Source organism: Falco punctatus (genome assembly GCF_963210335.1).
Source record: "Falco punctatus genome assembly, chromosome: 7".
Lineage (NCBI taxonomy): Eukaryota > Metazoa > Chordata > Aves > Falconiformes > Falconidae > Falco > Falco punctatus.
Window position 1 is genome coordinate 5,474,001 of NC_137587.1, and position 144,179 is coordinate 5,618,179.

The following is a 144,179-nucleotide window of genomic DNA, read 5'->3' on the forward strand; positions in this document are numbered from 1 at the left end:
GAAGATTGGAAATTTATAATGTAGCACATTCTGCTTAGCTTGAAATATGGAATGAACTGTGCCATGGTGCATATACTTACGTATTCTGTTTTATCAATGTGCCATTAGAAGAAAAAAATAAACCCATTAAACCCAGACCTTTAACAGGTTTCTAATATTGCAGAAAGAGAGGAACACAGCAAAAATATTTGTCTATTACTGTTGAAATTTTTATTGGAGGTAGATTGAGTAGGGGATCTAGATCCAGCTCATGAAAAAGATAGAGAAAGTTACCACTGATTTTTATCATATTTAGGTTAGGTTATAAACAGGTTTGCATTTTGGGAAAGACATAAAAGCAAAAGTAGAGTTAGTGTTTAAGCTGTGCTTGATATTACCAGACCTATTCTTTAGAGATTTCAACATCAAATCAGTTTAGGACCATATCATCATCTCCTCTCAATCCTGGACATTTTGTTCATTTTTTTAGGTCAAAATAGAAAAGCACTGCTCACAGAGCTTGTGCATTCCTGAGCATCTCTGGTTCCCAGGCTGTTCCTCAGTGAACCAGACCCAAATGAGCCTAGTGACAAGCGAATCCAGAAAAAGCCACGGAACTGCAAAGCACTCGGTCATGTCACCGGTTTTAAGCTGACTGCTCTTAGATTAAATTGCCTTTGTTGTGTGGAGGAGATGTTCCACCCATACAAAGGAAAAATTACAACTTTAAGTTACGATGAAAGCATTTACATACACAGAACAGGTTATTCTACCTTTACCCAGTGTTTTGTCATCCAGAGGCATACAAAAATAGGACTAAGTGGCTAACCTGCTTCTTGATCCAGACTGGCAGAGATGGCTAAGGCTGTGTGTGTGGGCTGGAGCGCACTGTGACCCCTGGTACCAAGGCTTTTGTCACCAGTGCATCGCTGTGCTCTGCAGCCCCGTGTTCAGCCCACTGTCCCGCCTGCCCCTGTGCTCTCCTTACCCCTGTCTCTCCAGCTCAGCGCAGGGCCGGGTGCTTCTCCGTCACAGGCTGAGGACGAAGGGCAGCAGCGGGAAGGGGCCACCTCAGAACTTCCTCCTGGTTTCTGAGCTGCGCAGGCTATTCCTTCCCTTCTTCCACCACCTCCCCCTCCCTGCTCAGGCTTCACCCCAGGAGTCCCCAGGTGGAGAGACTGCTATAATACTCATATCATGGGGCTATGAGAGGAACTAACAACTGTTTCATGATTCCTGGTCCCAAACCCATTGTTACACGAGCAGCATAACCCCATCCGTAGGGTACACCAGCAGGCAACAACACTAATGTAAATTCTTACAAATTTATCCACTGTGTGGTCTCTCTGAAGAAGCACAATCAGAATATTTACAGCCAGTCTTGGCATTTGTATCAAGAACTAAAAAAGCAGAAACAGCTTGTGACTTGATTCTCCAAAACATCTATTTATTTATTTATTGTTTGTTTGTTTGCTTTGTTTTATTTTTAGCCATGGAAAAAAAACAAGTTCATGGAATGCAATGTGAGAGGCTACCTCATCTAAACTCAGTCATGACTTCTAAGAATAGAAACACTGCCAGTACTGCCTTATATATGCCATGCACATATATATATACACATATATGCATACATGTATGTGCCATACAAGCTAAATTATAAGTGTTCCTGGTTAGATTGTGGCAGTGTGAAGGATTTATACTCTTCTCCTCTCATTCATTACATATTTAGAATCAGAAAATAACATGAATTTTTCAAATTGTTCTGAAAATTCTTACGTAAAACCATGTTTTATAAATATATATATAAAATAAATTAATATTAATTAACTGTATCCAAATTTCAAATAACAATGGAGAATAATACGATGATCTGAAATATTTGTAATACAAACAGAGAGTTTCCATCCGTGAAAAATTACTGCTTCGTTCATATTCATCTTGTCCATTCATCTAATTTTGACAGTGAGATCTCTCAGTGGCATTGAGCATAGCACCCCTCACTTTGCTGTGAAATTAAGTATCCACTCAACACCAAATTGCTTGGCTTTTATTCGACCGTGTTCACTCTTAATGCTTTTAAAATCCATTAGCTTTCATGCATCTTATCTCACATTGACAATGTTGTTGTACAGAATGAACAGTTACCATTAAGTCAACTGGAAAATAAAACAAAACATAAAAGTTAGCTGTGAAAACAGGAGACTTTATATGTATTGTTCCGAAAATGCCTGCTACAAATGCTTAGTGCAAAACCATGTAAAAATGTAGGAACATCAACACATTTCCTGGGCTCAAATAATAAACATTCGTATCAGGGTGCTGTGGGTTCCTCAGAATTACTTTTTCTTTTTTTTTTTTTTTTTCAGAGAATTTAAGGAAGAGAATGATGTCTTGTATAATTGATTAGGTATTAACATTAGCTGAAGATGACATGAGGGGATATTGATAATGCATATGATTTATTATAGCCATATACGCTGCATAATGCTACACCAACTAAGCAATTATTACGGGCTGTACTAACTCTCCATTGAAACTAATCTCATCCTCATTATATGGGAGTTTATTCATCTCACAAAATATCAACCAGACTCATCTATTCCATACAATATAAACAAGATGTGCATATTTTATTAGAAATTACATCATAGCAGAGAAGAAATTTGTGAATTACCCCTACAATATTAGTCTCTGGTTTGGGAGATGGACAGAGACTTTTGTCACATCTTAAAGAAGGTAAAAATGTGTTTTGACTTCAAAAAAATTAGTAACTATTCCTTCTCAGAAGCCTTTATAGTCAATAGAATTTTGAAGATGCTACAACAACGAACACAAAAACAACCAACACAAAAACAACCAACACCAAAACACCCAAACCAAACCAACCAAACAAAACCAAATAAAACCCAAAACACCCAAACCAAACCAACCAACCAAACAAAAACAATTAAAATCCAAAACACCCAAACCAAACCAACCAACCAAACAAAGAAACAACAACAACAAACCAAAACAACAAAAAACACCCAAACAAACCAAACCAAAACTCCAAATCTTTAAGTATAACTTTAAGGTATGCTTCTAAGTTCCTTGGATTTTGAATAGACCTGTCGCCAAAATAAAGCTTCGGTGCGGTACAGGCTGACTTCATGGACACTCAAACACAGACCAGACTCCTTGGTTTACCAGAAACTGTAACAATTTCAACCAAAGGCGTAATCTGAACCCTTCAGCATTTTGAAACCTTTGAGGAACTTCATATCTGAATCATAATTCTCTTATCTTGGACTGATCTTTAACTTTTAAGGTTTATCCTAAGAAATATTTTCAGAATCATAAATTCTAAGAAAGAAATCATTTAAGATATTATCTCCATGAGATGATATAAGAAAAGCTGTTACATTTACTGTGTTGAAGGACCTAAGCTCATGGTCTACTGTTGCTATGACACACCTAACGGCTGCTATATTGCAATCTTGTTTCTTACCAATAATTGTTAGGATTTCAGAATCTCCATCAGCATAAATTAGCTGAATTTGGTTTATGGCTCTTGACTCCAAATCCCATGTCTTCCAGCAATAAAGGTATAGATTTATATATACATATATATATATATATATACACACACACATATATATGTACACATACATATACATACACACACACACACACACACATATATATATATTTACATATCATTCTTTGTGAAAGAACAGAGTCTCCCTAAAAAAAAGATGCATGGTGTAGCAAGAAAGTGATAGAGATCCGGGCAACAAGATTGAAGCCCTTGTTGTGGGATGGTTGTGCTGATTGAAAAGATGCAGGAGGAACAGCTCGATGTCCTGGTATAGGTTTACATTATAGAAGAGTAAGGCAGGAAAGAATATGTGTATAAAACTTTGAAAATAGGAAAGCAGTGCAGATCATCAGCACCAAGTCTGGGTCGTAGACTGGATTGGGGCAACACACATACATAAACCCCAGACAGTGTCACTTCTTTTGCTGCTAGTGGGAGACCAGTCTGTCCCCACCGCTCCTGACAGTGCCTTGCTGCTGCCACTGCTGTGGACCAAATCTCTAGAAAGAGTGCAGACATAGTACTAACCTTGTACTCGTCGGTTAAATTTAGAAGCATTTACATATGTCTGTTCTCTCCAAGAGTAGGAAAAAGGAACTTTGCCTAGTGGGCACAGCTAATGCTACACATGTTATTGCGACACGCTGGAGCAGCAAGATGTCAATACTTAATGAGGGAAAAAAATGAAACTGGATTAAAAGTATTATGGAAGAACAAGCAAGAAATAAGCAAAAAGGGCAAAGGGTCTGGTATTTTGGGGGTTTGGTGTTTTTTTCTTCTCCTTCGTTTAATTTATTACAAAAAAAAAAATAATAAAATAGAACCCCTGTGTATACAACAGACCTAGTCTTTTAAATGGGCAGCGTTATGTTTATTTCAAGACCTGGTGTCAACTAACAAATGCATAGCTTACTGCCAAGAGAAAGCAACAGCCTTCACAACATCACTATATTCTATACTGTTTATCAACAATATCCTTGCTAAAGAAATTTTGTGTTAGATATTTTTCAAGGTTTGTTGCTTTCTTTACACACACACACATACTTTGTAAAATAACACGCATAGGGGAAAAAAAAACACACAAGTATAACCTCACACAGTGCATGCAAATCCGCTACAAGTCCAGAAAAACCCTAACTGAAATTATTTCAAAGTTTCTACTGTTGAAATAATAGTAATGTTAGTGGCAACAAAAATAATAAAAGGAATAATAATTTTACACAGCTCAGCCATAAAATCAATCAGGTTTTTCACTCTCATCCATCACCTCTGCTCCTTACAATCCCTGTTGTAGCTTTCCATGTGGAAGTGAGGAATTATTGATTGAGCAGTTTGTTTGCATAACAAGGCTGAGTGGCAGTCGCACAACAGGTTGATAATAATAGAAAAAGACTGTTAAGTTCCCAGAAATCAAGTTCAAACTGAGCCAAGGGCTGGTTAACAGAAAGTGGTACTTTTGATAATTTGCTTTTTAGCATAGATCCTATTCATTTATTTTTAAAATATAAATATCAAGACTTAATATGTTTTTTTCTAAATAAAAATAAGTTCCTCCTGTGAGGGAAAAGATTCCCCTGACGTCAACTCTGGGTCTGCTGAATCATTAAGATAGTGCTCTCACACCCCAACAGTCATACTAGGTAACGTGAGTTTGGGGCGCAAAGTTACAGAGTGTTTCCGTAGAGCTGAAGGCAGGTAACTTTGTGCCTCTGGGCAGTTTAAGAGACTTTGCTTATAGAAGAAAACAAAGACAGACAGATAAACCATTTTATTTAGCATTGGCTAGCGCTACTGGCTGTATTTCTAAAAGGTCATCCCTAGTACGCAGGTATTGAGGAAGGGAGATGCGCCTGAGCTGCAGTTCATTCTGCCTGTGCTGAACAGGGCTGGGCACTGCTGGACAGGAACATCGGTGAATGCTCACTACACTGTTCCCTGACGACGTGCTGCTTCAGGCAAATTTGGCACTAGGCACCGAGTTTATGATTTGCGAAAATAACCTTATTACTTCCTGTATAACTAAGCATAAGTAAGGTTTTCTGCGGAGCTGCACACTAAGAGAGAGTTTTGGAAAATTCCAGAAGAAAAGACTACGTGTAAGTATAGAGAATCAAAGTCAAATCATCCCAAACTTCAGCTTTCTTTATCCACCACAAGACATTTGCATTGATGTAATCTACTACTGGCTCCTTCTTGCAATAACTGGAACAAATCTCCTGCAGATAAAATCCTTGTATATATGAAGCTGCTTTCATAGCATTTTTTGTGATTGATAAGTTTTCCCAAGTCATCTTTTTTACCTTAACTTCCAGCCTTTTCACTGAGCATCTGTTAGCTAAAATGAAGCCTATAATAAACATTTATGTCCCTCTTTATGCTGATTGTTGTTTACACCTATGTGGCAAGGCTGTAGGAATCTATCGAATATTTATGTAGCAAGAAATTGCACCTCCAGCCTATTAAACATTGAGTGGAGCAGCTGGGATTCTCTAAATGCATTCAGGCCACTAGCTGCATCCATTATTTATCTACATTACTAGCTGCATTGGCAAAGATTGTTCACTCTTTCTCCTCTAACACCTGACGGCAGCTGAAAGGGAGCACATCCTTTTTAACCCCCTCAACATCCCCATCCCTCCTGAATTACATTCTGGTTTGCATTCTCATTATGATGAAGTAGCGATTTGAGAAAGTCAAAAGCCACTGCACTCTTTTTAAAAGAAAGATGTTATTATGGAGCCTACTGGCTCCTCTTAATAATTATTTACGTTACAGAAGCACCAGTCAGGGACACTTTTGTGAAGTAAACTGTTGTGTACTTTAGTAATTCTGACCATTGTATGAAGCAGGCCTGGTCCCAAGAAAGTCATAATCTAATTTAACACAGAAGTTAGAAGTGTGGCATCAGAGAGGAGGAGGAAAAGGAAAAAAAAACAACAAAAAAAACACAGATCTGTTGGTTACATGGATTTACTTCAGACATAACTTATGAATCCATTGACTGGCAGTTGTATTGAAATTATTAAAATTAAGAATGTTATTTTTTGCCTTTTAAAAAATCCTATCTATACAAAAGTATTTAAACTAGGTGGTTCCCCCCCCCCCCCCCCCCCCCGCCTGCACATAACTTTCATTCTGTCAGGGCTATTCCCAGTGCTGAGGGAAATTACTCAGCATTGAAAAGGTAAGAAGAGGGGAAAGAGTGGATGGTTTCAAGTCCATAAAACTAGCTGTGAGATGAAGAGGAGACTTCAAAGTCACCTACAGCTCCTTGATTCTGGGAGCATTTTCCAGCTACATTGTTGGCAACAGAAAATCTGAAATACAGCTTCTGCTTCCTAGGGAGAAATAAAATCAGGAAACCAGATTACAGACTCATATCATTGCAGCCCAGTATACTCTTTTAGGGCATGAAGATGACTGGAGATCAAAGGCAAGGACATTAGAAATCTCTGCTAGTAAACTCTTGTTGTATACATGTATAGCAAACTATAATAATCCATAACATATTTTTCATGGTATTTCACATCAGTGTTTAAGATACCTGCTTGCTGTTTTGCCCAACTGAACAAATCAATGCTGTTCTCTTCAATGTAAGTTATGAGATTTTGTCAGATGATTCTTCTCCTCAAATGATAGGTACTGGGTTTTGTAGCACTAGTGCTAGGCTGGCAACATGTTACCTCCCACAAAGCTTCTATGCATATTTCTGTAATGTAAGGTAGACCTTATTAGAATATGTATATTGGACAATACTTCTAATATAGTGAAAATATCCTTGTTTGCATTACCTTGTCCTAGTTTTGTATCAAAAGTTTTGTAACTGGAGCAGTTACCTTTTAACAAACTAATGTTACTCCCCTGCAAACCTTACATATAAGCAAAACAGTCTCCAAAACTGAAATCTAGAAGTTTAAAAGTTTATATATCTCAAAGATGAGCAATGAGGAAGCATATGCATCAGTCTGTGCTAAGGCTTAATCTGTGTTAGCACAAAGCCAGTTGTAAGGCTCTGGCACTGTTCTATCTGTTTCAGCAGCGCTTATAGCTGGGTTATTAGTATAGGGTGCTGCACTGATGGCTTCATTTGGTGTTCCCCATAACACAAGGTGAGCTGCTGGCCGATAAGTGCCATTGGTCTTTCTTCCAGAGATTCCATGATCTTTTTACAGACATGAATTAACCATTTGAAACCCCAGCTATATACTTCACTAAGCTAATCTTGCTGCTGTGGACCTTCACTGAAACACTTATCACAACATACTCAGTTCTTTGGGTCAAGAAAGATGAAAGTAGTACACTACAGTGTTGCACATGCGTCGAAAAATCTCAGTGTCTCAGGGAAGGAGGCACAGCAGCACCCACTTCACACACACATACACACAAACGATAAAAGAAAAACAAGTTTGGTCAGGGTTAGAGAATATGTCAGTGACAGAAACAGAAGGAGAAAATAGGCTCGGGAGCATATTCCATCATCCTGCTTTACCCATCAACTCATTCTTCAGTTATGGGACCCACACTTACTGGGCATGAATCATATTGTCATTGCTATTACTCAGTATTGCCTAGAATAGCAGTTGTTTCTACTTGGGTACTATTTTCTACCTCTTATTTTTCCTTATAAAATCAATGATAGGTGTTTAGACTTTTTTTTTTTTTTTTAAATTAATGCCACCAGTTAAAAATTTAAGAAGCATTTCTGTTATCACGAAACATGCAGTTTCTAGAATAGATAGTTTGAGATCATGTGTTCATACTTACGAAAAAAAAATCCGTAATTTGATTAGATACTGTACATTATTATGGGCATTTAGTAAAAATTTATGATTGGCTGCAGTAGGATAGTACCAGCTCTTGCTCTTAAGCAAAGTCAAAAGAACATCACGAATCATGGGCAAGAGAAGTGTCTATTCGGCAAATATCTCTGGAACTTTAAATTTATTTTAATTTGGGACCAAAGCAGATCTTTAATAATAAGTGTGATCTAATTAAAATACCAAACACTTTACCTTAGAATTTTCTCTTTTGATAAGCTCCTTGCATCAGAGAATAGCTCATAGTTTCCAACTGATTACTTCACAGTCACTTGTATACTCATAATCTAAAACATCCAAAAAAAAAAAAAAAATCACTTCATTGCATCAGAAGGAGTGATACAAAAATGTCACCTGCACTGGAAAAAATCTTGACAGGAGTTTGGCCACTCTCGGGAACAGAGCTAAGATTCTGCTGTAGCAGTCAGGCATCACTGGTCATGAGTTGAAAACTAAATCTAATTATTAGTGGCCATACAAAACCAGTGATTCTTCTCATCTTAGTGAAACCTCAATTTTCATTCATTTTATAGCAAAACACATCCAGAAGGAGGTCCAAGGTGTTATCTATCCTATTCCTTTTCCTCAGTTATGTGTGTGCCATTTCTCACAGATACACATTCTAAGTAGAATGTCATGTTTTACTCCACATGGGATGTTATTCAGACGTGTTTATGCACTGCTTGCTTCTAAAGATCTGAGATTACAAACACATAGTACAAAGAAGGGTAATGAACTGTTCTATAATCCAACACTGTATAATCCAACGACAAGACAGTAGAATGCTACTTTTAGTTTCCATTCAAGCTGAATCAACACTTTCTTCACCTGCTCACAACAGTTCCTGACAAAGTCAACGTCCACTTCACATGGACATATACATATGCATATGTATATAGATGTACTCCAGACTTAGGTTAATTTATCTGATATAAGGTGCAAAGGAAGTATTGCATGAAATTAGGGGGATGAATTTATCTAAGATCAGTCTATCAGTTGTTATATCTAGAAATTATATTATTAGAAATCATATTAAATTTAGTCCTTTTTTCTTTCATTCTTACTAATTTCAGAAGCAGGTTCTAGAACATTACAAACTTATTTCTTTCTCATGTAAAATTCATCAGTAGAGGTTTGATTTCCACTGTGTTTGTTTTTTTTACTTTTTTCTTTCATTGCATCTATTATCTAATCATAGCTAAAAATCCATCAATTTTAGGTGACATTCCATTTTCCTAGTGAGACTTGTTAATGAAACAGCTTTCATTATACAGTGATTCTTCGCCTTTAATTTATTTATGGAATTCTAGGAAATGTACTTGCCCTAATTCAATTCACACTTCATCAGTTCAGTTCAGCTTAACAAGTGATTCTCTGTGTCTAGAATCCAGTTTCTGTTCTCTGCTGCTCTTAGTTTCTTATGTGATTCTTATGAAAGCTCAATAAAAAAGCATCTGCTACTTCTCCATGAAGGTTTAACATTCATGCTTCATTGCTTTTGTTCTGTATGTCTAGTTACATATGCTATGTTGTTTATGGTATGTTGTGTATATATTTGGTTTAGTCCTGATCATACTAAAGGAGGAATAGATTCTTATGATAACATATTCTAGGAAGACATTTTAAAGAGGCATGTCAAGTTCTGCATAAATGACATCACATTAGAAAAAGTTTTTCAAATTACAATACTAAAGCAAATAATTGATTTTTCTGAGGCAATGCAAACAGCAGACAAATAAAACATATCTTTGCTAATGGACGTCCTCAAGGACTTTTTAAAAGTCTTAAGACTTCCAAGCAGTGCAAATAACAAAGAATAATAACAACTAATAACTCATCTCCACAAAGTTAATAGAAGAAAACTCTCCCTAGTTTTGATGAAATCGGGATTTTGCCAGATGTCTAGCTTCTGAATTCTGTATGAAGCACCTCCCAAAGCTAGCCAGCATATCACAAGATCATACTGACAGAGAGAAAGTTCGTATTATGTATAGCTCACTTTTGTTTGCAGAAATTAACTGATCATGAAGGAATAGTCTTCTCAATATAACTCTTCAGCTTTTAGGATGACATAACGATAAGACAGATTTGGTGGACCCAGGCTTTCTTCTAGGTATACCAGCATCAACTTCTGCTATGTATAGAGCATTTTTTCAACCCATAGTGATTACGGGAATTTTTAACTGAATAAACACAAATAAGAACTTTAAAGGGCTCAGAAGACAAAATACTCAAGAAAGAGTTAATATCCTTAAGTGCAAACAGCTTTTCAGTGCCCTGTGTTATCTTGGGGGAAACTTCATGACATAATCAGCATGGACTACTTCACAACATGGATTATATTTTTTTAATAACAAAGCCATCTTGTTCTTATCCTGTTCATCAGCCCAGATACTCTAAGAATAGAAATGAGTAAATTTAAAGACAGTTCCAACAGACATCTAGCGGCCGAGTTTTCTTATCAACTGACATGAACAAAGGACTACAAGATCCAGGATTAACAATAAAAAGATATAACACTTTGAGCGCCCAGAAAGTGTGAGAGCGAAAAGAGCTGCTGAACAAAATATGTAAGTGGGTGAATACAAAGTGATGAACTTCTTTTTTAGAAGGTATAAAATAGGTCATTGTTCATTTTCATCTGTATTGAACTCACTTAAATTGATCTTGGAGGATATCTGCTGTGTTTTTAGAACTTTGAATATTGAAAATGATTAAAGGAAGTCACTGATGGTACAAACAGAACCATACCGCCTCCAACCAGATGCAATAACAGCTTCCTCCATTTCCCACCGGGCTTTTGGCTAATGCATCTCCAGTCTTCACCTGGAAGTCTTTCAAAGGGTGTCAGGTCATCACAATCAAGTAAGAAAGAATGCCAAGTACAAAATGCCTGGTATACTGTTTTCTAACAAAATAAATGGATTATGTCACAGATAAAAAACCTCTAAATTGCACTACATTAAATAAAGATTTGTTTTTATAGACACTTCTTGGTTTAGTACTTTATGCAAGGAGGCATAAACCTAATTATTTTTCTAGATGGCAATATATAAAACTACTCTTTAAAAGCAATGAGGTAGAAAGGTGCACGAAGAAACACTTACTCCACCTGTGTTTGTGCCAGATAGGAAAACATCATTAATGGGCTGATTTCTTCATCATCCATTAACACAATTTAATAAGTATGGGCTGAGCCTAGCAGGTAAATATTTCCGTAATCTGTCAGAAAGGGTAACAATATCAGAAGCCAGGAATTTAGATGCCTGCACCATTTCCAGGTTAGAAGAGCATTCACTCTCCAGTTTCAGTTACTTCTTGAGATACAATTGAGGGAGTTTCAAGCCTTTAACTAACATGTTTAATCACATTTCCAGAGGAGCTCCAGCCTGTTATCCATTTGTAAACAAGCTTGTTACTCTCTGGAGCGATCATTTGGTGAAAAATTTATTAATGTCATTATACTAAAAAGCTTGTTGGACATAACGGGACAGAAGCGTTGTTTGCTGTGTGCTAGTGTAGCTCATCAAATACAATGTTTGCCAACACCAATAATGGCCGTAGGCCTTCCACTCATCTGGCAGCGTGAGGTCTTAGGATTTGCCTGAGCTTGTCTTGGCTTGAGATGGTTAGCTTTTAGCTTTTGTAAATATACATCGCCACTGCACAACAAACAATAGCCCCTGAAGTTAACTGGGGATGCTGACAGCTCACTGTGGCACCCTATCAACTCTGTGCTCCAGGAATGCTGGTTCTGTTAGCCTAAGGATCCAGAGGGATTTTAGAAAAGGCACAGGTATTGGCAAATTTTCTTTCATAACTGTTTTTAAAGTACAATTATTAAGGAGATTTGTCTGTATTAACTTGAGCTAGTATTATTGCAACTAGATTGGTAATAGCTCTTTGTTGTGTTTTAAATACATTATTAGGATGAGAAATTATTTGCTCTCTATATAAGGGGTACTATATTTTTGCTTATAACAAGAGTATTCTGGGTGTATACATTGGATGCATATATACTAAGAGACTTCAACTCATTATTTAATACCAGTTGAATGTTTGTGCACCAATACAACCCTCCAGCATGTGGCACTTCTAAGAAATCATGTACCTTAAGTGGTATGCATGCTGAAAAGTTTGGTAAGGCATTTTTCAGCATAGCAATGTTCTTCATTAGAAGTCTGCAATTACTGTAAAGCAAACAAGTTAATAGAGAATGTAAGTTTCAGAATGTTTTTAATAGAACAAAGCAGAGAGAGGTCATAATTATTTGAGGAGCAAATTATAATATTTTCAGCTTTTTTTTAACCACATCAAGATGTGATTTCTTTTATTATGAAGTATACTAACTTCTCCTCAATCTTCTTGCCTTAGATTCAGAGCAACCACCTCTCAGAATTTTATCATGATTACTGCATGGTTCCATAAAACCCTAACCGCTGAAATTATTTTTCATTAATATTGTAGCATTACCAATTTCAGGCTCTTTTCTGCGTACACGGGATTTAAAAAGTGTTTAGGGAGGAAATGAAGAATGTTTTATGTTCTGCATAGGCTTGTACACAGAAAGCTGCAAGCACATGAGTTTGTTCCAAGCAGAGCCCAGCTCAACGTTTGCTGAAGCCTCTGAATCTGGACTTGACAGCAACCTTGTTCACAGCTGCCCTGAAACCACATAGACAAACCCAAATTGCCCATGTATCTTACAAACACCTACCTATTTATCTTTAATGTCCTTAAGTAGAGAAATTCTCTCTTCCAGATTTTAAACGTGGGAAAGTAAGTACCACAAAGAAATGGGTTTGGCCACTGTAATATAACGCCTGTTACAGAGGTCTGACCTAAGAGGTACTCCATAAGCCTTCCTTTCTGTGAGTATTCAAAAAGAAAATTAGGATAGAAGTCATATTATTATTTTCATTCTTTATTCATGTTTTGATATTGCCCAGAACTCAATTAAAATCAGGCCCCATTATATGGAGCACAATCAAAACCATATATCAGAGGAAATTTTATGCTATATGAATGAAAAAGTCTTTAATTGTGCTTTCCAGCACTGCGTATACAGTCTTGCAATCATTTCTGCTGAGATTATTTTTATTCATAAGTGGTCAGGCCAGTAATATTTTTAAAATGAAAGGTTTTATTATGGAAGAATAAATGTCATTCTCCTGCTTATAAAAAAGCAGCAGAGAAAACCAGGTCAGGCAATGCCAGTTCTGAGAATTGTCATTTTAGCTTTGATTACTTTGATTATCTGTAATCAAAAAAACAGCTTCAATTATCTGTAATCAGAGCTGTTAAAAATGTTTGCAATAAAGTCTTAAGCTCCACTGGACCTGGGAACATTTTAACACTTTATAAAAATCACACATGCCCTCTGTCTTGGTGACTTTCGGAACATGATGACACAAATGATGCAGTATCCTAATCAACATTATGTAGAGTATGCATTACTTAATTTAATATTTTTTTTAATTTTTAATTCACTGACATAAGCTTCTCCTTCTTGATAAATCTGCCCAGTCCCCCTGATAAATCACTTCTTTTTCACAGACATTCCTGATTTTCCCTCCAGCACCTTTATGCTATTCGCTCTTAGGCTTCCTCCGTGTTCTTTATTCTGTCTCTGCTCACATCGACAGAGAAATAAGTTCAAATCAACCTTCTACTTCACCTGATGCAATTTCCCTTTTCTTCTTTGTTTGGCTTTCCTCATATATGTGGGAGGTTTGATGAAATCCAGAGTGAAGATCTTATTTGGTAAAGATTTTAAACCAAGGGTCACCACACTGGAGTTATTTTCAAGAGATCAGAACAAAGTTTTAAAATGCTAAAATATACAAATTTGCAATACATAAGAAGGAACTGCTATAATCAGACAAGTCTTTCATGTGCTGCCCATATGCTTGTACGCATCTGGAGGACATTCATCTCTTGGGGCTGTTTTACGAGTGAAAGAGGAGGATTTCAAAGGCTCAAAATGAAATGTGATGGAGTACATGGTTCATGTTATATGACCAAAGAGACACTGAACACCTCCCATCTCTTCTGTCACTAGCATAGCTGCACCCAGTTCCACCTTGTGTAATATTCCAGTTGAATACTACTGGAGACGAAAGACAATACTCATGACAGCCCAATGAAAAACAAGAAATAGGAGTGTCTTAGAACATCTCTTTTTCATGTTTATGGTTGCAATGAATCAGATAAAACTTCCTTTAGAAAGGAAAGCAAAAGGAAGGAGAAGAAAACTAAATAAAAAGATCTTTCTTTTTCTTAAGGAATAAAAATTTTGTTCATCAAATGGTAGATTCACTGTAGATTCCTGAGCTAATTATTTTTTTATTTTTTTATTTTTTTTTTTAGCTTTAAGTATAGGCTTACACGGCATAGGAACAAATACATTAAAAACACATTAATCAGGGAGTTCTTGGTGTAGTAATCCTAAAAATCATCATTGGAAATCCATACTCCTTTGCACTGGGAGCGATCATATATTCCTCCCGAGCGATCATATATTCCTCCCATGCTCTCAAATATTTCCAGTGTAGTTCATTCTTATTTTCATTCTTATGATCCCCAGTTTAAGGTATCTAAAATTAGTTATGTGCAGCATGATTTCTACATCAGCCATTAACAATGCTCATTATTTAATCCATCTCTCAAATTGTATTTAGTAGAGGCTTAAAGCAATAGTTGCAACTGTCACCAGGGTGCCCATTTATTACATATTTCCCATGCAGAGAGAAGTCTGTTTAATCACCACAATTTTTCTCTATCATTTCAATTTGCATAAGGGCTGGGCAAGTGAGCAGGATGAAAAATCGAAACCAGCTAATGTTATTGATTAGGAAGATCTGACCCCCAAACTAAGCTTCATTAATTATTCTGGCTTCCACTTTAGAAAGCAGAAATTTGAAAGTTTTAATGATGTTACTTCATTGCATGAAGCATCTGTATCATTTATGATGTCTATATCATTACAGACTCGTTAACTGCATGCAGTCTTTAATGTGACAGGTACTGTGTCATAAGCTTATACATGATGATGCAATCTGGGAGTAAATACAATCCTGAAAGTGTCTAAGTTTAGTGTTGTTAAAACTGTACAGTGATGTTTGCAATTCTAATCCAAAGCAAGAAGAAAACTGACTAAGGACTCTGCTTTAGCATTTAGGTCTCTTGCAAACCAATTTTCAGAATAGCCCACAAATCCTACTGATTTCATCTGTGAGAAGTAGGCACTTAGGGTACTAAACCCTAGCTTCCAGGGGATTTTCTACACCAGACAAATATGCAAATGTGCTAGACAATGATGTTTGATGCAACATTTGAAATAAAAGACATTTTAATTTTTTACCTGACACAAAAAGAATAATGAATATGTGACTCAAGTGCACACTCACAACTGAGAAAATTGAAGGGGGAAAAAAAGGAAAGAGCCAAACCACATAAGTATCTCCTTTTACTTTAAATATGTATTAATTCTCCAGCATATACATTCAACATTAATTATAGAGTGTGAGGAACACTGCTAAATTACTTTGGAGGTAACAGTATAGCCAAATCCAAGATTCCATAGAAAGTTTTATTTTCCACCATCTAAAAGTGCATTCAGTGTAAACTGCTTATCTTCTGTTATTTTACTTATCGGATGTTTAGGAAATAACTGGCTCTTAAGGAGCCTTACATCCTGTTGTTGAAATGTCAAACAGTCCCCAAACAGGTTTTTGGCTTTGAACACAAACTTTTCTGTATTTCTTTCTGGTGTATGCTAACTCCAGCACTTTCACTGCAATTGCCATGATATTATGTGGGATGATTATATGTTCATTCTTTTCAGAAAACTGTGCGCTTGTCCATGCAAAACATGGTTGTGTAGGATTTTTTTATATCAGACAAGAAACATGAAAGAGAGATGCATGGCAGGCTAAATAGGGGCATTTAGCTCTCAGAAACAAACATAAAATATTGATAGCCTTTATAGGAAATGCATGTGATTTTGCCAACTAAGAGGAGACAGAAAACGGCACTTAGGCACAGATTGTGCTCCCACAGTCCATGCACACATATAAGAAGCCTAACATCAGTCATTCTGCTTCTACCGCAAATGTTGTTTTTCCCATGTGCATTATCCCAGTGGATTTCACTGTTTGCTAACTATCACTCAAGAGACCAGCACTGTTGTGTAGAAAACTCAGGAGGTAAGTACCTTTACCACCTCAAGCTTCAAATATTTTAGCAGGTAAATAACTATGATTAAATACTACTGAGCCACTCACCAGATTAACTCAAATAACAATCCATATTTCAGACTATCTAAAAGCATATCAGGGTCTCTGCTCTTCAAATAAGATGAGCAGTCCTTTGAGCTACCATTTTATCGACCATTTTAATTGTAGCATTTACCAAACTGAGGTTAAAATCATCAACAGTATGAAGGTAATAAAATCAAGTCAGAGACATATGGAATAGCAGTAGTTCTTTTGAGCTGTTGCAAATATTTTCCAGCCCTGACTAATTATATACTCATTCAACCAACAGTGCAAATTAGTTGTTCATTGTTAAACCTCATTTCTTGTAATGCATATAAAATAACAAATGATAGCTTAATAGATCTTTTGAACTCAGGTACTGTGTTTGCAAAATGACGTTTTAGTGCTGACGTCATGTGAAGGTGTCACAGAAAAACAAATCCTTTTGTTTCCTTCCTAGATTTTTTTCCAATGACTAGTGCTGTCACCTTAGGGCAGATTTTTTTTTAAAAAACTGTAGTGCTTACTTATTTTTCTTAGACATTTTGATTCAAATAAAATGATTTTTTTCTTACATCTTGGGCTAAAATCAAGAATTTTAAGAATCCTTTTGAAATATCATTTTTTCCTTGAATGAATTTCAACAAATTCTCAGATGGCCCTAGAAAAGGGTCTTGATATTCCTATGGCAGTGCCCCCAGCAAGAAGCTGATTTCAACAGGAATTAGTGACAGAAAATACAAAATTTAACCAGACCTATGAATGTCCTACTGTTAGAAGGCTTAAAGGGAATGAAGTTCTCTCCTGCCTTGAAGGGAGAGAGGCCAGCTGCATCTATTCTTACTTATGAGACTTAACAACACCTGGAATTCCACAGCCTGCGGTCTTCTTCAGTAGGAATTTGTGCATGTCCTGCACGTGTGAATGATAGATGGTTACTGGTAATACAAGCAGGAAAGCCCTGGAACATATGCTGTGGAGCGAAGGTATCTCTCTGACCAGCTGTGAATTCCAGTTTGACTGTGAAACCTAAATTCAATGAGACAGGTTGAAAAGCTCTGTGCCCAAACGCAACAGCTCTGTCCTCAGGAGCAGGAGCATTGGCTAATCGCATGTTTTGCTCTGGTTTTCTCCTTGGAGAACTAGAACTTACCACAGGCTGAGCCCAAGAGAGAGGAATTCATACTGACCCTAACTGCATTGCTCACATCAACAGAGATGTTTCCAGGTTTAACTGCGAAGTCACTTCCAGTGTAACAGGTCTGGCTGGACGCTAGTCCAGACAAGCACCAACCTGATCTCAGACAGGAGCAGGTAGCCTAGTGGTGGCCAAGCTGATAACCCCCTCAGCCACCGAAAACACAACTTCCCACTGAAACAATGTCTGGTGTTTTAGATTTACCTAGACTGGAGCAGACATGGCCCAGTTTCCCATACCATTATAACATGATTTTTTGTGACTAATACTTAATACCTGAGCAAGCCAGATACTTTGTGATTGGTCTTCAGAGATAACCAACACCTTCAAGCTCTGATCCCATTTTAGTTCATTAATGCTATGCAAACATACACATAGTTATCCTACCCCTTTTGATCGTGCCCTCCTTTTTCGTCCTTTATCTTCTGAATAACAGGGATCTCTATGGTCAAGAGTTTCTTAATGGCTATGTGTGAGGAAAAAAACACCTGTAGAAGTTACTAAGGAGATTTTAAACACCCGAGTGAGCAGTACAGCCCAAAGTGAGGGCTTGAACCATAGATCTTGTTTAGTTTTTTGAAAAACAGATCTTTCACTGTAAAAAACAGTGTAAAATACAATAGCCGTATTGGCAGCTGGCAAAGAAGTTGTGTGTTTTATCAAGTCCTGTGTGGAAACCCAGTGAAGTAACACTTAATATTTATATTACAGAACTTTTGCTTCTCCTTCCAGAAGAAAATTTAGTAATATTACATTATGTATTTTTTTCCTATTGGAATATTTTAATTTTAGGAAAACAACATTTAGAACAAGAAGCAAAATTTCCAGGAAAACGGCAAGACATATCTGTGAGCATGTGTGTGTGTTTCTAACTTCAACTGCATAAATGACATCACTTTGAAAAATAAAGTTACAGATTCCTCGTACAAAACACAGAACAGTTAAAGACCATAGTATACAGAAGTTAAACTTCAATTTAACTGTAGCATACATAACATGAAGTCTTAATTCTTTTCTCTTTAAAGAAGAATTACGGGACTTCAGCAGTTACTGGTTGTGGTCCTGCTATACTGGGTTTTTCTCTCCTTACGTGATGGATAAGTAAATATGACTTCTCATTCTACCCTCCAACGGACAGTTATCTACATCTTACCACCTACAGACAGAACAGCCGATACCCAGCTCGCAGGAGACATGGCTAGGGGTTCAGATGGAGAGTCTGGAGGGTAAGGGATTTGCTGGAGCTGTCGCTGCAGACTTGCGGGGCTGGCAGAGCTCTGGAGGGATGAGTGGAACAGCCAGAGTTATTATATCCAGCACTGACAGATATGTGTGGGGTCTCAAGCACAGGAAAAGCAGACTGTAGTGTAACGGGAAAGTGAGGTGAATTTGAGCAGAGCCAGTTGCTCACGAATATCCTCGATTAAGTACTTCAGAAACATCCGATTAACACATTTTATAAAATAGAGGGGGAAATGCTTTAAGCACATCCGTTGAACTCAGTGTACAGTAAGGTTTGCTCACAGGCTTGAGCCTTAGAAGTCAGAGTTCTTTGAAAGCTTAGAGAACGTCTTTGTTTTCTTTATGTTTCCTCTGCCAAGAGTCAACAAAAGCTCAGCTGAAAAGAAGCAGCCAAAATGTCATTCTCTGTGTGACTAAGAGAGGTGAGGAGATTTGCACTTTGAATAGTAATAAGCTACAGACTCTATTCCTAATTGAAGGCTTCATTCCCTCCCAAGATGGATTTTTTTTTCTCATTAAGCACCAAAGGATCCTGCACCTTTATAGTAGGACGTTTCAGAAGATAGAAATCAGTCAGGATAAAGGGTATATAAGATGTATATAAATTTTCTCCCAAAGAGCTTTCCAAGTCATCTAAATTTTTCCTGTTTAGTCTGTTTCCTGACGAATCTGAGACCATATTATTCCCTATGCATTAGCAGTGCTGTTGATTAAAGCAACAGGATTATTGATAACAACATTCAACATCAGCAGGATTTGCAAATTCCAAAATTCCAGTTAGACCAGCTTCCTAACCATGTCAATTAGATTCACAGGCCAAATTTGTATCGGATGTCTTCAATACAGTTTATCTCAGGTAGTATTTGCTCAGATGTTAGATAGCGGTGTCAAATTTTGATTTGGTCTGCAATAGTTTAGTTCCAGGTTCATTCAGCTCCTGAAATCCATCCTGGTCTCTCCCCTGCTAAACAATGATGGAAAAGGTCATGCAAGGTATAACTTTATTTACTTTGATGGATGGATATCTGGGATATGCTTTAGCTCACAGTTTAACCAAGACCAACATTCTGTTTTAACACAGTAGTAGTTGTAATAAATTAAATTCATGCTATATGCAGTCCTGTTGAAAAGTTTACAGAAGGGATATTACCTCCTTATAAAAGCCAACAATGATCAAAATCAGTGACAACAAAGAATAGCATTACACTTAAAGAGGTAGTTGAGAGAAATGATAAGTCAGATCCCTAGGTATATCTTTAATTCATAAACTCTACAGTAAGCTCCACTGTGCAAAATACCTACTCAAGGCACCTTCTTGTCCTGGTCATCATTAACCCCATCACCCCAGGGGAGCTGGATGAAGGCCTCTCATTCATTGACCTTAACATACTGTAGGGACCTGATAAACCAACGGAGGACTGACCTGTCAAGAGGGGTTTGTCAAAAAAAAAATCATCTTCTTCCTGCCATGGCAATAGAAGGGTTGGTCTGCTTCAGTACTTCCACAAAGTGAACTGGATAGTCTCAGTTTGCATCTGCTGTGGTTTCGTCTTCTGTGGCAGGATGCAGTTTGAGACCAAAACATATAAATTTACATGTCTGAATGCCAGTTTTTCCATATGCTGTAGGTATCTTGGGTCACATTGTTATCAATAGATACCTACTCAGTATAGTAAATGGAGCCTAAACAGCAATGGGGTTGCCCTGAAGATAGCAATTGGATTACTGACTAAATCATCCTCACAGATGACATATGCTTCTTTGGATCTGTTGGTTTGTTCAGTGCCTCTGTGTCCTGATTTGAACACAGACAAGCAAACAAACTAAAGGCCCAATCCTTCTTTAAGGGCATACTGCAACCACCCTTGAGTATCTACAAGGACTTGGAGAAGGAAATCACGGACAAAATAAAATATTGTTAAAAGGAATGAAATATCAACCTTGTACAGACGGTGCTTCTGCCTGATTTTCCTGCCTGAAAACAGCCAAAATACTGTCCACACGAATCATACAATTGGGTATTCCAGCCTAACCATTGCCTTCATAAAGCAAAGTTGCCACTGATGCTTCTATACATTTATTTAAACAGTGGGTTCATGCTAGCCTTTAGTTCCGTTCATTTTACATTTTCCATCCACATAATACTGCTACTTATGGCTACACTGATTGCATGTTTTATCATTCAAATACTTAAATTTGACCTCTCCACTATTTTTAGGAGTTTCCTCCAAAGATTAGATACAGGCACAAAGTCAGGTTTCTCCGGACTAATTTGAAAATATACTTCCACAGATTCTTCCTTGTCTCTTTTGTAGCGTTTATTTCAGTTATACGGCTGGTTATACTGGGATTTCTATGACAAAATTCAAATGGACAGAAAACAGAGCTGAACTCCAGTTGCTGCCACTGATTTAATTTCTGTTCCAATCTGCTTTTGAAGGAGAAAAGTACATGAGAATGCAGGCACTACTGTACATAGTTTATAATTTTCAGGCACATAATTTCGGCATTGCAGTCCCTCTTAGGCATACTAATGAAAGCCCAAAGGGATACACTGTTGGGAGCTGAAAATAAAAGAAAGCATTTGCTAAATAACAAGCAAGCCTTTCTTACAGTTGGGTGCAGTGAAATGCCACTGGAATTACTTCATCCATTAATGGATAGGTTTTGTTTCCTTCCTAAAGAGAGACTGATCCATGTGAAGATTTCTAAAAGGGCTTCAGACTTGCCTCTAAATTTTATGCCCACATTAATTGTCTTCGTATTTGACTATTCAATTTGTGAATGTGACTGATTGTGGTCATACTGGTCACACAATGGTGAGACTGCATTTACGCTACTGCAGAACAAGAACCAGTTAAAGGCAAAGGCAACTCAAATCATGTAAGAACAACTGTAAGACCATTTATAGATCAGTTTGTGCGTATTTTCTTTGCCTTAGGGCAAATTTTCTTGGAGAATCAGTTCAACCACTGCACTTGCAAATAGGTAAATCTGGAGCTGTAAACTGCTGGTATGGAATGCCCTGTACAGGACTCTTGTTTATGATACCCCCTTGCATACCTTTGAGCAGTGCCTTTGGGTTTTGCCATGCACCACTTCAGCACAAAGCCAAGAGCCCACACGTTCCTAACGTTCACTAAACAAAACTTCTTAAGAGCTGTATGGGTGACCGAGCAGAAGAACATCTCTAATTGAGAGCACTAGTGGCCCTGTGTTCAAATTTAACTTCAGCTTTCCTATAACAGGGCCAAATGAAGTAGTTCTTTGCCATACTTGAGTATAAAATATTTCCCAACTAACCAAATTCCAATAAAGTCAATCAATAGAGCCTAATTTTGCATGTGTGTACTGCACTAAATCAGAACTGGCCACTCCCATCACTGGCTCTATACCAAGGAAGCCCAGTCAGGACTGGGCACAGAACTACAAAGCATCTGTTCCCAGTTACAGATCTCTTCCTGCTTCGATGTATTACCTGGGACCGCCAGATCCTACAGCGTAGATAACTGAACCACTAACACTGAAGCATCTGAGCACACAGCTCAGACTGCATTTCAGGTGATGTCAGGCTACGGTGAGGCAGACGCATCAAACCATACCATCAGCAATCTAACAAATGTCTAACGAACCTCTGGCTCTTTTAAGTCCTTGTTTGATCCCGTGCTTGTACTAACAAAGAAGATGCAAACATGCTGTTCTCATTCCTTCCCTTTTGTACACTTTGTAACATGGTGTTGTTACTGTGTAAACACCAGACACTCTCGCATCTGCTGGACTTCCTTCCCAGTCCCAGACTGGGGGAGGGAAGAGAGATTCAAACACTGGAGTTATTTAAAGCTTAAAGCTGAAGAAGAGTCTCTGGAGATTCTGGTTTCAATTAGAGACAAAATAAAAGTAGCAGCGAAAAAAAATCTCTTCCCTGATGTGGAGACTGCAGAACCAGTGCAGTGTGGCATGATCAGCGTGCTGGTACTACGTGCTTTACCAGTGTCCAGGCTCCTTGCGCTGACCCAGCCCATCAGAACTAAAATAACACCTACTCAAGTCTGCCTGAAACATTTAGACATTCCTGGACAGAATCAGTAAGATGTAAGTGCCATATCACATATTACACCAGATCACATCTTCTGCTCTTCAGAATAAAACCAGTCAGACGTACTTCTGATTGAAATGTTTGATCTTTACTTCATGGAAGATCACGCCACTTTCCACGGTACAGGGAAACTGCTTGGGGCTTCTGGAAGTTCCTACTACACCTTGAAAAGAATGTCGTTCTGGACTAGCACCATCATACTTCAGAGACTCAGAGCTACTCATGGTTTCTCTGTGGTGCTAGGATGGTCCCTGTAACTGCATCGTTGCCTGAATAAAAAGTAATTTATCCTCCCCACAGCCAGAAGGGTTGGCTAGTAGTATTACCAAATCCCCCATCTGTCATGCTGAGCTTCATGTACCATGATAAATGCTCTGAGTATTGCCTGGGTATTTTCTTTTGCCCATGAAGACTTACTCTTTGCTATTTTTATAGGCTATTTATCATTTTCCTTAATATGAAATAAAAATAATCCAGTTGAACGTACCCATGTTTGATGTTTTGGGGTAAATGATAATCCCCTGTAACCAACAGTCAATAGGGAAGAAACAAGGCAGATCTGATATCAGATGTGCTGTCAAAAGGAAGCGATATTTGGTAATGCCGTGTTAAGTCAAGACTATAAAAATGCCCTAGAAGGAACTGTGCAAATGAATTCAGATAAATTATGTTTTCACCTTTGTGCCATTTTTGTTTTCTGAAATAAATATGGAGAGATTATGATTTGCCTAAATTTATTTATTTGAAACAAGGTCTCCCGTAATTTCTGTAGATTATTATTGCTATATATATTTAATTATGACTGCCTTGCAAGTATTCAAAAATTATAATAAACCCCCAACAGTTACACTTCACATTTGGTCAGCTGTGCACATCTGTCTCTGGACTATGTGGAAACAAACTCACTGTTTGGTTTAGCAATTCTGTTCTAATGTGTGCAATATGTATTGTTTGAATGAATTTGTTTGAATGAATACCAGTGACTTTTCAGAAGATACAAACACACCCAGATGTGTATCAGTTTCAAAGAAAAATTTGGTTTAGATTTGAAAAAATATTTGGTCTATTTTTAAGAATATCAACATATTCCAACATACTTTTCCCAGTAATGCTAAAGACTTACATCATGTGTTGCCACCGAAACTAAAGATACTTTCTCTGTCTATGTGTGTACGGGTTTGTGGGTTGTCTTTGCATCCTAATCAAATTTCAGCTTGAGACTATACATCCTTTAATTTTCCACTGGTTTTGCAAGGTATTTTTTTTTGACACTCCAGTTTTTACTGGCTAAAGATGTTTGCTGATGAAAAAAAAATATTTATGAACTGCTTTGAAAAGTTTCACGAGCAAATAGTTATAAACACAATGTGCTTTTATTAAGTCTGAGAGAATATCTTCCTCACCAGATGATGTCTGAAAACACTCAGTCAAAAACCACAATAAGCAGTTAATTTTAAAATCAGGGTTTTTTTTTCCAAATCAGCTTTTAGGTTAAAATACAATAAAACAAAATAACCCCCAATTTTACATGTCAGTTACTGTTTTGCCATGAATTCCTTCATATTGACAAAACTCACAGCAGGCAGATCAAGGACTGTTGGATAGTAACTGAAGCAAAACAAGTCTATCAGTGAATGAAATGACAAAACAGTAGCTAACATTTACTAAATTCAAACTTAATTCTGCAACCATCTTTATCTTGTTTAAAGCAAATTAAACAGTTATCTAGGATTTTGACAACAGTAAATTAGAACAGGTTCCAAACTAATAGGATACCTATTTCGTAAACTAGACATCAAATACTTCTCTGCTTGCAAAATAAATAAATCCCACTCTTTTCAAATACCTTTGCAGTAACTCCGGATTTATAAAGATCATTTCTTAAGACTGTGGCTCACTATTCCCCCTGTTGTACATCCTAATCAGCTTTGCATTATTTAATGAGTTAATATTTACAATCTTTTCTTTCAAAGTAAAGAGGAAGAAGTGATGGTGGGATGGCTCACAGGCAGCTAGACATAAAACACACCCATCAATTTGGAAATACTAATACAAAAACACAATATGCACATTACATACCTTTGGATACCACTGTGTTCTAGCTTCTTTGTCTTTTAAATATAATTCTTGAGAGTGACCCTGCATTGCTACTCCTTAGGAGTGTAGCTGGGATTAGTATAATATGATTCACCAGGATGCCCAGGGGAAAAACATTTGCTTTGATATCAAAGACTAGCTTTCTGCAGCATTGTTGCAGGAAGTCTGCTGTGCTGGACTTATCCCTTTCCAGGCAACTTATCTCCTGGTAATATCCTGAAAGGGCTGCTACATTACATGCCAATTGTGTATATAAAGTTTTAGAGGCAACTTGTCTGCAGACTGCCAACCTGTCCATCAGGGCTACGAGGCACAGGGCCCAGAAGCAGCCCAGGTTCAGGAACAGTTTGCTTAAGAACAAGCACAGGCTCTGTTCTGGTTCTGCTTGGGGAGGTCAGAAACACATCTCCCATCTGAAAGGGCAACACGGAGAAGGATGTTGGGAAACAGCAGGGCCAAATTAATTTCTTTGTTTGTACAAACCCAGTGTTGATTGTTTTTGTTAGGATATGAATGTGCTCATGTAAGACCTTTATTCTATATTTCTTAAGAAAAGGACAAACATTCCCCATTGAAATATCTCGTGTCAAAAGGGCTCAAAGGCTCTAATAGAATGTTAGAGAATGAGTCTTAAGGGCTTTTAAATCAGCCTGTGAAAGAATGTAATTTCTTACCTATATGTTGATGTAAGCCTTCTTTCATAGGGTTTACAGTTAAGATATTTTCTGGGGAACCCTACTGTTGTCCAAAAATCATCCTACAGGTTTGGTAAGCTCTAGTCAAGTCGAGTCACACATTGCATGTGCCCACTCTATTCATAGCGTGCCACTCCCATGCTGTGCAGATGAATACTATTCCCAGTCTTAGGGATGCATCACTAACTGTCTTGCCCTGATCTTACATTGCAAGGAGTCTGGAGTAGGTTCTGCAGGACGGCACAGCACAACAGTGCTTTTTTTCCTCAACAAGCCTTAAGTCAATCTAGTATTGTGATAAAGCGCAGCTTTTCTTTGAGGAATGGAGAAGAAAATGAAACAAAAGTGTAGAAGAAGGAGAAGAGGAAAACTCATGCTTTCTCTGGCAATTTCCTGTGACTGCAAACTCCTCCTTGGTTTAGATGTTCCGCACACAGGACTGTGCTGCTGGCCATGTCTGTGTGTATGCAAACACATATGTATGAGCCAAGCTGCCCTGCTTTGCTGGGCTCCTTCAGCTTCCTCATATGGATGGATAGGCTTTCTGTGATCATTTCTGTATTTAGATGCATCCCAACCTATTACTCATATTCTGGCCAGCTGCAGGGTTCACCCATGTTACTGACTAACAGGCTGTTGAAACCTGCAAGAATGACTACGGGTGACGTACCAAAGCAACAGCTCTAATCGCTGCTGGACTGAGTGGCTGCTGCTGCCACCCTCTCGTGCTCTGAAGGACTGTGAAGAAGATTTAGCAAGACAGAAGGGAGCCATGTAAAGGGAGAGAAACATTGCAGCACCTGACTACATACAGCTCAAGCCCGGAGGCAGCTGGGCTTGCTGCAAATGATTACAAACTGCAAAAGATGAATGCACATTTTCCACCGGGGAAGGACTAATGTAAGAATGTGCGGCAGTTATTTTACTCTCTCCCTGTCCCTTCTGAAGGATGGTGTTGCAATGCCCTGGTCGAGATGTGTTACAGACCCCTCACTCTGTGGATGGGATGGGAGGTTTTAATGCCACCCACAGAGTTTTTTTCAGCAGGAAAGGCTCATGCATTTTTCTGTAACTCTGTGGTAACTGCTATGTTGTCCAACATGGAAGATATCACCCTCCTGTGAAGGGAAACTTCTCACAAGAACTCTGCATCTGTCATGTCCTGACTAGCTAGCAAAATATCCTTTATTTTGAAGAGAAAAGGAAGGATTCTTCTATAAACATGCAAAGGACTATATCTCTATATGATGTGGAGATATTTGGATACACAGATCTGATGGACTTTAGGAAAATGACCGTGTTTTTGCAGGAGGGAGAGGTAACAATATAAGCTTGTGGTTCAATTACACCTCTTCTAAATGAAAAAAATAATTGAATAATTTTGTATCTGATCTCTGAACCATCAGCTTTCTCAATAGGAGAAATTCTTTTAAAAGCCAATAAAGCAACAAAGCCAAGTACTTGTGGTTTTGGAAGGAGAAGGTAAACTTTCTGCTTAGCTGGTGACACTGGCCTCCCCTGGCCTTGGTCACATCCAAATCTTCAAATACACATTTCAGAGGTGATAGATCACATTAAGATCCAAAGGCTTGGCTTTATCTCATAGATTTCCAGCCTAGCACTGATGTTGAAGCCTATCAGCTCCAAACACATAGAGCCAACATTCTGATCAGTCAGTATCTCATATCTGTGAGATACTTCAGCAGCCCACTAGAAAAGTTTCAGGTTATTTAGGTTCCAGAAGCTCCAGAAGTTCATATTAAGAAGCTTACGTACATTGTGAAATTATTCAAGATGAAAGAATAGAGCTCTTACTCTGACTATATGTAACAAAGTTATCTCTAGTACTAATCTTTTGCAGCAGATTATATTCTACTTTATGGGCTACTGTAATAAGAAGCCCATCCCCCACCTAAGCAGGTGGTGAAATGAAGTCACGAGTACAAAAGAGGCTTTGTAAAGCAGTGAGAAGAAAAGGGAGAAAAAAAAAGAAATCTCTTTTTTTTTGCCATGGTACAATAACATCTTTCACTTCAGGATCTCAAAGCACGTTAGAAGCACTGTAATTAAACTTCCCATCTCTCCATGTAGCATAAAAGATTTTTAATTCCTTTTAACAAGAGAAGAGAGAAAGAAAGAAGGTGAGCAGGAGATAAACCAGTGTTTGCTCATTGAATGCATAACAAGAAGAAAAATATGCACAGTTGAATAATTGTTTTTATTTTAACTGTTCATAAGGAGCAATCTTTCTCCTTCCCACCATAATTATGGGGTAGACACCCACCAAAGTATGAAAAGCTGTAGAGTTCAGGATCACCTATAGCATGGCAAGTTAATTCCATAAATGCTTCCTTCCCCACATCTTCCAGCACTATACAGAAGGTCTTAAATTCTCTTTTCATCCACTGTTGTCTCCTGATTTAGTGCTTCAATTTACTTTCCTTGACATACATACACTCTCTCAAGTGTGTGTTGATTACTTTTTTGTTATGATTGTGTGAACCAATCTCAGCAGAGAGAGGAGAAAAAAAGAGCGAGAGGCAAGATGTGTTGTATCAATTGAAGAGTAAGGAATTTAATGTGAGATACTCTTCATACCAGGCAAAATGTAATCAGTGAACTAGATGAAAAGAATTTGAGAAATGACAGCACTTCATATGGTTATAAAATTACTTGAAATTAAAGCATGAACTGAAATTATTGTGTTGTCTTAAAGAACAGTTTGTCCTTTCCTCTCCACTATTATCTCAATAGTCTACTAGAAATTTGCTCATCAGGGAACATTTTCATGTCAGAACACTGTATTTTCAGTCGATTGGTTGGTTCTTTACCAGGGCAGAGGGCTAGCTGCGTTTCAGGCTGGAAGAGACATCTTCAGCCAAAAGAAGCGTCTCTCCATTTATGCTAGGGAAGACAGAAATGACAAGGTCTCTCTTTGTGTGCCACAAGTTCAATGATTGTCAGCAGGGTCAGGAAGTATTATCTCTCACCAAGCAGCACACACAGAAGTACAGCTGAAAATTATCCTACTGTCTTTCAAGAGGAGTTTGTGGATACTATTTCTTTTTTTACCTCTTCTCCTAAAACATACTAAGTCCTATGTGACTGGTTCTGGTGGTTTGCATTCTTCTACACGTGTGTGTGTATGTGTGCATCTGTATTAGCCATTTAATCTGCAAGACCCAAGGAGAGGAACTGGTACCTGTGCTATAAGTTTGTACGACAATGGGCACAAGAGGAAGTCAGTGGAGTTCTCCTACTCCTATAGAGCAAAAAAACATTATTTTGAACTAATGAGAACAACTGTCTAAAATTATCTTAATTCACTTCAACATCTTAAAACTTCCTCAGAAACATGATTATCTGTAGCTGTTGTACACTGGCCCTTATCTTTGATGCAATACCAATCTTATCCCTCATCAATAACAGAAGGTTCTCAACACCTTAAAAAGAAACAGCTCTCCTGGGCACATGACTCTTCTTAGGCAATATATTGTGATTGTCTTTTCTGTGAAATGACCCAGAAAATCTAAAAGTTACCAACATATTGTATGTTCTATAACTGCCTCGTCATTATCTCCAGAACTGCCCCCCCCCCCCCCCTATTCTGAGACAGCAGGTATATTAAATATTTAGGAACTGTTGGTTGGGTTTTTCTTCTATTCTGATTGGTATCAATACATTTTGTAGGTGATGATTACATAAAAGGAATTTATTCAGGTAACATCAGCAGCAGTAGCTGTGACTCATTAGGGATGGGCAGTGGCCTGGAACTCCCTCCCAGCTCTCCTGCAATGAAGGGAGCTAGGAGCTGGTCCAGCTTCTATTTCAGAGCACTTCCATGAAGTTCACACAACATTGCTGACACACACCAACAGCTTCTGATTGCTCTTTTTCACTTGTTCCCTTTTGCAGCTGGATTATCCAACACTTAATCTGAAACATGATCCCCTCAGAACCTATCAAGGCGAACTGCTACATAGAGACATTTAGATGACATCAGGGCACAAGGACATATATGTATTTAAATTCAACAGGGTTCCATTTTTAGTACATGAAAGTCATGGGATTTACGGTGCAATTCTTTTCAAGGATTGTATTTCATTTATGTAAAAATAAGCATTGTTTAGTATACGTTCTCTCTATTACTGCTTTTGGGGCACAACCATTAGAGTGAGTCACGACTGCATTTTTATAATTCATCTATGACGTGAAATAGATGGACTTGCAATGACCACTGAAAGACTGAGTGCCGTAACCAGCTTCACAACAGCTCCTGCAGGTCTCAGGGCATCTGAATGCACAGACCTGCTGGTTATGGTTTCTTCTGCATTGAAGTCAATACAGTACATCCTCTGCAAAGGCTGAGAGACAAACAGCAGCTTTTACTCATTGAGCAAAAGAACAGGATCAGCTTTGTGAATGCCCATTTCTCCTCAGAAAATGTTTCCCTCCAAATCTGTTTAATAATTCCAGAGCTTGCTCCTCCTCTCACTGCTGTCGGGATAAGCCATGAGTCACCAGTTAAATCTGTAGGGCTATAGCAGAACCAGAATGGTTCCCCAGCTCCTCCTTCAGTTCTCATGTTGATAGGTTTGTCACTGGTGTGTGCAACTACCAAGTTCAACGAATTTGCTCCCCATTTCCATTCCCGTAACTGAGATCCCCATCTTGCCTTTGGGGTGATGTGTCAAAATATAACTAAAACAACATATCTCCCCTAGCTCACAGAGATATCCTTGTGGGTAGGCAAGATGAAGTTGCTGTACTGCAAAGCTATTTTGTTTCTGTGTCTCTTTTTTTCTTTTCTCTCTCTCTCTTTTTTTTTTTTTTTTTTTTTTTTTTTTTTTGGGGGGGGTGGGGTGGGGGTGGGCGGGGGCAGGGTGGATTCCTCATTTGTAACCCAGTCATCTGCTCTACACCCTGGCATTTTCTCTGCAAATATAGACAAAACCTAGCATGTCAGTAATAGAGAAATGCTCATTTGCATGAAGAATGACAGCTTTATCAAGTTCTTAAAAGCCCTATCTGATCCATTCAAGTACAGTCTCTGCATCTGAAGTAGCATCCAGCTGCCTGGAGAAAGGCAGGCCTGAAACTGTCAAATCACTTACTGCAGTAAAAATAGGTGAAGAAGAAAACTAAATACAGTTGCTTACTAAATATAGCTGAGTCTAAATGCAGCTGGGATGTGGATGAAGGACAAAAGTGTATAAAGGAATGGGAGCAACTCTATCACCTCCCATTGAGAATGCAATTAACAGAGAGTTGTGGCACAAAACCTAAAAACCCCACAGATGGTTTTAACTTGCCTCCAGTGTGACACAACCTGAAAAAAATCCCTTCTGTCTGGATTCTACATTACTGCTTTTGTTCTTTAAATAGATCGATCTCCGTTCTGAACATAATTACATATAGAAACAACAACTAAGATGATGCTGAAAGCTCAAGGTTATTTTATTTGTTGGGGGAGTTTTACTCTAAGTTGGACAACAGTAGACAGCTTTACACCTTTCTGTGCCTCACATTCCTTCAAGATGCAAATACTGAGACATATATATGTTCCAGCTCTGCTATATTCATAAATAACCTGAATGTAGGAGATCCTTGATCTGACAGAGGTCACTACACAATCTTACTTTGGTTAACGTTGAATTTCAAGATTATAGATAGAGTGCTGTGAAAAGTACATGTGGGTTTTGTAACATATAGAAAATGCGCAAGCAGGATGTTCACAAATGAGCTGTTGTTTTCTCCCCCAGTTTGCTGTTAGCAGTAGTGAATACAGGACTGCTCAAGCTCTAGGTCAGACTCTGCAGATAGACTAATTTCACAAAAAATATCAAAGCTGTGTTATTTTGTACTTACTAAAAATGTAAACAAAGCAAAACCATAGGACACAGAAATCTCACTTACATTTTTCAGAAGATGTTATTTACCTAAATTACTTTTGGCTTTTTTAAAGGTCACTCTGCTAGGTTTATAAAAAAGTTATTATTTCAGGAAACAATAGTTTCCATAGGTCCGTATTCTGCTGCATTCTTTTTGCCCCCTATAGCATAGTAAGAGGCAGAAGGAAGAACAAATATTTTCTGAAACTAAGTGAAACAAGCAGTAGTAAGTTGACCTCTCCGGCAGGCTACAGATCAAAATGTAGAATTTGTGTGTTACCGAATGAGTACGAACAGAAATGCAGGTGACTAATTTAATTGTGTAAACTCAGTGGAATAGGTAATAGAGAACCAAAAGCATAAAAGCAAAGAGATACATACGTGGAACATACATATACATCTGTGCATGTATGGAAAGAAACATGTCAACATGCGCAAGTATATATGTATGTCTGTGTATTCATAAAGAAAGAGCAAGAGAAAGGGAAGAAGTGATGTATGTCCCACGACACATGAAACCCTAACTGGTTGGCTGTGAGTCATACAGCCAGTACTGGCAGCAGAGAGTCAGGTAGGCTCCTGCAGCAGAAAGATGTCTATTTTATGTTCTGTGCAGGATTTGGTTCGGAAGAGCTGTGGCATGCTGGGCAGTAGCAAGCAGAGACTCTGGACCACCCCCTGGAATTTCACTCAGATGCCCTTACCCTGATTTCTTGTTAAGCCTTGCAGATCATACCAGGAAAAGGGGGAAAAGATGAGACTGGAAAACAGGGAAAGCTAGTGATTTTCTGTGTTACATGCTTGTTTTCCACATAGGAATGAGTATTTCAATTGAGTGAGAAACAGACCTTTGTAGTCTATCAAAAGAAATGCAGTATGTCGTTATTGATGCAGAAGACCTGTCACCTCTTGGGGGAGTTATCCGTAACATTATTTGTGGACATAGTTCAATCAATAAATACATGAATGGTTACAGTCTTGTTAGTCATGTTATACTGCTACACAGTGTTCTCCCAGACAGTCCTTCTACCTCTGCAGGCCATGATAGATTGGTCTGTCACCTTTCCTAGTCCGCATTGCAGCGATCTTACCTCCTACCTTCATCCTTCCTCTCCGCCCCCCTCCACCTGCCCCCAGCCATTTCTATTTGGCTTTCATGGAAGTCATTCATTGTATCAGCAGCTCCCCTTTAATCAGAGCACTGCTTCCATGTGACCTAGCTGCTTAAATGACTGAGGGTCCATTAAGTGAATTATTTCAAGCTCTTGCCCCTTTCACAAGCCTGCCCCTAAAGCAACACAGAAAGTAATAAATTTGAAGTGCCTCTCAGTATGGTGAGGGAAGTAGACTGCACTTTATAACTAGCAATTAGCCTTAGGGCTTCAGGTATTTTTCTTTTCTCACCACAAATAAACTTGCTTACTTTGGAGAAAAAAAAATTAAAAAATAAAAATCACAGGTCTTGTCCAGAGTTCAGTGCCTGGCACTATTAGCTTGTCTTCATATTCTATCTCCTGGCTCATAGCATCTTAATATATGGTGATATTCTGTAACATTTTCTATTGACTCCGTGATCAGACGTTCTGGGAAGTTATGATCCAGCAAGAACAAATATCAGCCAGATTCAATGCCATTGCCACAGACCTGCTGGCTCCTTCTACCTGATGAGCTTCACATCACTTCCGAAACGCAGGGGAGCATAGGACAAAGATACACAAGGTGCAATTTGAGAACCAAATTACTCTACAATCTTAATAAATAAGAGGATTTGTGTGTTGCGGCTATGCAGCATAGTGACGACAGTCATAACACCACCCAGAAGTACGTGGAAGAAAATCCTTTTGAGCTGTATCATGTCATACAGTTAAGCAGTTTGGTCTCAAGCAGTAGAATGCAGAAAGGATCACAGACCAGTTTCTTGTCGATTTAGTATAGCATGCTGTGTGCAAAATTTAGGTTACTTTACTGGCTTCTTTCTCAGCATTCTAATTTGTCACATTTTTTTTTCCTTTTTACAAGAATTTATTTTGTAATTTTCATTATCCATCTCACCAAGCTTCTATCAGCCTTCTTCCTTCCCCTTGCCCAACCTTTTTTCTTTCTTTTTTCTTCTCTGGGACTATGCAGATGGGAGGAAATCTTTTCTCTCTCCTTTGGCTACATCTTGTAGTACTTTGTTCTTCTCTGTTTCTTTTTCTAGCTCAATTCATATGCTTTTGTGATACACCTTTTGTCAGCCTCACACGTACTGTTGCTATTGCTTGTTCCTGATCATCTTTTTATATGTCATCAAGTACACCATGTGCTTTTGGATGAACATCTGCAGTTACTAGACAGTTTCTCATCTGAAAATGCAGGGTGTTACCAGCACTGATACAATTAAACTGAGAGTTATGTTTATGGACTGTGATTAGGTCTTTTTCCAGAGACAGAGAGTATAAGGACAAGAGGAACCATGGCCTTGTACATTTTTCTGAAAGGACAGGTGAGGGTTTCTTAGCAATGCTCAGCCTAGTGTAGACCAGGCATAATATGCTACAGCCTTTTAATTTTGTTGTCATCAGAGCAGAAGCTCTCCATATAAACGAGCCAGAGAGGAGCTTGATTTGGCATCATGGTTAATATTTTGTTACTCGAGAAAGGTGAATAGAAATGTGACCGTTAATTTAGGGGGCATTCTTCCCTGTTGCCAGTGTTTTACTTCAAGAAATATTGCTCAGTCTCAAATAAAATTGTTGTTAAGGAATATACAAATGCTTCTCTCTACTCACACTGAAAGTCAGTAGCCATGGTGACTTATATTTATAAATGGGACTACTATTTATTGGCAGACTGTGATTTTACTGTTTTCCTTTACCACTGAGTGGGTAGTGGGATTTAGTAATTGGTAAATGCCTCTTAGTTGAGAGTTGTAGATTGTTTTAAACAAAATAAAGATAGAAATATGTAGCAGTCTGCAAAGACCAGTCCAAAAGTGCTCAGCACCAAATTAATTTCAGGTTTCAGAGGCAGTGTTCTCCCACTGAAAAAAATTAGCACATCAGCTGTGGTACAACTGAAAGAGATGAGCAGAGCAAAACATATGCAAAAATGTTGGAGGCTGGAGCTGCTGTTCACCAACAACACAGGAGAATTCAAGGAGATCAGTGCTGCCATTATGACTTGCAGTACATGCGAGAATAGTTCCTATTAATTGTGTATGTAGGTATATACCTGAAACATGTGAATCACTGCTTTGACTGCCTCAAGTAACTATGCACAATGACAAAGTTCTTGCATTTGTATGACAGTGAAGCCCATGGACATCATGTAGTTTTTTTCTCTCTGAAAATTTAACAACTGAAAAGAATCACGACAGTGGTAACTCTGGGGCGACTTTTCAGAAAAGTGTTGTACAATCTTTTGTGAGCTGTCACTTAAAATATTGCTGAACCAGCTTCCCTATCTTCTGCCATACCAGGGGTTCATTTAAACTGGGGAAATTCTTAATGAATACCTGCTGCATATGTCACAACAACCATCGATTTCATCCTAGATTGCATCCCTCAAAAATACCAGACAAGGCTGAGCAATTAGGGAGCCTTCGGCTGTGTGACGAAGGAATTGTGCTGGGAGGAAAGAGGCAACGGAGGGCTCAAAGAATTGCACTGAAGGGATGATTCACTTTGGTTTTGAGTTGTTATTTGCCATCCCTCTTTGAGGCTAGCAGTGACAGCAGGGCACACAAGTAGTTGTTCGGCAATGTTATGTTATATTTTTAAGTTACATTGATCAGCCGGACAGCTGATCTGCAGCAAACTTTTCTATGTTCTCCCTAGTTGACAGTATTTATGATTTAACCTGATCCAGCCCACGGGTCTGCAGAAAGTTTTCTTTCATTGCTCTCTGGATGGAAGTTCTACTTTTCTGATGCTTTCAGCCCTGAGAGAGTTCCCAGGTGGCTTTAAAGCTTTTACATCTCCCTGTCATTAATTGTAATTGATTAGCTTTCTTCTTCTGACACATTCCTGATCGGCTCCAGCACATCTTTCTTTCTCTCGTGCAAAGACTTTTTCCCCCCCTTATCTCTGTTAGAAATCACAAGTGGCAGGTGTGGGAGTAAAGAGTTCCCTCAATGAATTCTCAAGCTTTTTCTATTACTACCTGAAGTTCCTGGCCTTTCAGAAAGCTCTGCTTTCTATGCCTGTCTTTTCATCTCCTTTTTTTCACCAATCTGCTCCTTAGGACCCCAATATGGTTCTATTATTTGCACTAGAATTGATAAACACTTCTAGTATTTGTCATCACCTTCTCCCAGCCCTCTCTTCACTATCTCCCTTTGCTTTCTGCACTCACAGTGTTCACAAGCCTGCCCTGTTTCAGGGCAATGGTTCGGTAATATTGCAGTCACCCAAGGTATCATCAAAAACTCAGCCTTGTAGTTTTCACTTCATGTTTAAGTGGACATTTCTGTGTTCTACTACTGAAAAATCCAGTTTCTAAATATCGTAATGATAAAGGACCTGGCTTCTACTCAAATTGGAGTCATTACTTTTTGCCTACTCAAAATTACTCATTTGAATTCCCAGCGGATAAAGCAAATCCCCATCCCTTGTTCTGAACAGTGGGCTTAGCAATCCACCTATATAAAACAGCTACTCACTTAGAACACTACTGAAAATCTGGAACACTTTATTGCTGCTGTATTTGCCTCAGTAATGGCTAATTTCAGAACCAGCAGAGACCATAATTCATAGGGAAATGAACTGTTGCTCATAGTCTGCACACTAAAAACCAGTTACCTCGCAATTGTCTCCCCTCTGCTGCTTTTATTCAGGAAAGCGTCCCAGTGGGGCTGCACACAAAAGAAGTGTTCCTCAGGTACAGAAGGGAGACCAGAGTCAGACCTTTCATTAGGCAATAAAGTGGATATACCTGGTATAATTTCTCAAGATGAGGAGTTCTAGACAGATGTCAATAGTAAAAATAATAACACTGTTGACAATCTAGCTGTTCGTGCTAGCGATATGCTCAAGTAGTGAATGCAAATTAATACCAGCATTTGAATTAACAATGACAAAGTCACAAAGGAGATTTCCTTGTTCTATGCTTCTTTTAATTTTAAATGCCATTGAAGAGATGCAGAAAGGGCTTTGTTAGAGGAGAAAAAGCTTAAAGCGTACAAAGCAGGTACGAAGAGCTGTGATCGTCATAGGATTTTTTGTTTGTTAGCTCTAAAGTTACTCAAGCAAAACACTGGAGTCAAAGACAGTTTTGCCTTGTGACTGCACTTCAGGGTCCCAAGCCTGCTTAGATCCCCAGCACGCTGCGTACACAGGACATTCTCTGAGAGCTCTCACTGACTGTGCCTTGCTCTATGGCAAGCCTTTCATCATTCATAGAGTTGTCCTGATTAAGCATCTTGCCTAAGTTAGAATAACAGATCCTAGATTTTTAACCCCAGAAACCCACGTGAGCAGTGTGAGTCTGAGGAAGCTAGACACCAGATAGCCCCAAAGGCCAGAACTTCCTTGCTCTTACCAGGAGGCTGCTGGACCAAATACATTCAGGCAATGCTAACATATGCAGAACGAATTGTATTCATGGATAATTTTGCTTGTTATGAGTGTTACAAACAACTAAGCTTAGCTACAAGAAAATTGCTTTTTGAGAGTTAAAGGACAGCAAAGGTAGATACTATTCACAAACATCAGATGGTCATATTGGGAAAAGCCCCTCACTTGAGTGTGTTTCTGATTCATGCCAGATCCTTGCTCTCTAAACTGTAATGGAAATTAAGATCTTAATGTCTACTGTCACTCTGCATATGTTTTCTCTCATCTGATGTACTTTTTAATAAGATATCCTCAGCCTTGTCCCTTTTGAAAGAAGGAGGGGAATATCCTCCCCCCCCTCCCCCCCCCGGACCTTTATCTTTGTTAACACGACCTTACATTGTGCCCCTGAATAACGTAAGATTTGTTTTGTTGTGCCCTGCAGGGCTCCTGTGTCCCCAGAATCCTAGGGCAATGGCAGTGCCGAGCTGGCACACTATAGCAGAAATGTCATTTTTTAATTATGTGGTTCTGAGGGGAATCTATTATCTACTGCTGAGATGCTGAAATCAGACGATTTATCTCCAAGGCAGCTCTGACTACAATCTAGAATATATATCTCTTGTCACTGCAGGAAACAGAACGAAAGGATGTTTTTATTTCTGGTGCCTTATGTTTATAAATTTATTCTTTTAAGCTTTGCAAGCAGATTGGGGGGGGTATGGTGCTGAGGGGCAGGGCAGAGAGGAGTCACATAGTCATGCTTCTCCAGGTTCCCTTAATCTCTCTAGTAGATTGCCCAAGGTCAGAAGGGATCTAGCTGCCCTTCAGTCAGACGCATCCTCAAGAGCTCATGTGCCAACAGTAACTAGCTCAGGTATTAGTCATTACTCTGAGGTTTCCAGGCATCTAAGTGCTGAAAGCACAAGTGAACAGCATCGACAAATTGGCCAGGCAACCCGTTTACCTTAATTAACATAAAATACTAACCTCTGCTTGACATTTCAGGCTAGATGCGTACAACAACTTGAAAGCATCTTTATTTCTTACAGAGTAGGTATTTTCATTTAAATGTAAACGAATGTACCTACCAGCTTATTCACAATGACTCTGAATTATTTCTCTTTCCTCCCTAAGGTATCAAAGCAAATGAAAGAGTTTAGTACATGTTCTTTTTTTTACCTGCAAAATTCATTACACAAGTCACTCCACGAAGCAGGATCAGAGCTGCCAGCCATTCATATCTATCAACAAACGGGTACATTCCAACTGTTTTTAAAACAGTCTCGCTCAGGCATATTTTAAATTAATATGTGTTTTCTGTATCTTATAAAACTTCACAAAAAAGTTGCAGGGAAGGACAGAGGGAAAGAAATATCAGACTATCCTGTCAAAACTTTAATTCTTGCATTGCCCTCTAGTGCACACATGACAACATGACACCTTTTTTTTTTTTTTTTTTTGGTTGTGGTTTTTTTAAAACTTGTCATGCTGTAAATTACTAAAATGAAACCTTTAATGTCATTTGATGGTTTGCTGCATCTAATTTTTACAGAAACATTACAAACAGTTTGTTTGAAATACATGACTAAATTCTTGCCTTCCCCAATCCCTTCTGGCAAATCTAGGAAATATCAGTTTGCTTTGTGTTGGCAGAAATGCAGGCCACGTCATTTCAAAGCAAAATAAGTATCATTCAGAACAATCCAGACCCAAAACCATCAGTCCTTCAAAACCACCTGAAGTATGTCACGTATAAGTTAAAGACTGCCTAAATTCTTTGCTGTATGAGGACAATGAAAAGTCTTCAGGAGTACGTCATTCATCTGCATACACTTACTTCTAAAAGTCAGCTGCTTCCCCCACATACAGAAAAAAAACAGCGTACAGGAGAATGCAGGGACATGTAGAATAGTTGAAGTGGGCATGAAATTTACATATCAAGATGAAAGCTACTGTAAAACATTGTAGAGACAAGCATCTGAGAGGCTACGGATTTGAACAAGGCCCTTGTTATTAAATGCTTCGCTGTAAGAATCCCTAAGTTTTTGGCCAGCCATTTGCTGCTTTATAAATAAACCTAGGGACATACTCATTACATTTAGTGGAAGTAAATTAAGTATGAATTTCCTCTGGCATCACATAAATTTACACAGAAAAAGCAGCTCTATTTGTAGTAACAGTCTCAGTAAAAGGAAACATTTTGCAAAATAGTTAAGGGGGAAAAAACCCACAAACTAGCCACCCATATGAGGAATATTTTAGAAATGTATTTGAACTTTGTACCTGCAAAATATGCTACTGTTACATACTGTACTACAGTATAAACAATGTTTTTGCATTTGAGAGGTCTGATGATCTTATACCACCCCCTCAATGATCTTATATCACCACCTCTTCTCCTTTGTCCTTAAAAACATAACATTTGTAGTTTTTATGTTCTGGTCCACAAGATACCATTAAGTAATTTGTCAGCCGTCTACAAAGAACGCGGGGTGAAATTACAGCAGCTCCCTTTGTCAGGATTTCATGGCTTTTGCTTTCAAAGCCAAAGTTACACAATAAAAGCTATAAGATCTGTCATCATTTTTTCAGATGAGGAGCTGCAGCTTACACTCTTGAATAAGCAAGGCAGTCTTGTGCTCGAGCAGCTATGCTGTTCTGCCATGCAGCTCTACAATGCACGTGAGTACATACAGGAGCTGGCGTTGCATCCGTACAAGCAAGAACACTTGCAGGAGATCAAGAGCCTGGGTAGAATCAAGATTTGAATAGCAGAGGTAAAGAATGGGATGCTATGAAGATACATGGCTCTAACTCTATTGCATAAGTGGGGAAGCATGCATGTAAGCAGTTTTGCTACTACCAAAGTAGAGAAAAAAATTATATGCCATTTTAATAATTCCAAACTATATTCTTGCAGTACTGCACAACACTCTGCAATACTGACAATCTTACTTCTATATCTGTGCAATACTCTTTATTAAAGACAACTTCTGGATAATGTTTGACAAGTGATTTTGTTCTTACTTTTCCATGTAAACCAGTGATCCAGATGTCCCTGGGTTTACCTCAGTCTTTGGTATGAAGCTGTCCCTGGAGAAATAGCAGTTTCTACCTTACCAGTTTTATCTGTCAAGATCCTGATGTACTTGTTCCTAATGCTCTGAGAGTCTTTTCTGGACTCCATATGCAAATAATTTAAAAACAATGATAGCAAGAGTAGCACAGTAATAGTTCATAATAATCATACAATAGTAATAGTTCATTTTTAATTTAGACCTTGAAAATATGCTAGCATACAGCTGTTAGTGGTTCATAGAAAATAATGGAGGTTTTGATCCTTTCTTGTTTATAGCTCTGGAGCAACCCTAGCAAGAATCCAGAACAGAAAAAAAGTCAGATTATCCTGCCTGCCAGGCACAGCCCTTGAAACATTGCTGCCTAGCCTATGGTTTTCATTCCACAAAACTTTTCACGAATCACCTGAAAGCACAAAATTGTCATCAAGCCAACATGGGACAGGCAAGGCCTTTTCTTTTTATATAAAAAAAACCCCAAATGACTGACCTGTGAACAATCTTTCTGTTTGGCTATCACAGAATGACTGCCTCAGGTTGACAGATAAATAACTTGTTTTAAAATCCCACATTCTTTGTGCTTGCAAACTCACACTCACAAAACCAGACTCTAATCAGACTAGATTGCCACCAGACATGTGCCCCACATTTTTCATTGTCATTCTTAAGCCTGCCTCTCATCTCAGGAAAGAGAGGGAAAGATGGAGAGGCACTGTGGTTAGAAAACGGGCATAACCATAGAGCTGCTCTTTGTGTGAAAGGGATGCTTACTTTCATATCCCATTTATGTGGTTTCACTTCATATTTCTGTGCGACATACCAGTAGCAGAAAAGATGTCACTGATTCAAGATCTAGCTGCTGTTCTCATTATCTTGTGCAGCAATTTTTCCTCTCTGCTAGAAAGGCCAGTACATTGCACCATCACTGGAGAAAATCTGGTCTTTATCTTTTTTCTGGATAATTACAGAACCTCAGTCTTCCTAATGCAGACCATCCACACCTTGAAGCTCTACTAAATTCCCACACCTTGTAGCTCTACTAAATTCCTTTAAAACAGAAAGAGCTTATATCTTTGAAGTGCAAACTCAGCACAGCTAGGAAAACCGATGAAAAGTTCTTTAAGCAGCTGATTAATATACAAAATGTCATAGCTCAATGATCTGAAGTCAAGACATTTTTGTCTTCAGAACATCCTGAATGTTTTGAGGTCTTAACGTGACTGTAAATATATTCACATCTAAGGTCTCACAAAGTTCTTGTGGATTTTGGTTACTTTTCCTTGTATACTTTCGTATACTTTTCTCCCCTTTTTGGTTTAGGGTTTGGGTTTCTTTTGTGTGTGTGTGTAATCTACTACTATCGTATTTTTCGTCCACTGCTCTTCAAAATTTAAGGTTTCTTTCCTATCCATCCCAAACTGGAGCAAAGAATTTTAATACTGGGGTTTTTTTCTGTGAATCAAAAAGCCAACATTAATCATTCAAACAGATTAAGGGAAACTTTGCCTGTTTAATTCAAGCACTTAATTGTTACTCCTACCCACATTAGACTTCTCACCAGCCCATCCAGAAAAGAAAAGTACTTTCAGTGGTAAGCCAGATCATCCTCTGCTGAAGTGATTTTAAGGGGAGCATCAAGTTCCCTTAGCTACTCCTTAATTTCTTTCCCTATTAACATTTTCTCTCCCTGTTGAATTTCAGCCTGGGATATTCATAGACTCTAACTTAGATGTGAAACCTTTATCTGTGAGAAGTTCAGAGGCTATAACTTTATGACCTGTCATTTTTTTTTCCCCTAAAATCTTTACTCTTAAATTTTCCTACCATGGAAGTAAAATGTTGGCCTAACAATCAAGATAATGAAAATAATAATAAAATATATTTTTTTTTTTTTAGAATAATTGTGTTTCCCCTCTAAAACATCATTTTCCCTCCATCAGTGTTCCCACTGATGCTTTGGGTTTTATATATTTATTTATTATTTTTACTTTGAGAAATAAACTCTTGGCAAACTATTTTTGCTGATGTGCCTTTCACCAGTGTCAAAGTGTACTTCCTATAGCACATTCTGGGAAAGTAGCTTAAATATGGTTTTCATTATTCTTTTCTTTTAAACCACTGAACTTAGTTTGAAAACTAAGTCTATAGGAAAGATCAGTGGCTAAAGGACTAAAACCATTCACCCATTCCTACCGCTCCGCCATCAGAAATAAACACGCTGACCTTTAGCTAAGGATATGAAATAAAAACTTTGTGGTCTTTATCAGTTTAGAATATATAACCAACAGTTATCTGTAAGCACCTGTCACACCTCAGCCCCTTTCCTACAAGGACCCTACAACAAAGAATTTCTTCCAGCTCTGGGAAAGCTCTCAAATTAAATGTCACTGCTCCACCTGATGATGCCGATCAGCAGTCGTGATTCATGGATCACATTAAGACCACCAAATTTTTCAGAAATGTTACTTTAAAAGTAGCAAAAATACTGAAAAGGAAGGCACGATGCTTTTCATTTATGTCTGCATCAGTGTGTACGATCATTAAGGGATGCTCTGATGAAGTGATGTCATTTGGTTGCCCATTCCGAGACCATAAGCCCACATCAGATGATTCTCATGCAAAGCAGGACTAGAGTTAGCCCTTGAACTATGTGCAATGTGATGTCATATGGCAGCTATTAATGTGTCACTGCATGTAATGCTGCTTGGGAAGTTTAATCCTCCCAGTAAACCCAGAAATGCACCAATCATCCCCACCTTGATAAATTTCACCCTAAAATTTCCCTAACTGGCTCTACTCAGAAATTATTCAGACAGCAGGTACCTCTAGGTACTAATAGATTTATGAGAGAATGAAAAGATTTACATCACTAATGCAATGTGAGCAACTAGAAGAAGGAAAAGAACCCTACCAAAAAACCTCAACAAACAGAACGAATGTGATATAATTTGTCCATGGCTCAGTGCTCTGCCTCTTCTTCACTAATGCTGCTCTGTACCAAATGTGCAGTCAAGTCAGTAGTAAATGGCACAGCAGAGAGAAGGAAAATGTAAACTGAAAGCTTTACTGCAGTGATTGATTCTAGCTTTGCTAACCGAAATCAAAAGGGCTTGGTATGAGATTGACTTTAGGCTAGGATTTCCTTTTTATCCTGCTAAATAAATACCCATCTTGCAATGCATCAAAGATCCTTGAAATGCTCAGTTGAACTCATGTTACAAAATAAGTTCCTGGTGAGATCAGGCTTGACAAAAGCTAATGAAAAGATAAAGACGGTGAGAAATGTAGATACAGTGCACAGCAGGTCATACAACAAAAAAAAGTAGATGGTACAGACATCAGATTTTGCTTTTATCTTCTAAGTGTTGATATCTGATTCTAAGATAGCGAGGAGAAAGGCTAGCCATACATGAATTATTATTCCCAAAAAAGGGCTGCTTGTTGTGTTTACAGTGAGAGTTAGGTCCTCACAAACATCGGGATGAGCCATATGGCATTGTACTAGCTGAAAATCCGATCCTAATCTAACCCTAGGTGTTTATGCATCAGACTCCATGGATATAAAGGAAGATATATTAAAAAAAGAAAAAAAAAACAAAAAAAAACCACCACCAAAAAACCCAAAATCCCCCAAAACAACACAACAAACCAACCAAACCAAAACACACACAAATACAAAATCTCAGAAACAAACACATATCAGTCAAGGTCTGTGAAGTTGTTCATGATTTGCACTAGAGCAAGGAAGAGAGGAAATTGTCACATAGCCTCTGATTACCATGTACTTTTTCTTCCATGTATGACTCCAGTCCCAATTTTACTCCTAGTCTTGGACAAACTCACCTTCTCAAGTGAGCTATTTCATCTGTCAAACTCCTACACACTGTCAGTGACATCTAATTATTCCAATCTTGCAAGGATGATGGCAAAACAAAAGAGAGCATGGGTCATGCAGAAAAGGATTTAATTGAGTTTGAGATCTTCTTTCATTCTATTTCTGTCAGTCTAAGAACCTGACAATTACACACTCATTAGTCTATAGAGGATCATAGAGGTAGCATATAGTCCTGACAGCATGCCCCTGACAGGTCAGAATTTGAGAGTGGAATGTTGTATTACCTTCTTGACGCTAAAAGAGATCAACGTTTTCTTTTTTCTTTTTTCCCTCTTTTTTCCTTTTTTTTTCTTTTTCTTTTCTCTCCCTGAGCTGTTTTCATACATAAGCAAGGCAGAGAATATTTCAAAGATTACATCATGGGGAGAAAACTCTGGTCCAGTTGCCTTAAGAAGCCAAGTTCCTCAGGTTCCCTAGAAAGTTAAAAATCATGTCAGGGTTACCGTTCACCTCTACAGGGCACAGCAGAAACTGGCATACGTTGTAGAAAAAACTGAAGACTTCCTACCTGAGATAGCACAAGAAAACAGATCCTGATAAAATAATAAGCACCTATATGTATTTATTTACCCAAGCTCTTCCTCTAGACAATTTCTAAAACAACTTCCAAGTGACATAAAAATAAATATGAATGCATTTTATGAGCACATTAGTACGAAAATTAAGCTTAAATGTTTCCTCCACTCCACAGAGAGGCAAGGGCTTCTCTCCACTGGGAGGAAATTGCTGCAGAAGGTTGTTTTGCAAATGACAACACAAACCCCAGGTGTCTAATGCCTTCCCAGCTTCAGCCTTCACTAAGATTATCAACAGCAATGAAACTGTTAACGTAACTGAAGGTAGACACAAATAGTTAGAAACTGAGGTTAAAATAGAGGCAACATTGTTCTAACTCATGGTAACTATGCTCCTGTATGCTATTAATTGCTTAAAAGTATTTAGTATGATTCCTAGCCATAGCACCTACATTTAAAAATATTGGAAATTAGGAGCTTAAGTAGTATAGACCAGTTGGCTTTTCGGAATACCGGAACAAATACATGAGATTATTTCTAGTAAGTTAATAAAGATAGGAAATTAATAACAGTTGTGTGAATTTGTCGGGAATACATTGTGGCAATCAAAATCCTTTACATAATGTCTTATCCCATTGTAAATACAAAGGAAAAAATAGTCAGCATACACTTGGGTTTCAGTAATCCTCTGCCATTGCTTCACATAGAACTTCCAAAAGTAGGCTGAGAAAACTGTTTAAATAGAGGTACTGGGTAGATCCCACATGTGCTGGAAAACCACTGTCATGTAGGAGCTTCCATTTATTAAGGAACATCAAACTAGAAGAGGGATCAAATAAAGCCCTCGATATGTCTGCTCTGAGCTTGGTACAACTTAATGTTGTCTTTAAAGACTTGAATGATTGAATAGATTGTCCTATGACTACATTTACAGGCAATGCACAAGTCAAGCGGAAGGTAAGGAACTTGAGAAACAGGCTTTTCATTTCAAATAATCTTGAGAAACTACAGAAGAAAAAAGACTGTATACACTAACCAGAACAAACAGCAAGCTAGTTCTTTAAAAGATCACTGGTAAGAACGTTACCATTATATTCTTCTTCCTTTTTTTTTCTTGAATTACTGCTTTCTTCTCATCCAGAGGAGTTCCTGTCGTTCCAAATCCTATCCTCACAGAAGGTGGGCCAGGCTGTGGGGAGCTGGGGTCCATCCCTGTGGAGGCATCGCTGGGGCTGATCACTTCAAAAACAAGGACATCTGTGATTTACAGCAGACTTTTCCACTTCCTCAGGTGATAAGCGTAGAGGAATTACAGAGGAATGAAGGTGGGTTAATTAACATTGATATTATACAGCTGTGGGCTGGCTTCAGGGGCGGTGGGTTGATTGACATGGTCCATGTGCAGCTGTACCTTGCTCCCACTAAGGAGTTAAATAGCTCTGAGGAGGGTGGGTTGAAGCAGTGTGGTCTTGTCTCTGGAGGAAGAAGAGCACTGGATGAAGAGAGAGGTGGAAGGAGCAGAGGGAGGAGAGAGAATGCCCTGGATGTAGGAGAGACAAGGAGAGGGCCTGGGAGAAATAGAGAGAAGAAGGGGGCACAGATGAGGAGAGGCTGGTTGGAAGAGGAGCCCAGAGAAGGGAGAATCCAGATGCAGCAGAGGCAAGAAGCAGGGTGGACTGGCCTGAAGAGGATGGAGAAACAGCATGGACAGGAGATGAACAGTTGAAACCTTGTGGGGGGTTGGTGGCTGTGCTGGGACAAGGTGTGCTAACTATTTAGTATATGATGGTAAAAGCCTTGCTGCAGCTGAATAGTTTTGCAGTGCTGTGACAACAAGTTGCTGTTATAGTCCCTAATCTTTGTGCTTATTGGTGGTTTCCCAGGATGTCCCTGGATCCTAGGTACCCTGGTGGCACTTCAAAAGGACCAGCAGTGTTTTCCAAGGCTGTTTCCGGTTCCCAGGCTGGCCAGCCTTCCTCTGTTGCTATTTCTCAGCAGACCCTTTCTTCTGTTTGATAACTTTCCCCTTCCAGCCCAGCTGCCATTATGGCTGCTCACAGCCAGAGGCCACTGGGCTGCTTGTGGTCAGTCAGGCCTGGTGGTGCCCTCAGGCCCCTGGCACAGGGGGTAGCTGGGCTGGAGGGAATGTGAGCCAGCCTGGCACAGCTCTTGGAGCACCCCCCTCTCCTTTGCGGGGGTGGGGGGGAGGGAAACACCTGCATGTCAGGTATGAGTCTCCCCATGTGCATCATCTCAGGCAGAAATGTCTCCTGGTCCATGCACAGGCAAAAAGGCTCAGCCGTGCTTGTCCCTGCAGAGGAATTTAATGGTGTGAGCAGCATGGTGCTGCAGAGCACACCATCTTCCTGAGAGGGAAGGGCCAGGACCATTCAGATCCATCCCCTCCTGTGACAGAGCTCCTTGTGAGGAACCACTAGATGCCTCATCCTCTGCTTTTAGCAGATTTTTGTGGTAAAGTAGCCCAGATAATCTTATCTGGCACCCTGTCCAGTTGCATCTTAAAAACCTCCAGCAGCAGGGAGACCAATGGGCTTCTACTTTCCTGGATCCTCTTTGGAGTCCTTCTTTTAAGTGGATAGGGCATATGCCCTTTTCCAGCCACCAGGGATATCCCTGCATGTCCGTGACTTCTCAAAGGTTGTAGAAATAGCATTAGGAACTTGGGAAAGAAATACTGACATGAAAAGGGAAAGCCTAGGAGAGAAAGAGGAGAATCAGCATACAGCAAATAAGAAGGGTGAAGGACCAGCCCATCCCAGGAGCAGTGGAGACCAGCGTTCCCTTGCCTGAAGGATGGCTGCCTGCATGGCAGGGACAGGGCAGGTGTTCACATTGGGGGTTGATGAGCAGAATAATGTTCATATTAATGGAGTGTTAGTCCTAACAATCCACTGTGTAATTAACATGTAAATGGTTGCTCTCCATGCTTACACAGTGTATATTCTTCCCACAGAACCCATCTGTGCACAGATGCTCAGGCAAAAGCCATTCACTAGAGGAAAATTCACAGTTCCAGCCCTGCCCATGTGTCCCTGCATGTCACATGCTGAGATGCTCCTTTAGTGCCATTCCATATAAAAAAAGAAGTTTGGAGGCTTCCAATTATTCTGAGCCAAACTGCAGTACTAATTCAGGGAAAGAACCCCAGACTCATGGCTGAAGCACATCAGGGACAACCTGGACCTACAGAGGTTTGACCTCTCCATTGCAGGGAGATGGCATCAAGGGCAGGTTGTTGGGCAAGCCTAACCCTGCGTTCAGTGGTAGGTTTCTTTTGTCCCTTCCTGCCATTCCTGCCTGGCATCTGCCTCAGATGATCCATGTTGTGCACCTCTCTGCAGTTTGTGGTTCTGGAAAAATCTGTGAGAGAGACTCCAAACACCACCTGTAATCTAGCATGATAGAACAGGCTGACTGCTCTCACCTTCACACAGAGCAAGTTAAAGATGCAGGGATGAGCATCAAACAGTACGTCTCCCACAGCCTGCCTGGGAAATCCATAGGCACAGGTTATGGGATACTACAGGAGCACCATTTTCATACCTGTGCAGGCACTTGCTCAGGTCGATGGTGGCACTCTTACTGTATTTGTCCAGCAGCAAGAGCTACAGCTGCACGCCAACAGAGGCAGACCCTGTACTCGTGGTCACCCTGGTAGGTCACTGCCATTACAGGTCTTGCTCCAGCTCTGTAGCTAAGCCAGATGCAGATTAACCTCGTTAGCATGCGGTACTGCATCCAGCAGCTAGATGATGTTCAGAGGACTTTTCAGGATCATATTTCTATGTCTTTTTCTCCAATGCTTTCCAAGAGTCTATCTGAAGTGCTATTATCTTCTTTTTTTTTTTTTTCCACCCACCGGCCCTTTTCTGCTGCTGGCTCTTTATCCCACCAAATTAATCTCTAAAGTGTCATTGCCTGTTTGTTCTCATTGCTCTTTTCTATAACTGTTTTTTTTTTTTTTTTTCATCTCCAGATGGAGATGCATGCTTCAAATGACTAATGATTTTATTTTCTTCTCACAGACACTTTTTTCCTCCACCTGAAATATGTAACTGTATGTAAACATCACAGATACCCTACTGTTTCATATTTTGCCTAAAACCGTCTCTCCTTATTTTAAGCCCCTGTTCTTGTATATAAAGTCTTATATGTAACGTTGTAGATACCTCTTTAAACAAGGGTCGTTTCAGTTTTATTTTTAAAACTCTTTGCCAGGGGTACGCATTTGCTAAAAGCTGAAACTATAAAACCTGGCAGATGAATAAATTATTTGGCTGAGAACATGAATAACTGAGTATAGCAGAAGGGGTAAGCAAAGGTATGCTGCAATTCCTTGTACTGGAAGCAAGGGTGAAGGACAGTTAAAGACTGTTGGACTTCAAGACACCAGCTGCCTATTGTTTTATGCCTTTTTTTACCCTTCTTCTGAACTAGGCTTGTCTGTGTCTTTGAATCTTCACTGAATTGCTATAAAAACTCCCACCCTGACAAAAAGGAAATTGCTCAGAACTGTATCATCCGCAGCACAAAAACGTTTTCAAGCTCCATTTGCATATTTCACAGCAACCTATTTATACCACAGATTGCTTCTTACTGTTTAAAATGTGTCCCGAAGAATTTGGGGTTTTTACATGTTTAATAGCAGCTTTGGATTTTTTCACAAGGTGCTTATTTCAAATTAATCTCCACATAGTTCTTGGACAGCAAATCTTTCACCACTGGATAGTTTTGGTTAGTACATAGATGTAGTCACAATTTCTAGAAGTGACTTTTCGTTATTATTTTTCATCAAAATAACAAAAAGTTATTTCTTTTTGTCAATATTCACTTCTTCTTATGTTGTTTATGTAAATGTTCCCTACCAGTTAACTGCCTAGTAATAGTAATGGAAACAAAACATAAAAAAAAAATCCAACCACCATAATTTCTTTTAAGCATCTAAGCAGATATTTATGGAAATATTTTGCAGTAATCCCTAGCCTGTGACAACTGAGTCTATGAAATATGAAAGATGAGTAATTATTTTATTTCTAAATACTAATTTTACCCATCCCCATACTGAACTCAGAATTACTAATTAAATACAAGTATTTTTTTGCTGCCTTGCTACATTTTGTACAAAAGTTTATACTGGTTCAGCAGTTAATCAGAAGAACATGGAAGGTTCAAGGTGAATTATGGAAGTATGATTATTAGAATCCACTTTAAATTGAAGTATGTCTTTACCATTTCGAGGAGAATATTAAATGCTTTATTTACAAGTGTCATGCAGGTACTGTATATGCATCAACTGGCATAAATAATACAGGAGAAAAATCAGAAACAAATCCTTATAAATTTTTTTATTATTGGTTGTATAACTTATTTGTAGAAATTAATGAGATTTGGGGTTTTGTCCTTTTTCTAATTACACTCCAATATTCTGTAGGGAGACATCAGATTCCACTCCTGATTTGACCTCTAGAGAAGAAGTATTTTATAAAAATATAAGTTGTTCAGCTAATTTAATTCCTATCAACTCCCTTTATGAGGGTTTTTTTGCTGATCTTATCTGATCATTAAGAATGGCAGTCTGTTTTTCACTTTGATTTGTATTTATACAGAGATCAGCAGATTTATTATTTTTCAGTTAGAAGAGAGTTTGTTATACAAATGCCTCCACACTGTAAAATGAAAACAAAGTAATACTTGCTATAAGAAGTCAATTCATCTGATTTGCCTCTGTATTCAAAGTCACATGTAGAATTAGGAGGTGTTTTTTTACGATCACTTTGTCCAGAATTATGGGATGGGTAGTCTATTGAATGGAGCAGTATGCACTATGTAGAGCAAACAGCAGACTTCAGTCAAGCCACGTTTACGGAATCAAGAATCATTTTCCTTCTCTGGCTTGCACCCAGTAGGATGAGACCTGATACCAAAATGTCTTGGACTTGCCTTCCCAGCAAGGAAACTAAAGCATACACCTTGGAGAGGCAAAAGATTGTATTATTGTGTACCTTATCTGAATAACTATGGAGCCAGGACCCTAGAACACATAACAGCAAACAGCAGCCAGATAAGGAAGAATTCAGCTTATACAGGATTTACCCCCGTAAGTTGATACTCATGTTCACAATTATTTATTTATTTATAATTAACGCAACATGATTAGACACAATACAGATGTTTCCTTCTTGAGGAAATGAGCTACTTTATCAAGTAAATTACACTTATTTTTACTATACCATGGCAAACACTTTCCCAAGTTTCATAGCCCTAGTCCATAATCACTAGTCCCTCTACCTGAGCCAACCAACCTGTAATTACAAATTCTGTGGCACAAAGCTGATTTATTCTGATTCAGCCCCATAAGAAGTAGGGGTATGTGTATATGGATATTTACATTCTGTCTGTAGTTTATTGTAGCTGTATTGCTTGCTTCATAGGCTTGAAATAGGATTTTTTCTCTCTCAATTAAAACGTGGAGTTTTGAGGAAATATCAGTTTAGCAAATTTTACCCAGGTTCTTATTTTGCTGTGGTTCACAGTTGTATAAAAAGCTGAGACTTTCCCTTGAAATTCTTCCCAGTGGCAAGTTAAATCAGACTTTTAACATCTTCCTTCAATATTGTCATTTCATACTTGAAGAAGCATTCTAACACTATATGATCTATTATTTGCTTTCTTCTCAGCAGAAGAATAATCTCAAAATAAATAAATAAAAAAAATTAAGAAAATACCGGCTATGTTTTCCTATTTGTTCTCTAAATCTTCTTTAAAACTGCAACCAAAAATTCACATATCTTTTTTGGATCAATCTTAAGAGCCAAAGATCAAGTTACTTATCTGCAAAGCTGGATTTAGAACATTTTTGGGGTTTGCTTAATTAGTATCGTGGTCTGGTGGCATTGACATTTTCCTAGTTCCAAGACTGTCCCCTCATCACCCCAACCCCAAGTTTCCACCACAAAATACTCTGTACAGTCAAACATTAAATGCTGTCATTTAAATTAAGGAATCTCTGATCATAGATCCAGAAGCAATTACTGACATATTGAAATATTGGCTAAAGTGAGGACTGTGGTTTTTTTTTAGGAAAGACAGATTTAATATCTGCTGGGCTTCCATTCATACACCTTACAATGATTTGAAGCCTCCAAATCATTGCTGAAGTTCAGTCAGTTTTTCAGATTTACAGCCTAAAGGCACATCTCTTTCACTTTTCATTATTCCATATTACAATAGTAATGGTTTCATCAAGCTGTAGATATACGAAGATATAGAATTTGTCTTATGTGTAGCACAGGGAGAAATGGGAAGCTTGTTTAACAGAAGCAAAAGCTTTGGCCAGCACTACTTCACACAAAAAGGAGCAAATACTGTTCCACACCACACCATGCCACTGTTTTCTCTTCACTGACAATTATATTCTCACCTCATGTGGGGAAACCAGTCTTAATGCACCAGTTAAGTTCATTAATGTTCCCCTCCTTGCTCTACCAAGGTCCCTGCCTCTTGAATTAGTCTCCCAAGGAGGTCTCAATCCTCAGGTGACTACTCAGCTATATAGTTAGAAGAGCTTCAGATACACCTGGATACCAGAGGCAGGATTTAACCCCTTAGCAAGCATTCCTTGACCAAGTTTTTTACATCTTACACAGATCTGGAAACAAAAAAAAATATAAATAACTCTCTCTGCATCACATGTCACTTACCATAAAGACATATTCCACAATAAGAATAAAAAGGAAGAAGAATCATAGTTTTTCTTACCCCAGTTATTACAAACCCCTGGGCTGTTCACAATGGAACCAAAGTCCACTTCTTTTTACTATGCTCTTAGGCACTTATTTCAAAATACCATTTAGTAGTTTGTTTTCTAAACTAACATTAAGAGGGTCTATGGAGATATCATCCAAAACCTAGACTCCAAATGTGTAAAGCTATAGCCTAACCTTGGGGGGACCTACCTAGGCAAGGTCATTCTTACTTCATTGAAGTTATCTGTAAAAATCAAGCCAAAAAATATCTTGCTGTGAATTCTTCCTTCCACTGAAAAGTAAAAGGAGCCTTGGATTTGAATTCCAGAATGTCCAGATTTAAAAAGAGTAGAAACATAGGGCCTTAGTTAGGGACTGGGATTCTTTGACTATAAACATTAAGAGATTTGAGGTTTTCTGTAACACTTAAGAAAGAAATAATGTTTCATGGTGCTAATATTGCATAGAGAAGTTCACCAGCACGAGTTTGGTACTCTTATGTCCTAATCTAAACTGAAATAATGAGTTCTACTTAAAAGATGCTTTCCTCACCAGTATTATCTTGGTGTCTGAAAATGTTTTATTTACACAAGCACCACCACCCCCCAAAATACAAACAACTGAAGAGAATATAAAATAGTAACATATAAATTCACAATATTCATATGATAAGTAATTGATTGTGACTTGCTGCTTATCCCTTATGATAATTGTTTAGATAGTTGCACAGTTCAACATCAATTTAGAAAATATTGCAATTCCACAGAATTGAAAAAATTTTCAGTGTCTATTACGTATTGCATGCTAAACATTCTCCATGTCATAAAATACAGAAGGCTCCTAATAAAGTATTTGGGGCATTCTGAAGTTTAATTTTCTTTATTAGGTACCTGAAGGATTCACTTAGATCCTTTTATTGCTGTAATTTGCACAGCTGGAGATCAGTAAAGCATTATAAAATATTTTCTGTCATTCTAAACTGGCATAACATATTCTGAGAACAAGTATTAATTATACAGAAGGTATATCAGAAGAATTTATTAAGAAATTTTCTCTTTTCTTGAGTCTTTCAGGTATTTAAGGGGGGCAGGGGGAAGATGTGTTAGAATGCACTTGGAGATTTTAGGACTTCACCCCTATATTTTTGTGAAGCAGTGAAGACAGGAGAACTCATGGGATTAAAATTCAGGAAATCTAGGATGTACTTCTGACCTGTTCAGGTTCTTTCTTCATAAAATGGGTATAATATTCCATACATCATTTACAAGGAGTATTAATTAGACTAATTATTAGTGTTTATGAGTACTTCAAAATCTTTGCATTAATGACACTATACAGTAATTTATGTAGTGCATTCTGATTAATCTATCATTCCAATATAGATTTTCAGAACTGACTTATACATGTGCACTTTCTTAAACCAGCAAGTGGACATGAACAATAGGGATCTGCACCCTCAGAACTTCTTTAAAAATTACTTTGTGTACTTACCTGATAGCTACACAAATATTGTGACCGACACAGGCAGCTAGGAACAGATTTCTCTGTACTACTACTACAGCCGTATGGTTCCTCTCCTTTCCTAGGACAAAGTTAATTCCCTTTTCAAAGTCAAAATTATTTTCCACTTGTCAGTAATATTCAATTCTTCCTGTATATTGTTTTAAAAACCTAATCCTTGTAAAATACATAATGTATAACATTAACAAGCTACATTTTCATTCAGATTATATAGCCATGCAAAAAGACAAAAATGATTACTTAATATTTTCTCCCTCCATTTTCCCTTCCATCATCTAATTTCACAGCCCTAGAGCCTTCCAAATCACAGCCTTCAAGAGCTGTGCACATTAGAAACAAGTGCTTTAAGTGAAAGAAAGGGAAGAGCTTTGGCTAAATGCCTATATTTACTGAATGGAAAGAGATGGTATAGCCATTAACTATATAAGCAAGGAAGAAGCTAAAGGGAATTTCATGACAAAGGTGTATCTTGATCACAGTGCCACACAAAGTTATGGTCTGGTGGTGCTGTTATTCCACCTACAAACTGAAAAATCATTCCAGTAAAATCTGACCAGTATCCCCTCCCTCCTTCTATTTGGTTTTCACATCTTCAAATGATGCACCTGTCAAACAACTAAAAATGCAACATCAATTAAAGATATGCTTTGCCCATTGAGCTGAGAGGAACTGAGAGGCAAACCATGATTCATTACATGTGAAGCGAATCATATCAGTGTTCATGTGAACTACTGCACTTTTATTGCGTAGGAATGCATGGAAAAAAGTGGAGATTAATTCTTTTTTTTGTTTTAGCTAATAACCTGCTTTTACTCACAAACATATTTAACAAAGGAACCTAAAAGGCAAGGATGTCTGTTGTATAATCATGACTATTCAAATATTTCTCTTTGGGAATTCCTTTATATCCCTGGAAGATTATCACTGTATTATGTATTTGCTCATAATTATCCATGTGAATATTTTTTAATATTCAGTACTGGTTTTCCCATTAAAAGAAAATCTCTGCCAAGTTGCACGGCACCAATAAATGGCTTTAGAGATGAAGTCCAGGTTGCTTCTCTCAAACTTTCTGAGAAAATTTAAAAACAACTCTCTTCATAACACCTGTTATTTAGGAGTGTAGTTGCACTGAGTTACGGGTTTTTCTGACTGAGGATCTTCCCTTAGCAAGCTCCTGATATAAAACACTACTCCTTTCTTTGCAGCTTCTAAGAGATAAAAAATTGCTAAATATCAGAAATTAAATTGTTAGATTTGACATGATTCCAGTATTATTAAAGAATGGAAAGACCTAGAGGGAGTGGGACCAGAGAAGATGGAAAAAGGACAGGGGTTGGTCCTAATCAAAGGACAAGCTTGTCTATAAGAATGGAGCATAAGGAACCAGGTGCATCTTCAAAGCAACTGTCTGGAAGAGTGAGGCTAAAAGAAGAGAAAGATTTTGAAAAGTTGAAACGGTGGAAAAAGAGAAAGCAGAAAAGATCATGATTGCAGGCTATGGGAATAAAAAAATGAGCTGAATTTAGACTGAGACACGCAGGTAAACTGCAGTTATGAAAAGTGACATCTGATCAGTAAGGAGAGCCTGGTTTTCTGCGCTCATACAAAGGGGTATGTAACAGGTTCCACAGGAAAAGAGATGCCTCCTGTGCTGTACAAGAGCAAGTTATACATTTGCTGGGCAACAGATTAAAAATAGAAGACTCAAGGTCCAATATCTAAAAGAGGGCTCCTATTTGTCCTGGAACAGAAATAAATAAACCACCATCTCAGTTTGCCACATGAAAGTCCTTTCTGCTACAGTTTTTGGAAGGTGCATTGCAAGGTCAGTGCAATCAGTATTCTCTCAAATGTACCATCAATGTTTATTTTTAATTTGGGACTGGTGAATAAAGCTTTAATAGGATTTTAATGGCATGTTGGATACACTTCAGTGTCCAAAGATGTGGCTTCATATCCAGGAGTGTCATTATCTGGATTAATTATCAATAGCGGGCAGATATCATTAGGGAGATGTGAAAATGAGAGAGGTAGTAAATGAAATTTACTGGGCAGAGATGCTGAGAAATAAATAAATAAAAACATCTGAGAAGTCACCAATGGATACTTCAAAACCATTTTCAGTTTGATATTTTGCATTACAGCTGCTGCTTCTTCCGCTGCTCCAGAATCTGTGGTGGCTGAAATGTTCCCATTGCCAGCTAGTGTAAGTTAAACTCCTTCTTCATCGTTGGAGCTGTACCACCATACTTTATATACAAAGTTCATGACCAAATTTGCTTTTTAATGTGGGTAAAGGATTTATTTGAAACCTGAAGAAGATTGCATTAGCTTTACCAACAAACATTTTATAATGTAATAAATGATCCTTGCTGGTAAGTTTTTAACAAGTGACAGTTAATGCTTTAGTGTCTTATGTAAAGACATGCCTGATAAAACACACAGTAAATATGTTCTAAGTTGGGTGATACAATGTATCGTAAAGGTGACCTAAAAAATTCTAAAGGGTAGTTGCATGATGTATATTATATGCAACTCAATGTTATGTCTGCACTTGAAAAATCATGCTTTAAGGTATTCTGTCTAATCAACATAGTAAACATGACTATGTTTAAAGAGAAAAAAAATATTTTTTTCAAGACTTTCAGATAAACTTTCATTTGTGAAAACATTGATTAAATAGTTGAAATTTAACAATATTTATCAATACAGGCAAATACATTTTTAAGACAGAAATTAAGCAAGCTATCAGCCCCCATAAGAGTAGGAGATCCGTCTTGGGAAACAAAGATATCAGAAAGGACTTAGGATTTATCTAGGTACTTGACATTGTATGAGCTTTCAGTGCACGGCTGTAATAAAGAAAATTAAACACACCACCTGTCTGCACCCACATGAACACATATGCAAAGCTAACAAGACAATATTAAGTGGAAATAGAAAATTGTTACTGTATTTACCCTCTTAAACATACAATCTCTGCTCTCAAAGTCTGTTTTTTGTGTTCAGAACAGAAGAAACACAGTATTTGCAGGCCCTGTTTCTGCTTATTCTGCTGCCTGGCTGGAAAAAACATTCAAGAACTACTTGTGACACAAAGTGGTAGAAGTTTCATTGGTGGGTCTCTGCATAGTGAAATAATTATTTGAGAGAAAAATATCTTCTCCTTCTGCAATGTGTATCTTACTTCAGAAGGAATACGATAAATTGCTCCCTAAATGCACAGGAGAAGTTCAGTGCTGCAGATCACAAAAGGTATGCCAAGGAAATTAAATGTCTGCCCAACGAGCAACTTGCTCAGAGTTTGAGGAACCTTCCCAAGAACACATCAGTCAGCACTTTGCTGCCAGCTTTCCACAACTTTTCAGTTTTGTTTTGCTTTTGTTAATACAAGGCTATTGAAAGTACTTAAGTCTGACTAGACAGTCAGGTAGCGAGGATGATGCAGAATTAAACTGTTCTTGCCTCGGTGCAGTAAAGGTGAATAGATGCGCTAGATAAGCCAGAAGCACTTCCAAGTTGAAATGAAACAACAATTTATGGTTATACAGCCCTTTCCACTCAAGAACCTTAAAATGACTATATTAGTACTAGGCTAAATCCAAAGCAAGAACTTATTTCCAGGTCCAGATTAGCTAATCATGCCTTACACACCCACTACAGGATCTCAGATACTAAAAACTGTCAAAAACACCAAAATCACAGAACAGAACACAAACAGCTGGTTTAATCTTTTTTTCTAAAAGTGGTTCCTATCTTTGTAATAATCTAAAACAGCCTAGTGGATCTGCAAGCTCTTACGATGTTGTGTGTTTGAGATCTGTTCGACTTTTTTACTAACAAAACTTCCTAAGAATTTGGCCCATTTAGTGTTTAACAAAAGACAAGAAAAAAGGACTATAAATAAGCTCTGCAACTTATTTCCCCTTTACTGAGAGATGAAGATAGATGACCTCCCAAGGTTTCTATATAAATGCTGATTTTATCCAGCAGCAGGCCCTTGACCTTGGTGAGGCTGACAATTACTCTGATCAAATGGATGAAAAAGGCTGACAGACAAAAAGGGATTTCATCCAGAAGAGATCAATAGGTCATCAAAAATGAGACATCAAAATGAACTATGCTAAGGAAGTTTTGAATTTAAATGAAAAGGAAATATGGAGCTAGGAATGAAAAATTCAGATAAGAAACTTTCCCCTTCTGTTTGTCCACTTATGTATGAGATTTTAGGATCCTGCCTCTCCAGCTTACTTCACATTTAGTTATAAATAAAATTATTTTATCAAATAAATATAACGTTAACAGTAATTGTATACATCCATGAATGTTGTTTTTTGGAAACGTAATCCAATTCTTTTTACTTATACTGCTTCTTCAATTTACTTCTTTGGAAATAAACGATTTATTTATAGAGTTTTTTAGTATCTGGTTCCCAGTATGTTTTTATATACTTATGCACTATTTGTGCTGTGGACACTCGAGAGAAATTGGTGAACTAAAAATCACCCTGAAAACTTTGCAAAACAACTCTAGAAATACTGTACTTAAGTCTAGATTTCATTGAAACATTTTTAAGCAACTTATATGTTGGCGTTATATTAGCCAGTGTCCCCTTAAATTATACTATTGACCTGTTAGTTGCACCATCCCATATGAAGTGTTTTTCACTTAAAATCACTGATGGATGATGATTAAGAGAAGCAAAATCAAGCAGCATTTCAGCTCATCAGAATCACCATGTCTACAACATCCCTGAGCCTACCACAGAGTAGACTCGAGAATATTCTAGGACAAGCAGGGTCACTTCATCCCTTCTAAAACCACTTCTTACTGCTAATTGCATTTATCAAACCATATCTATGCTGAGAGTCTAAAGGAGGAGTCATTATACAATTTTACAAAAAGCACAGTGACTGTGAGAGCCTATATAGCTGGAAAGCAGTCAGGTTGGTGAGCACATTGTGCTTGGTGCTCCTCCTGCAGCCTCCCATCAAATGCAATTAGACTTAGTCATAGTACGCTTTCTGACCAGATCTCCCAGCTTCAGCAAATCCGTTTAACAGTATAGAATGCATTTGCATTGGCTGTACGCTGCAAACAGAAGAGGCAGCAAGCTGCCCACATCTGTACTTGGCTGTGGGGTTAGAGTTAGACTTTATTCTAGGCAGCCTAGAAAATATTAATCCCCTCATATCTTATTGATATTTCAGTGGCCATAAAAATGTCTGTTGTATTTTGCTAAATATCCTCGTGCACATTTTCTAATGGCGTAGCTGGCCCTGGGTATGTGCGTGGGACAGAAGCTCATGAAGCAGCCAACAGCTTTTGATGATTGAAAGAGAAAAAGTAATTCTAAGGACTTAAAGAAACTGATAGAAACATGGCTGAATATATGCTGAACTCAAAACACATATAATACATTAAAGGGGAAGTGAAAAGTTCTTCAGTTTCTCCTTCTTCATATGGATCTTAAAGCTCAATCCAGGGAAGAACACGTGTGTTGAAAGATACTTTGAAATAGTAGGACGAAGGTAAGAATACCACTTTGCAAGCAGCTTAGTGGTTTGCTGCTAATTAGCAAGGGGTGTGGAATCACAGAGGGGTAAACATACACATGCACCCACCGGACACAGCTTCACCTGTGCACTCCTTGCTTGCTTTATCCAGATGCTTGTGAAGACACGTTGACTGTTCTCTGCTGTTGCTACCCACACGTAAGAATTACAGAGCTGAAGCGTGAGTCACTGATAGCAATTACAGCTCTTCTGACTTCATTGGATTTCTACCTCTCAAGCGTCTTTTGTGTCATAAAGTCCATTGTGTCTCTGATTTGCAGGTTTCAGCTCTTCAGCCTCTGTGTAACTTTTGGACTGAGTAAGTGAGGCATAAGTGAGTTTTATGAATTAAATAAAGCCACACTCCGATTGTATAAAGTCCTACTCCAGCTAATAATTTGGGGTCAAACCACAGGCTTTGAATTTGCAGTCTGGATTTCTTCCATTCCTCCTCTTTCTCAAATGTTTGTGAAATAAATGACAGGGGTCTTCAGCCCTGAGAAACAACCCATTAACCAAAATTCACCAAAGGTGGTGTAAAACACATACAACCAACTGAAAAGTTATGGCCCGTGCTCGCACCAGACATGTCCCAAATGTTTCACACATGCTATCCTTCCATATTTCTCTTTTCACCAAGTCATTTTCAAAGCACAATTTACATCAAACACCGACATATTTTAATCATTCCTTCTTTGTTCCAGCAGCAAATTTTTGATGTACATTAAACAGAGTTCCAAAAACAGCAGGCAATTTTTATTATCCATGGACAGTCTGAATCTATAGCTAATTCATTACTAGCTCTCGTGCTCATTACTGATCCAGAAGGCTACCTGACACAGCTTCATCTAGCAATGTGATATGCTTTGAGAAAAGAATTATACAGAAATTTCCCCAGCTTTCTTTCTACGTGGGATTTTGCCTTTTTGATTTATAATATTCCTGTCCAAGGTATTGTGGGACTGATGCTCACTTGCCTTAGTAAAAGGCTGTTTGAAAGACTATAAAGTTAATTTATTGAAATGTAATTAGCACCACTATTAATTTTTGCCGTGCTTAGTGTCACCAGTTTTAATGCCACAAATTCCATTTACAATGAACAGAACAACATTGTGAGACATTAATATTCATTTATCCAGTCTTCTCTCCCACAGTAAATCACACTGTAAGGCTCTGCATGCTGAAAGAGTGAGCAAGAGAGCAAAGATTATTTAAAATATATATGTCCTTGATCTTATTCAGCTCATTTACTTTGGCAAAGCCTGCCAATTTTCAAGGCTTGGATAGTTGGAGTGTGCTTAAACAGAGAATGAATGCAGTGGGTACCGCAGAGATTCAGGCATGCCTTTCCAATTAGTGTCTCCGAGCCTAACGGGAAGGATTGCTCTGTTAATGCAGGTATTCCCTATTGACCTTCCCAAGCATCTCTAACTATTCCTATTAGTCCGTGGAAGTTTATCCCAGTGGAAATGGTGGAAATACTCTACCAGCTGAAACTTTTAGACTAGTGGTTATGTAGTGTGTTGGTGATAATTTAACAATAAGATATCCTGTAAAACTCCATAGATTATTTGTGTGCAAAGTCTAACTTACTTGAATTTTTTATTCTTTCATAGTATCCAAAAACCAACAGAAAGATCTTTTTCATAATTTTCTGAATTTCTCAAGGAAGAAATAAATCTATTTTCCAGAGTACATCTGTTTTACTTCAGGAATGGATCTATTTCTAGAATAAAAAAAAATCATCTTCATTTTACAGGGCAGAACTAAGGTACAGGGAGCCTAATATCCAGATCTAAAGAAGCTTTTAGATGCTTATTTTCTATTTGTTAATTACAGCATATTAAGCAACATAAGTACTGCATAAATAAGCAGAGTTAAAAATCTCCCTCTGCGGGTCACAACAGCAAATGGGAAGTGTGAGTGGGCAGCATTCTAATTGAATATAATTCTAATACACTGAGGAAACATCACCTAGTCCTCAAAACTTGAAATCCCAGCCAGGCACCCCCAGCACTTCACTGCCATAAGTTGCACGAAGAATGAGGCTGTGCATTCTCTACCTGAGGAACAACTGAGGAGTCTGCAAATGTTGTATGACTATGCAGGTAGACTATCTCTGAGCAGGTGTTTTAAAGATTCTAATTCTGTAATTAGGCCCCAAAGCTTACGAAAGGTTTTCCCTAGACCTAAGTTTAAGGAATATCTCAAGATCACACAGAAAAGCTAGATCACAGGCTCGCACATTTTAAACTGCAAAACATCCTATCTCTAGTTTAATGGGAAAAAGAAAAGACACATAGGAGACAACTGCTCTGCGAATTGGATATCTCGGATACCGCACCTGGGGGAAGTACGCTCCTTGGTAATGCAGATACTACACAGAAAGAAGCAACAAAGAGACAGTGATTGTAGAAACTTTAGTAACAATCTGTAGCATGCTCTTCCCCCGTGCATTTCTGGCTTCAGTCATTTTCTCCCCCGTGATCTGATTGCCACCATTTCAAAGAACCATCTCCCTTCCTGCTTCTGACATCCTGAATTACATTCCTCTTTCCCTGCCTCACTAACACTTCATCCGTTTTCTGAATTTCTGCTATGAAATCTTTTCTCCACTGCATTTTTACCCCCGCTGCTTCTCTCTTTTTTTCTGTTCTTGTTGTTCTTTTTTATTTCATTCACTACCTGCACAGCAACCACTAGCTGCAAAAGCATTATTACAGAGCATAAAGATGGTGTTTCTTCAGGTTTTTCACTGGCTTCCACATGAATGCGTACAGAGCTACATTTAATCATTTACCTGTACTTGAAAACAACGCTGACAAATCAACATCTGTGGAGGGAAAAGAAGAAAAAAGCCTTGGGAGATGTTTGTGCTGAGACCACAACTCTTAAGCATATTTTTTTCCCACTTTTAAATATGTACATAAGTATCCACATGTACATATGGATATTGAAAAGTCAAAGCTGTCATGATTAACTTGCTGTGTAATTTGACTTGCCCGATATGTGAATCATTAAAATATGTTGAACACAGATGTCACAGCTGCTTCATTAAAAAAAAATAAAAATAAATTCCAGGAACTTCTATGAAAAAAATAATGTTATAACTAAAATATTAAAAAAGTATACCCTTCCAGATGACTACTATTGATAAAATAAAATAATAGAAATTGGACTAACTGTATGTAGAATTCTCCATTTAAGTATTATTTCAGTCTTACCTAAGTCCAAGCATATTTGAATGCACCTGGAAAACAGTGCCTGAAAATTATCTTTTTTTGCAGCTAGTATATTATAGTTAAAATGAGAGGTGAAGGGTGGTTTTGGGGATATACACTGCTTAAAAGCTGTCCTATCAACATATCTCAATATGTGCTCAAACTAAGTTTGAGCTGCCTTGTTTTTTTCACTGGTACATTAAACTCTGAGTGCAGGGTTGCAGTGGGGATTTGCATAGCTATGCAAACACTCATAAGATCAGAATAATCTTTTGGAGAAAATGGAAACAATGTTAATATGAGTCAGACTTTCAAACATTTTCCATCAAACTATTTGAAAATGTAACCCAATTATTAAAGATTACTGATGCATAGTCTCTTAGGACAAGGTCTGATCCTGTGCAGTTCCTTGGTTTGATAAATGGAGAACATTTGGGTTTATACAGACTGCACTACCTCATAGCATGCTTCCTTATGTTTTGAATGATACATTTTATTTTTGCAGCACAGTATGTAAGTGATGCTTTCACAAATGAGATATTTAGATTTTAAAAATACAGTTTTATCAGGAGACATGCCAGTGAAAGAAGAGCAACAATAGGTATTGAGCTGTAGGGAAACACAAGACTTCAGATGTGGATATTCAGAAAAATATCAATAGTCAGTGACAAGTGTATATTAAAGATAAAAATATCTATTTCAGGATACATAAGAATACAATAGAAAATTTGGGGGACCGGAATAGCTCATTTACCTAGTTAACGAATGGTCCCAGACAGTGATGTTTTTCATCAATACACCAAAACTGGTTACCAGATACAGTATAGGAGCTTATTTTCTGCACTGTCAGCCCTGATCTTTCCCAGTTGAGTGCTTCGCAACTGAGAGACGTAGTAATAGACCAGCTGAATTGCTGACATGCAAGAATTTCCTTCCCTTTTAGCAAGTTAAGTCATTTTAGTCCACAAAACTACCAGCCTGAAGAGCAATCAGCTGACACAAGACTATGTACCGACAATACACATATAAGTTTCAGGTCATTATACCTAGTGTGTGCGTCTTATGACTCAACGTGAAAATCTCAGAAGCAAAGGAGACTAACAATAGTTGTACTAAACTTATTAGTATTGTCTTGGTTATGCAAATATACTTTAGGTTCCAATTTTAACAGAAAAACTCATTCTGAGCTATTCTTTCAGGCATCTCTCCTCTCTGTGTGCACAATGAAATTGCAGGCCTAATTTTACTTAACATTTCCATCATGGGCATATCCCATATAGCAGAAAGTGTGCAGGGTATTCACTCGTCCCCAAACACTGAAGACAGATGAAGTAAAGCATTCAAGTTTTTATGGTATTTACCTTCAGATCATATTAAACCAGGTACAGTTATCATTACTTTTTTTTAACTTCCAGGTTACACTTGGAGTAAGTGTATTTTGAAGAGATGGATTAGCTAACACAGAAATACACAAGACCTCGTTCTCTTTCTGGTTTGAATGACTCAAGCTCCGGTCACCTCTTTTGGTGGGTGGCAGTTCTGATAACAGGACACTGAAACGCTTTTATCACAACACTGGGGAAAGTTCTGATTCCTATACTGTTGAATTGGTTTGTGAATATAGATAATAAGATCATATTTAGATCATATTAAAATGGTAAATGTCAATATATGCCAGCCATCGACGTCGAGCTACCACAATTCATTCCTTACCTGTAAAAAGCAAATGAAGTATAGCAATCTTGGAAGCTATAAAAGTGTGCAAAATATTCAAACTTTAGTATCAAAATAGTATTATTGCAAATTAAAAATCAGGAAGTTTCCCTCATACAGCTTTACCTAATGCTTTCAGTTATCCTGCGTATGTGAAATGGTTCTATTGTCCAGGAGCAGCACAGCACAGGCAAAGGAAATCAGTGGGCATAAAAGTCAGTTTGTGACCAAATTCAATTTGTCAGAGTTAGGATTGCTGAATGTTTTGAATGGAGGTGTTCTACAATCATTTTATCCAAGCTAAGATTAAGTAAGCCCTGAGAAGTTGTGGAAAACATCAAATAATCCAACCTCTTCCAGGCTGGTTTTGTTGGGTGGTATTTTGGGGGATTGTTTTGGGTTTTTTTCAGTAAAAAAAAAAAAAAAAAAGACCCACCAACTAACCAAAAAACCCCAATATTGTGATTAAATTATATGTTCTGATTGTTATAGAGTTAGGGAATGTGCCTTATGAGCTAAAGACCCGTCACGCTAAGTATTGTGCCTAGATAGTCCCTGCTCTCAAGTGTGCACCACTGATGTGCAAAACAAGCAACAACAGATGCAGCCAGGCAACAGAGCTCAAAGATGAGTCAAGGCTGATCAGCCTCATCAGCAGACGTTTCAGTTTACCTACACCCTAGCAACTATCAGTTTGGACACAGCAGTGAGTAGACTTCTAGTCATATCATACTAAAGACGTGGCTTTGGGACTGTCATTTTCTGTGGGCTACCGCATTTGCTATGCTAAATACATGGTTAGGAGGTCTGAGCCTGTCAGAAAATAACAAAACAGCAGCTTCCCTTGGACCACTTACATAGGCTGTGTTTACCTGTGAAGCTGAGAGAGAGAAGATCATGTGTAATGGCTTTCCAAACTGAAAAGGCCAACAGAAAGTTGTAAATTGAAAGGTCATTCCTGGTGGGACACAAGGGCTGAGAGAAGGTTAGACACCCCTAATTAAAATATCTTGTTGCCTCCAGATTATTTGGGATTTATGTGCTTCAATCAAATACTCAGAATTTGCTTTGACTTTTTGTAAAATAAAATACATTAAAAAAAAGACGACATGGAGTATTTTATGTGAAGAACAGCGAGAATGGGAACTGTTATGTCAGCTTGGATAAAGATGTATAAGACATGAATCTAGACGCAGATGCAGGCACAAAAAACTGAGTCTGAATGGAAATGCCATTCTAATCTGCAATAATAGTTTGGAACATTAAGCTAGTTTTTTTTCTGAGGTTTGCTTCTTTCTCTGAATATTTAGAATTAGCTGCTGTTGGAGGTAAGACACAGGTTTATAGAGCCTTCTGTTTTGACATGCTTTATGCTGAAATAGGACAAATCAACAGATACTCTTGAAAATCCTGGTCAGCTTGCACAAGATGAGGCCCTAGACTTGCATTAATATATGATCAGTGTCACTCCATGAAAGTCAATGGACCATATTTTTTCCCTCCATTACAGTAGTACAGCTCCATTACCTATAGAAATCATTAATCAAACAGCAACGCTGAACTCTGTGATGTTGGGCAGGATATAAATTTGACAAGAATTTGGCCTCCTGGCCATTTTCTCCCCTGATTTGCTGCTGGCAGGAAATCCCTTGGGGTTTTTTGCCTCAAAGCTTTAGTCAAGTACGTTGATATTAATTGCACTGCACAACAAAGCTAGGTACTAAAATACAACTATGAGCATAAAGATAAATCAACATATCAATAAATATTTAGCAACTTGGCCATCTGACTGAGTTCTCATAACACTTTGAACCTCCTCAACCTTTTTACTCTCCCAATTTCTTATCTGTAAAATGGAAAAAAATAAGGCAACCTTCTCTACTAAGAAGAATTAAAGTAAATATTATTAATATTAAAGCACTTCAAAGCCTCTGATGTAGGTGCAAGTTATATCTTCATTCCAACAAAATTGGTATTTTTTTATTTATTTGGGATCTCTCACAAAGTGAGGGCAGAGGGAAGAAAACTGCTTCCTCCTTTCCATTGCTCATAAATGACCCTTAGAAAATCAGGGCAACAAGTTTTAGAAACATTGAATAATAAAAAAGATTACAAACTGGAGCACATCTAGGTAAAGCAGCCAGATTTCCAATCACTAGAAAATAAGTGATTAATTTGAGAAGAGCGGGAAAAATATCAGTACTTAAACTCATGAAAGAAATCTTGATATATTTTCATCAATTGAGATGAGAATATTTCCCAGCTCCTTGGTTAATTGAGTACATGAATGGCTTGAAATACCCCAATATTTATAAAACTTTGTGGGTGCTAGACTGTCTAACCATTAAATCACAGCAAAAGTCTGAAACAGCAGGATAACACCTTTAAATGTATTCCATTCTGGTTTTCTCTACAGATCTCCAGTCTATACATGAAGAAAAGTCTTCCCTTCTGTTCATACTTCTTTTCAAGTTTTGAGAGTAAACGAGCTGATTGATTTTAATTAGGTCATGCCTGTCCGTTAGACCTCCCTGTGTCTGAGACCTGTCTGGGAACCAGCTCTTAAAACCCCAGGTTTTTTCCTGGCTGAGAGTGACTCAGCTAAGGTGGTACTGCTAAAATACTAGGAAACCTATGGTGCTGTCAGATTGAGGTTTACATGAAGTAATCTTAACCACAACAGTAGTTACTATTAAATGGTGTGTAGGTGAGAGCCCCCAAATTATAGCCACGAACATCTGGCAAAAGATAGACCTTTTAAATCCATTTTTGACTTGGCAGAAAAGTACAGTATGGCCATGAGAGCACGGCTCATCCTTATGAAGTGAGAAACAGCCACATATCAAGACATCACTTTCCCTGTGTCAGTTTTCTGTCCAGACCTCAGCCCGTGGAAATCACAGGAAGACAGAAGTCATCCCACTGGTACCTCTAGTCAAGAATTATTGCGAGCCAGTTTCATACCATGATTGTAGTGTCATTCTGAATCTGTGACACCTCCAGACTGATACAATCTATAATGTTGACAGTACAGCACTTACTATTGCTAATAATTTCCCCATAATCATAAGTAGAGAAGCAATCAATACATACTAAAATTACAGCACTTATTCAGTCTTGTAACATGAACTCCACATAAGTTAAACACAGCTACCTTTGAATTTTTATTCATGCCATTTTTATTTCTTCTTTGCTGCTGACACAATTTAAAGAGATTTAAAAATAGTAAGAAGGAGCAACCTTGTGATGGTCTCAGTGATTATGTAGAAGGACAGGAACACAGGATGTTGGAAGCTACCTGGCACTTGTTTGTATCAGTTACACCAACAAATTGATGTAGAGGTGCATTAGGTACTGTATATTGCTGAAGCACTAGTAATTATTCAAGCAGATTTACTGAGGTTTAAGGGCAGTGTAATAATAGCGTCTGTATATTTTATATGCAGCCATTGTTACACCTCATTAAACGGGCTAGTAAATGATCCATTGCTATTTAATTAATATGCAATGAATGTGATATTAAATATAACATGCAAATTAAAACTCAATTTGAGTCGCTTAATTTTGAAGTGTGATGGAAAACTTCTTTGGACCTGAATGGCTTGTGTCTGTTTCTTTTACTTGGCTCCCTTCTGCTGTTTGCATGATGTTGGGCAGATTCTAGAAAGACAAAAGGGGCAAGTTTTATGACAAGAAATTTCAGCACAGCAAATTAAAAACAGCCACACTCTTGGCATTAAGCGACGGTCAGACATTTGGCTAAATCCCAAACATCCTAATATTTCAGAGTGTTCGTACTCATTATTCAAGTTCATCTCTAATTCAGAAAGCACAAACAAGAGAAATATATGATCGAATGTGACAGAACGTTGGAAATAAAATATTTAAATGCATGCGTCCTGGTCATTATCTTTTGTTTTCTCAGGTGACTCAAAATCTGAGCCAAAAATATTTAAATTAGACCTTAGATAATATTAAAAAGGAAACCAGTCATACAGTCTTCCAACAAAAACCTGTTTAGCACTAAATATTGGATCTACTTCTTTTCATAACAAAATCATTTAAAAAAAATAACAAAAGCAGAAGTAGTAATACTAGTGGATGCTATCACATTATTATAATAAATGTAGGCAAAAGAAAGCAACAGAAATCATAAGGTCCATTCACTGTTAAACATACTTAACATTTGGGAATTAAGTAAGAGAATGGATTAGACTCTTTCTAAACTTAGCTGGACCTATTTAGCTGTTTAATACACCCCAAAACAACTGTATATTAAATCTCCTAAATCACATTGATAGGAGATTAATTTGTGGAGAGATTGCATGTGAGCTGAGATCTCTCACAGCATTTTAATGCAGATTTCATCACACAATTAAGTCCTTTAGCCTGTTCTGTAGATAGCTCATTGGTTTCTTGCAGGTGTTTCTTTGGTGGAAATCTACACAGTCCCACAAGAATCTATCAATGCCAGAGATAACAGAAGATGAAGGTCCTAGTCTTGGCCCTTTCTTGATAGTGTTACCTAATCCAAAATTATTAGCTAGAATTCAGCTGCTGATACTGTAGGTCCTAGTTCTTATTCCCAAGTAGTAGAACTTTTCAGTCAGAAAAAGAAGCAACCTAGTTTTACTCAGTTTTAGTAAGTTCTACTATTTTAGCATAGAATATTTTAGCAATAACTGAGCTATTGGAATACAATGCCTTATGCTGAGTTTAATTTGGATTCAAATACCTATGTCTTTTGTAAAGTGTATGATGGCAGCAAGGCAAAAGCTTAGTTACATAGTTGTGGTGGAGTTTTCTGATATAACCTGCAAAAACCACAGCACTGCTAAGCAGAAGTCTTCTACCTTGCACTCTGACTAATGATCTTACTGCAGAATGGCAGTCATGAAAAAGGGAATCTGAAGGCAATTTTTTTTCTATAATAGATCATTAGATTTTCTAAAAAATCTTGTGTTAGCAAGCAAACTTGCCAGACAAACCTGAAACATCTGTTTTAGAAGGAAACAGCTGCCTTCCAGAGTTAAAATATAACCATTAAATTCAATTCACCAGAGCTAAAGAATATAATTTTAAAACCCATTCACTCTGAATTTGTTCCTCAAACAATAAAGTCTTCAAAAATTTTTGTCTAAACTGTTAAATAGAAGCAGCGTTTACTTCTACAATGCAATTTTTTTCTCTCATCTTCACTTTGGCATCTGACCTTAATCAACTTCAATATCTAAATAATTTGCAATTGTGCTACAGCTTGTTAGCATATCAGTTCCTAGACAGACTTGATTGTGGACTTTCTTTCAAATAAGAGAAGAAACTTTCTGAGAACTATTAAGCTCTTCTCAGGGCTCTGCTGTCACATGATAAAGAAAACGTTGAACTTATTATTTGCTCTGATAGACACACAACCTCTGAGCACCACCACCACCATCCCCTGCCCATAATTCTCTGTTTATGGAGTGTGATAGCTTATGATCTGTGTAGATCCCTGGAGTAAGAAGAAAAAAAACAAAGCACTAAATTGCTGGTGGAACAAATATTTTAGAAAAATTAACGGTAATATTTTCTATACAAAATAAAGCTTGTTCAATATTTGAAAGACAGGAATGATTATCATCATTTCACAGAGGACGAAGTTGAGCCACGGAAAGTTTTATGATGGAAGTCAAACAGCAAGTCATTAAATGGTTTCAAGCTCCCCTATAGGTTAAGCTCCTGTTATAAACATTGGATCACACTGCATAACCTATTAGACACTTTTCAAGTTTCCTTTGAGCCTGTACAAAACAACATAAGCAGCTTGGCACTAGAAGCAGTACCTGGCACCAGAAGCAGTTTCCATCCCATGTCAAGGTTGGTGGGTGCCCAGCAGCCAGACATGAAGCATAGCCAGCTGGGAAGCAATGCTAGTTGCAGCAAGGGATCAGACGCCTAGGGCTCTGCACCACAGTGGCAAGACAAGCTTTGACTGACCCTAGCTGGAGATCCGTCTGTCATTTCTGCATCAGTAATATTCAGCAAAATGTTGTTTCTCCAGTAATATTCTGATTTACATTCACTTCTGACAGTAACGGGATAACATGTTTAGTTTATTATTAAAACCACTGTTCTAAATTACAGATTAAACTTTTTTGGTAGTCCTTTTGTGACATAAATTTACAAATTTTTGCTTTGTTAACCACCTCTGGATTATTTGCAGCACTGTATTTCTGGCTTCACTGCCATTCAGCCATTCCATGTCTCCCTTTGCCACATGCTATAAGAGCTTCCCATGTTCCCTCATTCCTCTACACAACATCTGCTTAATATGAGGATGACTCAAGAGAAAAGTGAAAGCCGTTCAAGAAAAAGTAAAATAAAAGAAAACCTAAATAAATCAATAAATCATTCCTTTCCTAGGATATGGCAACTGTCTTCAAATTCTTAGAGGTTCATCAGGATTTTCCATCAGCAGATAATGTTTACCCATTTGTTGAATAAAGCCTTTACACCTTCACTAACTCAAATCTGGTATGGTTCAAGAAAACTTGCTGTTACATGAAGAACCCATTCTAATTCATTCTAGCTGCTTAATCCAATTATACTCCTGAATAATAGAAATTGGAGAAATTGAATAATAGAAATTGGAGAGATTCACAAACTGCCCTTGTAGACTTCACTAGAAAGGTGGAGGTAAAAAAAAAAAAAAAAAGAAAGAAATTTAATCTGTTCAGTTCCTTGTATACAAAGAATAATTAACCCAACTGTAATAATTTTCCACCTTCTAGACTGCTGTAAGTTTTAGCTAATCAATATGCTGCATGCTGGAATGACTTAAAATATGCAATTCCATTGTTGATGCTTCGTAGGATGTAAAAAGTAACAAGCAGTGGTGCAAGAACAAGGAGAGAGCTGTAGTACATCCCAGCAGTTTTTTTCAGAACCGTTAGTTACCAAAGTTACAGTCACAGTCCTCACTCAGCAGCTGACCTGTGGCTGCTTGTCAGCATCCAAAGAATCAGGAGTATCAAATATTCAGACATCTCAAGCTTTAAATAAAAACCAGAATATATAAAATCAGAGCTTTAAAAGTACTTGCCAACCTGCCAAGAGCATCCATTTAAATAAAAGCAAAACACCAGAAAAACAGCATATGGAAATCAGCAATGTCGTGTGACCCAGACTCAGCCTCTCCCTAAATTGGTTTATGTCCCCTTTCCATGTCCTGGTCCCCACCTGATCCCTGCACACACAGACTGCTTCTATCCCAAGGCACATGAGGACTACATCTTCCAGGTGCCACTTGGCTGTCTGATGCTTGCTGAACCATGGCACGTTTCTCCCCTACTCCTCCCTTTCCTCACATGTCCCAAGCATGTCCCCTATGCAGATGGGCAAAGGGAATCCCTGTTAGCTGTTTTATATTGGTGCTTTTCAGATGGAAGAGTCAGATATTTGGAAAACAGTCCTACAAGAAATATTTCCAAACCATATTTTTGATGAATCTCCTTAGTTATCATTATTTGCAACAGCATTGAAAACTCATTGAAGCCCATCTATTAAAATTTTCATGTCACTGTAGCTAGATGTTTCTAAAGTAATGATTTTTAGTATATTTATTTTTATTATTATGTTATATAATATATATATTATTATATAAAAAAGAAATTAGAAGTTTCTAAAGTAATGAAAAAAATAATAATGAAAAGCAGATCCTATTGGTTTTGTATGAATGATTGATTCTTCTCCCTCTGTCCTTAAAGCACAAAGAATATCTGGTCTTCCAGGAAAAAAAAAAAAAAAAAAAAAAAAGGTATTACTTCTACTCCCCTTCTCCCTGCAAGACTTCTCTTCTTCCACCTTCCTTCTTTCCTCTGTCTCCACAGAGAGCTCGCAATACTCACGTCAGCTACCACTAAAGTATTTTGCAATGCACAGAACAAAATCACAATCGTCTCTTGACTTTCATCTTGAGCTAAAGGAAAATGAAAAAATACAGTGCAGCAGAGTCGGAAAAAGTGATTGAGATGCAGCTTGTAAAGTTGATGACAGATCATTTTTCAGAATGCAAATGAATTATTTAAATAGAAGTGTCTAATTGTTTCATTGCCCTTCACTATCAGAGGCCATTAACTGCCTCTCAGAGTTAGCACAATGTGGCTGAATGAAACCAAGAGCATTTTTGTTGTATTTAATACTCACCTTGCACAATTTAAATGATGACACCCAGTACAGGACAGTGGAAACTCAAATCTACACAATACTTCCAAGTAAATAACAGAAGAAAAGCCCTGGAACTCCAGTTTTGTTTGCCTTTTATCTTTCAACGCAATCACTTTAGTATTTCTGTTCTCTTTTACAAAAATCTCCCAATGTTTGAGCGATTTTACTCGTTGAGATTTTTATCTTCTCTTCGTCTCTGGAACATTCCAGTCGGGGCTTCAAATCTTTGGCTCTGTATGGTATATAAGCTACCAGCAAAAAATATATGGATGTTTACCTATGATTGAACCCCTCTGTGTTGTCCCTGAACTAGAATTACTATAACATTTCAAAAAGATAAGGAAGACTTAAGGACTTGAAATATCTGAAATTAAGAAAAGCCTTGCAGAAGGCTATCCTAACAAATTCAACTTTGGTTATATTTTATATATGGACTAAATGCAATTCTGAGGGCAGTCAGCAGGCATAATAATATTTTACATTTGTATTTTTTTTTAGTATATTAGTTAGTACCAAGATCTTGTGCCACAGAAGTAACTCACATGTTTATACAATCAGGAAAAAATAACAAAAGATGAGCCACCTACTCTTACAGAAAAAAAGAAATTTATGCAAGCTCTTATTTCAGGAGTTACATTTTCCATTAAACAGGCTATTTAAGGTACTTATGAAAGTATAATTCCATAAATTAATGGAAACACACTAACAAAGAACTGTATAAATTAATACAGTGTCCTGAGCCATAGAGGGATATTAAAGGTTATAAATCTAGACCAAGTCTGAAACATAATAGTGATTTCCAAAGGTAGTTAAATACGGAATGGAACATATGTTTTGATTGATGACACAGCCATAAAGTGAACGTTGCATGTCTGTTACTGATACCAAAAGTAATGTTGATCCGAAGTCAACCTGCTCCAGCATGGCCTCATGCACAGCCACGGGTGCTTCAGGGTGTACCTGCTGCAGTGTGGACTGACCCACAGCCACAGTTACTTCCTGGTGCACCTTCTCCAGCATGGATGCATCCTTGGGCCACAATCCCTTCAAGGCGTACCTGCTGCGGCACAGACATAGCCACGGCCACAGACACTTCAAGACGATTTTGCCCCATCCCTGGCAGCGTTCAAGGCCAGGTTGGATGGAGCTTTGAGCAACCTGGTCTAGTGGAAGGTGCCCCTGCCCATGGCAGGGTATTGAAACAAGATGGTCTTGAAGATCCCTTCCAACCCAACCCATTCCATGATTCTATGGGATGTACCTGCTCTGACATGGACTTACCCATGGTCACAAACGTTTTGGGGGTCCAGTTCCCACGTGGTCTCACCCACAGGTCACACAGTCCCATCAACTCAAGTTCACACTGGCGTTGCAGCCCATCCAGCGCAGCAGTGCAGACACAGCAGCAATGCCCTGGTCACCCACCAGCCCTAGCGCATCACCATGGCTCTTATCAAGGTGTTCCCAGGCATGGCACAGCAAGATAATGAGCAGTGCAGCGGTACGGCAAGCAGCAAAAGGCAGCCACTAATGGGCACTAAACTCTAACATACAGCAAGGCAAGCAAGCCTCGTGGCAAGCACAGAAACCTGTCTATTAATAGCTAAATGGCAGCTATATATTTGATCTAGATCATTCTAATCAAATCTGTCGTTTTCTGAAACCCTTCAATCCCGTGTTGGGTGCCAAAAAGGACTGTCCTGATTTAACCCCAGCTGGCAACGAAACCCCATACATCTGCTCACTCACCCTCCCCCCTGGTGGGATGGGAAACAGAATCAGAAGAGTAAAAGTGAGAAAATTTGTGGTTTGAGAAAAAGGCGGTTTAGTAAGTAAAGCAAAAGCCAGCCCATGCATTCCTTCCCCACTGCCCATGGCAGGGGGTGCTCAGCCATCCCCAGGGCAGCAGGGCTCCAGCACATGTGATGGGGACTGGGGAAGACCAACGCCATCGCCCCGAGCATCCCCCTTCCCTCTCCTCCCCCCGCTGTATGTGCTGAGCGTGAGGCCACAGGGTGTGGGACACCCCTGGGCTCAGCGGGGGCGGCTGTCCCGGCTGTGCCCCCTCCCAGCTCCTGGTGCCCCCCAGCCTGCTCGCCGGGGGGGAGGGGGGAGGGGCAGAGCAGCCCCTGGCGCTGTGTCACCCTGCTCAGCAGGCACCGCAGCACCCCGGGGACCAGTGCTGTCCTTAGCACAAATCCAAACCACAGACTCACATTAGCTACTATGAAGAAAATTCGCTGTATTCCAGCCAGAACCGGCACAAATATATACACACTTAGAACCAATCTCTGTCCTGCTTCTCAGAGAGGCTTGAAAAAAAGGCTAATGTTTTTTTCATGCTGACACATGAAACAACAAATTTAATTTTTAACCATTTCATTTCAAATTATTTGATCATACTATCACATATGGAATTGTCTATCTTAACTGACACTTGCAGATACTGATGACCATTTTGGACATGCAAGTCTGTTTACTCAGCTCAGCTTCCACATTTTGTGCGTGCAGTTCAAGCATCAATGAAAAATAAATTAACTTTAATGTTGAGTTGTTCCGCCTTTATCAAACAGCGGTATGGCTGGTGTCTAGAAAGGTCTGTCATACCAATACCTTGTGAGACTCTGGGATTAATTGCTCCTCTCTGTGCACTAGTACCTCTGTCTGCAAAAGGCAGGGATGACTTTCATGTTTGGAAGGTAATTTAAAAGCTATGGATGAGGAACCATGCAGAAGTTCAATAAGAATAAAAAATAACCTTCAGAATTTCCACTGACTCATGGTTTTACTTAATCTACAGAATGATAATATACAAGATACATGAGGACAGTATATTTGCATTCTGCTTTTGCCAAGTCAATATCAACATCATCAACACAATATCAAAGCTGCATTACTTAGAGGACTCTCACATTAAATGCTCTGGTAAAGAACAGTCAGTTCTGGAAATAAGTCGAGGAACTCTTCACTGAAATATTTGCCTTTTCAGGGTTTTATTTAGTTTAACTTGAATAGGTCAATGTAACTGAAAATCATTGTCATTGCTGCAGAAAAATACTATGTCATGGTCCATAGAAATTCGTCAAAACCGTCATACCATCAATTTCATATGACTAACTATATGATTGAACAGGACTTGTCCTCTCAGTCTTATTAGGTTGTCTCTGCTCTATACTGTACCTGCTTACTGGAAAAAAGGATCCTTTTTCTGAATTGTGGCACAACAGAGAGCAATTTCACTGGGACTGCTTTAAATTCTCCCTCTTTTATGAAGGGATATATTTTATTTTCACTTTTCTAAACATGACTTTTTCAGACAACTGTGTAAACAGATGATGTTTTTTGTTTGCTTGTATTTTTTTTAAATTAGAAATTTCAGCTAGCTGGCTAAAGTCCAGAGAGATTTGCAGCTGTACCTACAGGGATGTGTTTATAAACCCCCGAAGCTTTAAGGCCAGCAATATAGTGACATCAATAATTAAAGAACAGCAAGAGTTAAAATTAGCTTCATTAATTTTGTTCTAAAGTTTAACCTTATCTCTGTGATTCCATTTTGTTTAGCCAGAGGTAAATGACCATTGTTTAAAAAGGGACTTGCCAATCAGTGTTCCTTAGTTAATGAGGAGAAATCTCTTTCTTTGGCTTTTTTTGTTGTGGGTTTTTTTTTGTTTGTTTTTTTGTTTTTTGGTTTTTTTTTGGGGGGGGGGGGTGGTGGTGGTTGGGTTTTTTTGGTGGTGGTGGTGGTTTTGGGGGGGTTGTTTTTTAATCCTGTATTAATGCACACATAAGCCTATAAAGCACCCAGCTTAAAACATCAGAGGCATTTGAGTTCATAACTTTCACAGTTTCAGATGATTTCTCATTGACATTGTAAGGCTTTCTAGAGCACACAGACCCACGTCACCCCAGCAATTCTAGCATAGCTTCAATGAGAAGCCTTTTGTAATGATTCTGGTCTGTGGTTTCTGTGTAGGAGCTGGGCTGTCTCCTTAGCACTGAGTGAAACGTAAGAAAAAAAGTTAAGAGCTTTGTGTAGTGCAGAAGAGCAAGATAAACAACTTCCAGGTGAAAGCAGAAAGAAGCAAATTGCCCAGATAAAGAAAAAGTGACTATCACAAATGGTTGTTTCCAAATAAATTGATTATTTTTTCTGGCTACTTCACATAAAACAATATTAAGAATAATAAATGTGGTGGGAAATAAGTCTCCATTTTGCCCTCACCATAAGATTCAGAGAACAGCCCTATGGCAGCAGCTTGTGATATCTTTCCTATCACCACAGGGAAAACATGAATCTACTCATAATATGTGTATTTGTGGCATCATGAACTGCCACAACATAAATAGGTTATCTTGAACCTGAATCCTGGCAAAAAAATAATAGAAGAAATAAAACCTGTTACTGGAGTGCTGAAAGTTGCAGAAAGGAGCATGAGGAAGAGTGTCTTTACTACAGTAGTATTTATGAACCCCTACTGAGCTCAGCTCTACAGCATTGCACAGAGAGCACCCCGCATAATTCCCATCCAGTCTTTGTAATTAAGACAGACAAAAAATATGAAGTGGGTGTTATGATGACATTTTACAGGTGGGAGCTGAAACACAGAGCCAGCACGATCTGCCCAGTGAAATCTGGAAGTCAAGCAAGAGCTGAACTGGCATCTGCAGACACCTGAGCAAGCGCCTTGGTTCCAGCTCCATTTGCACCATCTAAAAGTAGGACACATTTATCAGTATGTGCCATACTCACACACAGCCAGAGAGAACTTTGCTGGTATGGAGGAGAAAACAATTCTGTAATCAATCAGCACCTTTCACTCGAGTTAGCACAGTGAATAGATTATCCCAGTGATAAACCAGCACTGGCCAGACTTTCTGAATTCCTAAATGATTTGGAGTGCTTAGTTTCTTTCTTAATGGTGCTGCGAGCATCAGGAAGCTGCTCTGAGCGCTGCCTCAAGACCAATAGCCATGGGATTTACAGCTGTGAGTCAGCGACTGCTTTTAAGCCTCAATGACTCAAAACACAGAAGAGGAAAGCTCAGTGAGGTAGGTTTCCTTGACCTTACCTAGTGCTAGAGGCATCTGGAATTCTTCTTAAGGGAGAAACGGGGAGGATGAAAGTGCTGTGCCTTCAGTGTGGACCTGAAGGACAGATCCCAGCTCAAAAGCCAGGATGAGTGTTGTGTTACTCAGACAGGAACTCTGTTGGTCTTTTTTAATATAGATCAACACCCTGCAGCTGGCAGCCTTGGGGGAGAACTGGTCTACAAGAGGCCACCACCAAGCTTGAATAGGACAGTAGTTGTTCAGGTAACATGCAGTAAGAGTTGACTCCATCCTTCTGTCACAGCCTGGCTTATTACAGCTGGAACTGCCACTCTCCATTTTTGAGATGAAAAGGTGAAACTGAAGAATGCCTCCTTCTCTTCCACCTGAGAGCAGCCTAGTGCTTCTGTTTGCTCTTGGTGGCGGTACACCAACAATGCCCAAGTTCCCAAAGTGCAACTCATTCCCTCTAGTTCCTTCAGACTAATGTAAGATGGAGATTCCTTTTCCACTTCGTTGGTTTTTTTTTTCCTTTTTTCTTTTTCTTTCCTTTTAGACTACAGTCAACAGCAGCTTACAAGGAGTTTCATATTTGTCATTTTTTCAAAGGAGATAACATCAGACTATGTATAAACATGTAATTATTCTTCAGTACTAAGGAAGGGAACTCTGAATACATTCCTTAAAAATAATAAATATTTCCAATAAATGTAAGTAGTATAACCTGGAGAGCTGAAGGAGAAAAGAGGTAACTTTAGAGCTTCCTATTGTTTAGTAAGATCAATAACCTGATTTCCCGAGAAAGCATCCCTGTTGGAGAGCAGGTACCTCAAGTATCTGTCAGTTAATGACGAGATTTTTTATGTGGGCCCAGGTATCATACGCTTTACCAAAGCATGCCAATTCTGTTAAAACACTTTTAAGTTTTAATGCTAAAGTAGCTGTTTTACCACGTGGATAGTGCACATCCTTGAAGACACAGCCCCAAATTACTGTGATATAAGCATAGCCAGACTCTTTACAGACAGTTCACACTCTCAGGCCATCAGCTTAACCCTGCTGAGACAGGTTGTCAGGGGTGAACAAAACATCTCATCGCACAGTGGAGAAGCTGCCAACCTGGGCTTTCTTAGGTTACAGCAGTTCAATGATATGGGGATCACTGGTTTTATGACTGTGATAGACATGCTGAGAGACCAGGACTCAGTACACCTTGTGCTACACCCTGGCTAATGCGTGCTGGAGTTAAGCCCTGTGGAGTTAGGCACTAATTAAGTCAAAGGAGAAAGGGACCATGGCCATATTCAACCTAATGTGGAACAATTTGAGTTTGTGAATGACACTCATTTCTCTCTGTGGCAATGATATGCAGAAAAGGATCCCTCAAAACAATTGGCAGAGCTTGGTGGGAGCTGTAAGGTGATGTACGTGTGTGACTGAGTCCAGGGACTGATACTCCTTGGGGTAAGGTCACCAAAACCTAGAGCCTATAATGTCAGATTACTGTATGGCTTTGCCTCTGGCAAGAGACCACTTTAACTTGTTAACACAGTAGAAATGTTCCTCCCCAAACACACCTGGAAGTTATAGATAGATATGCCTGCACAATGAAGGAGGAGTATAAAAAAAAAAAAAAAAAAAATGGATAAAGGCAAGAGATAGCACCCCATCAGCCTCACAGGTAGATCAGTGAAAGAACTGGGCTTGGGAATGTTAGCAGGCTGCAGTAATCATACCTCTTGCTGATATTTTATTCAGTTTTCCCAAGTTGATGTTTTATTGTATTTCCTCAATAACACTCTGTTTATTTTTTAAGCCTTTTAACTCATAGCTTATGAGCAGAGAAACATTGCTCACCAAGAACACCTGCAGTAAATAATCTGATCACTCTGGGTTCTGCAAGGTCTTGAGCCAATATAAATTTTCCATTAGATACTCTTAGAAATTAAAACCTGTTCTTTTTATGGTCATATGGTGCCTGGAAGAAATTTTATATATGTAAATTAGCATCAAAAAGTGCTGAAAACAACATACTTGAATGCATAAAAGTAAGAGATGATGATTGATGGTCACATTTGGCTAGGATAAATTTTTTCTTCATAATTATATTTCACATTTTTCTTTCATAACTGACCTTTCTTCAAGCTTCCAAGTCTTTTTCAAGGTGTCATTAATAAAAGCGGGAGTCATTCAAGTCAGGTCTTTTTGATGCCAGGTCTGGAAAGTAGCCTAAGGAGCAAGTTAACATTTTCCTACCGAAGGGACTTCACAACAGAGCTCCCATTTCAGGAAAGAGAAGCGGCCCAGCCTTCACAAACAAGTAGTGCCTTTCAGCAGCAAACTGGTACCATCAAACTCTAATCTTTGCAAAGGGGAAAAAGAGATGTTTTGATTCTATGCACAACTCAACTGCATGGGCTCAAGCACTTTGTGTCTGTATCAGTGGCTAAGGGCTGTGCAGGGTTCTGCTCACCTGGAGCAGGACATTTGTCTCATCCTAAACTGAAAAAAGCTGACGAGGGAGACAAGTGTGAAAAACAATTAATTTGGGAAATGGATGCAAAGAAACATACCTTGGAAAATATTGGTACAGTAACAGAGGCACATTTGAGTAACTACAGACTGTTGAAGGTTCTGCTATTGTGTCCATCCAGTTTCCAAACTGATTAGGCCTCCTTTAATTACATTCTGTGTTTTCCAGTTCATTGCCACCTTACATGACTCATTTCCAGTGCAGAAAATGTGGCCATTTCCCAGCAAATTGCAACAGGCTTCCTAAGTCATCCATTGCAAGAGCCCTTGCTAATTTACATCCAGCACATCCAAACACCATAAACACTGCCCTGGATATTATCTGGTCAGTAACAAACACAAACATGCTGAGCAATACCTTCACCTACTCTGTTGATATTAGAATTCATTTCCCCAGAGAGGGAGTATTGGTCTGTAAGCAGGGGTTAACCTCTATCCTTTATAAAAAAGTTTTACTAGATTATTTCCTTCCATTTAAGCAGTTTGCCAAAGATACACTTTACTTCCCTTACCTTTGCCTTGCTTTCCACCAACTTGAAATATATCAAAGTAGAGATGATTGATTGGAAGATGATGGGACTCCTTATTTTTTTCCTCTATAGGAAAATGCTCATTCATTGAAACAGAAACATTTTATAATCAGAAAACAGGTTGAAAAATAATCAGAAAGGGACTTCAGAGATGACACAGAATTGTTCTCTCAGTGGTTGACTCAAGGTCAGCTCTCTCCTATGGCCACAAACGTGTCTTTATAACCTCATTTGCCCTAGAGACTAATGATTAGTTGCTGAACATCTGAGGCAACAGCCTTAAGCACTTAGACTGAAAGACAGTTTGGCCTGGTCAATGCTTAATCTCTTTATGAAGTAAACCTGTTTCCACAGCATACCCTTCTTCAACCTGATTTAAGGATACTGCTGGAGAAAATCCAGACCAAATCCCTTCCTTAGAGCTTGCAGAACAGAATTTGAATTTTGATGCCTCTCTGGAGCATCCTGGGTAATGGTTTCATTAATCTTAGTCTTTGTTATTGTGGACTCCCCATTTTGTTGATTTTCTTTTTTTTTTTTAAACTGGATGGATTTTCAGAAGATACTGTTTTGATTTAAGCTTTACTTAGAAGAAATAAAAAAAAACCCATACTGCTCTTTTCTAAGTAGTTGTTTGGGGTTTTTTTTAACTCCTGTATGTGAAAAGAAGCTTTTTCTAGTTGTTATTCTGGATTCTGCACCTGAGATGCTTCTACCTGTTTTGTACTTTTGATACCTTTAATGTCTTTATATATCCTTTGGGTTTTTAACAGGAAGCGTGAGCAGCAATAACATCCTTCGTCACCATTAGTGATAGCCACCAAGATGAAACCCTCGTCTTGGTACTAAATTTACCACATCTAACTCAGGCGTGTTTAAGCCTACTGAAAAATTAGTAGATTTTAAGAAATGTATGCAGCCTGGTCAGTACTAACCCTATCATTTTCACATCAGAATGTACTTTTGTTTCCTAAACTGGTTTTCATTTTAAAAAAAATCATTAAACCATATATTCCATACCTAAAAATTCAGATGAATCACCAGTTTTAAGGGGCTTTTTAGGCAAAAAAATTATTGGGTTTGATGTGGTCTAGGGTGGATTTTTTGGACAGTCTGCATAAAACAACAGCCTATATATCTCATCTATTAATGTACTTCCTACATACCATGTAGATAGATGCATGAGAATACCTCATTGAGTCCCTAATCTGGTATATCCAACAGCTGAAATTTAAATGAAAACACTTAATCCATTAGTATTTCCCACCCCCCACCCCAAAACACAAAGTCAAATCTTATTACACTTTTTCTTTCTTCTCACCGTTCTTCTTTAAAAGTTTAGGGCAGGCTAGTAATTCTGATTCTGGATTGTTGAACTCGTGTGTAAAAGGAGAGGATGTTGAGTTTGGCATAGTAGTTATCCAGGTCACATATAGCTCTGAAGATTATATAACTGAAGAAACTCTATGCTAGTTTTGGTGGTTTGTTTGAAACCCCCTGATCCCATGGTTTTACTCGGTTTGGAATTCCCATTAGTACAGAAGGCATCTCAAGCTCTCTAATAATGAATCTAAGGAAAAGGAGAAAGTATGAATGTGACATGTTTTGTAAGGGATGGGCAAAATAAATGAACATATTTTTTTTCCTTCAGCCACTAGCCCACAGGGTTACTGACATGGTAATTTGCATTGTTACCCGTGATGCCTTTCTGCTCTTTATAAAGCATTTCCTTTTGAAATTTCCATGACCTATGTAAGCATACCATTTTGTCCCTGTAGCTAGCTCTTTGTTGGAAGTATTCGATTCACTGTGAAATTCCAGCAATTACTATTTCACTCTTATCTAGCTGAGCATGGAAGCACTTTCAGGGCCCATTTTTAATTGTGTCGTTGACTGTATTAGTTTTGATGATATCTCAAGACTGCTTATCTGTAACGACTTATTAAATGGCAACTTCAACTAACCCTTCTTTGTTCTGTGTTATGTATCTTTGATGTCCAACTAACTCTTATGGGTGAAAGCAGACGAGTTAAAGCAGAGATACTTGCAGAAGATAAAGGATGTGGGACGATACCTATTGTTTTGGATGCTTGACCTAAGGGAGAAACTCTGATTCTCCACATGGATTAGCAAAGGAACATGATTTAGAAGGGGATCTAGTAGGAAAAGGGATAAAGTCACAGCAAAAAGCTCTTAGGTTTTCCACCAGCTAGATGGAGTTAGTTTCCTCAGCTCAGATGTTTCATCTCCAAAATATCAAAGAAAATGTTACAAATACAAATGAGTGCTGGGGAAAGTACCTACTGCCTGGATTTGAAAGCTCCATCATCCATAGTATGAACATTTGGCAAGGCCAGGCTATTTGCAATTTACCGGAGTGCCTCTCAGACAATGTGTTTATTGGTGGTATTCCATGCTGCAAATCTTAACTCGGTATATTGGAACGTATCCTGAAATTTTTGCATTGGCTGGACATTTATTTATTTATTTATTTGCAGTTTAAGTGAATGTACTATTCTTCATTGATCTAACATAGCAAAAAGTAAAGAAATCAAAATATCTCTTGAACAATAGCATGGACCAAGACATCTTTCATGTTTGGAAAAGAGGTCCTAGTGAAAGCTTAATGCAAGAGTTATTTATGGATTGTGGGGAATGTTTGAGCCTTTCACCTTCTTACTGTTAGCGGGAATCTGATGTAAATTGGACCTTGAACTGTAGTTTCGTGTCACAGAATCACAGAAAAGTTGAGGTTGGAAGGGACTGGAGGTCAAGTGGACCAACAGCCCCAACTCAAACAGTGTCACCTAAACCAAGTTACACAGGACCACGTCCACATGGGTTTTTAATATTTTCAAGGATGGAAACTCCACAACCTTTCTGGGCAACCTGTGAAAGTGCTCTGTCACCCTCACAATAAAAAAACTGTTTCCTGGTGTTCAGAGGGGACCTCCAGTGTTTCAGTTTGTGCCCAATGCCCCTTGTCCTGCCACTGTGCACCACTGAAAAGAGCCTGACTCCCTTTTTACACCTTCCCTTCAGGTATTTGTAGAAGTCAATAAGATCACAGAACATCAAAATATTTACACTTTCTCTTAACAATCTCTAGACTCAAAATCATGCCAGGAAATAGAATAGTCTAAAGGCATTCATGAACATTTTGCATTATATCAACTTCAGGAAGATTTGATGGCATTTCATTCTTAGAGTTGGTTTTCTTAATTTACTTTTGTGCTTGAAGTGCAACAGGTCTGTCTGCACAAGGCCTCTGTGTTAGCTGTTGGCAATAAAGGAAAGATTCCATTAATCTTGTTTTTAAGCTTTTCTTAGAAAACAGAATGGGTTTGGGTGTTTTTATTCTTCAGTGATTTTGCTGGTTTAGATTGAGTTTTTGGTTTGCTTTGCAGAGGTTGCGCCTAATAAGTGGATTTGTTACTGAAGTGCAGTTACTGAGTAGCAGTAATACAAGAGAGTTTTCAGATTCATCTCCAGGTAACCTGTGTGGCAAGCAAAGTATAAAATCTGACCATGAGGCAAAATATCTCAGAATACTATAGTGAATTTCATTCTTACTAGTTCAAAGTAAATGTACAGTTCCAGTTAGAATGGAACCGAAGGGAGCTTGGTTTGTTTGCTTGCTTGCTTGGTTTGTTTACATATGTGTACACGAAGGTTATCCATGAAGGTTTAGCAATACAGCTTTGTGGAATTCTGCATCTCCATGTGAGCTAGCTGTTTGAATTCTGTGTACAGGCAGTAGAGAAAAACTCAGGCAGGATAGAAATGATCCATTTTACCTATCTACTTCAGCATGGAATAATTCCTATTCTGAAAGAGCCCTTTTTTCCTCATTTATACATAAAGTGAATCTAGACAGCTTGCTCAAATGTAGACATCTCAAACTACACATTTACATTTAAACCTGAAATGTCTAAAAATAATTGGGCAAGGTACCACAGAAAAGAGTAACTGCCATGTGAATAGAGTTTGTATTAGGATTAGTTCAGCAGTAATGTAGGTGACAGTGGTAGACATATAAAGGTCATACATATCAACATCTAGTCAGATAAATGCTACTGAGTTATCGCATTGGGCCCAATTCAATTTTCCAGTCTAATTCTTATATAAAAAAATATTTGTATGATTATGTAATGAATGTGTATATATAAAGTAAGAAATTCAGTCACACTTGTATAGCTAAGAAAAGAATTTAAAGTATAGATATTACATATGCAGAGAGCTGGCAAAAATACTGCATCCCTCTTCAAAATAACACAAAAGCATGTTCTTCTCTACATTGTTTCTCTATAGAGAATGAAAACAAATATTACATGTGACTGAGATGCAATGAGAATCCACAGCTCGGTCTCACTGTGTTTTGAAGAATTGAAAGATGGGTTTATTTGCTGTTTTCCATTCTATTTCATTCCACCAAAATATTCGCATAGAATAGAAAGCAAAGTTAAAGCAGTGGTGGTACCACATGGAACAGCCCCAGGGTCCTGGTAGAAAACAAGTTGAACATGAGTCAATGACATGCGTTGGAGTGATTAAGGCTAAATCACAAAGGGCTTTTTCCGTGGCACACAGAGCAAGGACAATAGGATACTGTTGGCATGTTGCAACATGGAAAATTTCATCTGAACATCGGGAAAAGTAATTTTTACCTTGAGGTTGATGAAGTATACTGCAGCTTCCCAAAAAGGTGGTGATATCTCAATCTTTGGAGCAGATTTGGCTGGACAAGACTCGCAGGAATCCAGTATAACTACAAAAACAACCTTGCTTTGAGTAGGAGGTTGAATTAGATGACCTCTTGAATTTTCTTTCTGCTCCATATTTTTCATAATTATATAACATCAAATTTGAACTCTGACTCCTAAAAAAGTACAGATAAAGTAACAGTGTATGTAAAAACAATGTGATGATGGGCAGCAAAGATAATTAAGATAATTACCATATTCACAGTCCTACTTGGCAAAACACAAAACTGTTTGCTGCAAATTGTCGAACCCAATGTACCTAAGAATAAGTCACTTTGAAAATCTATCACATATTTCTATCAGAGACATCTTCTCTCTTTCTCCCTCAGTATGTAGCAAAATTCAATCCAGTTGCTTTTGACAGCAACCTTTAAGGTGGTGATACTTTGGAGGAATTATCTTTGAAATAATAATTTTGTTCTCCACATATCTTGGCTTCAAGCATTTGTCATCATTTACTAAAGGAGCTGAAGTGTTACCAAAGGATGGGGACCACAAGAGGATGAATGAATGTTAAATTTGCTCTGGGTCTGTTCTTATTCCATTGTATACAGAACTGTAGATCTTTTTTGGTCTCCATAGCTATATTCAACATTTATCCATTAATATAGGAACAACTCAATTAGTGGCTCTGTAGGGATCAGAGCATAACCCTACTATCCACAATTTAATAGCTACCATACATCATCAAGATATAATTCCCAGGCTGAGTAGGATGTAAATGGCAGTAACCCACAGATTCATTTTTAAAAAACTTTAAATCTTTGTGGCTTAATACTCTTCCTCAGGCCCACTTACATTGTGCATCCTGCAATTTTTCCTTTAATTCACACCTGGCATCCTGCAGATTAATATTGCCGACTGTTCTGTGGTTGTATTATTTGATTTCTTGATACATCATTAACATGAAAGGGAATTATTTGCCAACTAGAAGTTGTTTGCATTATCAGAGCCTCATTATCCCAGAAAAGTAATGGTTTGAGACTTAGAATACTCTGTGCTTTGTGCTCTCAGTGGTCTTCAACAGCATTACTTGCTCTTTTTTATGCCTATTGCAGAGAAGGATGCTGGCAGCTCACTGACATTCAAGATCAAATAAAGTTCTTATTTAATCCCTTCAACCTCAATCTGGAATACAGAATTTACTATTTTTTTCCCCCTCATTCCTAAGTACTGTTGGAATATGCTCCATTATGTACTGTAAATAGAGGAATTTCTATACTCATTCATTAGCCTAGACTAGCAGCTGCAACCCTGGTTATCCTGATAAAGGCTTTACGTGAAATGTAACAATCAGCTCATATGCAACTGAGGGATAGGGGAGTGAAAGACTCACCCCATACATCCTAACTAAGGTCTATTCAATGCATCAGGTACAGATCCGGGCTGAACAAGAAGGAGGAACGACAGTTAAACTCTGAACTTTTGTTTGAGCTTCTTGCTCACCTTGCAACTGATGATTTAAACACCAGTGGTTTAGAGACCTAAAATTCATGAAGGGAGATGTCAAAGCATTAATAGGCAAGTGCAGATGTATTGCATACATCTCTATCAGACCCTAAAACCTGCTTTTGACAAAAGACTTTTCAAACGGGAGGGGAAGCTTGCTAAGCAAACAGGAGAGATGCCGACAGACTTTAAATCTTGATTTTAAATGTCACAGTCTTCAGTATATCCTGGGTCCACAACTCTTCAATGTTTCCATTAATGACAGGAATGAGAGAACTGAGAGTACACTTATTAAATTTGCAGATGATATGAAGCTGTGAAGGACCGAAAGTACATTGGAACGTGATTTGGAATTCAAAGTAACCTTGCAAAATGATCTGAAATAGCAAAGATTAGTTTAAGAAGAATGACAGAGTTCTGGATTTACTAGATATATCTAACTGCACAAGGTAAGATGGAAACAAATGGCAAGGAAGGAATTAAATAGAAAAGTGTTCTGAAGACAATAATTAGCAAGCACTAAACATGAGTCGATGAGCTCACACTCAGGCAACAAAAAAGAAAACAACCCTCTCGGACTATGTACAGAGCAATATTGCATGTGGGACACATGAAATACTTGTGCTGTGCTATTGCTCTTGCCACTCAATGCTGCTGAAGAGCTTAGCTCAAATTCTGCAGTCAGTCTGGGTCTCTGAATTAGAAGAAAAAAAAAAAAAAAATAACTGGAGTGTCCCCTTCTCCTGGTTACCGTAGGAATCAGGAAATGTTCAAAGACCATGACATATGAAGTGTGACACATGAGGAGTGAACAAACTGAATAAGAAAAAATAATATTGAAGATATGACAGAAGTTTTAAAAAGTCAAAAGGTTGCTGTAAAAGCAGAGACATAACTTCTCATGTACACTCTGGATAGGGTAACAAGTATCAGGGAAGGTAGGTACTATCTTTTCTCTAAGAGAATCCCAGGATAGTACAGGACAGATACTAAGCATAGACATTTACCAGAAGAAGCTAAAAAAATCTCCATTGTTGGAGGCTTTCAATAAAAAAAAAAATAACTGCCTAGAATGGCTTAAATGTGGCTGAACCATGTTATTATCCAAGTCCAGAACTGAGCTTTCATTGTGAGGTTTGGAAATGGATACGGATTCTGATTTCTCCATCAAATTCCTTTGGCTAGACCTCAATAATAAGAGTGACTTTTGTTCTTTTCTTCCCATATAGTTTTGCTTTTAATTTATGCTTCTGCACTGTTAAGATTGGCTTGGACTAGAACCATAAGTATTAATAAAGCCCAGGAAAAGCAGATTTCTTGGTATTTGCAGGTGACTTTCATGTAATATTCAACTTGACCAGAGTGGGAGGTGTTGGAAAGTTTAATAATAAGCCCATCCTTCATTTTTCAATTGATTTTTTTTTCCTCATCTCAGTAGATTTTAATAAGCCCTAGATAAACATGTGATTGAACTGTTCAGGTCCAATTTATGAAGCTTACTCATCCTCAGTGATCAAGGTAATAGGGTTTTTTTATTTCTGTTTTATTTAGACTGTGCTTACAATTCCTTAGCCATGCCCTAAGCACATTAGAAGGGTAATGGGAAGTTTATATAAATACAATTATTAGTAGTATTATTAGTAAAAAGCTCTTTTTACCACAGGGTTTTAAAAATCTTCTGCTAATAACCATAACCACATCAAGCACAGTTCATTTTCTGGCAAATAGTATCCTGAAGGTAGAAAACGAAAAAGGCAGAGATCTCCCAAATTCAGGAAGGCTGCCAATTAAGACCCACTTGAAAACAAAAGGCAGCATCATGAAAGCCACCTGGTCTCTCCAGACTAGGTGAGCTGCTTCAAATCCCACCAATTAGAGAATCACAGCATCATGGAATGTTTATGATACAATGTTATTGAATTTTCAAAATCTTTGCAAGAATATCAAATTCTATATTGTAAGTATGGATGCAAAACTGGGCAAGTTTTTCATACAATACTAGCCAGCTGCATACCTTACTGTCTTGCCTCCAATTCTTTAAGTCAGAATACCGTGTGGAACCTTCTTTTAGTACGTAATTCTCTATTCCCTGTTGGAGCAAGTACCCATATGTCCATTTATCTCATTTTTAAGACTCTGAATTCTACCTTAACATCCATTGCTCTGCCTTTTCCACCTGGTTTGATTAGTTATGTAAGTTTCCCACTAAAAGGGTCACACAATTAGTCCTCCTGATAGGCACAAAGTAAACTGCAAATTCTGCAATACTAAATCTGCTAGATATTAACACTTCATGGGATGTAACAATATTTCTATCTTTTTTTCTTACTTAAATTTGAGTTATAACACATTCTCCGGAAAACAATGCGCAGCCAGTTTAAAATCAGGTCCATTCGAATTGCTGTAAGCCAAGATTTTTGTAGGCAGAAATCCCTCTCTGAATTCACAGCTTTATCCACAGTTTTCATTCTTAGTGTCCTTTCATTATGTCTAAGACTTCTCTCTACAGGAAAGGTCTGTGACTTGGTATGTTGCTGTTAAATGTGCAATGAATACTGAATGCTTGGAAATCGTGTTTTGTAAATACTTAATAATAATTATATGCTACCAACACTGCCACCAAATGGGTTCCAAAATATACCCTAAAGGTGTTGCTATGAATGATGTGAGTTATCACAGTACACCTAAAGCATGGTATGCAAACTGAGGCTTGAAAAATCATGGAACAAGTGCAGACATACCCTGCAAGGCAAAAGAAAACAGTGGAAATGGAAAGCATAGGAAGTCAGGCATGAAATCTTAGCCTCATTGAAGAAAATTGCAAAACTACAATTAATTTCAGGGGGGACCAGGCTTATACTCCAAGCACAGATGGAAAAAAGAATGCTTTCCTGTTCCCTAAAGCTATTTATGTAGGTGATGCCATTTGTGCACAGTGCCAACTAATTTTTCCTTATTAAAACTAATGATCCATAATTGCTTTTGGAGTGGCAGACCATAATATGGATGTAGTGAGCAAATCTGAAAACAACTGGTTCAGCTTTGTGTCCAAATTTCTCAGATAATACTTACCTGGACTTTATAAGGCTAGAAATACTGCAAGCCATTAAGAGTTGATTATTTTATATTTTTTTTTAGTTATGTATGTTTGGATAGTTTATTTAATACCTCAAGGAGTTACTTCTGACTGCGTCTATGCAGCAAGATTAGAGAGCTCTTCCAGTCTCCAGGAGCCAGGTATGTTCCATCAAAGTGTTCTAATTCCCTGTTGAAGTGACACCCCTGCCCACGGTGGGCTCCATCTGTTGCATGATGGAGACCAGGCACGTGGGTCAGGAAAGAGCTATTGCACCTCCTGGCCAGCTCCCAATCTGGATTATCAAGACACATAATAAAGCTGAAATAGGACCACTCAGCCTGAAATTACACAGAATACGATGAGAGATTTCCTGCTATTTGTTTGAGATTTTCCTCGAGCCAGATATGCCAGAATTTTTCTAGCATGTCTCAGAGCTATATCAAAAGGAGGTGAAGAATATAAAAAGCAAATTACATCCAAATTACGAATATTTGCTTTTCCCCCAAAATCGTAATGTATTTTGAGGCCAGTGTCCTATTTCCAACAGAGAAGTTACTGTCTGGTTCAGTTTTTGCCATTACTATCTTATTTGGCATATCAACTGGAAAATCATCCTTTGAGTTAACAAAAAATAATAATAATGCAACACTAATAATAATTATAGTAATAACGGTAGCAGTCCTAATCTTCCAATCTGTTTAAATTAGCTTGACTAGGGCTTATGGACAACTAAGGGAGGTAAAATATGCATCTTTTATCTTCTTTAATTATAGTACTTTCATACATGCAATACATATTTAGTGTTGTGATTATTTAATCAAGATGCACAAATGTAATTTTCCTACGAGAAAAGACCCGCAGAGCACCAAACTGTTCTCTGAGTACCTTTGTTCTCAGTTTCACAATTGTTCTGAATTCAGAACACAGAAAACAAGCGTTTGTTACATTTTAAGAGATAATTGCTACCAAATAATTTATGGCTGCAAAATGCTACACATAGCAGAGAGACTACAGCTACTTATAACCTAGTAAATTAAAATTAAACCTTCTGTGTGCTGAGTATCTTGCATAAGATTAATTGGATAATATCAGGCTGCTCACATTATAAAGATCAAATGCAAGGAGAAAAGACATAAACATTGCGTATGTATCAATGTAACGTCAACTCAGCAGTTGCTGATTATTTATTGGGCATGTAAACAGATGTGCCTAATCCTGTTGTGAGAGCTGCTCAGGAAGACAGAGAAAAAAGAAAATTCCCACTCTGCATAGCTGAGAAGAAGATAAAAGCTATATCCTATAAAATGCTGATTAGCCTTGACTCCATTTGACTTCAATGACTACTCAGCACCAGGCAGGCAAGAACGTGGACACAAAAAAATTATACTGCCAATTTCCCCACCCTTTTTCTATAAAATGTGTTGTACTACCACAACTCAGAACATGAAGTGGCATCAATTTCTTTAATTAAAAAGGGGAAAAAAAAGGCTTCCTTTTATCTCAGGGCCACATTCTTATTGCAGGCTTGCTTGTAAGTTCTGCTTTCTACCATAGTCAAAAGGGTTAATCATCAGCAATTTGGAAAAATTTATATATTTGTAGATGGTCAGTGTAAATTTGTTGTTGATAACAATTTCTTGTTATCAAGCCATTTAGAAATTTATGGCACCATAAATCTGAACCCGCTTGGGTCCTCCAGCAGTCTCCTTTCAAAAGGAGTAAAGACAGTTATTGAAAATAAAAATGATAGGAACTACCAAATTCAACAGCTACATTCTGCTGTCAAGTACACTCTTGTATAGTATTGTCCTGAAAGGTAATATTAATATAATTATACCTAAAGGTAGTCTGTAGAAGATGTAACCCAAACTTTTAAAGTCCAATTTAAGGCACTCAAAAAAGTTTTGACTTCATTAGTGACCGCTTTAGCCTTGCCTAAGCACCTACAACAGCAGACCTTGCAGTAAGCCTGCCAGAGTGCAAGCCTGTGGTATCTTCACTAGCATCCCACCTTTGTGCATTGACTTTGAGGAAATGACTTTAAACATTATGGATGTCCTAAGTAGTCTCATTAAGACAAAGGACTATTCCCATTGGCAAGATTTTTCCTATAACTACACACCACCATAAACTTGGAGTAAATTCTTCCAATAACGACTTAGTGGATCTATCCTAGTTTATCTTAAGTTGAAATGTGCCTCTTGGTCTTTGGTGTCAGGGTTCAACTGAATTAGAAAAGACCAAGGAGTGTAATGTTCCATTAGAGATATGTGAAAAATTAATAAGTGCAACGTGATTAATAAATGCAAGCCTCTGGTAATTATTATTCCACAACAGCAACATTCACATCACCTCAAATGTCAGCATGCAAAATACATTCGAGGGATACTTTGTTCAGCTAGGAATAACAGCATTTAAGGAATGATATGCTTTTAAGAAACAAAAAGTAGCATTTTCTGAAAAAATAATGGGGAAAAAATAGCATTAAAACCTTTTACAAGGTACAAAAATGAAAATGTGGTTTGTTTCTAACAGATGAGAACCTGTTATATCAATATGACTGATTTAATTAAAAATTAAAAAAGACATTTTAGCCATTAGTTATTATTTTATTTTAAGGAGTAATTTTTTTTCCATTTTGACAAGAGTGAGTATTTTCTGTTGAGATAGGTTATGTCTTCATAAACAACACAAATTCTTAGATTTCTTACAGCTATGGTCAGCCTACAATTTTAACATAACTGAATAGCCTTGTGTAACAATCACCAAATGATACATTGCTACGTAACCACTCATTTATGAACAGGCTTCTTTTAATTAACACATTAACAATCCAGTACATGCTCTGTAAAATTCTGTAATTACTTGGCACAATTTCCTTCCTTTTCCTGCAAGTTTTACAAGACAGTTATTTTCATCTTGTTCAGAAGTTCTGTGTTGCCTCACTGGAAATGCTCTTCAAAGCCCATATCTTAGAGTAAGTAAGAGGAACTAACTAAGGACAGGTATAACTGAAATATTGATCATTAATCCTCCCTGGTTGACTCCAGTACATGGAAATTTTGATATATATATGGCATTAGTTATTATTTATTTGCATTATATGCAATCAAGCATTTGAAATATTTAATCTTGGAAGAAAAAAAAAAAAAGAGAAGTTGAATTATATATTATATATAGTGTTCTTTATAAGAAATTAGTCCTAGCAATGTATTTATGGTACTCCTGGAAACTCTGCCTATTGCTTGAGCAAGCATATAATTTTTCTCTGCCTGGGAACTCAAGGTTTCATTGGACTTCTTAAAGTGTTGTCTGAATGACACAAATTTTAATTTGAGGTAAGTATATTCTGCTTCCAAAGAGTTTCATCCTTAGCACCGTGTCGATTTAAACTGAGAAAGAATGCTGTGCTAATGACTAAATATGCCAAGTTTAACGCTAAAAGTAAATATTAGGTCCTAATGTCTCTGTTTAAACAAAGTGGGCAAAAGGGGATCTTCACATCAGCTCTCCTTCGGTTATATGGCATATTTAAAGTGTCGAAGGAATAGGAGCTCAGAGAAAGACTTTCCAATGAACTGTTGATCTAAAAGATTTCTGAACAGTAAATGACCCGAGCATGACTCCTCAGCAGCTCAGGACCAACCGAAGGCTTCATGGCATTGCAGTTTAGACCAACCACTTCTCATGTCTGTTAGTACCACAGCCCCACTTTCCCCTCTCCCTGAGGAGGGATTCTTGAACCATCCTATTCGGAGTAAGATGGGTTCAAGCTTTTGGTCAAGGAAATGTCAGAGGCATGTGCCCAGAGCTTGAGGGAAGAATCAGGCTCAGCTGGGTTTAGATTACCATGAACTGAATCCTAAAAAATGTTGGAGGACAGGGGATACATGTTGACAAAGCAGATCACCTCTGGAAAAGACACGAATTCTCCTAACTCACAGTAATTATTATTGTAGTAATAATGGTCAAAAAATATCAGGAAAAGAGCAAGAGACAGCTGATCCTAGATATAATGGAAACTCAGCCCTTCGCTCTCAAAGATTCTGGCCAAAATGTCTTTTTTTCTTTTTATCAGCAGCTGTTCCACACACACCTCCAGGCTTTTTAGCTTTTCCTTCCCCGCCCCAACCCCTGTTACTACTGTTCATCTCATTTGTCCTTGAATGTCTTGGTGCTATCCAGGAAATTAGAACACTTCTTAAAGACTGGTTTTCTGCAGAGCTCCATGTGCAATTCTGCATGTGCTAGAAACCTGCATAAAGGATTAGAAGACACCAAAACCCACCGGGTTATTTCCCAAAGTCAGCCTAGACAGTGTAGGTTTTTCAGTGGAACGTATGGATTGATGTTGATGACACCCCATCTACAATCCCTTAGAACTTGAAGGAGGCAAAAGCTGTAGCATTGTGAAATTAAACAAACCTGAATTAAACTGAAATCTATTTCACAGTAATCACTGCTCTTAGGTCCAACGGGAATGTGTTTTTCTTTAAATCCTATTTTACCAGGGAGTGTGAAAAGAAGCTAAATCTCCATTCTGATTGCTTTACTCATTCAACATTTCATTCATTAATTTTAATTACTGCCTTTTTAAGTAGTTTATGATGTTCTGGCCATAAGCCAGGTTCCTTTGCTCAGTCAGCAGGTTGCCAATATGACACTGGTTTCTTTTCCCTATGGCACAATACAGAGAAGCTGCTATTTGGTTAATCTACCAATTCCTTTTTAACAGTCATACTTTTATGACTGGAATTTACAAGCCATTCAGAACCTTTCATTTCCATTTTTTATTAGCTATGTCCAACCCACCCTGCAATCCTGTGGCCCGCCTTCAGAGGCAGAAGATAGGAGTGTGTAGGAAGCTTGGGGTGATACTGTGTCTTGGTGCCCAATGAGATCAGGCGGTTGCTGTGCCCATAGATAAATCTAAATGCTTTGGATCACCAATGAATTTCTCAAGGGAGACAGCACATTTATCAACTGAACCACAAGCCTTTAATAGAGTTAAGTTTCTATGTTTATTTTGCTGAGGTATCTAATGCAACTCCATGCCTATAGCAGCAGCTAACCCAAAATTCAGATTTTTAACAGTAAGAGAAATCAGTTAATTCTAGTGGATGGGGTGGGAGCTTCTGTCATCATTCTGTTATTAAAAAATATATATACACCAAAAACTCCCATCTCACAGAACTTTTAGGAAGCTGCTTTCAATTAAACCTGATTAGCTGTAAGTCTTACTTTTGTATTTCTGGTTCTCTGTAGGGTATATTCTGTAAATAAATACCAACTCAATGGAAGCATGAAAGAGTGAAAGTAATTTCACCTGGAAAAAACAAGTGTGTTCCCTAATAGAGGCAGAAACCTAAAAGGCAGATGAAAAGATGAAAAATTACTTCAAAATTACTAAAAGTAGAAAGAGCACAACAATTAAAAGACTGTAGTATGGAAGTCTATTAAAAGTAATTCAACATCTAATTGTATAGCTTTTTTTATAACTACTGTAAACCAAATTTGAGTAAGATAATAACATCTAAGCCAGTTCTTGATACCACAAATAAAGTGCTCAGATATTATCAGTTCTTGGTAAAAAGAGGCAATTAGATTACTTTTTTAACAACAAGGCTGGAGAACAAACGGAAAAGAGGATTTCTGAACTTCTACGTAAAGACACGTGAAAACTTAGGATGCATCATATTTGAGAGCTTTTCCTGTGCAAAAATGGTGGTGGTCAATCTTTCAAGGGGTTCTGAGGGTACAGTTAAGCAGTTAAAAAAACCTGGAAGAATAATCATGTGTGGCTGATGCCTGAACTGAATGGAAACACAACTCAGTTTCTCTCAGGTGTTTTTTGGGAATTATGCTAGATAACTATGGACATCTGTAATGTGGATATCTTCATCCTAGTTCTTTTCAAGGATTTTCTTATAGTCAATAGGGAGTAAGAAGCACCTTAAGGATATATTTTTCTTATGAAAGGTAGAAGTAGGTCATTAAGAGGCAATTGCCTCTTCAAAAAAATTCTCTATAAAATTAATCAAAACAGCTAAAATCAGATTTAAACATCTACATTGTAAAACATAAAGGCTATTCACTCTTCTGAAGTGATACTGCTTTTTAACCTAAGAAAATTTAAAATAAACTTTCCTCTCCAGTGGTGATTCAAACTTCCAAAGGCTTGTTGCCGATAGCTACAGGGCAGTAATTCTGCCGCTGCCATCAGCTGCACGCTCCCATGTACTCCTGGACCTGGATTCAGTTTGCAAACGTGGTTAGCTGTCTCTCAACTGTAAACTCATGAGATTTCTCTATTTCTTATTTCTGTTCAGTTATTATGGGAATTGGGATGCTAAGGAAAACATCTCTTCAAATCTGTTTACTGTCCTAACCACAAAACAGGTGGGTTCTTCTCAATGCAAATTAATCCTTGGAGGGAAGAGGGAGGAGGATGGAAAGGTGAGTCATGGCAATCAAATAGGTGGGTTTGGTTATATTTACAGATTTCTGATTTTATAGTCCATTTTGCTAGTCCAAATAAGAGTTAAAGCAACAAAAAGGTTGTTGAGAATTCAACATTACAATGTAGCTTCTAAGAAGCCGTAATGCAGTAAAAGGCTGGAATGAACCCACTAGATCGGTAAGGCCTCTCATCTGTCTTGATCAGAGATGTCTCCTTTCTTCTCAGAGCAAGAACACAACCCATACAGGGTTTGGCTCTGCCATTTTAAGCCAGCAAAGTCTCCTTTTTTTGGCTGGGAGAATGACCAGCTAGAAAATTAAGGCCAGCTAGAAACCTGACAGAACAGCTGACGGGACAAACTTCACACAAGAGTCTGTCACCATAGGGATGGAAACTGTTGTGAAAATGAGAAGCTGTGAAAAGTTTATCCCAACTTTTCTAATTTTTGCTAAACACGAAGGTGTTGCAGTGCTTTAAAGTAAAAAGGACCTAACAAATGGACCTTCTAGTAGTCAAACTGGATGGAGAGTTTGGTAGGAACTGAGAAGATCTGCACAATCGATGTAATCTGAATTTAAGCTGAAAACGGTGTTTCAGTAATGGAGCTATATTTTGCACACACTTAGCAATTGTCAGTAATGGAAACATTCGCTAACTCTGTATAAAGGTAAGTAATTATTACAAATAATACATGACAAACCTTTTAATGAATGCTTTCTACATTACAAGGATGATTATGTGAGCCAGGTAACGTGTGCAGCAGGTAGGCCAAAGAAAATTGATCAAGGGAAATATTAAGACAAAATATATTCAAAGAGATAAAAAACCTGCCTTTATGAACATTATATTAACTACCTTACAAGTGCATCACAGCAAAGCTGTTACAAATTTTTTCCAGATCAACTTCCTGATTGCATAGGTAAACAGAACTTAAATTGACTACAGATATGATGGAGTAGAATTGAACTTATTTATATATGCTCTACAAAACCCAGGTGTCTAGCTGTCAGTCTTTTCACTATTAAACCTGTACATATTATCATTTTTTAAAGTAGTCTTCTCTATAGACAATTATTGTATATTCTCTTCTTAAATTATTTCATTGTGAATAAACAAACACCAAGCATGTGAGGTCATTTTTCATTTTGTCTTGCTAACGTGCAAGTTCATTGTCCTTCTGATGTGTTCCAGGTATGGGGTTTCTAGCTGTATAGAAAAAATCAGTGTATACCTGATTATAAATTCTTGCAAGTGTGAGATTTTAATTTCCACAATTTTCTTCTGCTTGTGTTTTTATTAGCTATGGAAAGAAAATAAGTATTTGATCTACAACAGTGCTGCTAAAAGAAGGTGTATATATTTTTATATATATAAACCCAAGGTCATGTAAAGGCCTGAGTTAATTTGTAATAATGAACTTAAATATTTTGCTTCCAGAATTTATCCTGACCTTTTCCCAATGGATTTATATGAGAGCAAATAATACAAATCATCATCCACTACATCTGTGTGACAAGATGTAGATAAAGCTACAGAAAATGAACAAGATAACTGATAAGTACATAGAGAGGCTTTGTACAAAACGTGTCAAATAATAAATTGGTTTTTTTTTTTAGTGAAAAATGAAAGCAGATCTTGCCATTTCAAATGGAAAAGTGAACTTTCATTTAAACTACTAGATGGCATTATCTCAATGTACATATTCACAGAAAGATGGGGGGGGGGGGGGGGTGTAGATAGATACCTATACACAACAATGTATTCATGTCAGTAGGTGTTAAAATCTCTACCAAATTTTAACTGTTTTAACAGCTGCAGTACATTGTACCTGAAGACTGTGCATTTATGAGCTAGCTTTTCAAATATCTCCTGTCTCAACACAGTTATTTTGTAGTACAAATTTTGCCACTGTCTTTAAAAGAATGAATGGCCTCTGGAGTCATCCCCGCTCCAAGAACCCACCACTCAATACCGAACAGCGGCGGTTAGGGCTGCTGTTATTTCTGACTGTACTTCTGTATTTCCATCCCACTCTCTTATTTCTGTCCCACAAGAAACAAACTGGCTTTGTGGCTGCAGCAGAGAACCAGACCTGATCAAAACCAAGAGAGGTCTGAACATTTCCAAAGTACACCATCTCAGGGGAAAAGCACTACGCAGACAAAATGCCAAGTTTATTCCCTGTCAGTCAAAACCAAAATTATTCTACATGAGTCATTTCAATTTGTCACAACATCTCTCAAACTCTGTTTCGCTTCTGCTGGCATCATGAATTCATGTTGGCTCCAGAGCAATGTCAAGTCAGCTCTTCACTGCTGCTGGGCCAGTAGTACATCACTGGGAGATCAGATGCACACCTTCACTGCTGCAAGGGCAGCGTGATCCTGCTCTGCATGTCCACCCGCATAAATTGCAGGATCTGATGACAGGCAGCCAAAACTAGAGACTTCAACCTACTTGTCTGTTTAACCCTCACATTATCATTTTTTTCCCCAAAGTTCTTATCATCTATCTCCAGGCAAATCTCCTCACTCTTGAAGCAATTTTGGAGGGTTCACTATGCCTGGTCATTATTATGAATTGATCAATCCACAGTCATGAACCATAGTTCAGAAAGGGGCAGAAATACAGACAGGAACTCCTCCTGCCCAGCTGCAAGGGGACCACAGCTTCGTTCAGGGGCACAGAGATGGGGAGCACACTGCCCAGGCGATCGTCACAGCTCTCCTCAGAGCCCACAGAAACTGTCCAACTATTTATAATCAACTCAAAAGTGCTAAGAGCTAGTGGAGGTCAGCGTTTCACAGAGAAGGGGACATACCTTTGGGTTGGAAGGCTCGGTTGTAGGCTTAATGTGTCAGAGGACCCCAAGAGGATGCACGATAGAATACTGAAAATCCTCGATGGCAGGAAGCCCCTTACAGCGCCGTAACTCTAAGTACATATCAATGTTTCAAAACCCATGGTGGTCATTTTGATCAGTTAACATATATATTCTGTGGATTCACTGGAAGAAAGATACCCGTATGACCAGAACTGTCATTATCCCAAAGGACAGCTAACCTATTTTATATGAATTTAATATGTAGATGGTATTTCCTATAAATACATAGTTCAAAAATATAACAGATTAAAGCCTGCATATTTCATGCTCCAGGTAACACCAGCAAATATCATTACCCTGTATTACTAGGAAGAAATACATGAACAGCCACCCTTGTCAGACAAAAAAGCAATCCTCAGCGTCTACCTGTGCAGCAAAATCTCGATACATCAGTACTATATGCCAGAACACAATGTATAACTTAATATAAAATACATTATATTGCTTTACAACTTGCAGAAGAACTTGTTTTTTGTTTTCCCTATACTTAATATAAAACACATATTTTGGAAATTTATTTTGCAGCATTTTAATTTTTTATCTTAAAAATTCTAGTACTTGGAAATGTTCTTATCCCAGATTTTCCATTCCGCACACAGCCTCATTGAGTGGGACCTATAGCTCCATGCAGGCTTTACATCAGCATGGAGACCTAACTACTAATAAATCCATTGTATATCCCTGCTCATTCTGTTGAAAATCTGACTGTAAACAGGTCACTGCCATCTGAAATTGATTTTTTTTATATAGAGATGAATCATCAGACCACTTCTGTCAGTAATTATTGGTATGTGGATTGTTCACATACAAATCACCACAAGCCTCTAATCATCAAATTTTGTTCTGCCATCAGCAGTGCTCTGAACCACACTGACATATTTGTTCCTGGAGTTTAAAGGTGGAATTACCTGAGGGTAGCTTTCAGCGTTAAAGGTCAGAAAATATAAGTTTCAAATGCAATGTTAATTTTTTTTTTTTTTTCTTTAAAATTGCCTAGCAACAACTTAATATTTTTGCATCTTCAGAAATTCCTGCTGGTAAATGTATTCATTGAAATGGTCATGAGTATACTAAAAATCATATTTAATAATAATTATTAATAATCTCACACCAGAGTTGTGAGAATGCATCTGAAAGAAAATTTAATACCACAAAGAAACTCAGAAGAGTTGCTGGATTATTGCCCAGCTCTAGCTGAGATGTACCTGGGACATGTCGGTTTTGAAGAGCCAGACACATCAAGCCAGTAACAGCAACAATTACATCATCCATCTCCTTTCAAGCATCAGGCTGCTTTAATATAGTAACCAACAGTTTTTATTCTAGGGTGAAATAGTCAACCTATGAGTTTTGCTGTAGATATACAGCTGCAATAGCAACTCCACATGAATTTTATTAAGTCTGGTATTTTTTCTGTCACTTTCTGGAGTTGTAGATTTATACCCATCTTTGTATTCAGGCCCATTTAAAAGTGAAATATCATTTAAAAACAAATACTAGAAAAAACACTTTATTCCTGAAATATGCAATTAATATATGAACCAGCATACTCTGGTCTGGCAAGGGTAGAAAAATTCCAAGAGTCTCTCAACAGCTAAAAATTAAATAAATGTTAAATAGTCTCTCCTTACTGTTTATGCCCCTGAGTGGGCTTGCTTTCCAAAAATGTTTAATACTTAAAATGTTATGAAAGTGAGGAGAAATGTTTTCCTGATTTATATCCTTTGCTATCAGTTTAATTAAAATGGTGCTTTTCTTTTTATATCATTATTCAAATATAAAGCCGTTTTGGGTGAAGTTTGTGGTTGCTAGCAGGACGTGTTGGTCTAAAATGTGTTTCTGTCCTTCAATGTGAACTGATTTGCTCATAAAACCCGAAAACAAAACAGAAAGGCAAATAATAGAGGAACTGTAAAATGAGATAATCTAATCCATGAATAAGGCATATGTTTTCTTTTCAGATAGATATTTAAAACCCATTATGTATTTTTTATCTTAACTTTTTAAGGTAGGACAGTATCTTTTGACATCTGTGATATATTGTAAGATTAAAACTTTGTTCACCAAATAATAATCATAACCAAAAAATATTCAATCGCAACCTAAAGAATGACTACTAATCTGGGTTAATTTGTTAAAATTTTGCAACCTTACTCAAAGAAAAATTTCAAACCCCAACATGTTTACTTTCAAAATGTTCAGAACATGACGACTCAATTATATAACTATGAAATTGTATTTGAGACTTAATCTAGGTCAGTTTAACTTAAAAATGGGGGAATAAAGACAGAAAATTATTTGTGAACCTAAGTTTGAGGGCTTTTGAACATTGATGTTGTTAAGAAAAGAGAACTTTTTATTTCATATTATTCAATTCCCTCAATGTTTTTATTAAGTCATTGATTTGCCTCTATCTAAATTTTTTTGGTCAGCTGAACTACTCCTAAACTGTAAACCCAAATTCTGACTCTGCTGCACAGAGTTTCACTGCAAACCTACCCAGTCACAACAGATACATTAGGGTGATGTTCTCTGCATTTAAAAAAAAAAAAAAAATAATGTTAATTGGCTTATTGTACTGCTTTGGTGAAAGGAATTGTCCTCTTTGATCTGCAGCATAATGAGATTTATTTTGAACATCAAAGCAATCTACAAAAACTGAACAAGGAGATGAGCAGCTACATATTTTCATGTCCTCTGAGGAGCAAGGTAGGAATCAGCAATGCAAATGCCATAGGATGAAGGGACAGCCTGGGAAAAAAATGAATCCTTGAAGAAAGTAGCTGAACTTTGTATTCTGTCACATTGCACTGAAAGACCTTGAATCACATTTTTTTCTTCTAAGCTGCAATAAATCTGATGGAAATCCATTGCCTGCCCTGGAGTTGCTCTGAATTCATGTTGGTGAACACTGGGTCAGAATCTAGTCCCTGATCTTAGGGTTTTTTTCTGGCTATATGCTAGACAGTTTCAAACAGCTACGACGGCATCTATGTAACTGACTCTTAATGCTCTTGCCATACCTATCCCAAAAGCACCCAGTATTAGGAAATAAACTTTTGAGTCTTTCACTGCCTTCAGCCACCCCCCACAGCTCTCTACACGTCATTGCCACTGGCTCTTTAAACCCCTCTGTACAAGGCTTCTACCCTGACATCCTTAAGGCAGAGCCATTTCAATCCAAGCGTTGGAAGAGGCTTATAGAAATAAATATAAAATTTATAAGAAATGCTGAACCAAATGATATTTCAGCAGCAGCGTTGTTTGACATTAGGGTTAAACAGGGCAAATTCATGGCATTTATTCCATCTGCCTGGAAAAGACACTCTAGGAAAGGAATAACTGAAAGACACAGCAATCCCTTCTTCCAACACTGGAGAGATTTATTTTCTTCGAACACAGAGGAAACAGGGCGACTGTTTTACATATCAAAATTTGGAGGGTTCAGGATATGTTTCAAATTTATACAGTTATGACACAGTCTTCAGTTTCAAACAAAATAGCGTAATACAGCACTATTTCAGCTAACAATTTCTAAAGGGAAGAATGCTTCTTTTAGATTCAGATGTTCAAATTAACACTACTTAAACTAATTCATGTGCCCTTAATTGAATCTTTTTTGCATGGCAAACAGAGAAAAGCATTATGTAGCACAGCAGAGCTGACAAATTTGCAGATAGGCTTGTCACAAGGGCATGATGTTCACATAGAAATATCCTGTGTTTTCTTCCTCTTAAGTATTACTTTTCAATGGATCCTCTTGTGATTTCTAAAAAGCATCAAGTACTCAATTCCCACAGATAGATAATGCTGAGTGTGCAGCACTTGTGCAAATCAGGCTATTCATATGGATCCCTAAAAATAAAATGCTGCATGGTGGAAATGCTTTGGCTTTGTTTTTTGGGAGGGGAAGCGATTTGATTTTTTAATCTCTCTAAAACACCATAGCAAAATGCCTTTGAGGTAGAAATGGATCAAAACCTTATGACAAAGGTCACTCAGAAAAGTTAATAAGTTAATAGAAGTGTGTCACTTTTGAATAATTCCCAGGGCGGAGGGTGGGGGTGGGGGGAGTAGGCAGCAGGAGGAATAAGATACCTGGCATGTAAATATATCATACCAAGAATCATTTGAAAAAATCCATGTTAATGTTTTTAGAAAAAGAATTGTCTAACATCCATACTGATATGGCTCTTTTCCAGTTTATATTATAAATTTTTAAACATCAACATCAAAATTCATTACTTCTGCTCTACTGAAAGAAACCATTTGAATTATTTAATTTTTTAAACACTTTTCTTTCAAAGGAAATATCAGTGTTCCTCCCCTCCCCTTTTCCCTTCCCTTTCCTTTTCAGGAAGAAGAAAACAAATCAGGTCAGTACATTTCCATAGAAAGAGGAAATCTGGTTTCCTCCCAGGTCTGTTACGAATGACATAAATTTTAAAATCAAAATTAAATAACATGCAAACAATGTAGAAGGGCTACGAAACTTGTCCTTTTGACAGCATTTTGTAAAAATACATAAGCGGGGGTTCTTAAGAGGGCACAATCTGAGTATGCTTGTTTATCTTCTCATACTTGATTTATCATTAACTCTCATTAACATAGACACCTTGTCAAAATTTATTTACTAAGTTGAAAACATCTTGTATAATTAAACATGTTAAATCATTTATATAGTAAAAGTGACATTCAGCACTAAGAAAACTGGAATGTAGGCAGCTTGCAAGACTAGCTTATCTTGAACAGATAAATATATATAAATATATAGGATTCATTTCAGTTCAGGAGCACTCTCTTTGAAAGCAATAGTAGTGTAACCCTATTTATTTTCAAAGGTGGGGGTTAAGAACAGCCATGAATTGTGTTTACCCTGGTGGAACTACTTATACAGACTCACCTAAATATCTTACTTAATCAAGAACTTAACACCAGCTCCAAAACTCAATGCAAGTTTCAACTGGAATTATAGATGGATATGCCAAAATTCATACATGGAATTAATCCTTATTTTTAAGATCATTTTAATTAATGTTATGCATTCATTAATTTAAGGATGGTTAGAGGTTAATCTAAAAACTGGTACTATAGGCCAGCCAACAGATGTTATACCCAGAATTAGTGGCTGGAATGACTGTTTTGAGTTGCCGTATGTTAACCTCTGGCTCTAGCAATCCCCCGCTCCCCCCACCCCCTTCATAACCCAGCAGTGTAATGCTTGATGTGATGGAGAAGCCATCATTGTATGTCTTGATAAAACCCCTACTTCTCTGCAGGTCCATAATGATACTATCCTAATTATCTTGACTAATATCTAATTAAACTTGACGGCTTAATGAGGCTGCCGTCTTTCAGACTGTTGCCTCTTATGTTTGAACTTCAAAAGGCATGTATCAATGAAAAAGTTAGGTGGAGGAAAACAAAGATTATTCCTTTATAGTTGATAGTTGAAATACGCAGACTATTTGCTTTCTGTCCTGGCTCCTGCAGCTGAGTCATACGCGATGCCAGAGAATTACCTCAAAAAAATCCCTCCCTTGCAAATGTTCGCATCATAGCGACCATTAAAGGGAACAGAAACTTTGCCACGAAGAAATTAATATAATAAAAATTCGTGAAAATCTCGTGTCTTGAGGAAGACACCTAAAATGAGAAGATCTTCTGACTCACTGAGACTGTCAAGGAATTTCTTGGAGAGAGTTACGATTTAGGCTGGTGTTACAGTGGGTAGCCATCATCTGTGAAGCCCAAAGATTCACACATGGATTTTTGATAGCTGCGAAAAGAAGAGTTGTTTGCATATATGATTTCTGCGCTAGATCCTGATAATCCTTCTGAAGACATTTCTAGCAACAACAGTTCTTGTTTTGTTTAAAGTACCCTCACCACTGTTCTTCTAAATGACAGTCTGTTTTCATGTCTGCAGCTGCTTGGGGATAGTTAGAAAAAATTAGAGTGACAAATTGATATATCTTCAGTAAGTATAATATCCTTTGCATAGAGGGACAATGTTATCTTTGCAACATAAGTTTTATGTGAAGACATGGAAACTCTGAGTTTACCCAAAAATATTCTGTAAGCTAGGCTTTGTGTTGAGTCTCAGAAAAGGAATCTACATCAATATATCAGCATTGAAATATTAATTAAAATGTCAAGGAAACAACTTATTCTTTAAAGGAAAGTGTAGTAAAGCAATGGTATAATCAGCTTCTGTTCATTGTTTGCAGGTGAAAGAGCAGGTAATATGACAGATTTCAGAAAAAAAACAACATCTGATTTTTTTTGCAGTGGGAACTCTGTAGAAGACTGATCTATCATATTTTTAATAGGAACTGTATTTATTTAAAATATAGTATTCATTTTAAATTAAGTGCCTATGCATAATAGTAGATCATGTTTACATTCTAAATCTCAGAGCAATATATTCCTGATCTAGCAGGGAAATTCACTTCCATGAAGGTTGCACACAGAAGAACAGTTTCTATTGGATTCACATGGTCCTGAATCAGGCCACCAGTTCGTACAGTGTACTAATTTAATACCACCATCCCAGCCACGGCATGGGGAGCTAGTAAGAGTGGACTTCTAAGTATCAGCTTAGAGACAGAAAGGCAAAACAAAAATACATCCAAATGAAATACTGAAAGAATTTCGGTTAAAAAAAATAAGAGTAGATATAAATATATACATAAGCAAACACTCATTTTTCCTTCAAAAATTTGAATACTTTTCTCAGTTAAAATCAGTTTGCATGTGAAACATGAGAAATTTCAAACTGTGCCTGTGTTCACTATTAGAATTTTCACTCTATCAGGTATTTTACTCATTTGTTCATCCATTCATATATCCTCCCCTAATGTTTCTTCTAACAATCACCTGGAAAAATTAGCAACAGGATTTCACAGCTCTCCTGGGTCTGGGTGGGATGGAGTTAATTTGATGCATAGCTGCCTGTCTGGTGCTGCGTTGTGGATTTGTGACTAAAAGCGCTGACCACGCACCAGCATTTGGGCTCCTGCTGAGCAGCGCTTGCACAGCATCAAGGTTTCCTCTTATTCCCACTCCATCCAGTGAGAAGACTAGGGATGAGCAAGAAACTGGGAGAGGACACAACCTTGAGAGCTGACCCAGATCAGTCCAAGGGATATTCCATGCCATAGAACCTCACGCTCAGTAATAAAAACCAAGTGGAGGGGGGTTTCGGGGAGGTAGACCTTGCCTGCAGACTGGCTGGGTATCGGTCTACTTGTGGGAGGTGGTGAGTGATTGGCTTTGCATCACTTGGGTTTTCCGTTTGGGGTTGGGGATTTTTCTCCTTTTTCCTTCAGTTATTGAACTGCCTTCACCTCAGCTCACAGATTTTCTCACTTTTGCTTTTCCTGTTCTCTCCCGCACTCTGCTGATATGAGGGAGGGGAGGTAAGTGAGCAACTCTGCAGTGCTTAGCCACTGAGGTCAACCCAGCACAACAGGCAATATTTCTAAATACTCTTATAGATTTTTAGGATAGTTTAATCAACTTGCTTAACCTCCATGTAGAAGCAAAAGGAGAATGAAATCCTCATTCAGGGTCTGAGTCATTATCCACTAAATCCATGACAAAAATCCCACTGACTTCTGATCAAACACTTCCAAAGAAGGAAACCTAGCCTTGGAGGAAATATTTCGTCCTTTTTCTCACTAAAGGAATGACTAGAAGGAAGTATCTAAAAGTCAGCTGTTTTCCCTTGGATAGCTTTCTAGGCTACAGCCCCTGAGAAGCCAGAAGCCTGGAGGCCCAAAGGACAGTTTCTCCTGTCCCAAAACAAATGTCACTTAAAGGAGTCTTAAAAGCCACATTAAACTGATACCTAGCTTTTCAGCTGCCAACGCCATCAGAGACATTCTAGCTGAAAATTTGCATGCATTAAGGTATTAAACAGAATTCAAGAAGTGAGGCCCTCTTTCAGTTCTTGTTGAATGCAATGGTAGCTCCACAGTCTACCCAGGCATTGGCATTCGAGGTGCTGGGTTCAACGCGAGGGTAAGGGAAACTGCAAGGAGAGTCAAGCACATCCCTATATCTATGCATATTGTATGTATTTTGCACTTCTCCCAGCTCACATACTTCTGCTCACCTCAGGTGGTGAGGGTCCACGCAGTGCATGTCAGGACCCACACACCATCACGTCCCAGCCACCCCATCCTGGTCCCCTCCCATCCCCCCCCACCCTCCCACCCCATCCCAGGGCTCCGTGTCAGCCCAGGTCTGGCCGGAGCTGTGGCACGGCCCCATGTGGGACCACCGTTGGTGCCAGATTAGAACCCAAGGTAAGTAGGTGCAAATCTGGAACGAGTGGGTTTGGGCTATTTCAACCTCAGTGCAAAAGTGAGCCTGGGCAAGCAAAGCGACAAGACAACTCAGCAGACAGAAAAAGGAGGACTAGGAGTTAGTAGATGTTTTGGCAAATCTGCACAGTTGAGAAAAGGAAAAGCAATTGAGAATTAAATGCATGTTGAAAGGAAGGGAGGAAAAGCACATTATTTACTTATGTGATTAACTGTGCCCTTGCTAATCACTGGGAGTTCTGTGAAACATCCCAAAAAACATTCCCAAATAAAGTAACATACTTGCAAAGGATTTAGAATCATATAAAATAAGATGCTCTTGGTATTTCTCTTTCTCTCATTATTAATACTAATTACAAATGTCATATCAAACCTCCCAAGGGATATTTTTCCCCCCTCATGCGGAATGAATACTGCATCCCATTAGAAATGTATCTCCACTCAGTATGTCAAAACGGACATTTCAGATGTTTTCTAGCTGCCAAGATAAAGATGTCCTCATAAGTGTGGGCAAATGTCTGGGAATTACATTTGTCAGAGAGCTGCTGTAATAGAAACACAAGCATAATTGAGACATTTAAGCTGCCCCAGTGCAAGAAATCCTCTCTGTACATCTGCGCTTCCCGGAACCTTGAACACCAGGGGCTTCACTTTAATTTGCCTAATACCATGTTCCTGTCAGTAATGATGTCTAAGAACTATCCCGTTAATCTTTCCAATGCCAATTTCACAGAGAGTGGTCATCACAACTCTATTAAATTTCTCCAGGTAAATTCACTTTGCAGGAACAGTCGACGTGGAAGAGATGTTACAATAAGCAAGAACCGCACACCACCAAGAAAATTCTGGGACAAGTGCCACCGCATCTCCCCTACAGCTGCTGTCCTCTGTCACGCAGGCGCGGCTGAGTGAACCGAAGGACCCAAGTGATGGCTCTGCACTCTTTCTTGGGCAAAGTCACACTGAAGCCGGTCATGCTATGTGTCGATGGTTTTCAGACCTGGTGGGATTCAGTGGCCAACAGAATCAGCTCTGGTACTGAAAACAGACCCTCAGGAATCCAAGGAGTCCGATGTGGTTATCCTGAAGAGGCAGGACTACCTTCCAGATGTGCAGAGGTTACATTTGTTTTTAGCAATGGTCATGCAATTCCAAGAAGGAACAAATAATTTCCCTGTTGCTGGCAGCTGACTTGCTTGTGGTGTTGTAAAACATCAGCTAGAGGCAACAAAACTATACAGAAATATTCTAGTTTCATAGAAATAAAAAAGCCCTACTCCTTGCTCTGATAGGCATCGTATAGAGAGTATAAAGCTTTCTAGCCATGAAGTGGAAGCAGTGTTCAGAAAAGCTTGAAAATTTTGATAAAAGAATGTTTTCCACCTATCCTTTCTCGGTCTTCAAAGTGTGGATGCTTCACGCACATCTCTTTTTCTAAATAAATAAATTGAAAAATATCCTATTCCTAATAATTATTTCTGGACAACTGAAATAGCTTTTTCATTTTATCTTCTGCCACTCCTTCAAACCATTCCTCCTTATTGCACTTGAAGGATCTACCAGTGGTGCCATGCAAGAACCAGAATTCAGAAACTGGATGTTTCAGAACTGCCCTTTTCATTACATATTATTTTCTCTTTAAACAGGCACTGGGGCTTCTAGTGTGCAGCAGAAGGACAGGAGCAGTCTGTAACATCTCAAAATACGTAATTTAATAACATATGCAATTTAATAACACCATAATGGTGTTTAAAAAAAAATGTGTTGGCCTCTAATACAGTTTGGAAGGTTGTCTGTTATATAAAGTGTGCAATTTCAGGTAATGTCTCACTTTCTCATAGCAAAATTAACACAGTCAATTTTGTTTTACTGGGCATAGAGCTTATAGGAGGGAGAGGAATTATTTTCACTTCTTTAAGAACTGAAAAATGTCATTAATTTTCACAATTTTATTTTCAATTTTTTTGTGAGGGGATTGAAAACAAAATGAAACTTTAATTGAAAATGAAGTTTTTAGCATTAAGCTAAAAGGTAAACATTGAAAACTATAGACAGGCTCAAGGCAGAAGTAATCAGACTACAATCTTTGACAGTGAGCAAACCCTGTAATTCAAAACTTCAGGAAAGAAACAAATACTAAAAAGAAGGTTTGGATTTCTGTATGTTGTTGTCACTGCTGGAAGTTGCTCAAAGTGCTGGGGAGATTGCAGACAGTTCCCCCATCAGAACTGAAGCAGCGTTTTGACAACAGCCACAATTACCAGAGAAAACCCACAGGTTCAAAACCTAAAAATCCTGCAGCCACTTGCCATTGTGAAGGAAAACTACATTTTTTGCAACAGAGAAATAAGCGCCCTGCTTTCTGTCTAACCACTGGAGTCCAGCAGCAAACATGGTTCCTACCTGACACATGTCCTGCTATCATTTGGGCACTGACTGCAAATGCAGTGGATTTAACAGAACGACTCATTCACATCCTTTGGGACCTTATAATAACAAATTGTTATTATTATTTTCTCCTTATTTTTTTTTTTCTAAAGCAAAGATGTAAATTTCTATTTTCCTGGTCAGCGTCCAATTTTTTTCATTAAAATCTCCCCTGCAATAACATTGCATGCAATACTTCTATTCATTTTTGCACTGAACTGTGCCATATTGCTGTGTCCCACTAAAGCACTGTTATTTTCTACCCACAGGGAATATATTTCTGGTGGAGGGATGAGATCACAGTCACAACAGGTTTGCTTTGTCAGATAAAATTCTTAGGCTATAAAGTTTTCTATGTATACGCATCATCAGTTGTCATTACAGCCCATTTTAGAGCAGTCAGGATTTTATTTTTTTTTAGTCCGCCCTTAAAAAAATATTATAAGTGATTAATTGTGTGTGTATATATATATCATACATAAACATGATTGAGACCACTCAACACCAACGTGCCTGTTTATTTTCTGTCTTTTGTTTCAGTGACAGCCCAGAACAAAGCTCTCTTTGTTATACAGAAAAGGTTCTGAGAAATAGAAAATGAAAACGTGTAGAAGAAATTAACTGGCTGACATGAACCTGGCAATGAACAAGCACCAACCACACAGTACCAGCATGAGCACTCAGCCTGACAATATCTGTTCGCTGTCAGTCACATAAATAAACTGGAATGTTATTGCACTCGTATTTGCACAGAGACCTTTTTATTAATGCCACTAGCCAGCCCTCTGCTTTGGGTCTGAAAGACAGAGTGCTGCAGGGCGGTGTGATAACTCTATCTCACACAAACCAGTTGGCAGCAACCTCAGCCCCAGCTGCTGTGGGAAAGAGGATGGATGGGTAGCTCATGAGGTCATATATTGCATTTTTTCCATTAAACTGATGAATGAATGCTTGGATACAGCCCATTCCATGGGTACTGCTTCACTTTGTCTCCCCAAAATTGTACTGTTTCTGGTAAGATTTGGTTTCTCCTAGCGCTGTTCATTCAGAACACCTTCCAATTTCCCCACTGGAGGAGTGAACATCTGCCAACAGCTTTGTCTCCATTTAAACCGTACTGCTGGAGCACAGACAGCAGTTACATGGATTCTGAGCAAGGCGGTCTGACAGACTGTTTAAAATGAAAATACTGTTTGGCCACGCACATGGCTGCATCACTGTATATGTGGCCATCAAAATAAGTGCAAAAGTTGATCACAAATTACTCAGCGATTTTGCATAAAGAGAAAGTACACAAACACTGAATTTATTTTGTTGGGGACACCTGTGTTTGCAAAGATTTTTCTGTAACATTCTTTCAATGGCAAACAAGATAGCCCTACCCAATACCAAAATAGACCAAATTCCTAATTTCTCTATCGGATTCAGGGAGAACACTGCTATCTTCACAACATTTTCTGCTGTGAACCAGCTTTGCTATAACCTGTCTGCCCTGGATGAAAACACCCAGATCTAGATTGCAAAATATTTAATTATTTCCCACTGAGAAACACTGCATTGGTAGTTCACTGCATAGCACAAGGGAGGAAACAGCTGAAGTAATTCACTGCTCTGAAGACTCACAACCAGGTTTGTCTACCAGGACCTTTTGCATTTTGGAGAACGTACAACTTAACCGTACCTCAGAGCACTAGTTACAGGAACTGCATGAAGTGATGAGCTGCAATTCTTTACCAAAAGACAGCTTTATTTCCTTGCAACCACAATCTTCACAGTGTTAGCCTGGGATGGTATCAGCCCAGAAACAACCTTCTGATACTTTTAAAGCCATACAACTACTATTTTATGATGGTTTGATTTAAGACCTAGGATAGGACTCTAAGAAGAGCCACGTAGATTATTAGCCACTGTTCAGTCTAGTCAGTTATTACTATTTAGGATTTCCCTTTGGATACATTTCCTCATATATTTATCAGTAACCCATTTAAAAAAAAAAAAAAAAGAAGAAGAAGAAAAAGAAGAAGTAGGTGTTTTTTAAAGGATCTTACTCAATAAAAATGAGAAGAGGTTTATAAAGACAATACATGGATCGATTCTGAGTCCATGGGAAGCTATATAGACAGCATCAATTCTGACACAGCAAATGTAAGGTCTGAACATAGGAGTGAAGAGCGCAAGCTAAGTACACAGGACAGAAAGTATCACTCTTGCAAGCAAGAAGTCTGAAAAATGATTAAATGAAATAAAGGGTTTTTTATGTCAGAAAACCAGGCAAGGCCAGAAAGTAACTCAAAGGTGGCAGATTATATGATAAACATGCAAAATCTGGTGATTTTGCTTCTTTCCTTCAATCCTCCACCACAGCTAGGTGTTTTGACTAGCTGTGGCAACATCCCTTCCAGACTATATTTTAAAATTGGGGGATTTTTTTCCATGACAGCTAATATTAAGAAACCCCCAAACAACCACAACCAAAAGAAAAAAAAAAGAAAAAAAAAAAAAACCAAATAAAAATGCACACCTTAACATGAAAGAGAATACTAGCAATTTCATTTCTGAAAAGAGAGGTTAAGAGTTAGGAAATTAATATTGAAAATAATGTTTTTTCCAACCTAATAGACAAATGTAATAAGATCGAAAAGGTAGAATTTAGAACCAGACAAATGTAGACAAGATTTTAGATTGATGTGTAGGAAGAAGAACTGTGAATCACTGATACAATTTGAGAGGATTGTAGTGAATCTTGTTGCACTGAATATTTTTTATAGCAAATGCCAGGCATTTCTTCTAAAAAAAAAATTAAAAAAAATAGCTGTAGCTCAACTCCAGCTCCTAGACTTTGGGCAAGTATCAGCCTGCTCATTAGTCACCCAGCTTAAATTTCAAGCAAACCAAACTATAATGAGTCTAGTCGTCTTCTTTAATTTTTTAATTCTGACAAAGTATTGAATTTCTTCATTGGCATTGCAATGGCTCCAATTTTGCAAGCCCTTTATTAAAATGAATATCAAAGATAGGGATAAACTCTTAGGACTTTTTTTTTTAGGTGAATTTATTTTACAATATTTAATCTCATAATTTATAACAGCATTTAGCAAAGAATCCACAATCACTTTCAACAGATAAGAAGAGACTGTGTCTCAATTCCCTTTGCGTTCAAGGTGGACAGATGCTATACATTTTTAGAATATTGTGAACATTCTTTGTGCTTCTGATACATCAAAAATAATGTTTAATCCTATTTGATACACATTACAGTTTCTTAATTAGTTGCTTTTCTCAAGCTTCAGTTATACAACTTCATTTCCACAACTGTTTTATTATTAATGAATGTTAGTTATTATGTGTGTGACTTCTACACTGCTGAAGCTCAGAAAAAAAACCCGTATCAACCATATATTTTTGGTTGTTTTTTTTTTTTTGTTATGGCAAGTTGAAAGACTCTTGAAACACATCTCACAGAAAAGATGTGGACATTCTATTGCTAATTCTCACTTTTCAAATGCATCAGTTGAGTGGATAGCTACTGTCAGATAAGATCAGAAAAAAATGGTGTGGTGCTAATAATGTTTACTTTCATGGCAAGGCTCCTTTTGTAAGCTTTAGGGACCAAGCATGAAATCATCTGAGCAGAAACCAAGGACTTGTCATTTGTTTTTCACTTTGAACAGATAAACAATTCAAGTCAAATGTCATCAGTCCAGCTACAGCAACAGAAAACTTAAAGTAGAACAGGTCACTAGTTGTGCAGGCATAAGAGAACACTGAGATATTCTCTGACTGTAATTAACGTCAAGAGATGGCATTTGAGAGAGAATAAAATATCTGAATGTATCAGCCTAAGTGAAATCTTCCACTCAGCTCACAGGGAATGACTCTGGTTCTAATTATACATCAAAACATAGTGCTTTTCAGATTACTGAAAAAAAAAAAAAAATACGTAGAACTTTAATGTGAGGGAACCTAAAATTGTCAAGTATGCACAAAGAAATGGACCCATATTGTCCATTGTTATCTTACTGACATTGGCTACAATGAGACTCAGCTTAGCAGCATGTTGTTAATACTGGGTAATATTTTTTAGCTATTTGGGAAAGGAATAATATCTCAAATACATGCCTAAGGAACAGTGGTATTTAGCTTTAACAATAAACTTCAAGAAAAGTACCTTTTCTCCTCTGTGAATGCATGTGATTGAAAAGGTGTATCAGCAGACAGCATTACTGTGAGCAATCCCGTACACTCCCTTTACCTGAAGGTCTACATGTGTCGACAGCAAAATTTACTTTTTTGTTGGCTTTGTGGTTTCTGTTTCTTTTATGAGAATAATATACAGCAGGGAAGTATTTGATTTGAGCTGTCACCTGACCTGATATAACTTCTTAGAAAGGAGCTGGTACACATCAGATGTGTTCTCAGTGACAGGAACAAAATAGAGACATAACATACATCATGTCAAAAACTTTTCCAATCACTTTGTTCATCCTGCTTGCCTTCGTGAAGACTGCTGCTGTTCCTGGGGTTCACTGACAGAAGGTGTGGGTTTGTTGGTTTTTGGTTTTTTTGTTTGTTTGTTTGTTTGTTTTCCCCCCTCTGTAGATTATCCGCTCACTGAGCTTGATTCACAAGATCTATAGAAGGATTTGTTGCTCATCATATTGGAGTTGCTGGTCAACACATAACTAATCAACTCCCTGTCCTGGCTGCCTCTTTATAGCCTTACATCTATGTAGCTACAGGAGCCATTTACTTGACTGTATTTTAGAAGTATCTCATTTTTTAAATAATCCTTATGGCAGAGTACAAAATCATTATAGCAAATGATTTTTTAAATTGCTGCAGTTTGTTGGGTTTTTTCCCTTAGATTCTCAAAAAAATTAATATTTATCTAAATTTAAAATTATTCAAAGATGTTTCTCAACTGAAATCATATGTGTTGGAATAAAAGTTAGCTTACACAGATAAATTTACAACAAAAGTGAGAATCTAATAAAGCAGCTAATGTATTGAAAGTGTCCTGTGATGTGGACTGAGAAAGATCAGTATTGTCTTAAAGTCCAGCCTCTGAAATTGTTCAGCCTCTGACCATTGCTCATTTCTGCTTTTCAGCTGTGATTTCCTAGTGTGCTTTTATTTAATATCTTTGATCCAGTATGTCAAGGAAAATTTCTTATTCTTTATTTTTATTTGGGTTTATTATTTTAGATAATTCATTATGTTTTAATCAAAGTATTGGTAGTACTTCAGCCAACTAGCTCCTGAAAGTGAAGTAGAAGATAATGAATGGAAGGGGAGTTGGATAATTCAGCTCATAAATCTTACATGAGGTCATTCCCTGTTTCAGGCAAACTCAGATCAGAAGTCATCCACTCAACCCTCTTCTGCAGAGAGCTGGTACTGACTGGGAAAATCAGCAAGAGAAACCAGGTTTCTGAAAAATACCTTAGATCTGTGTCTGTCAGGTTGGTGTGGCTTATCTGTATGTTCTAGTCTCAGCAACAGCACCAAGACTGAAATACGTAGCAGAAAATTTATCATAAAAGCTGTATTTTCAGAAACAAAAATATCTTCAATTATTAGACATGCTTAAGTAAAACAAGCAAAGACTTGAAGGATCCAAACTTTGGGTTTAGACAGCTGGGTAAGTCAACCCTGTTGTGTCCCTCTCTGCACCTCTTTAAAACAGTTATAATTTTAATTCTAAGGGATGTTGCAATGGCAACTGTCTGGAAGACTGAAAGTATGAGTTAGATAAATAATTACAGGATAAGTAGCTTGTTGCCATTTTTATCTTCACAGGTTGCCCTGTTCCCTAAAACTGCAAATACTTTGTTTTCGGTGTACTGGAAAGCCTCCCAGAAAACAAACTGAAGCCATCATGCACATGCATACACCCATGCCTGCCCTGTTCTTCCCGCAGTCTCAAATAGATGTGGTTCCTAAAAGATTGTTATTGCAGTTAAAAGGATTATAAATTTCATAAATTCTGATTATGGACTTGTATTTCTTTTTATTGATCCTTTTGGGGAGACTGATTTAATAACCTAGATGAGGATGTATCCGCATTTGTTGGGAAAATTTGTTCAGAGCTATGAAAATGACATTGTGAAATGGCTTGACTGGTCCTTTGCCAACATGCTTCCCATCAGGATATAAGAAGCAGCATAAGAAAGACCTCAGAATTGTTCCACAATGACAAAATAGCAGGTAACCGTGCTGCATAGTTTTGCCCTTTAAAAGATTGTCAATATACATTAAAAAAATGTTTCTAATATAATAATAATTATAAATTATAGAGATAATGTTTCGGGATTTTATTTTCAAAAGGATCTCAGCATCCAAAGGACATTGTAATTTGCTTCCTTGCAGGCTGTTTTGTTGAGGTTTATGCAATACAGCACATAAGAGGATATGTATTGCCAGAGTACAAAGAGAGTTCTGGAACCAAACATCTCTGGGAGAAAGTGTGCTCTGCTGAAATCTGGCTTTTGTTCCCTGTTGTTGTTTGTTCCCATGTTGTTCCCCATTTGAGCTCCACCTGACCTTTGGCAAGTCCCCTAAGGCAGAGCCACAAATTACATAGCTGTTCAAATCCAAACCCAATATTCTCAAAGCCCTCAGCCAGGGCTCATTGTAATGTTAATATTTCCAAAGACACCTCAATCCTTCCCTCTGGACAAGCCTAACAACACATCAGTTTTGCCACAGCTGAGCAGCTACAACCTATACTTTCCCCTTCTCCCAAAGATAACACAACAAGCTCCCTCAAAAAGCAATCTGAAGCAAGAGCCAGAAAGATTGAGATGCTACTGTTTCTGTTGAGCGTAAACCTGCCTGGATGACCCGAGTTTGCAATCAGGCAAAGAGGGAAATTAATCCAGATACTGACTGTCTGCACCAGTCACCCAATGGTGAGGCGACTGCAGAAGATACAAAGCTGCTGTCTTCTGCTGACCGTGCCTGCCCACTGTTCCAGACTGGAAAGGCTTAGGAACCGGGCAAGAAGCGGCAGTGGCAGAGAGCACCAGGCTGTGAGGTGCCCTATGAAGTACGAAGGCTGTAGGCCACGTTCATGCTTTCCTCCTTGACTATTTGGCTTATAACAAAAATTTCTCTAACCATGAATTCCTGTAGATCACAAATAATTTAAAGCAATCATCTTTCTCCTTCATAACTTTTTTTGTTTTCCTTTCTAATAGAGGAATTTATAATAATGACAACATCCCTGACTGGTCAGGGTTGGAAGGGACCTATAGGAGATCATCTAGTGCAACCCCCTGCTCAAGCAGGTTCACCTGGAGCAGGTTGTACAAAATGATATCCAGGTGGGCTTTGAATGTCTCCAAAGAAGGAACCTCCACAACTCTCCGAGCAGCCTGTCCCAGTGCTGTCACCCTCAGAGTAGAGAAGTTCTTCTTGGTGTTTGGTTGGAACCTCTTGTGTGGCAGTTTGTGCCCGTTGCCCCTTTTCCTGTCGCTGGGCACCGCTGAAGAGCCCGGCCCCATCCCCTTGGTGCTCAGCCCTAAGATATTTGTAGATCAATTACAGAAAAGGGAAGTTTTGATTCAATAAAATGAACTACTACTTACCCTAGAGTGCCCATCACCGACCGACTCACGAGGCTGTATGTTTCAGAAGTTCTTGTTCATAGTCTCACCAGGCACAAGTATCTCCTGCACTACTACTCAGTGGGAATCTCCTACCTTTCCTAGTTGATTGTTGGTTAGAGACACACCTAGAATTGAAATAGCTAAGTCAATATGCCGCATCCTTCAATTCCTCAAAACAACCTGAATGTGGGCCAGCTTTGAGGGCAAGTTAAAGGGTTTTTTTTTTATGTCATGAGTGGAAGCTTTCACAAAGCCATTCAAAACCACTTCCCTTCCTCCAACCCTTCTCCCAGTGTATTTGTTTCTAACCACCTTTGAATGTTTTCTTGTTTGGTTACATTTTCATGGATAAAGGTGAGTCAAGATATGCAAGCAATGAAAGGGTCTAAGGAAGCCTTAGGAAGAACTGAGATATCTATATGCAAAAGTTTACTGTGAAAATCCTAACTGCAACTCAATACTCATCTTGCTTCTGACTGACATGCCAGAAGCCCTCAAGTTACGTATCTTTACAGATCCCAACATGTCCCATCCTAAGGAGCTAATAAGCTACTTGCTGAATTCAAACGTAAACCATTTAGCCCAATTTTCTTACCTTTAGCTTTCATGCAGCCTAGAAGTGACTCCATATAAATAAATAAATAAAAATTTGGATATTTCTCCAAGGATATTTAGCACTCACAGCAGGCTGAACAGCCTTAAAATTGCTTGTCATGAATGAAGTAAGGGTTTGGGGGTAGTTCTGTTTTAAACCAGCAGCACTGATACCTCGTTTTATATAAACGAGGGAGGTATAGTCCCTCTCCTCCTAATTTGAGCTGGATGGCTTTACACCTGTGGTTCCCACTTTGCCTATAGTCACAGATTTTTTCAGCTGAGCATTTCCAGAATTAACCAATAGTTTGAATGAGTGTTTTAAGATTTATTAAACTCTGAAATTGACTAAATTCTGCTTTTTATTACAAATTCCTTTATAACTCTTAGCTTTTTGCTACAGTAGCAAGCTCAAATGTGAAGCCATTCCTCTTCTTGAACTACTGATTTACCAGCCTTCCCCCTCTTTAAATATATTACATCCCTTTCCCTCAAACAGTAGAATTTTTAACTACTTTTTTTTTTTAGGAACAAAAGCAAAATTTTCCCCTTTATCCTTACATTCTTCTACCAGTGTCCTCTGTCAGAATTCTCTAAGTACAGCACTTGTTTTGATACATACACAAAATATTGTGTGTATACATAGGTAAAAATTCAGATTATGAAGAACCATGCAGAGGAATTGCCTAGATTCTGCCAAGAGAACTGCCTCTCTAGCTCAGGCAATATTTATTTACAAGGGTAGAGCAGCTCAATGATTTCATTTTGGGAGAAATATACTCTGTGTCTGCTACAAGAAGGCTTTGCTTTGATTCTAGCTCCCTTTCCCAGCTGTCAGCCAGCTGCTCTGCTTTTACCTTGCATGGATACAGCAAACCTCTACAAATCTGATTAAAAATTAGTTTGGTCACAGCTGTCAGACCTGTAAAAAGCCATATAGGGATGTGTATTAAAAATCCAGTGGTTTAAATGTAAGTGCATTTAGCCCTTGTAGTGAACAAGATAACATTTGTGATATTACATACCAGGTGGCATTTGTATTCCAGGCTTAAATGAGATCTATCCATTTCACATCAATATGAAATTCTGTATGTTACTATTTCTAATGCTTATGATCATTCCATTCCTCAAAACCTTCTTTGGAGAAAGGAAATCTCCATTGTGTTCCAGATTTTGGTGGGGAATATCTAGAAGCTCTATCGTATGCAGTATATTTTCTTAGTTCTCTTTACTAGCATCATTATATCAGCCTGGTCCACTGGACAGGTTATATCACCAAGGGCTCAATATTGTATTTACATGGTTAATGGGGTTAAAATGATTAAAGCATTGGGTACATAAACAAACAAACAATTGATTTTCCCCCTTTGACAAAATTACAGCCCCACTCAAGGCCAATGAAAATCCTAAACATTTATGGCCTTTATAAAAAATTACTTAGCATCCCTTAAGTCCCTTACACATTTTGAAAAGCTTTACCCTTATTCTAAACAAATGCAATATAGTTTATAGGGCATTCCACAACAGCCAGAAGGAGATTAAAAATAACAAAATTACTTCCTCATCTATAATTTCTATGATAATGTTATGGATATGTATTACAGTAAATTAATAAATGAAGAGATACCGGTATGCAAGTCCCTTGATGCACACACATCATTCCAATAACTGCTAATGAAAGTTGCTTCCCCTGCCCAGAGATAAAAGAAAATAACCACTCTTCTAATTCTGAAAGATTTTAGTCCATGGTAAACATTGAGATATTTACATGCACAAACAGGTTCAGGCTTTGCTGGATAGCTGACCAGAGCATTTCTTAAACACTGCAAGCAAACAGTTTGTTGATAGCACTAGTTAGTTTGGAGACAGTGTGCAATTTCACAGTAAGTGCGATTACTCAGTGCTTTATAAAATTTGCGATAAACAATTACAGAGTGATTCAGCCACATTTTTAATGCTTCTCTACTAAGCACATTATAAGGTTCTATATAATTTAATTTTTTTCTGAATGGATCATTTGTAATCTTAATACAGCACATTGTCTTTTTGTTCTTTATAAGAGTAATGCAATCAAACCTGATCACCATCTACAAGGGGTGGTATTGATAATAATATTAGGTCTGGGGTTTTTTATTACAATTATTGCATTCAAGCTGAGATCAAAAGGTTAACTCTCAACATGTTCCACAGTTATGCACAATTTCAGCCTATTGACTGAGCTATAGATCAAGGTAGCAGTTTCTCTCTGCCTAAAAAAGAAGAGAGTCTTACTTATTTCCTCATCATTGATTAATCCCGAGTGAAATTAATGTTTAATAGCTGCATTGTTCCAGTACATGTACATTTTGACCTTCTTGTTAAAATAAACATCTATTTCAATGGTATTATCAATACCATTTACTTGAAGAATCTTCTGGTATTTAGGGAGAAGGAGTGTACCACTATTTGGTAGCAAACAACTGGGTTTTGACCTTTACAAATGCAGTCTTTGTGCCTACGTAAGTACAGATGTATTCATATAGCATTTAGAAGTTTTCATTGGTAAACAGGGACAAAAAAAAAGCCACATTTAAATATGGATAAATAAGAAAGGAAGGGGGTGGGGGGGAGTGTTTGTATAATAGCACAAATGTAATTATTAATGCATTCCCAAACCATAAGCAGGTGCAAATTTCTATGACATCCCTAAATTTCAAACAAAAGTAAATAGGTGACCTTCAGCATCTGGCCTTGTTGTGCTGCATGGCACCAATATTAGGAACTAGCATTGCTCCTCAGCAGCTGGACCCATCACTTCCTCAAGGACTTGATGGAAACAGGTGAAGTCTCTCAGAGGCACAAGGACTGTGATGCTAATCTGCCTCATGCTGCCAATGAGAGGCTGCCCTTGACCGAGAGGGAACAAAGTATGTGCCATGAGTTTGGAACTTAGCCATATGAAACACCATGATTTTCAAAAATTACTTTAGACACAGAACTCCAAGCCTCTGAGAAGAAGTAGTGAGGCAGCCAGCATTGTACCATTTATAGGAAGAATCATCTCCTTAATCACAGATCAGACCAGTCTTCCAGAAAGTACAGCACGCGGAGCAGAACAACGCACCCAACCCTGTGGTGATCCCAGCCAAGGCTCCATCCATTTCTGAAATGATTATTCCAGCTGAGATGAAACCTGCCTCCCTGTCTGCTCAGTTAGCCCAGTACTGTAAGCACAGGTGGCAGCTGGAACCAAAGTCGGGTAAAATGCAGTGCTGAATCGGTTTCCTCACGAAGCACTGGACGAAGCCCACCGCCCCGCTTCCCACCCCTCCCTCACTGCCACCGCCCCCTCTGTTTGCTCTGGGTGGGAGCGTGACCAGTGAGCACCACAGAGCTCCCGGCCTCGCAGCTGGAGCGGGGTGATGGAGCACATTCCCAAGGCAGCAGAAATGCGGGTCGGTTTTGTGGGTGTAGGTTTTGCAGTTCCCTCCAACTTACAGGCACTGGGCAATAACAAATACAAATGCTTCCAGAAAACAGTCAGGACAAGTGCTACCTTTCCATTTCCACCCAGCCCTGTTTCCAGGGGTTCAGTCATGAAAGTACATCATCAACCAGGTATTTTCCTTTTGTGAATAGTAAATGCTTTATAAACCTTTACTCCTGAAACATCACCACACTTTCAGGAGGTAATTGAGATTGTTCCCATATTATGGCTGGAAAATGATGCATAGCTGCTGTGATTGACTTTGCCAAGGTCAGGAAATGATTTAGTGGTACAGCTCAAAATAGCAAATTCCAAGTCCTCCGTTGTAACCACTAGTCTCCATTTCCTCCATCAGGCAATTGCCTCTGGGAAAAAAGAAGATTTGAGGTTGTGGGGAGAGGACACGTATGCATTTTGTAGTCAATACTGATGAAATAAAGTAAAATTCTTTTCTCATCCTGCTCTATACTGGTTAGCAAACCTGCCGTGCTTATCTAGATGTAATCACCATCTAACAGTTATTTCTGGCAGTATCCTACAGTATCTTCTGTCACCTTTCCACTGACAAAGCCTTTATTTCTTCTTATTACGTTACTTACAATGTGTGTTGCCAGCCCACCCAGCAGGCTTCTTAATTAATTATAAGTTGTAATATGTTCCTGGCAGCAGAGATAAAGAACTCTCCTGCTACCAGTGGGAGATTAGCAATCTCCTTAATTAGCAATTTTAAAGAATATTTTCTTTTTATTAATTGCATTTTTTATTACTGTTGTTATTATTATTTAACAGCAAGCTACATGCATCGGCACGTTTGAGATGGCAGGGCTTCCATTTTCATTGCGAGTCCTGCCATAAGAGCATTCCAATGATGGGTGAATCTCCCTGTACCTAATTCTATCTATTTAGATACTTAGAGGCACTCTTCACAGGGCGTTCTGAGGGCTTAACAACCATATATTCTGTGAAAAGTACTTTATCACATCCAGAGAGATTCTTTCCCACATAGACTCCGATACGCACCCTGTTTTTTCTCTGTTTTGTTTATTTTGGTTTTATTGTTGCTTGTTTCCTGTATTTGCAAACTATTTGTTCCTTGGCACATTCTAACAAAGACATGAGGTTTCATTTTTTTCCTATATTGTCACCCTTGGGGCCTGTGAAAGCGAAGGCTGGACTTCAGAAGGGCTTGTGGGGGAGAGATTGCTTTGCCTTCCGCTGTAATTACACACCACTGTCACTCAGGGCATTTCTTTCAGTCACAGGGGGTTTTTAGATCCCTGTCAGTTCTGGGGTCCAATTACCCATGCAGCTTCCAGGCATAATGAAAGGAATGACATGGAGGTAGGGAAAAGTGGCTGGGGTGGGATTATAGTCTCACAAACCGGTGCCGCCAGTATCAGAAACGGTGCGTGAGTGCTTGTTGCTTTGAGAACGGTGGCTTGCCTAAGCTGCTTCAGAAGGCTGAGACATTTATAAATATCTCCTCTTTTGGCTTCAGTATATTTTTACATGTAATGAAACAAGGAAGTAATTTTAAAAGATCTAATTTCTGTGTCCAAAGCAAGGTTTAACTCCTGCCCTCTGCTTCCTTGCCTTGTCCCACCATGGGCTGCGGCTCACGCCTACAAGCACACCATGGTGGCTGAGATGGCCACTGCCCTCTCTTGTCCGCCCCAGCCTTTTTTGCTAACATTTACCAGCACTGCAGGATGGCCCACAGAGCAATCCAGCTCACATTTTAGGATGCCAGATATCGTCATGATCCAAAATCACCCAGACCTGTGCCATTTATAAATTTATCATTGCTTTGCCTCTTCAAAGGGGTTGGTAAACCGCGGCTGAGGTTTGAGGCAGGCGGTGAAGGTGGTCACCGTTTCGTTCAGGCCAGCTCAGTCTGCTGGCCTGAGTTAGAAGCGCGTGATGCTGATACAAACTCCCTGAAAGTACAGAAACATCCTGCTGATGCGACTTACAGGAGGAAAATAGCCTTCTTTCTGAGCTGGGATAACAACTGGTAGTAGTCACCCGCTGAGTCCGTACACAGTTGTAATTCACTCTCGGGGCTGATCACAGCCATTTCTGAACCCAGGACTGTCATCAAGTCCTGGGGAGCAAATTGCAACCTTGTGTATGAGGTAAGCGGCCGTCTATTCAGTGTCACAGGTTTGCTTCAGCTGCCAAATCTCGTCCTGCTCCTCAACAAAGACAGACCAAGGCAGAGCTGTTTAAAATTCCACAACGCTGGATCCCACCAATTGTCATCACAATTAGGCCCCATTTTCACAAATCCCCCTGCTGAACCCTGAAGTGACAGGGTCTATTAGAAGTAAGAGGCACGCTGACAGAGCTGGATACAGCATAACTGGGTCCTCCGGCTGGTCATGACATTTCTGATCCAGAAAGTCTCCCTACACCCACCCACAGAAGCAGCCATACAGGCTACAGCTACACCTAGAAACATACGGAGTTTAGAACAGGAAAAAATGTCAGCGCGACTGTTGGCTGTTTTCATCCATTCTACAGTAGAGGATAATACCAATTCCAAATTGAATTTCCAGGAAACATAAGAAAATACAGATGCAATTATACAGAACAAAAACCTCATCTGGATTATGACGTACTGTAGCAATTCCCCACGTCTGAGAAAACTGAATTCAAACTGATACAGACAGTGCAATCGAGCTTTCTGCTTTAGTAAGTGCAGCCTAGGCTTTGAAGGAGGAAACATTTAGGGTGGCAGATCTGCTGCTGCTCTCCTACATATCTGGATGGCTATGGCATCCAGCAAATCGGCTATTGCAAGGTTTCCAGATAGCCCTGTATTTCATCTCATACTGGCCTAACAATGTGCAGATTCTTGTCCTCTACACAGAGATATATTTTATTCTGGGTTTTGCTTCTAGGAGGAAGAATCTTGACTAAATCCATTTCAAAATACATTTGATTCTGAGCTTAGGGTAACCAAACCATCCCTCAGCTGAGAGACATCACTGTTACTCAAGACTGAAATTCTCCTTTTTTACCCACCTGCCACTTGTACTTGAAAGTATGACATCTTACTTCTTCACCTGACAGAAGTACATAAAGCAATTACACTTTCAATAGAATTCCCCTCAAAGCTTTTCAGAAGTGTTGGATACCAAGATGATAACACCTGTACTGCCTAGAAAAGGATGTTTGATAGGTTATCTACAAATAGCCTCACAAGCCTCTTCCAATTTCTGAGAGATATATCTGTCTGTCCATCTCTCTATATCTCTCTTTACATTATTCAATTGGACAAACTGAACCACAGTGTTTTGCCCAAAGGCAGAAAACCCATCCAAGGGATCAGAAGAACCTGTAATCTAGTTTCCAAGTTCTGAGCTTCATTAGCAGCAATTTCCTTCACTGTTAATAATATCGCTAACACACTATGGAATTTTACAACTTAATAAAATATGTTTGAGAACACAGAACTGCTTTGATTGATGAAGATGTAAATCACAATGTTCAACGGACTTTAAGGATCCTTTCACAACTATTAATGGGAACTCATTTATTATGGTCATGATTATGGCTCCTGGAGCTCTGGTCAGAGTGATCAGTATGGCTGTTCAGAGTAGGATGGGGTCTCAGATGAAGATTCCAAACACACACTCAGTGAAAAGAGTGGGGAAAATGTGATAGGAACAACCATATATGAGAAACAAAACACTGTGGATACATGAGCTGTGATGGATAACATCTAATCCCAGGGCAGTTGCCTTTGTAAAGGATTGCTCACCTGTTTATTTGCCACATTTTGATTCCATCATGTATCTTTGGTTGATTTTATGGTAGCAAGCACACGCCAGCAAACCCTCTGACACTGCACAGAGCTGTTTGCTATTCAGAAATTTGTATTCATGTCAACTTATTAATTTTTACCATAGACAGAGCACTTGGGAAAGGACAGCTTGTAATGTCTGCAATAACAGGGAAGGCACGTCCAATCCATCTCATTACTCCTCTTTGTTAAGGGTAACTCATGCAAAGCATTGGGTCAGTCTAGTGCCCATGAGCCTCTTAGTGAGGATCCAGGCGTAAGAGGCAGTAAGAGACTTAAGGGAATTTCTCCAAGAGAGTCTGTCAGATTTGCAAGGCTGCTCTATAGAAACAGTATTTCCCAACATTTTAAAGGAGGAAAGGAGGAAGAAAGGAGCAATTGGAAAACCTTAGCTGTGTGGTGATGCACATGGAAAAATGTTTCTCAGATTAATTCTTTATATCATAATGTACTATTTCTCTGGTATTTAAAGTAGATTTTCAAATGCAGTGTCATCTACCTGCTGTACTATGGGAATCTTTCTCACTTTCTCTTTTTTTTTCTGAGCAAAATCATATTAGCTTGCATGTAGCAATGACTCTGAACATACTCTGCTACTGAAAGAACCTTGATGTCTTTGGAGAGAAGAGAAAAGCTAATAGGAAAAGAGAACATGGGACAGCCGCTTTTGGTAGCATAAGCCCAAGGCAACTTAAAGTGCAGGCAGCTGCTACCAAACCGAATTACAGTTTGAAAAAATTCAGAGATAGAAAAGAGTTAGAAAACCCCCTTCTTCCTAAAGCGTTCACCATAGTCCAGATCTTTTTGACTATTTTAAGGACACCTTATAGATGCATCAATTATGCAAGCAAAGCTAAGGCATAATGACCAGCAAGCACCTTAGGGTAGGATAAGCACCTCACCAGCTATTGCAGGAGTTCCAGATGTCAGCTGTCTCCTGTAGGAACATTTCCACCTGCTGAGCAGTCTGGTAAATCACCAGTCAGTCTCTCCTCAGTTTCCCCATCACCTGCAAAAACGGAGTGGTAACACCTGCTCACCACATACTGTGTATTTGCTTCTCTTTAGGATTTCATTAATCAGTTAATGGCTACAAAGCATACAGGAGATGTTAACAAATATTCACAGCAATTCCGAGGTGTAAATTAGTGTTTGCTAATAGAATTTTCTCACTGTGCAACACTTTGCTTACCAAAGTCTGTCACCTGATGCTATTACAGCTGATAATGGAGTCTGTCTCACCAGGAGTGTGTGAGTGTTTTGGACAGACTTCCCTCGGGAGCCTTTTTGCGCTGAAATGTGTTATTCTGAATGTTTTTGGTGAGGTATTTTTTTAATCTTTTGTATTTCCTAGGTAATACTCAAATCGCTCTGAAAAGTCTGCTTTTAGCTTAAAGGAGGTGCCAGCATAGACCTTAGATTTTCTGTTATTGTTATCCTGGCGTTAGAAACTTAATCCAAGACAATGCTTTGTCACATAGAGAATTTCCCGCTCCTCCCACCTTAGGAGAAGAAAAAAAAAGAAAAAATAAAAGAAAAAAACCCAAACCAAAACCAAACTAAAACCAAAAAGGGATGGTTAATTGATGGTATTTATTTTTATAAAATCCTTCTGTATTCTCTGATGGAAACATTAGACCACAACGGTCACCTCCTCTTGCTACAAGGCCAACACACCAGATTATTCAGCCATTCCAACTTTCTCTGTATTGCAGGAAAATACACGTGTAACTAATTCTTAGAAGCAGCAGCAGCAGCTGCAGCGGGGGAGACTGATTCAGCCCATTGTAGAATTAACCTGCGCTTTTGTGGAACAATAGGATTGAGTATCCAGAAATCCTTCACAAAGGACGGTAGCTGAACCTCAGACTAAACGCATGTTCAGAGGCACTTTTTTTTTTTTTTTACTTTGTTTTTGCTCTCCGTATGCTTAGACAATGTCTCCTAGATTAGGAATGCCCAATTCATGAATATTTTGAGTGCTTATACGGTAAACTGTCAAGTCTTGTCAAGACTTTATAGTTCATTACTGAAGTGAAATAAAGAACAATTTGAAAAGGGTTCTAAAAATTTAAATTAGTTAAGTCATGTTCTCATAATGCAAACTCTTTTGTATTATTTTGTATTGACAGTACAAGCTTAAAGTGCTACTGCTGTCACGTTAAAGCTCACCTTCTTGTCAGCTGAGCTGACACAGTTTAAGAGACCTCACTGTGAAGCAGAGAAAGGAGCTTATCTGGCTTTCTCCTGGAGAGAACACACAAGTAATATATTTTTGTAAGTCAGATTAATTCCCCATTCTTTTTCATTGCATTTCCCTTCACACAGTTGCTTTGATACAAGTAGGAAGCAAAAAACCAGTGTTATTGATGAATACTTTATCATACTGAACTATGGTCTAAATCTTTTTGGTGAAGCCAGTTTTATAAAACTTGCTCAAGATAGCTCAGATGCTCTTTATAGACCCCAAGAGTGGGAACCAAGCCTACTGATTCAAATGTCACACACTATTCTAATAATTGATCTAGTTTTCCCTCACATAAAACCATTTATAATAATCACGTTTATTGTAATTTAATTGCAAGTCTCATGCTACTCAGTGTTCTGAAAGCTCTCACTACTTACATTTTAGTCAAACAAATTTCTATACACACAGTCCTCACTTCTGCAGACAAAAAAAAAAAAAAGAAACCAAACCCCCAAAACCAGCAAACCAAGTTGAAACTAAAAAAGCAAACTGCTTTAGAAAGAACCCAAATATATATGCAACCACTATGGTCTGAGGACGCCAAGGTCTGTCTTTGAGATGAATGAGATTTGCTTTACAGTGTCTTTGGTTTCTGATGTGTAGATTCAAAAACTTGGAACATTTCAAGTTGGCACTGGTTTATTAGAGCCACCAAAGTTTATGTTGTTTGGCAGCAGCTCAGAACTTCAAATATAAAGGCAAAACATTGCTTTTCAGACCTCTCCAATTATGCCTTCTGCAGCTCTGCAACACCCAGGGTCTATTCTAACCCTGATTCCACCCTCATCTTCTCTCCCCATCTTACCATTAAATATTTCATCCTTCTATTCACGGAATGAGTTTTCTGTTTTCTTTTAAACTTTTTCTTTCTCTTTATTATGAATTATATGTGTCCTTCTGGCAGTAAAAATCCCTTTCCTCCAGTCACATGACCATAGCCATTAAAAATCATATGTACCCAAGGAGATAATGTACTTACATTGTTTTAGCGTGAAAATATCAATTGTACCTCAGGTACACAATGCAATCTGCTCAACAGTTTGAAGCCAAAAGACCTTGTTTTCAGGTATTCAGTGCTATTACGCTGATTACCTTCTGCTTCTGTTGTTTATGTTGATCATCCTCATCTGTCTGAATTGCAGGTGTGGTTATAAAGTTCCTAGGAAAGCTTGTCCAGATCCCGGCACAGAATTTATTAACAGCTATTAAAAAGACTCTTCCTAGAAAATCTGAGGATATAGGTATGGGTTGAATTAATCAGTAGTGTATGCACACCTTTCACCATGTTCAATGTTCAGGACACCACTAAAGAGTCTCAGTGATTTAAAGTTGTCTGTAACCAGGGATAAAATAATAAGCAGAGGAGTCTGGCTAATATTGTTGGGTCTGGCTGGCATGGGGTTAATTTTCTTTACAGCAACCTGTATGGTGCTTTATGTTGGATTTGTGACTGAAAAAGTGTTGACAACACACACCAATGACTTGAGCGTTGCAAAGCAGTGCTTGCTCTCAGGATTTCTCTTTTTCTCACTGTGATACCCCTGCAGCAAGTAAGCAGGGAGTGGGAGAAAGCTCAGAGAGGACACAGCCAGACAGCTGATCCAAAAGGATATTCCATGCCATGTAATGTAAAGCTCAGCAATAAAACAGGAGGGTGGGGGGAAGGGAGAGTTGTTTGGTGGGTCTCCATTGCTCAAAGACTGGGCATCAGTCTACTTGTGAGAGGTGGCAAGTGATTTTCTTTACATCTCTTCCACCCAGCCCCTGCCCTGCCTTCTTTCCTTCAATTATTAAATTGTCTTTATTTTGATCCAGAAATTCTTTCCCTTCTGCTCTTCCTATTCACTCCCCCAGTCCACTTGGTGGGAACTAAGCAAGCAGCTGCGTGGTGATTAGCTGCTTGTTAGGGTCAATCCACCACAGTTATATTTAAGAGGCCAGGAAAAAAAAAAAAGTTGAATTCAAGCCATTTTCAATCTTCATAAAACTATCAAATTATTTTTTCCATATCCAGCATTGTTCACAAATGTCCATAGTGTCCTCAGCAGCACCCATTGCTGAGATCACTTCTAACAGCGCTGAAAATTAACTCTCCAAGACTCTACATCCCCACACAAGGTGGCTGAAGTAAAGCAAATCTCAGTCCTCTGAAATCCAAGGAAGAGTTCCTCCTGTACTTCAGTCCCTACTGATAAATGCTGACATTCTGAATTAAACCTCTTCTTTTTCATGTTCACAATAGTGAAGATTAAAGGATTTCTTCACCTTTCCCAGCCCACCCTGGGCAGCTCGGCATCTTCCTATTGCCTCTACCCTCATAGGAATCTAGTGCTCATCGGAGGAAGCCTGCCAGGAATGAGTCTTCTCCAGTGGCCTGAAATCCATCACTGTATTTCCTTGCCTGCCTTTATTTCTGTACGCTGTGACTGATCCACTTCAGCAGTATTCAGAGTTGCACACCGAACGAACAGCTGTTTATCCCTGAGCTCTGTTCTTTTCTGTGGCTTTGGAAATCATTTGCACCTCAGACAGGTTGTTTGATATCTCAACAGCCTATTCAGCTGGCCTTGTAGGACTTGCTGAGCAACGAAATGTCACCAAAGAGAAGCCAGAAGAGGCAAAGGAAGACATCAGGAGATAAGCAGACCCAGGGCCCTAAAATCTCTTGTCCTCTTTTATCAAAGAATGAGCACCCTTAGTATCACAGAACCTCAGAATTTATAATTTTTTTTTTCATGTGTGAAACAGGGCAAACAGAGCAATCCAGAGTTATTAGTTACAAGAAAGATTTTTGCATTCAAGTCTCTCTTGTCTCGCAGAACGTCACACCGGGGTTTGTAGATGACCAGCTGCGTGGGAAGGATACCCTAGTATGCGCACATCAACGTTTAAATGGAACCGATCGAGTTTGATTGCTAAATACTTATTTGCATAATATGCTAGTTAATGGATACATAAATGCATACTCCATTAGTCTGCACAGCAGAATGGGCATCAGATTCTAATTTGACAGGAATAACCATCAGTTTAGACAAGCAAAACTGGAGACATCATCCAAAGAAAAGAGATCAACATGCCAGTATGTACAAAGCTGGACCGAACAGGAATTCAGCCTGAGAGCTTGCTTATTTGCGCTCGCCTACAGAGCTGCTCAGGTTTTACCTACCGTGCCCAAGAGTGAGCTAGGCCTGCTGCTCCACCATCGTGGCATCAGTCTTCTTTGACTTAGCATCTCCTCATGTGAGACCCTCATGGCTCAGCACTGCATTCCGGCATGTAGGATAAGACATGAAAACCTGTATTCATGTGGCCCTCTGAGTGTCTTCATATAAGCTAGAAGTGAAAAGAGTAGACAAAAGGGTATTGGTGTGTTGTATCCTACGAGAACATTCCAAGTGAAGTTTTATATTTCTGAATTTTATTTCCGAAGCCTCTGGGAGATTTCTGAGGCTTCATTTTCCCATAAATGAAATAAAACAACCCAAGGACTGCTCCCAAATCCTGTGGCAACATGCCATGGCTAGTCTCACAACCACACGGCTACGTTTTCCACACCCAGAACTAGGTGGCCCTATTCAAACCGCCCAGTAGGAGCAGCAATAGACACACGCTGTCCCATTAAATGACCCTGGTCGTGGTGGTCAGGATAACAGCTGACACAAGCCAAAACCATCCCAGGGAATCTGTGTAGGCAGTGATTAGGCAGTATTCAGGGCTTCAGGCCGACCACTTGGCCGTTCCTCGCTTACTAGTACTAGTAACAAGTCCATTACAGGACTTAAGGCCATTTAGGTTCTAGTTCCACTCTGAAACCCGAGGTACTTGAATAAGAGATTTCTAATTTGCCCTACAAACAAGATACAAGAGTACTGTTATCTGAAGAAATTATAATGCAAAATACTACGCCTCCTGAGGAAGTGAGTGCCATAAACAGTTTTATAGCTTGTAAGTACTGTCTGTTGAGGTTTTGTTATATCACGTGGACATACAAGTTTGCAAATCTTGGGACAACTGATTAGACCTTCTCATCAACAGTTTACTGCACCTTTGGGTTTTTTTCCTCTTTTCTTGCTACTAGTCTTATTTTGGGAATCCCTTCTGTTTAATTAAAAAAAAAAAAAAAAAAAAAAAAAAAAAAGACTGAATTCAGCTTATGCCAAAACAAATTTACAGCAGTGTAACTGCATTGATTTGAGTGGAAGCAGATAAGAATCAAGCCCAGGCAGTCAGTGTTCTGGTATCTAAATTACCCTGCTTGTTGTGTCGCTGTCAGTTTTCTTTTGCTTATTTATGTGACATTCCTTATCTTTCCACAATATTGAGAAATTTCTTGTTTGTGTGCAACTCACTATTGTATTAGAATATGGTTTCCTAAAAAGTAAGTGTGTGACTAATCCATTGAGGATGCTGCAATACTGTGGAATTAGATTGGATATTAGTACAAGGATATAGCAAGGACAGTTTAATGAATGTGTCACAGATGAAAAATGTCATATGCATATGGCTATGGTCAAAGCAAAGAAGAAGCAGGAAAAAGACAGTTACATCCTTAAACACAGAGATCACACTGGGGCCCGGACACTCCCTTCTACAGGGAGAATTGCCCACCAGAAAGCTGAGGGTCTGTGGTATACATATGACACTTGTCAAGGTATTTTCCGCTGTTTCTCAAAAGAACTGTACTGGCTTTTCTGATGCTGCAGGCAGACGATGCAGTATAGCTGCTCAGCCCGATTTTCTCACTCAGTAGTCATTACCTCTTTGTAAATAACCTAGGCTTTCCTCTGGGACAAGTTTATCTAGAATTGGCCCTTCACTTTTGACAACATATGATTATATATTTACTATACAGACAAGCAATATGCCTTTGGTAATTGTAAAGTATCACATTATATTACATAAATATAATTCATTTAGCTGAGGATTCATGTGTCACTTTGACCAGAGCTCTGCACAAATCTGTTGACTTCTCCTTCTTGCTTTCTCATTATTGAAGGTTTCTTTTTTTCCCCTTTAATTTACATCAGGTTTATGACTTGTTTATTTTACAAATGTGCCTTGTTCATTCATGTGGTGAATATTGACTGGTGACAGCAAAAAAAAACGAAGCTGGGGAAGTTACATTGTCAAATGCTTTTGATTCAGCCCAGGATCGAGCAAGAAGGTGCTTCATTGCATCAGAATGGCTCCACTCAGAAAGACACAGGAGCACAGATTGCAGCACCAGGAGGGAAAAGAGCTGTCAGTTACAGCACAGGAGGTAAATGAAATGTTTCCCTTGTCTACTGCTAAGACAGTCTGCACGTATGGTTCTGGGATGAATAGAGCCTAATTGCAGACAAATTTGTTCTTACTATGCCCCTAGATTCACTCTGGATTTGGAGATTCTGCTCTGGTGAGACCCAATTCTCTAAAATGCTTGAAAGTGAGGGAAAGAGACAGAATTCCTCCATTAGGGCTATAGATACGCTTTAATAACTTTTTCTAGATCTGTTTATGACTTTTTGTATATAAATGTACATGCCTATTTACGTCTGCTTACACGTGTGCATATGAGTTCAAGATCTTGGAAGATACTTTGAGTATTTGTACGCACGCTTGTGTTTTCATACTTTAGAAATTACCTACGAAACTTAGTTTTTCATCCTTTTCACTTGCTTTTTTAGTCTCTTGGAAACTTGTCTCCTATGAGACAACCAAAATCATCACTTTCTTCCCAGGACTGTGGCTCGTGATGTTGCAGACCATAATTCACCTCAGTCAACCTCCAAAAGTACAAGTAGACTGTGTTTCACAGTGCTACACATGTGCCCAGTATCCATTTGACTGCTTTCTCTGTTGCTCAGAGTAAAGGAACTTCTTTACATTCCCATTGTCCCTGTGGATTAATTTTCAGCATTTCAGCAGCTCTTTGAAAGATTCATCTATAGGTATGCACATCAATAACAGGTACCAACAAACATGACAAACGGACAGCCAGCTATCTCCATCCCTAGACATATGTCCCAGACACTTATGCCATTCAGATATTGAAAATAAAAAGGAAACAGTGCACAGTAAAATAGCCTGATCATACATACAACTAATGCAGCTTATCACTGGGGCTGAAGTTGTAGCCCCAGACCACGATTGCTGCCTCATCTGGCTGTAGGCTCTTTGCCACGTAGCGCAGCGGTGCCCGTCACCTACATGCTCCCCATCCTGCATGAATATATCTATCATATGCTCACCCAAATGTTGTTCATCCAGGAACATAAAGCTGTTTCACCCCTGTGCCTGAGCACTCCGTAAACCGGCGCAGCCAGGCAGCGTGCAGAGCAGCCGCCCAGGGCAGGCACACGTGCTTCACGGGCCAGCAAAGAGCTGCCGTTCTCACACTTCTGAAGGACTTTCTCCTCATTTCACAGCTCTGGCAAACGGGTTGCTGTGCCCATACTTTTAAATCTATTTATTATCTTACGCACACACTCTTTTAAAAGGTGCTGTGCAGATTCATGTGTCTTTCTCAGTGAATTCTTCATTTTCGTTTTTTTCACAATGCCTTTTTGATTGTTTGCTGTTCCTCAAAGGCCAAAATTCAATATGTAAAAATGTTTTTAAAAAGGTGAATCAATTTCTGATGTCAAATTCAATAAGCTCAGCTACCACGTTCACATCCCACTACTACATGAAAAGAAAAGGCAACAACGCTTCAAATTTCTACTATTTTCAGAGACGCTCCGAGTTGAAAATTAAGGATAAGTTATTGAAGTGCTTACAAACCAAATTGATATTCAGAAAATGGACCTCACATAATGATTTTTCCGTCCAGTTTATTTATTCTGAATCCAATAGCCATTAATACACTCTGAACTCCAGGGAACTGAAGGCACCACTATAGAGTTATCTTCCTTATCTTGTTTGCAGGGAAAAGCTGAATTTCAGGTCCGCAGAAAGTAGCATCATTAGTTATCGTAGAATTGTTCCTTCCAATAGCCTTGAAGTGTCATATGCCTGTAGACCTGGCACGGAGGGAGGGAAGCACCATCTCCAATAGGCAAAGCTCCTGCTCAGGTTCTTCACAGCTCAGAAGATGGCACCAGCAGCCCCAGCCCCCGGAGGACTGCAGCCCCGGCGGTGTCCCACTCCGGAGGTGGCTGGCTGGAATCCCCTTACAGGTGAACTGATCCATGCAGTCTCACTACGGCTACTCAGTCCCTGCCAGGAAACCTGGGCAAGCAAGGGGGAAAGAAAACCCCATAGGTCAGAGTGAACTGAAAAGGGTTGTAGGTAGAGAGGCTGAGGGAAAGGGTTTCCATGAAATGGAGATGGATTAATTGGAAGTTATTACAAATCATTGTTTCATTTCCAGAGGTAATGAATTTGTTTAATTTTTTGTTTTATTTCAGAAAAAAAAAAAAAAAAAAAGATTGCTTTTTAAACAAACAAACAAACAAAAGGTCTGATCTTGAAAAGAAATGTCAACACTTCTTTTTGGTTTTACCTTGTGTTCTCCAAATGAAATTATTCAGGAAGGATTAAATTCCCTCCACTCTAGACATTAATAGATACGTGTTGAATCCTAAGCTTATAAACACGCTTATACTAGGACCAGGAGGATTTGTGAATAAAGCAAGTACTGTCTGCCAAAAAACCAAAATTAATTCTTTTTAAATGTCAAAGGGCAGGATTTGTTTAAGTTGAAGCTAGTCTAGAGAAACAGACACTTGAGATACCTAACGTAGGAGGTAATGGGTTACTCCCCCGAGTTCCCTATTTTGTCCTTCAGTGTCTATAAAGGCAGCCTGGAGCAACCAGCTTACTCTCAAACATGGAGCTTTAAGACATCTATGTTAGGACAGCTGTTTTCCACTCCTCGAGATTTTAATACTCTCTTCCCTCTTTTTTTCAGGCACATATTATTTGCAGAATTTAAAGATTACTTTGCTCCCCAAAATCCCACCTGTACCATATTTCACTTCAGTCAAAACATTTCCTCTGCTGAGTTCATATTCTCACCTGCTGCAGTGAAGCATTAAGCATCTGCTGAAGTCAAACCTTGTGAGTATTTCTACTCGAGGCCAAGAACTATGCTACATAATGTTTACATATGTAAGCTCTTTGCTGAATGATGGTCGTAGAATAGATCTTATGAAGAAATCAGTCCAGACAGTTCATATATTGTTTATATATGATTTATTCAGTTCTTGCCATGATGCTCTTTATTAATAATGCACCATGGGTAGCTTCTTTATGTGTACTGATCTTTCCAATAATGGGTGTATATATATATTAAGTGCCCGGAAGGAGGATAAAGGTTCGTTTGAGAATGAGTAATCCAAGCATGAGTTTTGAAAAAAAATATTCTGTTAACATTATCAGAAACTGGTTTTATTTTGCTCTCTCTGTATCCATGATACTCCTTACTCTCAGTGGTGTGAGTTCTGAGCTGTACAAACGTGAGGAGTATGAAAAGAATAAGATGTGAACTACTCTATGCTAGTACAGGAATTGAACTCATGTTTTACCATGAAAGAATCTCCATCAGTCATTTGAGGCTGTCCATTATATATATTCCTTCAACAATTTTTCAGACTGTTTATATGAAATCATCAGTGTCACAGAATTATGTCCAATCTTTGGGAAATTGCTATTTCTGTACCAGAACATTTGAGCTCAGGTAGAAAAAAAAGCCCCACCTCCCCTTTTACATTGGATTTTAGTGTCTCAATAGAAGATGCCTTGATAAAGATAAAGAATAGTACACAGAAAGGTCGTTTGCTGTGGAGAACTCATACAATGCCAGTTTCATTGTTTAAGAGAACACAGACGAAGGCTGAGTAATTATGCAAAAGATAAATCATCTCTCATGTAATTAAGTCAGAATTACTATGACAATAAAGGTACAGATAAATTCTTATTGTTACATTAAAATTGTGAGAAATGTTAATATATTTAATTGGCATCTAACAAGATAGCTGTAGCAAGTTAATTAGATATGAATTTACATACTTCATAAATGTCAGCATTTTTAACAATTAAACCCACATTTAGAATACAATTCAGCCATGGGTATTCCCAGATACAATAGATGTGACTGGTAGAACTACCCGTATTTCATATTTCCCTTATATCATGGTCAGGATGAAATTAGTTAAAATGAAATTCCCTTTCCCCTTTCCTTCCCACTTCACATTAACTGTAAGTACTTAATGAATATAAAGCACTCAGTCCCCAGATCTGACAAGGTAGACACTGATTAGCTACTGGGCAACTTTAATATTAAATAACTTCTGTGCCTCACCTTCACATCTCTAAAATAACATTCAAGTTGATGGTTTATGAATTAAGCAGGTTTATATTCACCATGATTATAACTTGTCCTGGTAAAGTTGTGCACGGGTGATGCTACAAAGTACAAAGCATGGAAACAGAACCCAGAAGCTCTGTAAACCTTTAACCAACTACCGTACATAACAAAGCAAGAATTTTAAAAGTTCTGCACAATGACTTAGCAGAGTTGCTTTAAAAACTCAGTTGCGAGCAGAAAATGTCAAAATAGTTTGCTAAGTAAGTTTATAGCACTTCTTCATTTACAATAGAGATTCTTAATCATAAGGATATATAAAAACAGCTATGAAGATAAATGGATATGCTCTTCGCCTCCCCCGGCCACCCCCACCTCCGCCCCCCTTTTTTTACTTTTTTCTCCCAGACACCAATATAAAAGAAAAGACTGGAAAGGTTTTTCATGATACCATTAAATGAAGAGTGATGATTGTTCTCTAAAATTTGCTTTGATGTAATACCTGGAATTACAGTGAGAAAGATAAAGACACTTGGGTGGGAAGAGCGGAAGATGGAACAGGAGACATGGAACAGAGGAAGCGAAGATGGGTGAAAATTGTTAATTAGTCACATGCATTTTCTTCTGATTTAGTCTCATGTGCCCTATTTGAAGACTGTTTTCTACCAGAGGTGTTCAATATTAAGGGCAGGACCTCCAGAGCTGTAAGTAGCTTGATCTGTTTGAGATTTTAGTGAAAACATGCAAAGTAACGGTCTGCATGTTTCCCAAAAGAAAACCTTTTTATTTATTCTGATATTTTGCCTAACACAATCAGAGCATCCTTTCACTACATTTGTCTGGTCTGCTTCTGGGAAGAGAGTGCTCTCCCACCCACAGGAGTGCACTGGGCTCCCACCAGGATTTTCCAGGAGCTGGCCTCTGGCAGTCGTTGTCCTATTTGGGTAACAGTTACCGCAGAGGATCCCTCAGGAATAGTGGGTTACACTGATTTACTTTGGGATGCAGGCGACCCACCTAAAACCTGCAGTAAAGCCCACATCTAGTAAGAATTTCAGTGGTTCCCACTGATTTTAGCACACAGACTACCTTACACCTATTTGGCAACCAACACAAATTATGAGACTAGTAAGAAAAAGCACCACACGTATAAACCAAAAAAACCCCATCGTATTTAATAAAAGGTATGCATCCCAGTTGTACTTTTAACAGCAAAGAAAATCACAACACTCTACTGAAAGTTTCCCAAAGCTGTTTCAGTTTTGCAAGTGTTTCCACACTGAGATAAAACTCAAAAAGCAACACACTGGAAGTTAGTATGCTGACTATATTCTTATTTTTTTACTTTTTCAGTCATATTTAAATCCCTAGTGGCTCAATGGCTATGTCACTGCTTCCTTTTAGAAAGCATTCTACACACACACAAATTCCAAGTTTAAGAAATTTCACCTGATATTTCTTGCACATCTTCCCACTGTTAGGTTTACTCAAATAAAAACGATGACTCAGTTTCTACTTGCAATATTTACTACACCCTTCCTCTACTAAACATTTAGAGACCAAAAATTTTAGCAAATAAGCATCACCCTTTCCAGCAGCTGGTGGTCTGTAATAATATCAACCATATTCATTTCTGTTAATCTTTCTTTAATTGTTCTCCAGGCGCATAATAATTCTTTATCTCCTTTCCCTGTTTCCCCTATTTTTTCAGTATCATTTGGATATCAGAGAAATTATAGAAAGTACTTTTAGTGTTTTAGAAAACAGAATAAACTCTACTTCTACCTGGAAATCTATAAAGTTGAACAATAAGTCATTTGCTATTTGGCTACTGAAATATGTGCACTTACTCCAAATTAAATCCAATGTATTTGAGAGCAGAGCTGTCCCTTAAAACACAGCCTAAGTAATCCAGGAGTAAATATATTATATTTAGATTATTTTTGTGAACTACTCTACCAGTTGTATTTTCTAAGTCAAACTCAGAAGCAGTAAAAGAACTAACACTGAAATAAGCATAACATCGTCTTCCTCTTTTTTTTTTTTCTTTTTTTTTTTTTATAAGAAAAACCTAAAAATGACTAGAATAAAGAGAATTGTGTAGGGTCACTAAACATCGTTAATACATATTTACCATAAAAAATAGTACAGACACTGCAATTTGTACCTAATTCAGAAGAGTGACATATACATTTGACCTTTCTAATCCATGGTTACACTTCAAAGGACCTGTAATCAGTGCAGACATCAATTAGACGATAATCTGCGTGGGCAATGGACACTTTCAGCCCCAGATTTTTCAGGCAGGCATGCTCATGTGCTGTGACCGTGGTACTTGAACAGGTCTAACACTTGCTGGAGGGAAAGTATTGAAACCTGAATGCACATATGATTCAACGGAGTCCTATCTCTCCTTAGAGTACTTCAGAAGTCATTGGCCATTTAAAATTTATGCAATAGTTGTAATTCCATGCATTAAAAAATAAATAAATAATAAAAAAGGCTGTATCTATAGGCCTGTATAGATACTTGACCTTTTTCAAAACCAGAAACTGATGATATTGTCACTGGACTTTCTGTTTGGTTTACCTATATATTCCTCTGTACTTTAGGAATAATTGGTACATTTGATTACAGGGTTTTCTGTAAATACCGAGGCCAATAGGAAATACAAAATGTATACAGAGAGGACAGTTTGTGAGTGCACCCTGACCTTATCTGTTCACAAGAACTAAAATGCTTTCTGAAACAAGTCCTGGGATGATGGAAGTTATTAAAACTCTTCCTGTTCACCGTGCTAGAGCTGTAGGCTGACTGCACTCCGATCAGTAAGCGTGTTCAGGAATGCACTGCTCAGCTGCACAGGAAGCAAAATTATTGTGTTCTGTGGCTTGTGGCTGTGTGGGTTCGTGGCTGCCTAATCATACAGCTCTCATTTGACTGCTGCCTGCCAAACATGAGTTTTGGTTGACTGTCTTATAGCTAAAATCATCCAACAGACTCAAAAGTCGCTAGGCCAGGGAAGACTGGCAGATGGACACATGGACAATGATTTCAAAGGCTTCCTCTGCTTAGAGATATGAAGAGCCAACATTTTTGCTCCTGGTCAGGTCTAAAAGAGCAGAAAATATACTTTCCTAGGGTACTTATTTAGGGCATTTCTTGAATATAAATGCTTCACAAGATCACACTGACTTTGAGGAAATTCTTCTTTAAACAGAGAGCTTGTTTACTTACTAGTTTTCTGTTAGCCTGTGTGGCAGAGAAAAGACATCCACATTACTCCCCAGGTGGTGTAGGCTTTCTGGCTAGTCAGTAGGGAAAGAGCAGCATCTTTAGAGTGAGTAACATCTTGGATACGCAGATTCACTTGCTCAGGTGCTTTCCTCCATTAACAGTACAGGAAGCTAATAACCAACCACCATCTTAATTAAGTTTTTTCAGCTAAGAGACTAAAATGATACAGGACAAGCCCAGAACAGAAAGCTGAGAAACCACCAGAGTCACGGTTTCCCAAGAGCTTATGCTACAAAAATCCTGGCTCCACTTCAGTTTTCCAGGTTCACAGCCCACAGGTCTAGGCAAAAAGCAAGTCATTCCACTTTGCAGCAACTCTTACTTTTCTTTCTAAAGCAGAATAATTAAACCTCCTCAGAATTCTCCCAAATCGCCAGTCATCATCCAGCAGCTACATCCCAGTCAGCTTGTAGTGGTGGTGTTCAGAAGGGTTATTGTTAAGGGCTGGTTGCAAGAAGCATCTAGTGTTCTGGGAGCTTCCAGAGGCTGCTGAAATTAGCCAGGGCTCTGATGTGATATGGTTATCATAACAACTTTCTCTAGTCTATATTTCCTCTCCGATAGCAAGCAATAACTACACAGAAACATCGAGAAGGCTTCCTCTGAACATATTACCCCAGAGAAGACCTTTCATTTTTTATTTGGTGACTGATTTGGTGGAGAAACCTGATTTTTTTTTTTCCAACCAGGTTCCTGAATCACAGTTAGACAACCTCTGCATTTAGTTCAGAAAAGGGATTCTTGTGAGAGAGAGTAAAATGCCCGTTTTTCATGTTACTCTTGTACAGTTCAATTCAGTTCTTATGCTCTTCGAAGTTATACTATTTTTTAAAAAAATCTCTCTAGATATTTATTTAGAATTATTCTATTCACAACATATTAGTCAGTAGTAAGAATCACCCACTTTCCAACCCTAATTGGTGAGTGGAGTTTTTGATCTGGTTCCATCAGCATAACTTGAAAGCAGGTGGTATTAAACCAATTAGATCTTTTTTTAATTGATTTTTGCATTTTATGCAGTAAGGGAAATTCATTGATGTTCATTTTAGAAATGAGGTAACAATGACTTTTGAAACATTGCCAGCTCACAAAATGTAAAGTCAATATCAATTCATTAGCAAATTAATGGGACTGATTTTATTGTAAATAGCTAATAACTGTGCAGCTGGCAGCCCTGAGTTAGTCATTCAAAGAGCATCAGATGTAAGTTCTGAAAAGGGATGGAAGAGTTCAGAAACAGACATTTTAATCACAAGTTTTCTACTGTCCCTGCAAGCTACATATTTTTCACCCCCCAAAAAAGTGTATTGCAGTGACCTTACGATATAAGTATGAAAGAGTTTATATTAGACCTAGACTGGGCCTTTAAACACAGGCCTAAATATAGCTGAGTGAGCAACCATATTTTAAACTGTAAAAAACAAAATAGAAATCATTTCAGGTTGCTCTCAAATACTTTTTCTTCTCTTTTTTTTCCATACAGGAGGAAAAATCTCTTGAAATGAAATGTTCAAATGAACTGGCCTGTTTTTCTTTTCAAGTTGATAAATAATGGTTTAGTTCGAGCTTCTTTTGTTTGTCTTCTACAAAGAAAGACCGTTCTGCTTATTAAGTTGAGGTGTATTTTGAAAGGAAACAACATTTTGAAATGGCAAATGGAAACTCCTAACATTTTTTTCTGATTTTCCTCCTATTTTTGTAACTGAAACACTGTAAAAAAAATCACAGTGAATCTGTGATTTTTTTTCAGGGAGATGCATTTTTCACTGAGAAAAGCTTTCCCTCAGCTACACTCCTAAATAATGCTCTGCAGGTACCTTTGCCCACGAGAGCAGAGGCAATTGCACATTTCACAGATGTTCCTCAGGATCTAACCCCTCCAGAGCTCTCTTCAGAAGGAAATCCCGCTTTAGTCCTTAGAAAGCCCAGCGCATCATTCCATCATTGTGTCCAGCTACTGCACTAGGGACTTAAACCAAGGCTCCATACGTTCCCTCGTGCTTCTTGCCCTTTTTTCTGTGGAACACATGAGCTTGAACAAAATGCAGCAGAGCTATTCAGGCTCCAATCCTAAACTCTTGTCCATACAGTAAGATATATCATTAAGAACCTGATTCTGTTGAAGTTCTCCCATATAAGCATTGAAAAGTAGTTGAAAACGAGAAAATTTGAAGGACTTCGAAGCAGAGCCCATCTTACAGCATTTCTTTTAATGCAATCTTCTGTGGAGCCTCAAAACCTCTTTCCCATCCAAGCCCGGCCACTCTTGTAGCAAGCAGTACTGTACTTTGATGTACACCAGTCATTGTCTTTGAAATATTGTTTGGGTTCTTCCACATGTAACCTGTATCTCCCCTTTATTTCAGAGCATTTGCCCAAGTGAAGGCACATGGTTTCTGATCTTGCCTCACATTACAAAGTCTGGATACTCTTCTGCAGCATAACCAAATTTCTCATTATTCTAAAGAAAACATTTACAAAACTATATAAAACTTCTGGAAAAACTAAATGCATTGAAGCCACTCTCACCAACTACTATATTTGGATAAGGGTTATTTTTCTGATTCTTCCATACGTCAGTATAATTGCTTTAGTCAAAAAAACCCACATTGAAACGCTTGCAGGACTAAGATGTTTTGATCTATAGGGATTTGGAAAAGGACAAAGCTGTCATTAATATTTTGCATTACTCCATTTACCAATTTTCAGTTCTTAAATATGAAAATGCATCGTATATCTAGATAGGTATCCATTTAGTGCCTAGTACCAAACCACCTTACTTGGAGGTCCTTTACTACTAGGACCATAAAAAATAATTTCTTGTGCCTAAATTTCATTTAGTAGACTCTAGAAAGTCCACTAGGTCAGCTTAACCTTAAAACCGAATGTACAGCCCAGACCCTCAGAAGTACTTAGGTTCCTCTCTCGGATCAGTGTTGAATTATTTTAAAATATATGGGTCCATACACTCAATATCTTCACTGCTTTCTAAAGCAGAAAGTGAAACATGCTCTCTGCTTTATTTAGACAGTGTGTTACAGAGATGCATTGAAAGGGTTACTCCTGAAAGCTGACGGTTGATAGGCAATTCAAGATTTTTCAGGCACACCAAGAATATTGACTTTTTGAAGGTGACTAGATGATGTAGCTACTTTCAACAATTCAATCTACTCCATTCAGAGTACAGCCAGTTTATAAAGGCATGCAATCTGTAGAGGACTGTTTCAGGGTCACTGTGCTACAGCCCTCTTGACACAGCCAAAAGAAAGTCCTGAATAGAGGATGAGACGTCTGATTACTGATTAGCTTCAGCGTTATTTCAATCAGTTCCCAGAAGGAAGTTAGCAATCTGCCCAGCATCCAACAAAAGATTGCTATTAAAGGGCCATTATGATGTGAACACTCAACTCAGAAAGGTTTTGGGGTTTTTTTAGTTCTTGATAAATCTGGGTTTTGAGGAGCGTTTTTGGTTGGTTGGGGTTTTTTTTTGTATTTTGTTGGTTTGGGGT